The sequence below is a fragment of the Schistocerca cancellata genome, chromosome 2 (genome assembly GCF_023864275.1).
Source record: "Schistocerca cancellata isolate TAMUIC-IGC-003103 chromosome 2, iqSchCanc2.1, whole genome shotgun sequence".
NCBI lineage: Eukaryota > Metazoa > Arthropoda > Insecta > Orthoptera > Acrididae > Schistocerca > Schistocerca cancellata.
In genome coordinates, this window is record NC_064627.1 from 141,080,259 (window position 1) to 141,224,437 (window position 144,179).

A 144,179-nucleotide genomic window follows, 5' to 3' on the forward strand; every position below is an offset into this window, starting at 1 on the left:
GGAGCTGTCAAACCTAACTGCTGTCATGGAGGTAACTAAGGCACCACAAAATTCTATTGTATAGCACCCATGCAACCCATTTAGATGCTACTACATTGCATGATATTATTCAGCTAAGTTTACAAGAAAAACATAGCCCTAACTTATTACCTGCTGTACTGTTCTAGCAAACACTTACTGATATTTCTTTTCACTTATTGTTGCCAATGCAAGTGGTTTACTCTATATGGAAATCAACTCTGTCATATCATTATTCCATTGCCAAGGTGTAGTTATCACAATCTGTAGATGTTTTACAGGCACTAATATCTCTAACTGACAGTTGTGCTAATTGTGAATTCAAGAGTTACCATCTACACTCTTTTCCAGTCACCTGGTCAGACCCAGACACACATCTTTGGCAAACCCAGGATGTCCTGATCATTAGTAAAGAACATCAAGCACATGTGGTGATTTCTCTTAATGCCTTTCAGTCTTGTATTCACACCAAATATTACATGTGTTCTATGCTATCACTTAATAGTTGGATAAGGGACATTGAAATCACACTATCGCTAGAAGCGACGAAAACCCCTCCTTGCCCTTGTGTCATCCTTCTGATACACATACTGGGTTCATTCCTGTCAGAAACAGTTTGTTGTAGTCTGTGCCACAAATACCTCAGTAGTTTTGATCTGTTATCAGGCTACATTCCTGACTCAGACCTAAAGGATCATCATGGTTAACAGTGGATTACTGTTTAACACTTCTTCTTGCAACATATTTATGCCCACTGTTAAGGTTTCTGCTCATTTAACCAACTCCCATAACACAAGTCTTATACCATTTTGTTATAACTGCCTGAACGACCTACTGTGACACCACACCCAGATAACTTGTCGGTGTTTCCCAACAATTCTAAGAATCTGCTTTTAGACACAGATAACAAATTATTAGCTACAGAACATGGACAAATCACTCTTGCTCATGCAATTGCGTGTATCATTGAATGGAACAACAAAGATTACATCCACTGAGAGTTTATTCCCAGTGCTACGACTGTCCCTCTAACTCTAATCTTTTTTTGCCTTGTTATATGGATCTTGTACATCCATGACTACCGTGAATGTTTTAAACCACAACCTGAGTCAATACCTGAGCAACAGCCATCAGGCGAATACCATGGTTATACCCAGGCACACTTCAGCCATTGCCCTCCCTTATGTTAAGAGGTAGAGATTAGGGGTTTGTGTTATTACATTGATGTTCCTTTTAAGTGATCAAATTTTGTGTCTTGGCAAGAAGTCATGCTGAGTCACTACAGTGGATAATAGTGTACCAAAGAACATTTGCATCTGAAGAATAAAAAGTCTTGCATATCAGGTATAAGGGATATTTTGCAATTTTTGTTAAGAAATGTAGATGATTATACATTTGTGTAAACCAGTCACAGATATTGCCTTATTACCTTTATTTGTTGAACAGAGCCCATTACACATCATTTATGTTAATAATAAATGTGCTACTATTACTACAATGACCCCACACCTTGAGTTCTTCCGAAGGGCCTCTCCTGATGTGAACCCCATGCATAAGTGTTACAGCCACCTGTAACCCATGATGCCTATTCACTGAGCCTGCTGACCCTCTAAGGCAAAACGAACCCTGTTGGTTTTGACTGCAGCCCTACACTGTGGTGCCTGAGTCCTGTTATGCACTGCTCAGTCACTGTCCAGCTGACCACCTTGAGTGTGCCCTCGCGCTATCCATCAGCTTTGACAGCAGTCATACTTCTGGCACTGTCCGCACACCGAAGACATTGCATCAGCAAGCTGACATCAAACCCACAGGGCTGCTTCCCTGTAATTTTGCTTGATTTTGTAACCAGTGGTATGTGGCCATTCTACACATGAGTTTCACAAATGTCAAAACCAAATCAATTTAAACAGTTATATGATTTGTAAGCAATTCCCCTTTTAAATGATTTGCTATAATTCAATCCCCCCAATATTTCTAAGGTTCCATGTTACCATATATGTTGCCAGAACTGTCTGCAGGAGCCATTTAAATTTGCATCCAATTTCATAATTTGTAACTAATTTTTAGGATACATGAAACAGCTCTCTTTCCCAAATTGTGTTCGAATTTTTCATTTTAATTATCTTTCATATGCCATATGGTACTGCCTCTTTGGTAAGACAGTGGCTGAGCCTGGGTCTGCTTAGTACCAGATCCTTTGTGTGACACCCATGCTCTGTCCACATGAACATAGTCCCCTGACAGAGGAACGCCCACTAAAGCACTCTCTGCCCACCAATATTACTGGGGGTGGTCAAGCGGGGTGCTCTGGACAGGTTGGTGAGAATGCGTCAGTGCTGAGAATGCTCTCTTGCCTGCCAGCTTGGTCCACAACAGATGTGTCCACTAGTTCCTCCCTTTGGGGGTGGAATGCCTCTCAGTTTAACTGTGGCACCCTCCTATAGCCGCAACATGTTTGAGTTTAGTGTACCCCTTAGACAAAGGCTTTTGAAGAAATAGAACCTCTACTGGTGACTGGAAACAGTCTTCCCTTTCGAAGTTTTCTCCTAACACCATCGGATACCCCACTTCCTGCTCATTTTCCCATCCTGATCAAGTCCAGCTCTTACAGCCTATCACTTATACAATGTGAGACAGTAAGTGAGCATCTCCACTTGCTATGTTCAGCCACTTGTTCCTTAGCATCACGCTTTCAAAGTGTTTCGAAGACAGGAAGAAAAAGAGGATAGATCATAGCTAGAATGGATGCTGTCAAATTGGCTTATGTAAAATACACTTTTTGTCTTGATCTTGCATACGCTGAATATGTTTAAGACATTCTGCCAACCCATCTAGTGTATGACATGGTGGACAATTAATACTCTTTTTCTGCACCCATTCACACAGAAGAAGATGAAGTTCTGTGTAGGTTGCTAGAGCATAGTTGGGTTAATTTGACTAGCAGGTCCACCTCAGCAAACACCAAGAATGGGTGACCAAAAGAAATCTTACTAAATAAAGCTACTGATATCAAATACTGTGTAAGAGAGCTAGAGTTTGCACACAGGAAATATAACACTGAAGCCATACAAAAAACCATCACTCTTCCATTTAATTACACATGTGTTGACCAAATTGATAAACTGAAACACTGCAGTGTCATAAAGTTATATGTTTGAACAGTTTATCACTGATAAAAAATATAAAAATTTGGTGAAGATTTATGAGAGATTAAGTGGCTGAATTCACATACACATTTTTGAAGATGATCCACATGAAAGGTGTCACACAACTGCAACTACACATGAAAACAGTGTGAAACTGTGAGATATGGTGTTAGACCATTGCAGTTATAGATTCTGGGATAGGCGACATAACAGAACATCAGACGAAAGAGTCAGATATATCAGTCACTAGCTCAGTTCATGGCGTCAGTACTAGAAACAAAAATAATCTTCACTAAGAACTAAAGTCACTTATTTTTGTCCACTAAGATGTCAGTTATCCAGGAGCACACATTTTCAAGAATTTACCAGCACCCATAAAAAGTTAACTACTAATAAAATTCAGTTTAAGAGGTAATTAAAGGACTTATTGGTGGCCAACTTCTTCTACTCCAATAAATTTATTTTAGTAGAACTGACTGATGTGCATATATTGCCACATGCTGTGCTGAATGCAGTAAAGCAATGTGGTTACCACCACTGGCTGACATGCTGTAGGACACCACTTCAAACCCAACCACCTGGAACTATTTGTCATTTAGTATTTATCAGTTCTGAAAGGTTCTTGATTATAATGCTTGTACAAGGGTAATCCCAAAAGTAAGGTCTCCTATTTTTTATAAGCACAGAGACCTGTTTATTTCTACAATGGTTTACATCAGTTTACAGCTTGAACATTTATCTATTATTTGACATAATCACCATTTCTGTTGATGCATTTTTGTAGACACTGTGACAGTTTTTGTATGCCCATGTCATACCAGCTCGTCGCCATGCTGTTCAGAAAGGTGTGAACCTCTTCTTTCACCTCGTTGTCGGAGGACTATATACTTATAAAAAAAAATAGGAGATCTTACTTTTGGGATTACCATTACCCTCATATATTATGGACTATTTGATGTTTGTATAAATAGCTGCACTTCCTGTCCAGGAGTTCAGTTCTGTTCTGGTTATACATTGGTGTTTGTAATAAACAGGCTATCAGTGCTGAGTGTTGAACTTCACTGATGATGCTTATTTTGGAATTGGACTTGATTCTGGTTATGACCTGACATTGGTTGTTGGAAACACTGGGTACATCTGCATGACTGTGGCCCCAATTAGGCAGCATAAACGCCGTCACCTACATGTATAGGTACCAGAATGCCAAAATCTGCAAATTCAGAAGACCAGTAGATTCAAAAACAGCTGTAAGTCAGCTGCACATCAGACATCCTTTAGCATTTTCTGTAGATCCTGATCAGGATCCAATGAAGTGGCTGAAAGGATATGATGAGGTCAGCAAATATAATAGGTGGTATGGCAAATGTGTACTTCCACTTGGATGGCACGGGCTAGTAGTGGTTTGAGAATAATGAAGAGAAGCTCATTAACTGGAACAGATTTCTGGCTGAACTGAAGAGGATATTTGGTGATAATCAGCAGCAAGACCACTTAGCTATTGGAACGGGGTCAGCATCATGGGGAATGATGCAGTCTTACATGCAAAATATTTTGGCCCTATGCCACATTGTAAATCAGAAAATGACAGAAGCCACAAAAATCACATACCTGATGAAAGGATTTGCAAAAGACATTTATGAAGCTTTCCTGGTAAAGGATGTCATGAAAGTCAAGGAATTTGTCAGGTGGTACCAGTACATTGAGGAAATGCAACAGAAAAGAGTCAGACAAAAGAAGTTTGACTGACTCCTGAATGCTATCCCAATAGCAGTTTTGGAAGACCACTGCAACCTCATCTCTCTCATATGTCAACCAGTAAGAGAATAAATACAGCATTTTATGACAGCCAGAAATAGCTGCCGTGAATGATGACCCCAAACATCATGATATAATATAGAATGATTAAGAAGAGGTTTATCAATGTTTAGCACCAAACTCCATCACCAGTCGAACATGCTAGGAAGAATGGTCTTGGCCAACTCGAACTTATACTGCAGCTGTCAAACAACATCCCCATACATGAACTATGCACATAACAACCATTTCCTCCACCAAGTATAACATTCTGCAGAAGAACTGACATTCGGAGAACAGGAAGGACAACACACCAGAACATTTACACTGTGGACATCCTGGACACATTACACATCATTGCAGAGACAGAAGATGAGTGATGACTATTGTGCCACAAGATGTGAACCGTCACAACAGTCTTATTCATGCCAGTCAACTACAGATGATTGTAGTTGACTGTGGGATGAAGCCCAATGGTGTATTCTGCATGAGGTCACTCACTAGCAAGCTGTAGTTGTTCCCCATCACCATACAAAGGTATCAGCCACTCACTGAGCCATCAAATTCAGGAGATGAGGCTGCCACAGATGAAATCCTCCCTAGATGACAGTTACCAAGATGTCACGAAATCTCATCAATGTTGTCACTGATGGAAAACCTATCCAGGTGCTAGTTGACTCAGGGGCTTCTTTTTCCATAATGTTGAATGCTTATCATCACCAGCTAAGGAAGACTTTCTCAGAATGTGTAAATGATTTTGCTGAAAGCTGCAAGTGGGAAATACATCCAGCCAACAGAAACATTTATTGCAAGACTGATTCTCAATGACAGAACACAGCTCTTTAAATTTGTTGTTTTATGAGAAAGTAGTCACAATTTTATTCTTGGATGGGACTTGTTGAAGGTATCACTAGCAGTCATAGACTGTGGAAGATCTGAGCTCCAGATTGATGAAGCTATTCCACAAGTACACATAACAAAGATTGTTCTGGGCACTTATTTGCCACTGAAGACATTGTTATCCCATTGCCATCAACAAGATGGCTCCCAGTCATCAGTCTAGATTCTCAGTTAAATTATGAAGCTCTTGTTGACAGCAAAATGCTTCTCAAACTGACAAATGAAATCTACATACCAGTGACAATCATAAGCAAGAAGGTCAATGAGAATTTTGGATCACTAAGCATCACAAGTAGCCGCAACTCACCCTAAAGGTGTGTGCATAAGCACAGCTGAATCAATCCAGGAAGAACAGCTTGTCAAATTGCCAAGAGGAACGTTATCTTGAGTGTTAGCTATTCTGGCCACATTTTGGATATTTTCACATCCAGAGTTGAGAAAGAAAAACCAAACAGCCCATGGTAAAACACCATATCAACACTGTGGTCATCCACCAATTAGATAGTGCTCATATTGGGTGTCACCAGCTAAACGATGGAAATCCTCGAGGAAGAAGAGAAGAGCAGGAAAATGACATCACTGAACCTTCAAAGAGTCCTTGGTCCTATCCTGTAGTCCTTGTGAAAAAAAGGAATGGTATATGGTGTTTCTGCATTGACTAACAAAGAGTGAACAAAATCATGAAGAAAGATATCAACCCATTGCTGTGCATTGATGGTACCTGTAGATTGCTTGAAAGGAGAAAACTATTTCTCAAGTACATACGTTCAAAAGTGCTACTGACAAATTGAAGTTGATGAGGCTGCCTGGGAATATAATGCCTTCATAACTCGTGATGGCCTCTATGAGTTCAAAGTTATACTGTTTGGACTATGTAACTCTGCAGCCACCTTTAAGCATACAATGGACAACCTGCTTTGACATCTTAAAGGGGCAGTGTATATTTGCTGTCTGGATGACACTGTCACTTTTTAAAAGACATCTGAGTCATCTGACAACCCTATTGACATGTGATCAGACTGTAGGCCTCTGCCTGAATCCAAAGAAAGCACCTCTTCACCACCTGAGAAACAAAAATCTTGGGGCACTTAGTTAATGGTGACAGAGTCCATTCTGATCCAGAGAAAATAAGAGCAGTCAAAGATTTTCTGATTACTTGGCACATCCATAATGTGAAAAGTTTTCTCAGAATGTGCATGTAGTGCTCGCAACTCATAAATGCCTTCTGTACCAAGGCACATCCTTTACAAGAACTACTTCAGGGAGACACCAAATTTCCTAGAAAAAGGCACAACAGACTTTCCTAGTCATTAAGGAGGCACTAATATCTCCTCCAGTGCTAGCATTGTATGATGAGAATGCTGAGAACAACACTAGCAGTTGTGGAATAGGCACAGTTCTAGTACAAAATCAAGAAGTTATTGAAAAGGTGATAGCATATTCTTCCAGAGGCTGAGCTGAACTATGCTACAACTGAGAAAGAGTGTCTTGCACTTGTTTGGGCCATCAACATATTCTGGCCATATTTATTTGGAAAACCATTCACCATCATGATGGATCACAAGTCTCTTCACTGACTGTCTACCCAGAAATATCCAATAGGTTGACTGGTGAAATGGGCATTGAGACTTGAGAAATACATCACAGTGATATACAAAAATTGACACAAACACAAGGATGCTGATTGCCTTTCAAGGAATCCTGTGTGGAACGCAGCAGTGTGGATGAAATCTCATTCATTCTTGTGTAACATTATGGCTCTGACAGCTTAGGGTGGGCTAGGATTCTTTACTGAGGTAGGATGTTGAGCAGCTGAAGGTCAGATGATGGTTACAATGATGTCTTTATTGAATCTTGATTGTAGTCAAAGGTGGGCAGCACAGAGAAAATGATGGCATGTTCTTAAAGGTGACAGCCTCTGGCTACTGACTGCATGTTCCGCTCTGTCCCTGGGTTCCCCTGTTTCCTGGCTGTAGTGAGTGTGGCTGGTGACAATGGTTACAGAGATGTTGCGCTGCATCATGCTTCTGGGCTTGGGGTGTAGTGGTCTTCTGTTAGTACTGTGGCAAGTGCAGAGAAGTCTGGAACTTCCTGTCATACTCCCGGGACAGCAGGCAAGTGCAGACTTGCTCCTGGTGCCCAGAGGCAGCAGGCTGTGGTTTGTGTTCTGGCTGAGGCACAATTGTCTGCTTCATCAATGTGGCATGGAGTAGTGCAGGCTCAATATCACATAACTGCCCAGCTTTTGACAATGCAGGCCTGGTTCCTCAAATACTGCTTCTCCATGCTGACTTCTGCTGTTTACTTCAGTCTGTGTACCACACCCAACAGTCTACAACATTTTGGTAACCCCAGCTGTGATAATTGGGCTGAAATATTCTTGCAGGCTGTGTCATCCATCAGTGACAAGTGTCACCTGTTGTTACATCATCCATCAGTGACAAGTGTCATCTGTCACCACAAGAGTGTTGCAAAGTCACTGACCATGTGGTCCCTTTGCTGGCTGTGGCTGACTTTGCAGTTCCCTGGTTTTATCATGACACTCTTCTGCTGGTTCAAAGTTTCATTAAGACTTTATCCCTTTACTGCTGCGACAAATGACATTGCTGCTGAACAGAAGGAAGGTACAGCTTTGCTGAAAAACATAGGGGATTTGAAGAATGAGGAACTGACCAAAGGAGAAATCCAGTTATTAAATGGAACTTTCTATTAGGGGAACTATGATCCAGTTGGGCAGAAAAGGTTGCTCATTACCATAGCTTGCCCATGGTCAGCTTTACTGAAGTTTTTCCATCATGATCCAACATCTGGTCAATTGGGATATGTGAAGACTCTAGGCAGACTCTTTCCACATCCCAGAGACTCCTCTTCAAAGGATCCATGGAAAACGATAAATGTAATGTGATGTAACAGAATCGCATACAGGCATCAGCAGCTAGGTCTCTATCAATCCATTAAGACATTATGTGAGCTACTGTAAGGGAATGTCAGTGACAGAAACACATGCTGCAGTTGCCCTCGGGGAATCTGGTACCAATTCTGGCTACAGCATTATCTTTTCACTGAATTGGAATACACACTTGGGGAGGTTCCGGAAGTAGATAAACTGAAATTGATTACCTCATTTGCACTCATTTCCTCATTTGTAGATTGTCACCAAACTTTGCTGACTACTGAACCTCCAGAAATTGTAAGGTTCCTTGTGGAAGACTTCATTTTGAAGTATGCAGCACCTCACAAGAAGATGTTTGACCATGGAAAAGTTTTCCTGTTGAAATTAGTATCAGAGGTAGTTTGACATTACAACAATGCCCATAGAGTGACAACACCTACCATTCAGGGACACAACCAAAAGGGGGGAGGGGGTGTCCAGGGAATCCAGTACTCCCATCACTTAAATGAAATTACACATGACATAGATGCTGTGAGGTGAAATTGAAAGATATTTTGATTTTCAATCATACTATGAAAAAGGGATCAAGCAAGACCAATGATAGATTTAAACTATTTATACATCCATAGCACTATTGGCTATTGCCCACCACCATTTTAGCAAAGACCAATTGCTAGCCATGCTTGATCTCAGCTGTTTTGTTCACCAGTCCAGTTCTTACTTGCACTTGAATTTAACTGTTTACTGTTTTTGTGTTGTGTGTTGTGACATTTTCTACTTAAGGATAAATTTGTAAGAAGAAAGAAGAGAAAAATCTGCTAGTGTTATGGTAAGTCAAAAATATTCATGCACTACTGTAGCAGCCCAATTACCTATCAATAGTAGTTTAATGTTAGCACTGTAGTTGTTATTTGGAGTCTGGTATAACTCTAGGGTTGCAATATTTCAGTATTTCACAAGGCAGCAGAGTTGTGAATATCATTACAAATAATATTAAATAGAAATTGGTGCATAAAAACACACTTAGATTTGTCTGTGTCAGCCCAAAATCATGTTGATCTACAAAAATATCATTGAAGTGGTGATGGTTGCATTTCTTTAAAAAATTTACTCAATATTCTAACATTAGCAGCCCAAATGGCAAAATACTAACTAATCTGGTTACCTGGGAGGTAACCAGAATGATGAGGAGGGGTTTGTGGAGAGCGGAAGTGATATATGACAGCACAATGTATAGTTCATTCGTTCGTAAAAGATTTTTTCAGTGGGCTGCTCAAATTTGTCCAAGCAGACTGCACCCTGCATACCTTTCTCCCCCTTTCATGCAAAATCTATTTTCCCTCTTGGAATGCTATAATAACTGAAACTAGCAATTCCATGCACAATTAAATCTTAAAATATATATACATTCATGCACTATCAAATGACTGAACATGTACAATTGAAGGAAAAGCATGCTACGTCAGAATTCAATCTTTTGTTGTGATGCATTATGTTTTGTTTTAAAATAATGCACAACAACTAATTTTTTCCAAATTCTCCACTGACTTGGGGTGGTTCTGTGTTTTGAGCCATTAAGCAAGTAGTCCCTGGATTCAGGAGGTAGGATGGTTTGAATCCAAGTGCCAGCAACCATGAGAATGGTTTTCTGTGGTTTCCCATTTTCAGTTCAGGCAAATGCTGAGGTTGGTCCTTTACTATAGCCCACAGCCAACTTCTTCTGAATACCTTTGTTTCCTCATGGATTCCATTTTCCTTAAAGATACAGACCCTCTATTTAAATGAAAAGAGCTGGATTGAAGGTAAGCAAAGGATCTCTTTGGAGACTCCCAGCTCGAAAAGCCATACGATAAATAAATAAATCCAAATTCTCCTCATTTTGACTCATGCATTTGTCTGCTGTGACATTCTTTGATGCAGAAAATGATCTTTCTTACATTTCAAGAAGTGACAGATGCGTATTTGCATGAGGAAATTTGGGAAAGTGTAAGTTTGAATAATTCCAGATACTTTGCACTTTCTCTAGCTTCTCTGTTGAACAGAGATCTCTTTATTCCAAAAGCCTGTCAGTAATAATTATGGTGCCCCAAAAAACTTGCACTTGTGCATTCCTGATCATTTCCTCAGCTCACATTCTACATCCAGACTGAAAGAAGAAGAGTGTAAAATGACCTTCAAGGGTGAAGGGAGATTGGAGCATGACTGCAGTGGTTTGCCAAAACGCAGCACTCATACATAATGAGATTATATCTCCATTTGGTGAAACAACAAGATCATTTTGAATAAAATGGTTTTTCATCCTTTTTAGATATTTTCAAAATAGATTAAAAACATGAGTCATTTTAAAGTCCTCTTGAACAAATCGGACTTCCCTAGCCCCCTTTGCTATGTTGGACAGTACCATGTCCTTCATTGCTTGCCATATGTCACATACAAAGTTGAAGATTCTGGTCCTTCATCAAGCAGACGAAAGTGTAGGCATGTCACCCATGTCCTCCGTGTGAAGCTGTACTACAATCCTGAGCTGCAGATTGATGATGAGTGCTTTTCATTCAGGGAAACTGAAGATATGCCCCACAATCCTGAAGTTTTGATGAGAGATGCTACCTTTGATGTTTATCACAGTAAAGAGGGTGTGGCAACATGACTAGAATGTGAGGCTCTGTCAGTGCTGCCATACAGAGGATCACCGACAAGATCTAGATCCACGGTGCTGCAGCTGGCTCCAATAATAACATCTGGAACAGTGGGGCAATTTCTTCAGGAGAGAGAGCAATGCTACAAGCCATGTTGCATGCAGTGTGGCATTGCAGTTAGCATTGACAACTGGCCTGTCATGGGTCACCATTTCAAACCTGACCACCTCCTATTGCTTGTCACTGAGTATTTACCAATTCTGGAAGGCTCTCAAAACTTCTTCTGTATTTAATGTTTGTAAATTCTGGAATATTTGATGCTTGTATGAATAGCCGAATCCTCCATCCAGGAGTTCAGTTATGTTTTGGTTGTGCATTGGTGTTCATAATAAACACGCTTTCAGTGCTTAAGTGTCATCCTTCATTGATTACCCTGCTTTGAAATTTAGACTTTATTCTTTAGATTAGATTAGATTAGTATTTCATTCCATAGATCCGTGCTGAGGAGATCCTCGTGGATGTAGAACATGTCAATTTTTTTTTTTAATGTGACAATAATGTCAAACTACAAGAGCATTACATAAAATCTGTCTTCTTCAGTGCAGCAAGGTGGTCAATGTGAATAAGTTTTGTAACTGCTTTTTGTCTTTGATTATCTGTGGCTACAATAGCCTAAAAATTATTATATGCACCTCCATGTATGATATATTTACATGTTTTGTGACAAAATTGTTATTTCCTTTTAAACGAAAATATTTTCTAACTTAGTCCACATCCATATGGAACATTTCACTTGGGATATGTGGAAGGTACATTAGCATATCTTTTTTCTTTTTAATATGTATTGTGTATTTTTGTTTTCTGCCTTGTTACTTTCTTCTGGATGCAGTGTGCGATTTGTGCTTTTACCAGTGGGGGGATGTCTTAGGGGGTTAGTACAATTATATATGTTACTAGCTTTGACCGTGGCGTTACCCACGGTTAAACAGTTATTTATAAATAGATGTTAATGCCGAAACTCACTATTCATGAGTATGCACTATCAGAAAAGCCATCCCTTGTTACATCTTTAAAACTATATTATAGGTGAAGCTTATTTACAAAATCATCTACATAAAGGTACACGGCAGGAATTCAAAAAGTAAAGGCACATTTGTGAAAAGCTGTACTTATTCTGATGATAGAAAACTGAAACATGCATTATTTTTCTACGTAACCATCCTGGACTTCAATGCAGTTTTCCCGACGTTTTACGAGTTTTTTTATTTCATCAGAAAATACGTTCATCGGTTGCATCTGTAACCAATTTTGCACAGCAGAAATGACGTCTTCATCACTTTCAAATCTTCTTCCCTGTAGTGCTTCCGTTAAGGGTCCAAACATGTGAAAATCACTTGTTGCCAGGTCTGGACTGTATGGTGGATGTTCCAGCACCTCGAATCTCAACTCCTTTATTGCGTCAGCTGTCCGTTTGCCAGAATGTGGGCGAGCTTTATCTTGCTGCAGGATGACACCTCTTGACACCTCTTCACAGTTTTCCACGATGTTTGGATCTGATTGAAGGTTTTAGTTTCGTACGCAACACATCACATCCACCATACAATACAGACCTGGCTTAGAAAGACTTGTTTACGCTGGGGCGACGTCTTGCAACATTGTGGCATGCAGTGGCGTGCGTCGTCTTGTCATTTAGTTCTAAATGTTTCGAAGTGTTACCGTATTTACTCGAATCTAAGCCGCACTCGAATCTAAGCCACACCTGAAAAATGAGACTCGAAATAAAGGGAAAAAAAATTTCCCGAATCTAAGCCGCACCTGAAATTTGAGACTCGAAATTCAAGGGGAGAGAAAATTTTTAGGCCGCACCTCCATATCGAAACAAAGTTGGTACATTGTAATATGAGACACAATTTAGGTCGAATGAATGACGATACAGCTACAGTAGTTTGGTTCGAGTCGTAAGCTTAGCAGTTCAGCTTTACCAGGTAGCCATTGCTATGCGTCAGGCGCTCCGTCAGTATTTAGACGGGTACCCTTCCTTTTTCACGTGCTTCGTCTGGTTTGAATCGATTGCTTATTTTGCTTTGATCTGATACGTGCCATTTTCTTTGTTATAGGTGTTTACGCCACTCGAAGCTGAAAATGCATTACTGTACTGTGCCATGCACTGTTTGTCGCATTCTGATAGTGCGTGTTTACGGCCTGTCGCCGCTCGCGGCTTGGCTTGCTTTTGTGCGCGCTACCGCCGCTTACAATTTTTAAAAAAAAGAGAGAGGAATCGTCTCATTAGCAAAACAATGGCAAGAGACTGCTATTTGTTGTTACTTACACTGCTGCTTTCTTTGATAATGATGAACAAGAACCAAATAATAGACTGCGTATGATAGAACATGTTCTGAACGAGAGTTAGGCGAAAATTTTTCTCCGTTTGAAAATCTTTGCGGCCGCTTCTTTAGTACATCAAATTCTGCACAGAAATTAGTCATCTTAGATTTAAAAATCTAGTCAGTTGCCGTGCTTCATTTCTGACTGGATCACTATTAGGCATAAAAATAATACGAATATAAACATGACACGATATTCTTCCGCGTTTGCTGTTGTCTCGCTCTATAGTTTCGTAGTTTATTAGGCAGACGGGATTTAAATGAGATAGCAGCAAACACGAAAGAATACATGGCAAAATGTTTATATTCGTATTATTCTTATGGTGAAGAGAATAGTGCATGTGATTCACATTTCATCAGGTTCCTATTAGCAACCATCTCTTCTCACAGGTAGGAAAAAATTCAGAATGTAGAGTTGGCCATATTGACAAGCATCTCAAATAGTCTTGCCAGTCGTATTTTCGTAGTACATTGAAATTCTGCTACATTTGAAGATGAACAATACGGAATTTGTATTTACTTCGTTGGATAATGTATGAAAATGGCCGAAACACGGGACGGAGAAAAAAAGCTCGTCTTCCACCTTTTTTTTAAATTTATTTATTTACGCAGAGGTTTTGGCGCCAGTATTTATCTTTGTGTCTACAAAGCATGCCTATGTAGCGCTACATACGGCAGAAGTTACTTGTGGCGGCACCTACTAACATTTTTCAGAAGTTCCGCTTGCTTTGCACTCGATTCTAAGCCGCAGGCGGTTTTTTGGATTACAAAAACAGGAAAAAAAGTGCGGCTTAGATTCGAGTAAATACGGTACCTACTACATAACACTTTTTCAAAATTAATAAACGAACATGTTAATAGTAAGACAGTATTAAAAACTTTCAGTGTTCGGCTCCACAAATTTAAATTATATGTAAAGTTTTACTCCAGTGCATGGGAAATAAACATCCCAGGTTGGGATGCATAAACTAAAACCAGAGGAGAGGATGGTCTGTTGCAGAGGAGGGGAAATCCCCCCCATCCCCCCCTGCAAATCGCACACTGTCTGGATGTTCTCACTATGTATATATGTAATGAAAAGTACATGTAATCTGAAGAATTGGCTATAATAAAGCTTAATGAAATGGGGGTGTTGGATTTGCCCAATTCTGTCTATAGTACGGTAGCTACAATAAATTTGTCAGCAATGGTTTGACCATTCAGACAGAACCAAAATATTTTTGTGCCATTTTCTACAGTGTATAGGATGTGGGTCCACCACTTTGAAGCAGAAATGAAATTGCAATCATGTGTGCAGGCACCAAAAAAGGGCAAAGTCAACTGAAGCTAATAGAAAGCTTATGAGCAATGTTATCTGGGATGCAAAAAAGAGTCTATTTATAATCTTGCAAATGGTACAGCATTACCTCACTATGCAACTGTTCTGCATCAAATTGATGCAGAAGAGAAACGGAGAGATGAGACCTGAATTGCAAAAGTGCTTGGGCAATAGGAAATTTGATAGAACTGAAATATGAATTGTTCAAACACCCACTCTATTCTACAGATTTGTCACACTGTGATGTCCACATATTCCCTCATTGAAACAAATTTATGACTGTAAATGTTTTGCATCCAGTGGGTATTTTGTGGAACCTATGGAATCATTAATCAGGAATGGAATTTATTATCAAGAAATAGATAGGGCAAAGTACATTGACCTAAAAGAGAACTACATCAAACGTAAGTGTATATTTTCTCTATATTTACTGACTTGCTAATTTTTAACTGTGCCCTTGTAGTTGTTAAAGCTGAACATGTACTGGTGCTGTGAGTTGATTAAGAAATTAGGATTCATTTCATGGCTGGCAGTAACTTTTCAAGCTGTAGGGAGTGAATAAATAATGCCTTTCATGGTCTATGTGGCCAATTTATATCATAAAGGGGCAGACAGTGTTAGAAAGGTTGAGTTGTGCAACTACATATGTTGTATCTCCAGTCCACAAAAGTTGTGTTTACTCCAAGAGATGAACAACACTGAATGCAGATGGAAATGCTGTGTGGCTAGGGCCTCCTGTCGGGTAGACCGTTCGCCTGGTGCAGGTCTTTCGATTTGACGCCACTTCGGTGACCTGCGCGTCGATGGGGATGAAATGATGATGATTAGGACAACACAACACCCAGTCCCTGAGCAGAGAAAATTTCCGACCTAGCCGGGAATCGAACCCGGGCCCTTAAGATTGACAGTCGGTCACGCTGACCACTCAGCTACCGGGGCGGACTGAATGCAGATAAACTGTGAATGTGATACTGACCACAACTTATGATTTTTCCTCCATATTGTCATTCATTTCCTATTTCCTTGATATTAAGGATACATTTACTGCTGTATTTACTGAATGTTTGAATTACAGTTTTAATGATATTTTACAGTAAGATTTAAATCATTAATCTGTATTGGTTTTTATGTACAATAATGCTAACATACAATTTCACATCAGGTTTTGTGCTGCATTTTATTTGTGGCCTTTTACACATTTTTTATCAAACAGAGATACATTGCACATCACAAAAACCTCTTTTGTATTGGACAAAAGTGAATGCTGTCACTAGCACAAGAGTTGTAACTATTTACTAGTAATGCCAAGTGCTTGGCCCTTTGGTAAATTACTTATTTACAACCAGTCAATGAGTTCAGCTTAATATTCTGTCATATGATTCAAATGATGGCAAGTGCTTTGGCGATATGACGAGACTGTGTTTTGAGGTATTCTTGGCTTCTGTTCTCCTCAGGAACACCTGGAAAAAGTTGTAAAGGCACAGATAAATTATGAGTTTAATTACTTAATAGGTTTAAATGCACTTCATGCAAAGTGTTAGTTAAAATTACTTATTTCCCTACCAATATGCCTCTGAAGAAAATCCAGTATTAGATGATTATTGACCCTTATTGCAGTTAAAGCATTTATCTTCTTCATGGTGAGATTGAGCCAGTAGCCTAGGAGAAAAGGAGTATCTGACTGACTTTCATGTGTTGTTGCTCTGTAACATAACATCCATCTTGAATAAAATCATTTTCTCAGCTCTGTAGTTGACTGTATGCATTTTCTTATGCTGTTCTCTTTGGTAATAAATTACAATAAATAAAGTAATGAGATCAAATATTTGATGTAAATAAGCAATTTAGAGTTGCATTGAATTGATAGATAAGTTTGCATTTTCCTTCTCTGTAATGTTTTACTAAGCTTTACCTATTTCTATTGAGAAACTTTAGACTTTCTAGTATGACTTTTAGAAATGCTTACAATAGTAATCATAGCTTTTGAAATTTTATGTTCCTTCTTCATAGAGAAAATGGAATTTGTTAAGGAAGTTTGGAAAGAGGAAGCAAGCACCTCAGATTCTACATTAGCAGGAATCGCCTTTTGTGTCTCAGTGAGTAGGAGGTAAAATACAATAACTTGTATGTACTGTGTCAGGAACAGTTCAGATATGATAGAAGGCACAGAGTTAGAAGCAAACATGTATTAAAAGAAGAAGAGAAATGAAAGTGGAAAGAATAATGTAATTATTGTTGTTATCAGAGGGTAGATCCAGAGGGTGGTGGAATGAGGGCAGTGGTTCTCAACCTCGGGACTCCAGTAGGACTCACTTCACCTGTTTGATACTTCTAGGTTTCCTACAGAAATCATTATCTGGATTGGATGGAGAGTCACCTACTCTAAAAAAAAACCCTTGTGTGCACCCCACACACAGTCAGTTATCAGAGTAGCAGTCTCTGCTGTGGAGTGTGTTTTGTCACTTGTTTTGTCTGGTGTCAAGAGGAGGCAAATTCAAAAGGGTAGGGTGTCTAATAATCATCAGCAGTTCAAACATATGGTGACTGATGGTACCCCTTAGGGAAATGGCAAAAAGGGGCACAAAAGGACACCTGGTGCACTTTGTGTGTATGCCTGGGAGCCTCATTCAAAATGTCGAAGAGGTTATTCTGGCAGTCAATCAGGGAACATGGTGCAACCAACTGCAGATTGTTGCTCACATCGGAACAAATGATGCCTGTTGTCTGGGCTCCAAAGTCACACTTGGCATTCCAATGAGAGGCAGAGAAGGTTGAGAAGATCAGCCTTGCGCATTGAGTTTCGACAAAACTCACAGTTTGCAGCATTGTCCCCAGAACTGATGGTGGCCACTTGGTTCAAGTCAAGTGGAAGGACTGAGCCAGAGACTTTGAAGGTTCTGTGATAAGCTAGGCTACGACTTTCTGGACTTGCACTATAGGGTTGAGAATTGGATGGTCCCCCTAAATGGGTCAGGTCAACACTACACACCAGAGACTGCTACTCTGATAACTGACTGTGTGTGGGGTGCACACAAGGTTTTTTTTAGAGTAAGTGACTCTCCATCCAATACAGATAATGATTTCTGTAGGAAACCTAGAAGTATCAGTGTAAGGACAAAAAAAATGTCTCCCACAGGTGAGAGTATTGAAATCCTAAAGGCTAACTGCTGAAGCATTTGCAACAAAGTGCCAGAGGTTCAAGCATTCCTGAAAAGCAATGAAGCTCATATAATACTAGGTAAAGAAAGCTGACTGAAACTTGAAATTAATAGCAGTGAGAGTTTTGGGGAAAACTGAAGTGTATATCAAAAGGATAGGCAAATGGGAAATGGGTGTACATATTAAATCCAGTCAACAAAACACTCAAAGCCACCAAGATAGAAATAGAAGCTGTATGTGAAACTGTTTGGGCAAGACTCAGTATGAGGGGTGGACATGAAATGATAACTCAATCCTTCTATCACCCAACAGACTCTTCTCTTGATGTAGCCAAAAACTTTAGAAAGAAACCTCAATTCACTTGTACATAAGTTCCAAAATCGTACTTCAATCATCAATGGAGGCTTTAATTATCCAACAATCAATTAGGAAAATTCCAGTTTTGTTAGTGGTGGACAAGATAAGACATTCTACGAATGTCTCTAAAGGCTTTAAGAAACATCTCTAAATGCTTTCTCTGAAAACTACCTAGAATATATAGTTTGGAACCACACTCATGGTACAAATATATCAGTTCTAATAGCAACAATTAGACCTGACACCTTTGAGGATGCCCACGTCAAATCTGGTATCAGTGACCAAGGCATGGTTGTGGCAACAGTGATTACCAAAGTACAACTAAAACAAGCAGAAAGATACATATGTGTTCAGTAAACCAGATAAAAAATCAGTAGTGTCATATCTCAATTAGGAGCTTGAAACTTTCAGCACAGGGCACAGGGATGTAGAGGAACTGTGGCTCAGGTTTAAAACAATATTTGACTATGTACCAGATAAATATGTTCCAAGTAGAACAGTTCATAAAATAAAATATAGGGCTGTAAATAGAGAGATGTTAAATGAAACATGTTTGGCTATCAAGACAGCAATGCATGAAGCTTTCAATGACCACCATAGCAGAATATTGTCAAATTATCTTCCACAACACACAAAGAATTTCTGGTCATATGTCAAGGCTATTAGTGGCACCAAAGTTAATTTCCAGTTGACAATGAATGAAACAGGAACTGAAACTGAGGCTAACAATGCAAAAGCTGAAATGCTAACTCTATTTTCAAATGTTCCATTACAAAGAAAAATGAAGGGGAATTACCCCAATTTAATCCTTGTACCACTGTAAAGATGAATGAAATAAGTATTAGTGTCAGTGGCATTGAGAAACAACTGAAATAATTAAAAGTGAACATAGCTGCAGGTCCCGATAGAATCCCTGTTAGTTCTATACTGAATCTGCACTGCGTTAGCTTCCTCTTCTATCTATAATCTATTGTAGATCCCTGGAACAAAAGACCATGCCCAGTTTTTGGAAAAAGGGCACAGTTCATACTGTCTACAAGAAAGGTAGTAGAAGAGATCCACACAAGCACTGTACAATATCCATGACACTGATTTGTTATAGAGTACTAGAACATATTCTGAGCTCAAACATAATGAAGTAGCTCACACAGAATGACTTCCTCCATGCCAAACAGCATGAATTCCAAAAACATCGATCACGTGAAATCTAACTCGCACTTTTCTCACACAATGTACCAAAAGCTTTCGATCAAGGCAACCAGGTAGATGCTGTATTTCTCGATTTCCAAAAAGCATTTGATTCAATGCCATACCTATGCTTATTGTCAAAAGGGTGATCATATGGGGTATCAAGTCAAATTTGTGACTGGAGTGAGGACTTCTTGGCAGGAAGGACACAGCATGTTATCTCGGATGGTGGGTCATCGTCAGATGTAGAAGTAACTGTGAGTGTGCCCCAGGGAAGTGTATTGAGGCCTTTGCTGTTCATGCTGTATATTAATGACCTTGCAGTCAACATTAATAGTAACCTCAGACTTTTCACAGGTGATGCAATTATCTAGAATGAAGTACTATCTGAAATAAACACTATAAATATTCAGTCAGATCTTAATAAGGTTTTAAAGTAGTGTAAAGATTTGCAACTTGCTTTAAATGTTCAAAAATGTAAAATTGTGCACTTCACAGAGCAAAACAATGTAATATTCTGTAACTATAACACCGATGAGTCACTGTTGGAATCAGCTAACAGATACAAATAACTTGGTGTAATAGTTTGAAGGGGTATGAAATGGAATGATCACATATGCTCCATCATGGGAAAAGCAGATGGTAAACTTCGATTTATTGGTAAAGTACTGGGGAAGTGCATCCAGTCTGCAAAGGAGATTGCTTACAAATCATTCATACAGCCAGTTCTAGAATTCTGCTCAAGTGTGTGGGACCTGTACCAAATAGGACTAACAGGAACGTATACAGAGAAGGGCAGCATGAATGGTCACAGGTTTGTTTGATCCACGGGAGGGTGTCACAGAGACACTAAAGAAACTGAACTGGCAGACTTTTGGAGACAGACATAAACTATCCCAAGAAAGTCTAATAACAAAGTTTGAAGAACCAGCTTTAACTCTAGGAATCTGCTACAAACCCCTACATTTCACTACACAGCGATCAGGAGGATAAGATTAGAATAATTGCAACATGCATAGAGGCATTTACACACTCATACTTCCTGCACTCCATATGTGAATGAAATGGGAAGAAACCCTAACAACAGGAACAGTGGGATGTACTCTCTGCCATGGCACTTCACAGTGGTTTGCAACTGTAGATGTATAAACAGAAAGCATTAGATTATGTTTCAGTTTTAATAAACTGTGAGGGAGATTCCAATCTAAAAAAGTCTTGGGATCTAGCACTCAATTAAGATTTTGCCAGCCACCACATTCACCAGAACTGGGAAACTCCAAGACAATGTGCATTGAATGGAAAATCAGTGTGGGCTCCGAAAAACAAAAGAGCATCAAGGGTGCAGTCAGTACCTGGAACTGAAGTCAGTTAAAGGTAATGATGTGAGACCAACAGTAGTCCATAAGCAATGAGTACACATAAAAGCAGAACTTGCAACACATGAGGAAGATATCTGGGTTGGCTGTCAAAATATTGTGCATAAAATGGAATCAACAACTTGGTTTAATACCCAGAAGCACACCATTAACCAATAACACCGAGAAAACCTGAAGGAAGAATAACTGGACAGTACTACACCTAGTGGAGATGGTTTTCCGATTACTAAAGAATTTCACTGAGGAAAATGAGATGCACTGATCAAAGTTGGTAGCACTATGCACAGACAGAGAACCTTCCATGTTGGACAATCACTCTGGACTCTGCACATTCTTAAAAGAAGTTGCTCCAAAAGCAACATTTGATTATACATCTTTATCGTCTGGTAGTGAAAATGCTTCCATCTGATTTGTTAAATGTACAAACATTCACTGAGGTAGTAAAGACCATAAACCACATCCAAGGTAGTGCAACAAACACAACCATTCTCAAAGAATTCTTCACAGAAGTGCGAAGGCTATCTCATGGCAAGATGTTGAATTGCTTGTTCAGACTTTGACAGCTAATTGCTTTTTTTCTGGAAAGGGTGTAAATGGAGCAAGACAAAATAGCAGATAATTCACTTAAAGTGGCATATCTTGTAATTTCTTTGTAGAAATAAATATGTTTAACCTTGGCTTGCAAGGAGTTATGGTGAATATTTTGAAAGCACAAGATAAAGTTTCCAGTTTTCTTCACAGGCTGGAGTCACATTGTGCAATGGCTGAAACCAAGCCAAAAATGATAATGATTGTTTGAATATGCAGTACCAACAATGTAACTGACTTTTATTATTTCTTGTTTTAATATAGCACCTACAAAAGCATGTAAGTTTTATTTGTTGAATGTTACTGAAATATTATGTCCTTTCCTGTAATTCTATAAATAGTAATGCTGAAACAAGTTTTTTCCAATCTTAATTTTTGTTAGATACTAAACTCTAATGGGGGTATTGCTTTTTATATGATCTTGTTCAGCGTTAATGGTTTCAGGAGGGTTAGGAACCACTGAATGAGCGGACGTGTTGGAGAGCAATTTCCCACATGGGAGCATCCAAGTGGCACATGTAGTATAGCAGACACTCTGGTATCTTTAGTCATGCTGTAGAGCATGCTGAGCAACTAGGTGATGGATGTCCTCAAAGCAGGCAAGTTATTCTATGTCCATTTGTGTATTTAGCCACTTTAATGGAAGTCACTCCTATAGAAAAAGCCTTGCACTAGACAGATGTCACATAGCAAACAGCAAGTTGTTCTGCCTGAGCTGTAGTAGGTTTCACCAGTGATGGGAATGGAGTAAGTGATAGAGTGGGAGCATGGACCATTGGAAATGATTGCAGGGGTATATTATATTCCATCGCGTATTTTAAATTCATGTGTAAAGGTCACAATAAGAAATATTTGTAACATGCCAAAATATTGTCATTTTTTATTAGGTATTTGTAAGAGTACATTAAACACTGCAATACACCTCTAGTTTCCATTTCTGTTTTTGTCTCATAAGCAATGAAAGAAAAACAGGGAAGGAAGAAAACATGCAGGTTTGACTGTTCCTTAAATACTGTTCAGTTTTTATGAATAGTTCTGTAAGGTAAGTGGTAGTTGTCAGTCCTCAAATAGTGCGTACTGTATTCTGGGTTTTCAGCATTGTATTAAAACTAAATAATAATAATAATAGTAGTAGTAATAATAATAATAATATAAAACTGGGGTATGACTTATGTTATGGGTGTGCTATTTCATAAGTATCAGATTAATGTTCTTGAATATAGACATATGCTACCTCTGAATATTTTTGCTACTGATTCTATATCCTGTTTTGTTTTGTGAGTAGAGGTAGAACTAAATAGCAACACTGGTTAAAGCTGGTTGAGTTGCAGACAGAAAGGCTCTGGCAGCCAGAAAGAGTAGCCGTGTGTGTGTGAATCGTGTTGGTGTGTGTGTACGTGTCTGTGTGCGTGCATTCTATTTCAGAAGAACTTTTGTCCAAATGTTTGAATGTATAGCAGTCTTCTCATTGTGCCTGTCTGTGACTCAGTGTCTTCTCTGTATGGTAAGTAGCACTCATAACATTGTTGTTATTTCATCTTAGACTTTCCACTGTTTGGAAATAGAGGAAATATTTATAGTAGTTGCTTTACACACCTAGTTGACTGCTCCACTGTGTCTGAAGTATCACTTCCTCCCTTGTAAGCTTGTGTATTAACAACTGTGTATGCATATTTTAATGGATTTTAAATATTGTATGTTGCTTTAATTTCTGTTGTTTGTGAAGCTCTATTAGCTTTTTATGTATGCATGCTCTGATATATCTAATATCATTACAAAACTATGGTCAAAGAATAAAGAATAATAAAGTTCAAATATTATCAGTACAGAAGCAGGAATCAAGAGAACATTCAATAACATTATGGTAGGACAGTATTAATCATACTTTATTGTATATCCTGCTCGTTCTGTGTTTTGTGTTGGTCTCTCTTCTATAAATCTTTGCATGACTGAGACATTTGCTGGTATTTGGAAAGTCTGTGTGTTGATGAAAATTACTGGTTGAGTAACCTTCTTTGGCAAGTCAATTTCTTCCTTTAGAGCAAACATCCAACCATCCAAAATTATGCCAAGCCTGAAACATGTAGTAGATTTTCTTGAAACAAACAGCAATGTTGTATTTAGATTTACAGAATTATGAACTATGGGTGTAATATTGGGGAATTTAATTTTCTCCTTATTACACAGGTTGTTAGTTATTTAAATTAACTGATGAACAAGACTGCTATAAACATGTTAGAAGTGGCTGATGTCATATATTTTAGATCAACATAGTCATTACCAGTACTGCCTTAAAATCAGTGTTATGTAAAGCTGCCATCAACTCATGCAAAATGTTCTACATGGTAAACACAAAAACATGAGTCCCATGTGTTCCTGACACACTAACAGGGATGTTTGAAGCAAGGTCATATTTCAATAGTGCTGACTAATCACTTGCCAAGAGCACATTTTTAAATGTTGGAACATCAACCAAATCAACATCCAGTGTGTTGTTGTGTACCAAACCAACACACTGACGGGTATAAATGTTATCCATAAGGCGAAGTATATCAGGACTATGGCAAGCACGTAAAGCATAATAGGGCGCTGATGACCTCGATGTTGAGCGCCCATAAACCCCAACACACACACACACACACACACACATAAAGCATAATAAAAAGTGGGAGAATCTGAAATACATCTTACCTAAATCGAGAATCTGTCCCTAGGGCCAGCAGGGCTGTACCACCACCGAATGAATGCCCCATCATAACCAGATTACTCAGATCCAAGCGATCCTACATGGGAATTACAAAAATTGTAAATAAGTCCTTTAGATAAAGTGCACAAATAAAGTAAGAACTAAAAAGGAATTAAATTAATTTTCGTCATTTACCTTAAGCTGAGTCAGAAGGAAGCCATTGTTGAGAATATTTTCCACATTAGACCCCGCATTTATCCTCTCTAGCAGGTCAACAGCTTTAACACACTCACTCGCTCTTTTCTTAATCTGAAATTCAAAGTAGGAGGAAAAGATTATGTAGCTTTCTAATATATGTAAGCATTACTTATAAGAGTGGAATGCTTGATATAATATAATTTACACCAGGTTCAGCTACTTCAATGATGTGAGTAAATGATGAGAAACAGGGAAAAGTGAAGATGTTTTAGTAAAATACTGACAAAAGATAAATTTATCTACTGCTTAGGAATAGGACTGATTTGCAATTAATAGTAGAAACTGAATAATACTGTTTACAGAAATGAGAAACTTTAAAGTAGTTATCAACTTCTTCATGAGTAACGATCTCTATAGAGACAACTGTATAAGTAAATAAAATCCTTGGGATTTCATTACTGCATCATACTTTTGAAAACTGGTAGAAGCCAACCTCAGAGAAGTACAGTTTTCATTCCAGAGAAATGTTAGAACATGTGAGGCAACACTGACTTTAAATATTTATCTTAGAAGATAGATTAAGGGGAGAGACCAGAGTAGAATTTGTTTTAGCCTAATCTTTTTATTGGCTTAAAATGTTCCTTAGAGAGTTTATTTTTAAGATTCATTCATATAAAGTGTTTCATAAATATTAAAATATGTTAAAACTGATGCTCGAATGCAACCGACGTAATACTATAATAATTACCAATGGAATAGGATAGTATCACACAGGGCATTAGAATCAACTAAAATACCATTTTCAACACGATTTCTCTTTATAACATGATTTTTCTAGGGCAAACAGTCTGAAAGCAAGTGCTTGTATTGTAAATAAATGTCATGTGACTAGGGCCTCCTGTCAGGTAGACCATTTGCCAGGTGCTAGTCTTTCGATTTGACACCACTTCGGTGACTTGAGTGTTGATGGGAATGAAATGCTGATAATTAGGACAGCACAACACCCAGTCCCTGAGTGGATAAAATCTCCAACCCAGCCGGGAATCGAACCTGGGCCCTTAGGATTGACATTCTGTCGCGCTGACCATTCAGCTACCGGGCTTATCTTGTGCCTGCTTAACTTATCATTTCATTTATTTTTTATATGAAGTAAAATATGAGTGCTTAAAAATGACAAGCAAACACATTTATATGGACAGAAAAGGTCTGAAAAGAAATCCGAACCATGCAAAATATGCTTTGATTGGTAAAAGTGGAATCAATATAACCTCAACAAAAGGTGACAGTGTTTTGACATCAGCACTGCTGATTAATGGTTTGTTCACTTTCAATGATAAGAACAAAAAGTCAAAACTTTACATGCTTGTTTTTTCAAAACAACAGTTTTCAAATTGGCGGAAATTGTAACTCATGAAATATACATCCAATTACAGTATACCTTTTTGTAAATTGTGAGTCAGCATTTTTTTCCACAGTAGTATCTAGGAATTTTGCAATATATTTTAATCTCATTTTTTGGTGCATGTTTCTATTACAACATTTTTGTTGAGAAAAATGATTTATTTCAGATTGTCACCAATTTGTTAAAAACCATTTTTTGTAAACATCCTTGTGTACTACATTTTTTACAGTTTCAAAGCAGTATTCAAAATTTTGTTCTAGGCTGAAAATTGTGGTGTTCAGAGCTCCCACCAACTGCCCTCGCACACAGAAATTGCCTTTCATCAATTTCTGTGGACTGTCCTCTGGGTGCAAGTTCTTTACTTGATAAAAATACATAATATGATCTTAGAGGTGAAAAATAAAGGTCTAAAGTCAGTTTTGTAATTTGTGTGTTATTTTATTGAAAAAAAAACCTCATGAATATCAGTTCCAAAATCGAGCCGCACCCTGGTCTACCCCCTTAAAGAAAGGCAAACCTATGTTTATAGCAGCTGTAGACTTAGAGAAAGCTTTTGGCAGTGTTGACTGAAATACATTTTTTGAAATCCTGAAGGTAATGAGGGTAAAATGTAGATCATGAAAGGTTATATAAAACTTGTACAGAAACGAGACAGTAGTTATAAGAGCTGAACGGTATGAAAGGGAAGCAGTAGTTGAGAAGGAAGTGGGCAGGTTTGTAGTCTATTGCCTTGTTATTCAATTTGTACACTGAGCAAACAGTGAAGGAAATAAAAGAAACATCTGGAATAGGAATTAAAGTTCAGGTGGAAGAAATAAAAACTTTGAGGTTTGCTGATGACATTGTAATTCTGTCGGAGACAGCAAAGGACTCGGAGGAGCAGTTGAACAGAACTGACAATGTCTTGAAAGGAGCATATAAGATGAACATCACCAAAAACAAAACAAGGATAATGGAATGTGGCTGAATTAAATCAGGTGACATGAGAAAATTAGATTAAGAAAGAAGACACAAAGTAGGAGGTGAGTTTCGTTATGCGGGCACCAGAATAAACGATGATGGCTGAAGCAGGGTGGATAGAAAGTGTAGTGACAAGAAAAGCATTTCTGAAGAAAATAAATTTGTTAACACTAAATACTAGATTTAAGTGTCAGGAGGTCTTTTCTGACAGTATTTGTCTGGAGTGTAACTTTGTACGGAAGTGAAATGTGGACAATAAGCAGTTCAGACAAGGAGAGAAAAGAATCGTTTGAAATGTGATGCTATAGAAGAATGCTGAAGATCAGATGGATAGATTGCACAACTAATGAGAAAATACTGGAGAGGACAGGGGGGAATAGAAATTTCTAGCTTAACTTGACTAACAGAAGGGATCAGTTGATAGAGCTGCATCGAACCAGTCTTCAGATGGAAGACCACAACAACAAGAGCAACAACTCCTGACTTATTTGTATTATTGTCTCTGTGTCTATACTGCCAACCATAGTGTATTGTCTAATAATGTGGGAATCACTGGTTTAATTCTCATCTCCTGCAAATAGCTGTAAGTCGACATTATAATTTCTAGAAGGTCCTGGGACTGACCTGTTCATGGAATACCGGAATTTTCTAGAATGTAGCATGTACAGGGTGTCCATAATTAAAGCTTCAGTTTCAAAATGCCGTAGAAAAGGAACCACTGCTCAGAATGATATCACATTTGAAAAGCATATTACTGACACGGGGGAAATGTTATGAGAAAAAACTAAAAAAATAAAGAAGAAAAAACCAGTACATGGTGCTGTAAGCCTCAGAATATGCACAACAACAGATGTACAGCACACAGTCGTTCCTCAGTTTGTGTCCGAGGCACCCAACATGTTGTCTCCATGAAAGACCCCATGTTGCTGGTAAAGCTGTTTTAGAAGAGCGATGACTGTGTGCCAGTAGCCCTGCAGTTCTTCTGAACACTCAAGGGTATAAAAAAAGGCATTTTCCAATTTATGATAAGGGTCTGGAGTAAATTACTATAAAATTCAAAAGAACAGGTTCCTTTGAAGTGCAGTGTGGTAGAGTGGTGAAAGCAGTTAATACAATGTCTATCAAAGATGTGGCCACAACATTGCAGGAGGGGTTGAGCTGTGGTGTGCAAACACACAGTGCAAGGGCAATTGCCCAAATGTTAGACATGCCAGTGAGCATGGTGCATAAAATCCTATGAAACATCCTGTACTGCTATCCATACAAAATCACCCATGTTCAGGTGTTGCTTCCTGCTGACCTGCCTGCAAGAAAAATGTTTGACCTGGAATTTCTTGTTCACATGAAAGTGGATAATGAATGGCCATTGAACATTCTGTGGACAGATGAAGCCCTTTTCCATCTACAAGGACATGTCAATATGCAGAATTGCAAGATTTGGGCAATAGAAAATCTGCATGCACATCGGCTGGTAGCATTTTGTTCTGCAAAGGTGACTGTGCGGTGCCAGTTGATGACGTTGGTTGCCTCAGGGCCATATTCTTTGAGAATATGAGTCCTTCAAGTCCTGTTACCTATACCATCACTGGTGAACATTATTAGTCTTTTGCACACCAATGTCATTCCAACCTATCAACAGTGTGGATGAGTGGGTGGGGCCATTTTTTTGTAAGATGGTGCTCTTCCACATTTTGTACAGCCAGTGAAGTGAATGCTGCAGAGGTATTTCACAAATGCTACAATTATAATCCATCATTTTCTACAGCCTAGCCATCCAGATCATGTGATCTTAATCTGTGTTACTTTTGGCTGTGCGGTTATCAGAAAGAGGTTGTGTTCAGTGCTCCAGTTATGAACACAGCTAAACTGAAGGCTCACATTGATCAATACATTCTGAATATGACCCCTGAGACACTCTGATCTGTTGGGGAACATGCCCTTTGTGGATTTCAACTTGTGACAGAAAATGCTGGCTAGAATATTGAGCATGTCTTGAGCCAGTCTCATAACAATTAGGAACCAATATCATTTTGATTTTTATGCAGTTTTTGGTCTCATGACAATTAAAAACCAATGTCATTTTGCTTTTTATGTGGTTTTTGGCCTCAGAACAACTAAAAACTGATTTTTACCATACAATGCAGTACAGCCTTGCTGTGCACCACCACTGACACAAGTGTTGACTGCCAAGCTTGTGCAGTATGGATGATGTAATGTGCAACTCAAACCATAGCCATTGTATTGCAATCCATCTGTCATTTGTAGCCAACCCCATTAATGTTAAGATGTCTGCAGAGGCATCTACTGACATAATTTCTGTATTTTTTGTTTGTTTGTTTGTCCCAAGACATTTCTCCCTGTGTCAATAATATGCTGTTCAAATTTGACATCATTCTCCAAGGTGTTTCTCTTTCTACAGCATTTTGAAACTGGAACTTTAATTATGGACACCCTGTATGTATAAATAAGTTGGAGCACTTTCTGCTAAGGCAGACAATTCAGCTCTGTATGGACTTCCATATGTACTCCATAAAATACTTTCAGTGTGTAATGTTAGTTCATTTGACAGCGTTGCTCTCATAACTGGTAAAGATTTAGGATTTTACATGGTAGTTTGGTGGAGACTCTGGGTACCTCAGACACCAACATTTCCACTGTCTTGAGTACATAAGTTTGTGGAAAAGCTGTTGATTTTTGAGCAGGAATGTGAGTATAAATAGTAAATACATTTGAAGGTACCAGTGGATACAGAAGCATCAGTAACACAGATGCCCATCAGTCATCCAGCAGTGTTTCTAGGACATGCTGGCCAGGATTCAACAAAATGGCTGAAGGGATTTGACTTTGTCATTAAATACAACAGTGGGATGACACAATCTGTCTTGTACCATTTACTATTACTTACACTTTACAGCCAAGCAGTGATTTAAGAACAATGAGCAAAAGCTAAATTGTGGACAAATTTCATGTGGAAATTAAGAACACATTTGAGGCAACCAGCAACAAGTCCTCACAACTGGAGAACAACTGAAGAACAGAGTCTAATGCATGACCGTTATGTAAAAGAGTTTTGGTGCTGTGTCTCAAACAGTGAGCCCAAATATGACAAAAGCTGACAAAGTTTCACTACTATTGAAGGGTGCCATAACATAGGACATCATAAAGTAGTGCTAGCACATTGAGGCATGCACCACTAAATAATACGCTGAAAGATTAAAAATGTAATATTGAGGGCAGTCATGGAAGATCTTCAGAAACTCATATCACTAATTTGGTAAATAGTAAGGAAAGTGATAAAAAGGTATATAATGCCTGTTAATGCCAAACCAAGATGGTTAGAAGGAAAAGCTGTGAATATGAATACCAGCTAGGAAAAGCTAAAACCACTAATTAAAGAAGAGCTTTGTCAGTCATTGGCATTAATTTCAACAAGACAGACCAACATTATGGAACAGAGTTAGAAATCTCAGACTTAAGACACAATTCGGACTTAAGACACAATTATCTCACAAAATTGAAGATTCTTGATGACAGAAATAAGTATCACACTTGCAAATTCTATTCCCTTGCAGTAAAATGGACATTTTGAGAGTGGAGGGCAATACACTAGTATTTTTACATCATGGATGCCCTGAGAAAAATGATGAGTGTTTGATGGCTATTATGCTAAAAAATGTCTGACAAGGCAATCGAAGGCATGAGCAGAAAAACAGGCTAACCCTCAAACATAAAAACTTAGAGGTAAGTGTTGCCATCTGCTGCTGGGTATGGGAACTACCAAAATTGACATTGTTTTCACCCCTAAATATCCTGACGTGATATTGAAGGGTGAGACCAATGTCAATTTTGATAGTTCCAGTACCCAGCAGCAAGTGGCAACACTTATCTCTAACATTTTACATTTAAGGGTTAGCCTGTGTTTTCTGCATATGTCTTCAATTCTTTGCACACCATGTAACTGCAGATGCCTATTTCTGACCTATAGGATGAAGCCCATTGCCAAACCCTAGCTTAAGTCACTCTTCAAGGCATTGCAGTCATTTCTTGTCTCCATACTGAAGTTCAACTGCTCATCCAGATACTGAAATTTTCTTGGAGCCTGAAATGTCTTTCTGTGTTCTTAAGGAGAGAAAAAATGCCAAGACAGAACTACACACTGAAGCAAATAATTATATTGGCGCAGTTCTATTGCACATCCAGAAGGATGATGGAAGAGTGTTTGGTTATGTCTCGGTCTAAGAAAACTTCTTCTCACACTGAAAAAGGTAGTATTGCAGTTGGTTGGGCAATCAGTAAGCTATATATGACAGACCATTCACTATTGTGACTGACCACTATTCTTTTTTGGTGGCAAACAAGTCTCAAAGAAATCATCAGAACAATTGAAAATATGGGCACTGAAGCTTCACTAATATGACATCACAGTAGTATACAAGCATTGATACAAACACATGGATGCCAAATGGATTTTGCATAATCCACTGGAGGGACAGTACAATGCTGGTGGTGCCTCAGTCACCACTGCACTAATGAAAAATAGCAGCTGAACAAAGGAGTAGTATTGAGGACCACAGATGCATTACAGAAGGAAGATCCTGTCTAAGGAAATTTCTGAATGGTGGATGGAATATTGTATAAAAGGAATTATGACTCAATGGTGCATAAATGGTTGTTAGTCAACCCTGTTATTTACGGCCAGCTATAATGAAGTGTTTTCACAATGCTTTGACATCAAGTCATCTAGGATTTGCGAAGACTCTTGACAGAAAAGAATCAGGTATCAGCAGCTAGGTCTTTACTCATATGTCAGACATCATGTAAGCAATTGTAGGAAATGCCAACATAAATAGCACATGTCACAAGTATCTTGAGGGCATTTGGTACCATTTACTTCAACAGGTGCTCCTGTTTCAATAGACTGGAATTGTTCTCGTGGTAAGGTTCAGTGAATGAGAACAGTGTGGAATGACTATCTCATCAAAAAAAAACGTCCTGGCAGATTAAAACTGTGTGCCGGACCAAGACTCGAACTCGGGACCTTTGCCTTTCGTGGGCAAGTGCTCTACCAACTGAGCTACCCAAGCACGACTCACACCCTGTCCTCACAGCTTTACTTCCATCAGTACATTGTCTCCTACCTTCCTAACTTTACAGAAGCTCTCCACAATATTCTTTCTTTCAGGAGTGCTTGTCCTGCATGGTTCGCAGGAGAGCTTCTGTAAAGTTAGGAAGGTAGGAGACGAGGTACTGGTGGAAGTAAAGCTGTGAGGATGGGGCGTGAGTCGTGCTTGGGTAGCTCAGTTGGTAGAGCACTTGCCCGCGAAAGGCAAAGGTCCTGAGTTCAAGTCTCAGTCCGGCACACAGTTTTAATCTGCCAGGAAGTTTCATATCAGCACACACTCCGCTGCAGAGTGAAAATCTCATTCTGGAAACATTTCCTAGGCTGTGGCTAAGCCAAGTCTCCGCAATATCCTTTCTTTCAGGAATGCTAGTCCTGCATGGTTTACAGGAGAGCTTCTGTAAAGTTAGGAAGGTAGGAGGCGAGGTACTGGCGGAAGTAAAGCTGTCAGGATGGGGCGTGAGTCGTGCTTGGATAGCTCAGTTGGTAGAGCACTTGCCTGCGAAAGGCAAATGTCCCGAGTTCGAGTCTCGGTCCGGCACACAGTTTTAATCTGCCAGGAAGTTTCATATCAGCGCACACTCTGCTACAGAGTGAAAATCTCATTCTGGACTATCTCACCAATTACAGGTGTCACCATGGTAAGACAGATTGCTGAAGCTCCAGAAATTGCGAGGTTCCTTATAGAAGATATAATTTTGAAACATGGAGCACCTCTCTGATCATGGAAAAGTGTCTCAGCCAAGACTGGTGTCAGAAGTAAATGCCTGCCATCTGCAGATGAATGGCATCACAAAATGTTTTAATAAGATGGTGGCAGGTTTCATGCTTTTTTACCTGGCTTGTAGTTGAGAGCTGTACAAGGAAATGTAAACTTGCCCAGCAATTGCCGTATCTCAACTGAAGTAATTCCATTTGAACATCACAGTGACAATATGAGCATATGAGCAGCATGCATGAAAATGCTAGTGCCACCATTCAAAGACCCACTGACTAAATTTGTATCCAGGAAGCTATGCTCCATTCTGAATCAGGAGGTCAATGTTTTACAAGGAGGGAAGCAATAGCCTCTGCAGTATATCATCCACATTCGTGTAGTAGTTATAATCACTAACTGGTGATGTCTGGATCACTGGTTCAGTTCCTGCCTCCTGCAATTACTTATCATTCAACATTCACTACTTCTAAATGGTTTAGGGTCTTCTTATCTATGGAATATTGTAATCTGCTTGAACATGTAGTCACGTGCACACACTGGTGAATCAGGCTGTTCAGCTCTGTGTGTGCTCAATGAACCTATTTTCCATGTGGAGTGATGATTCTTGTTGACCATGCTGCTGTTGTAACTGGTAACTGATTCCAAATAATATAAGACATTATTATTATCATTATTGTTATTATTATTATTGGTGGTGGTGGTGGTGGTGGTGGTGGTGGTGTTGGTGGTAATAGTAGTAGTAGTAGTAGTAGTAGCAGTAGTAGCATGAGTAACAGATTTACAAAGAAAACAAATCTGACCAGTTTCATGTTTTCATTACCGCACCAACAATACTCCAAGCATCTGATGTTCATCAAATTTCCAAGAACACATTCCACACTGTCTGCCTTTTACTGCAGAAGTAATTAGCTCAGTGTCTTACACACAAAAAAATGCATCTGATGATTTAAGCAATTTTTACTGAGAAGTATAGACTTGTAAAATTTCACTTGTTTTGTATCTCACTATGTGTGCAAATGGAAGGTAGGGATATATCAACATATGTAACAATGTCCATGTCCAGCAACAACATGTGTGGCGGGGAAGCCGATGATATCCCAGGTCAGTTCTATGAACATCTGTAGTGGACAAATATTAGGTTGCCCAGTGGTGAACTTACTGTTGGTTTCTGTTATTCAACTTTGCATTTACAACTGAACTTTGATCACCATTGCAGTTTACCTGGTCTGATTTAGACATATTATATTCTAATTTCAGTGAACATGCATGGTGAAGTTGGACTTAGATCAAATGCAGCCCAGAACTATTACATTTTAATTTCAATCAGAAACTATTGCTTATTTTATTTCTGTCAAGGACTATTATTATTTGATTTTCTGGACTAACAAACAATATTTATCTGTTGTTACAGAAAGTTTATTTGTGTTCAACAAATGTTGTTGGCCTTCAAATGAGGGTTACAATAATATGGTTGCATATAATTAATAATATAATATAAACAATAATATAATAATAGATAAATCAATATAAATAATAATGTAATGTAAAACCTGTTTATTGCGTTCTGCATAATGGTCCTTTCCTAGTGGAATATGTTTGAATTTTATCCAGGTACGTTTGTCCTCATCTCTATCCTTCTGTGATTCATAATACCAAGTAGCACCTGCTGAATTTTCTCTGAAAGACATGCCGAAGTAATAAGACAGAACAATTTAATGCAGCCACATTGTACACAAAAATTTCAAGTTATAGACACATTACGCAGAAAGAGTTTGGAGTATTCTCCAACTAATACAAACATGATTTTTTCAAAATAATATATATCATCTATATCATTTGTCTTGTTACACCACTTCCTTTGTTTTTGTCTCACTGACTTACAAGTTGCCATCATATAAATACAGCACGCTCAATTTTGCATATACATGTTCCAGATTGTTATCTGAAGTTGAAGCTGATGCTCATCAGAACAAGAAACATTAATATTTCAGAACTGCAGATTATATCATTTACATTTGAGTAATGTATATAAGGGACTAAATTATTTCATGGCACTGACTGCAAGATATAAATAAAAACATAGAAATTGTTGTTAATTGAAGGTAAGCCCCTCTAACAAAAGCTGCAGTTCCTTTACTTCTGATATTGTGAAGCAAAACACAGGAACAATGAGACATGGTGAGTGCCACAACAAAAAGAAAAAAATGAATATCATAAAATGGAAAGCCTTCAGCATGAAGCATTATACAAAGAAGGAAATAAAGAGTTAGGAAATTATGCCTGATTGGTGCCCAAAGATAGGAAGAACAGTCACCAAAGATGTATATGATGAGGCTGAAAAGAAGTGGTAAGTGTAGGCAGAAAATGAGAGGGAAGAATGGTTCAGTTTATATAAAACAGGTTGGCATGAGTTTAGCTTGATCATATATTGAGAAATACTTTATGTGTGGACCTCTAAAGCATTAGTACGTCACATACAATAACAAAAACTAAAAATATGTATGTATATTAGGTGTCTCCACCATGCAAACTTATGAACTGATCAAACACATGACTCAAGCACACTCTGTGTGTTTATCTGCATACTTGTAGCCCATACGTCTGTGCCCCAATGTTGTAGTGACCAAACAACTTGTTACTGAAGCTATGAAGTCTCTCACAATGTGTATGACAAACAAAAAATTTGATGTGGTTTTTGTTTATGGTGATTGCTGTCTAACTGTTAGAGCAGCATTGCAGTTGTATGCTGAAATGTATCCTGATTGTGCCAAGCCCTTACAATCTGTCTTTGAAAATATTATTAAAACCCAACAAATAACAACAGCAACTGACGGCAGAAATGTCACTAACATTTTAATAGCAGTAATAAACGATCCACATGTTGCTACAAGGCAGCTTGAATATCTGAATGGAATCAGCCAGAGGAGTGTTCTGCAAATATTACAGTCAAAAGCATTTCATCTTTTCCAAATTTTGCTCCCTCAACATATTAATGGAAATGACTTCCAAAATCAGTTACAGCTGCCCAACTAATGCCTACAAAAACTGCAAAATGAATCAGCTTTTCTATGTAAGATTTTGTTTGTGGATGAAGCATTGTTTACAACCCATAGGTGAATCCGTTTTTACAACATGTGCTATTAGTCAGCTGAAAATTGATGCTATATGATGGAATAAGGTAAACAATGACCTTGGTCTATCAATATTTGGTGTGAATAAAATAGAAAGAAACATTCCACATGGGAAAAATATATTAAAAAAGATGCTGTGACTTACCAAATGGGAAAGCACTGGTAGACAGACACAATAAAAAAACACACAAACACAAACACAAATATCAAGCTTTTGCAACCCATGGTTGCTTCATCAGGAAAGAGGGAAGGAGAGGGAATGACAAAAGGATGTGGGTTTTAAGGGAGAGGGTAAGGAGTCATTCCAATCCCGGGAGTGAAAAGACTTACCTTAGGGGGAAAAAGGGACAGGTATACACTCGCCCGAACACACACACACATATCCATCCGCACATATACAGACACAAGCAGACGTATGTGAAGGCAAAGGGTTTGGGCAGAGATGTCAGTCAAGGCGCAAGTACAGAAGCAAAGATGTTGTTGAGTGACAAGTGATTTACGAGGGGCGGCAACTTGAAATTAGCGGAGATTGAGGCCAGGTGGGTAACGGAAAGAGAGGATATATCCAGAGTTCTGATAGGGTGGTGTCAGTGGGAGGTATCCAGATAACCCGGACGGTGTAACACTGTGCCAAGATGTGCTGGCCGTGCACCAAGGCATGTTTAGCCACGGGGTGATCCTCATTACCAACAAACACTGTCTGCCTGTGTCCGTTCATGTGAATGAACAGTTTGTTGCTGGTCATTCCCACATAGAAAGCTTCACAGTGTAGGCAGGTCAGTTGCTAAATCATGTGGGTGCTTTCACACGTGGCTCTGCCTTTGATCGTGTACACCTTCCAGGTTACAGGACTGGAGTAGGTGGTGGTGAGAGGGTGCATGGGACAGGTTTTACACCAGGGGCAGTTACAATGGTAGCAGCCAGAGGGTAGGGAAGGTGGTTTGGAGATTTCATACGGATACCTTCCCTACCGTCTGGCTCCTACCCTTGTAACCGTCCCTGGTGTAAAACCTGTCCCATGCACCTTCCCACCACCACCTACTCCAGTCCTGTAACCTGGAAGGTGTACACGATCAAAGGCAGAGCCACGTGTGAAAGCACCCACGTGATTTACCAACTGACATGCCTACAATGTGAAGCCTTCTATGTGGGAATGACCAGCAACAAACTGTCCATTTGCATAAACAGACACAAGCAGACAGTGTTTGTTGGTAATGAGGATCATCCTGTGGCTAAACATGCCTTGGTGCACGGCCAGCACATCTTGGCACAGTGTTACACCGTCCGGGTTATCTGGATACTTCCCACTGACACCAACCTATCAGAACTCCGGAGATGGGAACTTGCCCTTCAATATATCCTCTCTTCCCGTTACCCACCTGGCCTCAACCTCTGTTAATTTCAAGTTGCTGCCCCTCGTACATCACTTGTCACTCAATAACATCTTTGCCTCTGTACTTCCGCCTCGACTGACATCTCTGCCCAAATTCTTTGCCTTTACATATGTCTGCTTGTGTCTGTATATGTGCGGATGGATATGTGTGTGCGTGCGAGTGTATACCTGTCCCTTTTTCCCTCTAAGGTAAGTCTTTCCACTCCCGGGATTGGAATGACTCATTACCCTCTCCCTTAAAACCCACTTTTTTCGTCTTTCCCTCTCCTTCCCTCTTTTCTGATGAGGCAACCGTGGGTTGTGAAAGCTTGATATTTGTGTGTGTGTTTTTTATTGTGTCTATCTACCAGCACTTTCCCATTTGGTAAGTCACAGCATCTTTTTTAAAATATTTGGTGTGAGCTTTACAAGAATTTGAGACAAACAATTTGATAAAGAACTCTTGTCATCTATCAAGTCAGGAAACTAATTAAAATTGGCCTACAAAAACCATATGTTATGCAGCAACTAGATTTCACATAAGATTTTCCATATTCTCTCACTGTGTTTGAAAAAACAACTAGTCCTAGAGAAAGAATGAGTAGGATCTTTTTGTAGGAAATTTAATGTAGTCTACATTTTTTGCTGGGGCATGTTTTCATTAGAGGCTGTGTTTCTCAAGTTATTAAAAAAAAAAACATGCAAAAGTGACCTTCCAATGCACCCCCATCTCCACGCTCAACCCACACCAGTCAGGGTTTTTCATATGTTATTCATGCCACTTACAAATTATAAATGTGTCATTTGTGTAAATGTTACATCACAGTTTTGTGAATATTAACTGCATAAAATTAACAATGAAATCATTTTATTTGTCTGTCCTCATTACTATGAAACTATTGTGCTTGTCAGGGTTCAGTTTATGACCAAATTGGAAATATAATTAAATTTTACACAATATTTACAAAAATCTTTTTTCTTTCATTACCCTCATGAGAAATTTTAAATTAATACTGTTAATAAAACAGCCATCTAAGACAGTGGTGTAACAGCTGAGTCAGTGAAGACCAAATAGGCTGAATAAGGCAAATGATTCATGTAATCACAAATTTTTGTATTCTGGCCATTAGCTGGTGAATGTATTGGTGGGGATGTGTTTGAACATCACTTTTGCACCTTCCTCTTCAATAACTCAAACACTGTGGCCTGTAATGAAAATGTATCCAGGTACAAAATTAGAATATTCTATTGAAAATCTGATGCAATGCACATGTGCTGTAGATTAAATGGTTTTGCAGGTCAATCTGTTAAAGTTTTCTGACTTGACAGGCCACAAGTGTCCTATATCAAATTGCTCCTCTTGACTTAATTCTAAACCACTGGAGTATGCTGTAAACAGTTATCATTTACACCCTGTACATACATAATGTTTCCGTAAGAATGTGCAAAAATTTAACAGGGCATAGAGGATGCTCCACTCGAAAATGTGAGGTAGGGAACCTGGGATCAGAGAAGCCAAATTAAGGATATAATAGGAATAAAACTACATTACTATGTACATTTTTATTTCCATTAGTTACAGTTAACTACACATACAATCACTGACACAATGATGTACCATTTGTGCTGTACCTTACAAAACGTGCTGCAACTGATGGCCATCAACCTCAATGTAAGCATGACATTGACGAACAAGATTCTGGTGTGTTTCGAATCATGTCACAAGCAGCTACAATTCTGGCAACTAATTCCATCTGCATATCCACTAGAATCTCATACACAAGTGACTTTAGATATCCCCAAGGAAATAATCAAGGGGATTCAGGTCAGATAATCTCGCAGGCCATGGAATAGGACCTCTCCTTCCAATCCAGTGACCAATAAATACAGCACTGAGACGATTGCGGACATCCACATTGAAGAGAGGTGGTGCACCGTTATGTATCCACTTCCTTTCGTGAACAGCCAAGGTACATTCTCCGACAACTCAGGCAGAACTCTTTGCATGAACCTCAAGTTCAGGTTGTCATTAAGACGACCAGGTAGAAGATATGGTCCAATGAGACTGTTGCCTACACTGCCGGCCCAAATACTTCACAAAAAAACATACTGTGACTCTACTACAGCATGAGGGTTTTCCTCATCCCATACATGACTATCCCTCCTGTTCATAACACCATCATGATCAAATGAGGCCTCATCAATAAACAGCACGATCTGGAGAAAATCTGGTCGATCATTTGATTGTTGGAGCTACCATTGACACAATCTGACCCTTGGTGCAAAGTGAATCACAAGCACTGCATGGACTCATTGTGGGTGATACGAGTGTAATTGTTACTCATGAAATATGCACCACATGCTAGTGTGTGCAGAGCCCATTTCACGAGCAATACAAGGAGTACTTGTAGTGGGGTCCACTGCTACACGTTCCAGCACCTCCTCTTCAAAATCATGTGTGCGAGTGAGCCTCATGTTGCCAGATCCCTTGTTTCTTATTTCCAATGAACCAGTCTCCTGCATTTGTCAATCAAGTGAAATAAACACTCGTCATGATGGATGATGCCTGTTAAGAAATTGTTCCCTGTGCAGCCTTTCAGTAGTGAGAGCCTTGCAACATACTTCTCCATACACAAGGTGCATGCCAGTGAGTTCTGCAAAACTGTACCACTTCTGCTTTGTTGTATTGTACTGTATGTCCCTGAATAGCACTGAGTAATGAATGGCTTTGTCATTGGTTCGTAGCAACTTCCATCATGGGACAATGTAAATACAATACAACACAGCCACCTTATGGACAAGTAAAGTAAACAAAAACTGCATCATGACTTCCTAGTAATAAGGCTCATCCTCCTTGTTCCTTTGCAGGAAATAAACAATGTACTTGTAAATAACCAGCACCGTGCATGTAAACTTGTACACATGTTAGTTGTAAATATGCTGGTAAACAGTAATGCCAGACAAAGCAGTAGACAAGTTTACTTCCAATCTCCTTAGGTTGGCTTCTCTGACTGCAGGTTACCTACCTTAAATTGTTCAGTGGAGCATAATCAGAAACACCTTGTACAAGGACAACCACACAAAAAATTAGTCACCACCAAGAAACCTTGCACTAATCTAAATCTGTGTACATTCTTTGCAAACCACAGAGAAATGCACAGTGCATGGCACTTCCCATTATATCATGTATTAGGATTTTTTCCTGTTCCATTTGTGTATGGAATGCAGAAAGAATAACTGCTAAAATACCTATGTGCAAGCAGTAACTATTCGAATCTCGTCTTTGTGGTCCTTATGGGAACAATATGTAGGGCATAGTTTTGTAGATCATGATTCCTCATTTAATACCGCTTCTTCAAACTTTATAAGTAGGGTTTGTCAAGGTAGTTTACATTTATCTTCAAGCATCTGCCAGTTCTGGTTTTATAACATCTCCATGATGCTCCAATGGCTCAGGGAAACCTGCAACTATTTGTGCTGCCATACTTTGTGTATGTTCGATGTCCCTAGTAAGTCCTATTTGGTATGGATCCCATTGTAACGGAACATATTAAAGGCTTTACTGTACCGAAGTATGCGATACCCTCCAAATTCAACCAGTTTAACGAGTATTTATGATTATAGAAAAGTTATTGTGTATGTTAACAATGATTGCATAACATGTCGGTATAAACAGTCAACCCATTAAATTATACTGAATAACTGACCCACACAAAAGTTTATATCACTTGATCACTGATACAGCAAATGTCATCATGTAAAAAAACACTAAGTTCATCTTAAATAATTAATATGAAGTACGAAAAATAGTGGACAACTTAGGTGTTTTGGATCTCCTTAAATAAAAATCACCCAGTGAAACCTATTTGTTCACTAGGAGCGTTTTCACTCAGTATTCACGTAAGCAATCCTATTTTAGACGAAAACCAATGTAATTCTTAATAATTCATGTTATTTACTTATTTATGCAAATTAGAGAAGTCAATTGACAAACTTCTAAAAAACGGCCTTTTTGTAACAAATAACTATTCTGTCAAGTCAACAAATCTGTCTGTCATTTTAATAACATGTTAAATTATGTCACTCGATGCAAATTAATAACTTTTCTGCACAAATTATGATAACAGATGTACATGTGACTTGTAAACTATATCTCTTTTTAGTAGTTCTTTGACAATGTTATAAATACAAGCAGCAAGAACGGTCGGGAGGCAGTCGGAATGTCACTTTGCTAAAGTGTGTTTGTGGGTTATTGTTTGAGGTGGATAAACAATGCAAAGAACATGTAACAGAAGTATTACTTTGTGTTGTGTCATGGTCTTTGGTGGACAGTGGAATTAAGATGGCCACCAGAGTAATAAATATTTGAAGTTTACATATTTGTTGGTTTCACTCGTTCTTTATTATCAAAAGCATATAAAAAACACGGGACCTCATGTTTTTAACCCTAGACAACCAGATTTAGAGCCAGCATCAACATCGAGACAGCAGCAATCCAGCAAGCAGCAGTGATTACTACAATGCATTTTAATGGCGCCAACCTAACATCAAGTGCTAACAAGCTCCGTAAATGGGAGTGAAATAGTGCGATTATAGCAATTAGCAATATCTACAACCAGGCGACCATTACACCATACACTTGAGCAATATCCTAGGAGGGTCACACAGATTTTATTAGCAGTTCTCTTTATAGACTGGCTGCATTTCCATTGTTTTACCTACAATTCAGCCTATGTGGTCATTCCATTTCATATCTCTACAATTGTTACACCAGTGCATTTGCACTAGTTGACTGATTCCAGTGTGAATATTGATATTGTAGTCATAGGATATTTCTTTTTTTTTTAAAGTGCATAATTTTATACTTGTGAAAATTTAAAACAAGCTGCCAACCTCTACACCACTTTGAAATCTTGTCGAGACCTGACCAGATATTTGTGCAGCTTTTATTTGTTATTGATAACTGCATCATTAGCAAAATATTGTCTACAAGATCATTAACGCAGAACTTGAGTGGTAAGGTCCCAACTCCCCACTTCCCTGGGACACACCAGAAGTATTTTCTACTTCTATTAATGGCCCTCCATCCAAGATAATATGCTGTGTCTCTCTACCAAGAAATCCTCCAACAGATCCTATGTTTGAAATACTCCATATGATTTTACTTACATTAATAAATGTTGGGATGATACTGATTTAAATGATTTTCAGAAGCCAAGAAATACTGCATCCACATGACTACCTTGATCCGTGACTTTCAGGGTGTCATGTAGAGAAGTACAAGTTTGGTTTTGCATAGCTGATGTTTTTAGATTTCATGCTGCTTAGAAAGAAAGAGGTTATCCCATTCATGATTCCTTTATGTCTGAGCTAAGAGTTTGTTGTAAGATTCTACATCAGATGGATATCAAAGATATTGTATGATAGTTTTGTGGATCACTTCTGCCACACTTCATACAAAAAAGTGTGACCCATGCCTTCTTACAATACTGATCATGGTGTTTTACTCATGGGTTCTATGGTTTATTATTATTAACACAGGAATAACTCAGTCACAAATGTGTATAGAATCTGATTGGGATTACTGTTGACCCTGGGCTTTGTTTCAAACAATTTCAGCCACTGATGGATGGCAAAGGAACTGAAATTAAGGGTAGCAAAGCCAAAGTAAAAATGCTGAACTCTGTTTTCAAATGTTTCTTTACAGAGGAAAATAAGGGAGCACTGCACTATTTTAATACTCACATGACTGCAAAGATGACTGCAAGACATATTAACATCAGTGATGTATCCAATGCTTGCCTGTCTATTTTTTTTAAAATCTGACTCATAGTTCCTCTATGTGCTTGTGACTACAGTTAAAGGTTCTCAAAGAACCGCTTCTTTGAGTTATTAGCATAATGCCTATATATCTACTTTACAGTGCAGTGTATGTCTTTCTACTTGTTTTAATTGCCTCATGGTCTCTGATATCAGTTCAATGTGAACGTCCTCAAAAAGGTCAGGTATATTTGTTGCAGTCGGATCTAATATATTTCCATCACAGGTGGGCTTCCAAACTACCTGTTCTAAAGAGTTTTCTGAGAAAGCACTTGGTATTGTTTCACAGCTAGTCTTGCCACTGCCACCACCTACAAAACTAATTATTACAACTACTTGTTGGATGAGTAGTTTCTTCCAATGATGACAGTATAATTGGGGCACATACATACTAACTGAGATGAAACAGCATCCAACATGAGTTTGCAAGATTTGTTTGGGCAAGATGAAGCAATCTGTTGGCAAAGCAAGCTGAAAGAAAGAAAGCTGATATTGCCCTGATTGTAACATACTTCTATGAACACCAGGATGTTTCAGGATTTTCCATATGAAAGCCAATTACCTGTGAAATTGTACAAGAACTCATCTTACCCCCCTTTTTTAAGGGTAACGATTTTTTCAGTCATTATAATAATAAAATTTATAATCTGTTACAAAACTCAAATGAAGATTAAAAACAAATCTTGATGCTCAGTTTTTTTTTAAAAAGGTATCTCAAATGGAGGTGAGCCAATAACATTTTAAATAATGATATAAATACCTAGTTTTTTGGACCCAGAATTTCTGGACCTCATAGTGTTAATGAAAAATGTGAGAGTCTTGCAAACTCATTTTCAGAAAGCTGGAGATTATAGCACTACCTTGCATGCTTATGCTGAAGACTGTAAAATTCTTTTAAAAAAGCACCTAGTGCCAAGTGAATGTAGACTAAAGGAAAACAGCAAAATTCGCCAACTTTACACTACAAAAAATTCGGACCTTCATGTGTTACATGCTAATACACAATTTCGTCAAAAGGAAGCTTTCCACATGGACCTTCACCTCTTCAACAAGCTCCTCACAAGTATAAAGCCTATTGAAGACAAAATATAATTTTATAAGGGTATGAAATCTTATCTACTGAGTCACTGTTTACATTCTAATAAAGAATGCCCAGATCAATAAATGTACTGGGTATGATGAAATGGAACACAAGAACTACTGAGTGAAACAAATGTTATATAAAACTGTTGCAATGTATTGTATAACATATCCTGTGTGAATACTGACATCATTTTGTTTGATGTCTGTAGCACACTGTGTAAAATTAGAGCACATGAACCAAATAAATAAATAAACTGCACACTTCTGAATCAATGCTGATGCAACATCTACTTGTGAAAAATGTATAATTGGAAATTTCTCATGATTTTCATTACATCCTATACAATAAAATGCCTTTAGAAAACCAATTAACTTTTATTTTATGATAAATGATGTATTGGCAAAAGATTAGTTTCACTAACCTGTGTTCAATGACAGCAACCAGGTACCCATGAGAAGCTAGTTCATTGCACACACAGGAATAGAGAAAACGTGATGCTCCAAGCCCATGTGAAAGTATAATGACTGGTAGCTTTTTAAGTTTAGTATTAACATCTGCTCCCCAAGCAGCAGTAACTTTTGCATCGCCTGTAAAATGTTTTCAGCAGCAAGAGTTCCTGTTAGCAAATAGAGGTAATCAAAGAGAATGTGAAATTACAAATAAGAGAGTTGTAATTATATTTTCTATGCAGATACTAAAAATTTAATACGCCTCATACTATTTTTTCATTCTGTTTTTCAGAATTTAAGTCATCATCCATACTAAATGTTGTCTGAACTTTGTGTATGGTCAGCACATTATGAAAAAAAGCCTATAATACAAAAGAGTACAAGAATAATCATCCACTTTGGCTATTTTCATGTTTTGTTGCTAGTACTGTAGTGTACTTGCATAACTTTAAAATAATTGATAAAGCAATCAGAACTAACATGATCTGAGGAAACGATAAACCAAAATATGTGAGTAGTGTAAATTTTGAAACTGGATTCCTACATACAGCAAGCACAGTGCATTCTATAACTATGTCATCTTGCTTGGTACAGATACCACATTTTTTCCTGAGCACAGCACTCTAGTGTCTTTTGTGCATGAATTCCCTCCACACTGCCAAAATCGTCAGCTAGTGTATGAAAATGTTTGCAGTTTATCAATGAGCTTGATATGACCATTGAGTGAACATTGCATACTGTGCGAGAGTGTGGGTGTGCAACACATCTCAATTTGAAACTTCCTGGCAGACTAAAACTGTGTGCCGGACCGAGACTTGAACTCGGTCCAGCACACAGTTTTAGTCTGCCAGGAAATTTCATATCAGTGCACACTCCACTGTAGAGTGAAAATTTCATTCTAAATCTCAATTTACTTGCAAGGTAGAACTGTGAACCAGTGTACACAAATGTACATTAAATCAGCAACAACTACTCCATCAGCAGGAGTTACCATTCCTGCCAACAGCACTGTGTAATATGTATGTCCATTAACCATCAGTCATATATTTTGATGTCATGATAGTAAATTAATCTTAATGTCAGATTCACATATCACTGATGAAAACTTTCATAGAAAATTGCTATTATTCTTGAGCCATATTTTAATACAAAGAAGTTCATTTTTTCTTCAAAAGATACATGAAGTCAGCTCAATTGCATGCAAAATTTAATTCTTTTTCAGTAGTAGGCACTACTGTTTATTTACCAGAAGTGCAAAGATAGTTTTATGACTGATACTTCTATGACTGTTGGTAAGCATAATTTGTTCTAGTATACATAAATTCCCTTAACTAACAGTAAATGTTGGAACTTATTTCTGTTTAGTGAAGAAATTATGTAAGTTTATCATACACATTTTTTAGAAAATATTTTTTTCTGATTTTAAAAATGAAGACTAAGTAACAAATACTGAGCAAAGTAAATATATAATAGAGGGAAACATTCCACGTGGGAAAAATACATTCAAAAAGAAAGATGATGAGACTCACCAAACAAAAGCGCTGGCAGGTCGACAGACACACAAACAAACACAAACATACACACAAAATCCAGCCCTCGCAACCAACGGTCGCCCCGTCAGGAAAGAGGGAAGGAGAAGGAAAGACAAAAGGATATGGGCTTCAAGGGAGAGGGCAAGGAGTCATTCCAATCCCGGGAGCGGAAAGACTCACCTTAGGGGGAAAAAAGGACAGGTATACACTCGCACACACACACATATCCATCCATACATACAAGACACAAGCAGACATATTTAAAGACAAAGAGTTTGGGCAGAGATGTCAGTCGAGGCAGAAGTGCAGAGGCAAAGATGTTGTTGAATGACAGGTGAGGTATGAGTGGCGGCAACTTGAAATTAGCGGAGATTGAGGCCTGGTGGATAACGGGAAGAGAGGATATATTGAAGAGCAAGTTCCCATCTCCGGAGTTCGGATAGGTTGGTGTTATTAGGAAGTATCCAGATAACCCGGACGGTGTAACACTGCGCCAAGATGTGCTGGTCGTGCACCAAGGCATGTTTAGCCACAGGGTGATCCTCATTACCAACAAACACTGTCTGCCTGTGTCCATTCATGCGAATGGACAGTTTGTTGCTGGTCATTCCCACATAGAATGCATCACAGTGTAGGCAGGTCAGTTGGTAGATCACGTGGGTGCTTTCACACGTGGCTCTGCCTTTGATTGTGTACACCTTCCGGGTTACAGGACTGGAGTAGGTGGTGGTGGGAGGGTGCATGGGACAGGTTTTACACCGGGGGCGGTTACGAGGGTAGGAGCCAGAGGATAGGTTTACCCATAGGTAAACTTTTGAAGTACATCATGAACAACAGTTTGAAAAATATTAATAACATTATTACTTTATGTGTGATATGTAATACTATTTTTATTTACATATTTACATACTATTTTTACATACTATACATGTTTAGCCACAGGGTGATCCTCGTTACCAACAAACACTGTCTGCCTGTGTCCATTCATGCGAATGGACAGTTTGTTGTTGGTCATTCCCACATAGAATGCATCACAGTGTAGGCAGTGTATTTTTATTTACATATTCTACATTTTTCACATGCTGCCCATTGACGTATAATTTTATGAATAACATCATTTCATGTGTCACAAAATCTCACATGTACAGTTCTTCAGACATTCAAAGACAAGAATGAGAACAAAGTGTAGGTTTTCATAGATTGAATGAGGTTTCAGGTTCTGAAATTGATTTTTCAGCTAATGGCATGCAAGACAACCTCTGGTATATATATATATATATATATATATATATATATATATATATATATATATATATATATATATATATATATATATATATATATATATATATGATACGGTTATAATAGAAGGAAACATTCCATGAAGGAAAAATATATTTAAAAACAAAGATGATGTGACTTACCAAATGAAAGTGCTGGCAGGTCGACAGACACACAAACAAACACAAACATACACACAAAATCCAAGCTTTCGCAACCAACGGTTGCCTCGTCAGGAAAGAGGGAAGGAGAAGGAAAGACAAAAGGATATGAGTTTTAAGGGAGAGGGTAAGGAGTCATTCCAATCCCGGGAGCGGAAAGACTTACCTTGGGGGAAAAAAGGACAGGTATACACTCGCACACACACACATATCCATCCACACATACACAGACACAAGCAGACATTTGTAAAGGCAAAGAGTTTGGGCAGAGATGTCAGTCGGGACGGAAGTACAGAGGCAAAGATGATGTTGAAAGACAGGTGAGGTATGAGCGGCGGCAGATTGAAATTAGAAATTAGCGGAGATTGAGGCCTGGCGGATAGCGAGAAGAGAGGATATGCTGAAGGGCAAGTTCCCATCTCCGGAGTTCTGACAGGTTGGTGTTAGTGGGAAGTATCCAGATAACCCGGACGGTGTAACACTGTGCCAAGATGTGCTGGCCGTGCACCAAGGCATGTTTAGCCACAGGGTGATCCTCATTACCAACAAACACTGTCTGCCTGTGTCCATTCATGCGAATGGACAGTTTGTTGCTGGTCATTCCCACATAGAATGCATCACAGTGTAGGCAGGTCAGTTGGTAGATCACGTGGGTGCTTTCACACGTGGCTCTGCCTTTGATTGTGTACACCTTCCGGGTTACAGGACTGGAGTAGGTGGTGGTGGGAGGGTGCATGGGACAGGTTTTACACCGGGGGCGGTTACAAGGGTAGGAGCCAGAGGGTAGGGAAGGTGGTTTGGGGATTTCATAGGGATGAACCAAGAGGTTACGAAGGTTAGGTGGACGGCGGAAAGACACTCTTGGTGGAGTGGGGAGGATTTCATGAAGGATGGATCTCATTTCAGGGCAGGATTTGAGGAAGTTGTATCCCTGCTGGAGAGCCACATTCAGAATCTGATCCAGTCCCGGAAAGTATCCTGTCACAAGTGGGGCACTTTTGTGGTTCTTCTGTGGGAGGTTCTGGGTTTGAGAAAAGAGTTTGGGCAGAGATGTCAGTCGGGACGGAAGTACAGAGGCAAAGATGATGTTGAAAGACAGGTGAGGTATGAGCGGTGGCAGATTGAAATTAGAAATTAGCGGAGATTGAGGCCTGGCGGATAGCGAGAAGAGAGGATATGCTGAAGGGCAAGTTCCCATCTCCGGAGTTCTGACAGGTTGGTGTTAGTGGGAAGTATCCAGATAACCCGGACGGTGTAACACTGTGCCAAGATGTGCTGGCCGTGCACCAAGGCATGTTTAGCCACAGGGTGATCCTCATTACCAACAAACATCTTCATGATCTGGACTCACAGTGAAGAAGAACTCCAGAATTTCCTCTCCAACCTCAATTCCTTTGGTTCCCTCAGATTCACCTGGTCCTACTCCAAATCCCATGCCACTTTCCTTGATGTTGACCTTCACCTGTCCAATGGGCAGCTTCACACGTCCGTCCACATCAAACCCACCAACAAGCAACAGTACCTCCATTACGACAGCTGCCACCCATTCCACATCAAACGGTCCCTTCCCTACAGCCTAGGCCTTCGTGGCAAACGAATCTGCTCCAGTCCGGAATCCCTGAGGCATTACACCAACAACCTGACAACAGCTTTCGCATCCCGCAACTACCCTCCCGACCTGGTACAGAAGCAAATAACCAGAGCCACTTCCTCATCCTCTCAAACCCAGAACCTCCCACAGAAGAACCACAAAAGTGCCCCACTTGTGACAGGATACTTTCCGGGACTGGATCAGATTCTGAATGTGGCTCTCCAGCAGGGATACAACTTCCTCAAATCCTGCCCTGAAATGAGATCCATACTTCATGAAATCCTCCCCACTCCACCAAGAGTGTCTTTCCGCCGTCCACCTAACCTTCGTAACCTCTTGGTTCATCCCTATGAAATCCCCAAACCACCTTCCCTACCCTCTGGCTCCTACCCTTGTAACCGCCCCCGGTGTAAAACCTGTCCCATGCACCCTCCCACCACCACCTACTCCAGTCCTGTAACCCGGAAGGTGTACACAATCAAAGGCAGAGCCACGTGTGAAAGCACCCACGTGATCTACCAACTGACCTGCCTACACTGTGATGCATTCTATGTGGGAATGACCAGCAACAAACTGTCCATTCGCATGAATGGACACAGGCAGACAGTGTTTGTTGGTAATGAGGATCACCCTGTGGCTAAACATGCCTTAGTGCACGGCCAGCACATCTTGGCACAGTGTTACACCGTCCGGGTTATCTGGATACTTCCCACTAACACCAACCTGTCAGAACTCCGGAGATGGGAACTTGCCCTTCAGCATATCCTCTCTTCTCGCTATCCGCCAGGCCTCAATCTCCGCTAATTTCTAATTTCAATCTGCCGCCGCTCATACCTCACCTGTCTTTCAACATCATCTTTGCCTCTGTACTTCCGTCCCGACTGACATCTCTGCCCAAACTCTTTGCCTTTACAAATGTCTGCTTGTGTCTGTGTATGTGTGGATGGATATGTGTGTGTGTGCGAGTGTATACCTGTCCTTTTTTCCCCCAAGGTAAGTCTTTCCGCTCCCGGGATTGGAATGACTCCTTACCCTCTCCCTTAAAACTCATATCCTTTTGTCTTTCCTTCTCCTTCCCTCTTTCCTGACGAGGCAACCGTTGGTTGCGAAAGCTTGGATTTTGTGTGTATGTTTGTGTTTGTTTGTGTGTCTGTCGACCTGCCAGCACTTTCATTTGGTAAGTCACATCATCTTTGTTTTTATATATATATATATATATATATATATATATATATATATATATATATATATATATATATATATATATATATATATATATATATATCTCTGTGTGTGTGTGTTTGTTTTCTGCATTAATTGGCTTCAAAAGACAACAGGGATAGGAGACTCAGCAACATTTTCAGTCTTGTTTATGTGCCTACTTACCCCCTCAGTTACCCGGAGAGTGGTTATCAGTCTCCTCTTCTTATTTGCTCTACGTACTGTTTCCTAACACACCTAATATGTTTCAAATTTTAAAGCTACAAACGGAGGTTCACAAGTCTGTGGCGGGAAACGGCACAAATATACGTATTTTTTTATACTTCCTCTTTCATGAAAAAAAGGGCTATATACACATAACGTTACAACTGTCCCCATAGGTAAACTTTTGAAGTACATCATGCACAACAGTTTGAAAAATATTAAAAACATTATTACTTTATGTGTGATATGTAATACTATTTTTATTTACATATTCTACATTTTTCACATGCTGCCCATTGACGTATAATTTTATGAATAACATCATTTCATGTGTCACAAAATCTCACATGTACAGTTCTTCAGACATTCAAAGACAAGAATGAGAACAAAGTGTAGGTTTTCATAGATTGAATGAGGTTTCAGGTTCTGAAATTGATTTTTCAGCTAATGGCATGCAAGACAACCTCTGGTTAGCTTTATCATATTGCATGAACCGCTTGTAATCCGTTGCACATAAAATGTTGATATACTGTATACTGCAAAAAAAAAAAAAATTGTGAAATATCTAATACTACTGTGGCAGTGAAAGACACTTAAAGAGAACCACTACACATGGTACCAGCTATGAGAAACTTTCCAGTGGCATGATACCCAGTCCAGTTACATTAATGTGATCACTGCCTTAGTTTGACATCAACATGTAATAACCAATCACAGATGGTAGATGGCAGCACTAGCAGTGGAGAGTACATAAAATGTGTCGGGGGACATGGAAAACAGTGCAATCATTGACATAATGTGGAAACAGAGAGATTTATGCGACGTCCAAAAACTAAGAGGCATAGGTGACAGAGGTGAATGAGGCTGCAGAGATGTGTGTGGCCAAATAGATGTGTAAGTGTTAAGCAACTGACTACTCACATGAACCAAGGGTATACCAACACTGTCTCCTCAACAGCCGTTCAGCAAATTTAACTGCATAAGGAGCCTCTGCAGCAGGTGTCTGGTTCATGCACCCATGCTTATTGCAGTACATCAGTGGGAAAGTCTGGAATTTGCACACTAAAACCACTACTGGATATCTGCTGCACGGTGACAGGTGGCCTTTTCAGATGAATCATGGTTTACACGTCATGGGACAGGTGGTCACTGGCATGTACAGTGTATAATGTCAATACCCTACAACAATTGTCGGTAGGGTCCACACTGGAGGAGGGAGCATTTCCGTCTAGGAATGTTTCTGCGCCGTCCCCTGGGTGATCTCATAATTCTGGAAGCCAAAATGGCCACATGTATGCATCTATCCTTTGAGACCATATCCCCCCTACATATGTTTGTCTTTCCTCAGGACTGATAGCATATATCAGCAGGACATTGTAACATGTCTCACAGATTGCAGTGTAGGTGCATGGTTCGAAGAGCATTCCAAAAGTCCCCAGATTTAAACCCAATCAAGAATCTTTGAGACCATCTCAATCAGTTCATGGGTGCTCTACCAAGATACACAGTGCAGCAGGCAACGGCACTGGGGTCGGCATGGCTCTAAATCCCTGTTAGTACCTTCGAGAACCTCACTGACTCTCTTCCTGCATGTATCACAGCAGTCCATGCTGCAAAAGGTGGTTATTCAGGCTTTTGACAGGTGCTCACATTAATGTGACTGGACAGTGTATTTCCATTGTCTTACACACTCTTTGTATTTATGTACAACTTGCATGCCAACTATGGAGGATACTGAAATTAACTGAGAGAATGAGGAGACAAGTGGAAGAAGTTGGGGGAGAATAAGTATGTGATAACTTAAAAGTTTTCCATTAAATTAATAGTGATGGTAAGAATAAATCACTGTCTGCTACTAACCTGCCAGCAAGTAATACACGAGCCGGAAGAGAAACCTCCACAGTCCCATAACATAGGCAAATCCATCAAGATACTCATTACTTGGCACCCAAGAGAACCACTTGCTGGAATGATCCTGTAAAATATGAAAAATAATGAACTGTTGGAGTAATCCATTTCAAAAATTTCCATACATTTAACAAAACCAGAATTTCACTTTTTTAAAATAGAAGTGCAACAAGCGGCTGCCCACGATGCCTCACACAGGTACTCTCATTTGTGAAGGAGCTATTTTTCTGGAATGATGGAGGTGTTCAGTCGTCAAAAGGCATATCCTTTTTCATAGCTATATAGTTAAATGAATTGTTACTTTTACTTCTTAAATTATTAAGAAGTCATATTAAATATTACTTTCTTACAATTATCTAAGATGCTGTTCCATTCAATCTGTCCTGCTTTCTTTCTTACTGGACCTTCTGTTGGAACCCCATCATATTTTTTTCCTGTACTCATTGCTTATAACACTTGATTTGCAACAAGAAGCAGTGATTTCTCTCAAGTAGTACAAGTGTAATAATATACCTTACCTTACTAAGAACTAGCTTATTATGGACCTCTATATTGTCTTATTAGCTTAATCAGAAGTAACCCACCAGATATATTACAGTCATTTACATCTGATTCTAGTTTTCCCCCTGTTGTTACTACTATGATTACTGCAGTTCATCAGGAATGTGTTATTTATGATCAGGCATGGGAAAATGAAACATACTGGGAAAAGTAATGGAATTCTAGACAGGGATAATTGATCTCAAATGTGGTATGTGTTACAGTTTATAATTGGTACTACAGGTTTTTAATACAGAAGAGGAAAAACAGGAATCTCTTAGACTGAAATGTGTGTAGAAACATATAGTTACAAAACGAGTAAAACAATCAAGAATAGCAGATTGTCTACTTGTGGAAAAATGTAAAGAGCAACAGCTAATATCTGGCATTTGTTATCAAATAAGTTATTGACATATTCAAAGGTTCTCATTCATTTTGGTTCTTCTATGTAACAATTAGTGTGCATCAAAGGCTAAGTGTCAGACAAAAAATTTAAAGGCCTGGGATTAAATCTTCAGTCGATCCCAAGATTTCACCTATCACTTCTCTCCCCACTGGCAATGAATTGTTAATGTAAAAAAAATGCCTAGTTGCACCATTATTAAGGTGAAAGTCCCTCCATAAATGGTTGAGTAAGTCATTTCAAAGGCACACCACCTCCAATACAACATGGCCTAGTAAATCACTGTGGTATTCGAATCAACCAGTTCTGAATCAGGGGTTTTTTCATAGGGAGGAGAAAAAACCCTGATAACCACTTTCTGGCATCAGCACTACAAACTGGAAAAACATGTTCTGTTAATGAAGCCATGTTATCCCTTCAAAAAGCTGTTAATAAAAAAACCAAGCAGATTAAAGTGACTCCTGTCACAGTACATAAACTTGAGAATATAATTAGAGAGATGAAGAGCAAGAATTCTGTTGGCATAGATGGTATCTCTTCAAGATTACTGAAGGAGTGTTATAAATCGCTAAGCAAAATACTGTGCCACATATTCAATGAATCCATCCAGCACAGGATTCTTCCTGAGAGACTAAAGTATGCTATTGTCAAACCTCTCTTTAAAAAAGGCGATAAAGCCAACGTTACCAACTATAGGGCTATCTCCCTTTTAACAACCTTTTCTAAAATTCTTGAGAAATTGGTTCATAAAAGACTTATTGAATGCATTATAAGGTATTAAACAGTAGCCAGTTTGGATTTCAACATGGTGTATCAACAGAACAAGCTATTTTTTCCTTCACCCATCAAATCTTAGAGTCTTTTAATAATAAATTATCTCCTGTTGGTATCTTCTGTGACCTTTCTAAGGCCTTTGATAGTGTTAATCATGAAATCCTCTTAGCAAAGGCTGAATATTATGGTATAAGTGGCTCAGTTGGCTCACGGATTAAATCCTACCTAGCTGGAAGAAAGCAGAAGGTCATGTTGAAGGACTCTGAGGGGTACTCTGTGTCATCTAGCTGGGGCTCTATTGGCTGTGGTGTTCCTCAGGGCTCTGTACTTGGCCCCCTTCTCTTTCTCATCTTTATCAATGACCTTCCCTTGCATACTAGCTTCAAAACTCACTTTATTCTTTTTGCTAATGACACCTCTATCCTCATCAACAAAACTGCCAACCTCAATTTTGAGGACTCGGCCAATATCGTCTTTAGTGAAGTATGTAATTGGTTTGTAAATAATGGGTTATCACTAAATGTTAATAAGACCCAGTTTGTGCATTTCCAAGTAAGGAAAAAAGTTGAGGATCAATTAAGTATTACATTGAATGGTAGTGAGTTGCTATAAGTTGAGTCAACCAAGTTTCTGGGTGTACACATTGACAACAGTCTAAAATGGTCTGAACATATTTTGCACCTCCACAAAATACTCAGCTCATCAACATTCGCTGTTCATATTATTTCCACTGTATGTGACTGAGACACAACAAAAACTGTGTATTTTAGTTATTTCCATGCACTATTGCTGTATGGCATAGTTTTCTGGGGTAATCAGCCACTATCCAAAAAAATATTCATTGCCCAAAAGATAGTTATTAGGATAATGAGTGGAGTCCAGCCTAGACATTCTTGTAGGAACCTTTTCAGAAAATTAGATATACCAAAAACTGCATGCCAATATATCTACTCCCTGTTATGTTTCATTGGTAAAAATGGACAATCGCACAAAACCAATGATTCATACCATACCCACAATACCAGGAGGAAGATGACCTCCATTATGAATCAAAAAACCTTACTATTGTATAAAAAGAAGTCCATTACATGAGCTACAAGGTGTTCAATGCTCTCCCACCATCCCTGAAATTACTCATCCATGAGCTTCCCAAATTTAAACAACAGCTCAAACTGTATTTATTAGATAATTTCTTCTATTCGGTAGAAGAATATTTCAGTAGAGTTAACTGTAATTGATTTTTCATTCACTAATTTGATCTGTTATTGTGCATTACGACACTCACAATCACTGTTAACATTAATTTGTCTTTCATTTAGCTATTAAGATCTACCATAATTTTAATGTAATTTTTTCTATACCTATTAATGTGTATTTTGTCTTATACCAGATATCCTCCTGCAAGAGGTACTTTTATGTATTCCTTTTGTATTATTTGTAATAATTCTGACACATCCTATATCCATGCGAATGCCTCGCAGTATTGGATTTATGGGATATAAATGAATAAATAAGGCAGAGGAAGATAGGCAATTTAAAATAGAGTGAAATTTAGCAGATAACCATGGGCTGGAAATGCACTGTTGCAGAGCTGCAGCAACAAATGGCAGTCAGTCAATGACAAGGACGTGAAACTGTGTGAATTCAGCCTAAATTCCCTAGCTAATACCTGTTGTGGCACAGAACTCACTTTCTGGTTACATTAGTTCAAGGTAATTGTTTCAGTTGAACAGCCAAAGCTAAGAAAATTCTAAATTCCCACCCAAGGCTGGCTTTATTACATACAATTTTTCTGTCACATTTACTGGGTAAAACTAGGCTATTAAATCAACTATATTAGAAGTAATGAAATTCCATAATGTAGTTAAGACAGCATCAGTTGCTGTATATACACAGGATTTAGTTTATTTTTTGTCTCACATGCATTTGTGAAGAAGTGAATTAAAACAAAAGAGCAGAATTTAGATTGCAGGAACAACTCCTTGGGTTAGTGTTATATTAGGAATAGTTTAGCCAAAAACTGGTTAAAGATGGATAGGAACAGTGCCTGTTGTGTATGGATGCAGAGGGAATTGTTTACTGCCTGTAAGTAGCTGTAAGGTGTGTTAGTCATGGTCAACATGCTTCAGGCTGTTGCACTGGGCTGCAGTGGCATTGGGGTACTTGAGATGAATGCTTTTGCACCCCTGGAGCCTATAGTTTCACCTGAATCTGTGATGTCTTAGCACCTTCCGATTCACTTGTCCTGGCCAGTTGACACTTACCTGACAGTGAATGGCAAGGTTACGGAGGTAAAAACGTCTACTGATTGCACAGCTATCCCCCTACATGTTAAAAACAGAATTGAGGTATTGCCCAATGCTGAAAGTATAGGTGGGATTGATCTTCCTGAAAGATGAGACTACTTGTCACTGGGAGCTAAAATGTTAAGCAGGTTTTTGTATTTGCACAGGCATGACAATGCCATGATATCATCACTGTCAGCACAAAATATTAGTATTCTCGCTGACGGTGGCTTGTCTACAAGAGGAACTGAATCCAGGCAGAGTGAACAAAACTTGATATGCGAGTCAATCTAAAGGAGAGCAGAGAATCCAAACATCATGTAGAGATGATCTCAGAGCAAGCACACCATCACTAGTGTGAACAACTGAGTAACTAAGCACATGGGAAACAGAGCACAGTGCGAGGCAAAGATCAGGTCCGAGGCAGTTGATGTCCATGTAAGAACTGGTGGCCCAGACCTACTGCTGCTGACAGGTAAACACATGGGTCAGTGGCTCTGCCCATGAGACACCTTGTGCATGCCCTCCATGTTAGCATTCTGGCCTTTTCTGCTGCAATACCCAAGCCAGCTCACCTTCAACCATCTCGATATTCACTGGTGGGAATACCCCTTGAAAAGGCCACAGAACTTGAAAATGGCCAGATTCGTGCTGCAACCTCTGGCGTGAAACTGGAGAGAGTGTGAGATACACTGGCAGCAGATCGACCACCAAGGGAGGCAACATTAGTGCAGCTTCTTGTGCAGGAGGGGTGGAAGATTTAAGAGACTGTGGGATAACGATTGGTCTACTGACAATGGTGAGAGTAAGGTTCCATTCACTGGGAAGTGGAGGAAGGAGGGGACCAGTTAAAATTCCATGGGCTTCGCACTGGCAGTCATGGGAACTATCCCAGGTCACGGTCTATTCCACAGTGGAGGATGACAAAGAGTGGCATAGGATGGCATGCTGTCACAATTGGGAGTCTGCCTCTGGAACAAAGCTGTGACTGACCTCATTACCTGGTTGGCTTGGAGACAGCAGTGCCAAGGGTCCAACAGGTCACAGACACATCTGATTGGAATGATGGATCAGCCTCTCTCAATTGGAATCCATCACAAAAAAATGCCAAACTTCACGGCACACTATGACATCCGGTAGCCACCCCTGAAGTTGCTCAAAAGACCAGGCATCACAAGTTTGGCATTCAACAGTTGTGGCACTGTTAGTTTGGTAAGCTCATCCCCTATGGCAAGGTTGTACCACACTGGATGGGAGAAATTGGTTTGTAATTGTCCTGATTCCAAAAATCATGGAAGAGCAAAATGATATTGGTTTTTAATTGTTCTGGGGCCAAAGACTGCATAAGAAGTAAAAAGACATCCGTTTCTAACTGTCATGAGACTGGCACAAGACATGTTCAATATGCTCTCCACTGTTTTCTGCACACAGGTTGAAATTGAGGAACAGCATGTTCCACAACAGAACGGCGTGTCTCGGGAGTCACTTTCAGAAAGCATTATGCAATGCATGTCTTTAGTTCAGCTATGTTCATAATTGGACCACTGCACACAGCATCTTTCAGATAACCCCACCACCCACATGGATTAAAGTCAGGTGACCTGAACAGTTAGACTTTAGGGAAATGGCAGCTGATAATAGTAGCATTTCCAAAATCCTTCTGCAGAAGTATTTTCACTGGCTGTGCAATGTGCAGAGGAGCGATGTCTTGCATAAAAATGATCCAACCCATACATCCACACTACCTAATGGTTCGAATGATGTTGGTGTGCAAAAGACACTTACAGTGTTTACCAGTGATGGTACAGGTAATACAACCCACAAGACCCATCTCCTCAAAAAAATATGGCCCTACAATAAATGTTGCTAATATGTTGCACCACACAGTTATCTTTGTAGAATGAAGCAGTACCGGTTCACGTGCGAGTGGATTTTCCATTGCCCATATTCTGAAAATCCACGTGTTGACATGTCCTTGAATGTGGAAACAGGCTTCATCTATCCACAGAATGTTCTGTGGCCATTCACTGACCACCTCAATGTGACCAAAAAATTCTGGAGCACACATTTATCATACCGGCAAATCAGCATGAAGCAACTCCTGAATATGGGTAATTTTGTATGGATAACAATGCAGGATATTTTGTAGAGACATGTTCAAAGTTAGGGCAATTCCCTGCACATTGCGTGTTTGCACATCACTGCTCCACCCCTCCTGTAATGCTGTGGCTTCCATCTTCTACTGATGTTGGATCGATTGTTTTCCTTTCTCTGCCACATTCCACTTCAAAAGAACCTGTCTTTTCATGTTTTGTAATCATTTTTTCCAGACACTTGGCAGACTCTGCCCAATGCTTTTTTCAATACCTTTGTATGTCCAGAACTTCCAAAGAGCTTATTGTCACTGTTCTTGTAAAAGAGATTCACAATCAACACACACACCTACATTGAGATGTCATGCCAAGCATCTCAGATGCGAAACAGCAACATACCCCAAGCCTTTAATTTGGCATATTCTGCCATTCACAGTCCCATCTAGTGGTAAAATTTTTGTTAAATTTGTTTTGTTTCCATAATGTTTACCCCTTTTTTGATAATATTTAATTCAAATTTAACATCATCCTGAGTGGTAGTTGTTCTTTTACTGTGTTTTGAAACTGGAACTTTAATTAAATTCCTGTATTCTGGAAGTAAAATAGTTTATCCTTCAGATTTCTGGCTGGGGATTTTTCAGGGATATGTCATCAGAGGGAAAAACAAATCTAGTGTTACATGAGTCAGACAGTGGGAAGCTAATCATAGTGGTAGGTAAGGGAACTTAAAAAGATATATGAGTAGGTACAAGTTACATATATTGGGACTTAGTGAAGCGCTGTGACAATAAGAAAATAATTTTTATTATGTCAGCTAGCATACAGTGAAGTAGTCTCATCAACAGTGTCATTTTAGTAGCATTTGTCTGTCATCCTAAAAAGTCTGGTAGTGTAAATCCATACATAAAAGACAATAGGGGTGGTTTTTATATGCTGTTTTAATTCTTAAGTAACTTCCTGCACCCGCATTTTCTTGTCAGGTGTCAGCCTCCTTTCGCAAACTGCCATGAGAGCAGATTGCGTCCACCAATACACAAAGAACAACTGTCAGTGACAGGTTCATTGTTCTCTAGTAACTTGCATGTGTGTTTCTGCAAGTTTGATAGTGCAGATCCTTTTTCTCACTCAAATTTTAATGGTCGGATGGATAGGGAGTGTGCATGTAGTGTGCTCATGCGGGAGGAGCTGATCACAATACATCGGAAGGTGCTGCTGGCTACAGGCAGTCACATGCTGCATTAGTATGTAGCACTGATGAAGAAACTGGCACATTGCATGGGACGCCTCCAGTGTCACTTATTTCGCCCACTGGCTTTGCTGCCAAGGCACCTTCTGGCATACCTGATGTGGGGCAACTGTCCTCACAGCAAAGTGAGTGGCAGGTTGTAACATGATTGTGTTGTTAGAACTGGAGGGTCATTGTAGGGATTGGCCATCTGGCCTTGCACATTCACCCTATGAGTGGACAACTAGCTGGTCCTACAGTAGGATTCAAGTAAACATATATGATTCTAGTTATTGGGAGCTCCAATATAAGGGTGCATTATAAAGACCTTTATGAAAATAGCAAATGGAGAAAAAGCTAGTAAATAAAAGACTTGGAACAGCTGGTAAAAAGAAAAGGAACATACACTTCTGGTATGGAGTGTAAACAGCATTGTATTTAAATTTGGGAAATATTGCTCATCTGTGCTGCTACAGTAAGAATATGTAATATCAACAAGTATAAAGTCTAAACTTTTCTTGATGTATTGACCGAACAGTCCATGAAATGCAGCTGTATGCCATCATTAATGAAGGAACTTGAATAATACAGTATACCCAGATTACAAATCTGTGTATCATAAATTTGTAGAGTCATAATTTGAAAAAGGTGAAAATGTAGCCCTCTGAAGAAGAGAAGCTCAAAATCTGAATTACAATGATCAGTTTCACTTTTGTGTGTCTACCCACTGTACACCATATTTTTCACGATTATTTATAATATTGAATTGTTTGTGGTTCTGCTTTGATAACAATGCAAGTGTAGCAATGTGCTTATACTCAATACAATTGTCTCATGAAAAAGACGTGTAGGACTGAGAAATACTTTTGTGTTGTTGTGGATAAATGAAGTCTGCTGTGATGTTATAAGCGCTCTTTAAAAGTAGATTTAAAGTTCTTTAGGTAGGTTCTTTAGTTTTACATCATATGATCAAAAGTATCTGGGTACCTCACACAACACAGAATTGACCACAAAACATTCCAAGAGGTGGAGCTGCCACTACAAAAGGAAGTGGGGATTGTTGCCAGTCAAAAAGCAGTAACATCAGAATGGGTCAGTAAGGATAGCTCGGTAGCTTCAAAAGTGAAATAGTCACTGGATGTCACCTGAGTACTAAATACATCAGGGATATTTCAACACCTATAAAACTACTCAAGTCGGCCATTGGTGAGGTTATTGTAAAATAGAAATGTGGAGGAATAACAACAGCTAAAGTAAGACCAGACAGACGTCATATACTGATGGACAGGGACTGTCAAGCACTGCTGAGGGTGGTCATAAAATATCACTTATGGGTGATAAGTGGCTGACACTGATGGATCATTCTATACCCTGTGGCAATCCAAGGGAAGTGTTTAGTTTTGGCAAATACCTGGAGAACATCACCTGCCATCATGTGTTAACATTGAGGCACAAAGGAGATGGTGTTATGATATTGAGGTGTTTGTCATGATTAGGTTATAGTCACCTGAAAGCACCTAAGAAAATGCTAAATCTTGAAGGATATGAACATATTTTACAGCATCGCATACTGCATACAGTGGAGGATCAGTTTGGAGATAATGATTGTTTGTATCAGCATGACAATGCATCCTGTCATAAAGCACCATATGTGAGGAAATGGTTTGTGGACAACACCATTCCTGCCCAGAGTCTCAATCTGAACCCAATGGAACACCTTCGGAATGAGTTACCATGCTGACTGCGCTAGACCCCAGCATTCACAATCACTATATTCTCTGTCTTTGGCTCTCAAGGAAGAATGGGATGCCATTCCTCCACAGACATCTAGGCAGCTTATTGAAAAAGTCCCCAGCACAGTTTAAGCCATCACAAATGCGAAGGATGGACAATACGTTAATAATGACCACTAATAGGTGTCCAAATACTTATAATTGGACTGTGTAAGAAAAGGTATACAGCAATTATTTGCCCATGTGATATAAATATGAAACTATGTCAATAACATACCACATTGTGTGGGAGTGATGTGGGATAATACAGCCTCAATAAGCATCCTCCTTGAGAGTACCCAGTCATTATGTCAGTGCATCCTGGAATATATGGACCTGCAAGAAAAGCATACTTATAAATACACATAAGTGTTAAACATTTTTAAATGTACAGTATATATTGAAAGAAACTCAGACTGATGTTATAAAGTCTTATTTTATTGACAGAAAATACTGTTCCAGGAGTCTGTCACTAACATGAAAGTAATTAGTAGTCTCATTATTAGAGTCAAAATGCTGTTTGTATACTATTTTTAACTTTTGCTTTTATGGATACGAGAAAGCAGCATGCAAAGGTGAGCATAAATCACCAGATATAGCCCTAGGTAATATTATTTTTTCATTATTTATTGTTTTTATTTCCTTCATAGTGGAAACATTGAATCAGAAGTGGCTGCATAAAACAGCTAGATATAATTCACTGGTGACAATAATTTACCTAGGAGGAAAGATAATAAATACGTGTAGATTAGAAATGTCTCTAAAATTTAGTAGAAAAAATACAAGTCTCAAAATTTAAATTACATAAATATGTCAAGTATAACATTGGTAACTAAAGAATAGGAGAACAAATGCACAGATTTTCTACTTAAGACTGGGATTACTCTCTGTGTGCTTGTTGTGTCAACATTGTGTAGTAGAACTAGGTGAAAAAAAGTGTTCCATTTTCCAAATGATTCAATCCTTGACATTTATTTTTACTTTAAGAGTCCTGTCACAGTTCTGAGAAATACGTGTTTGACTCTCTGCATATTCCAGTAAGTGTATGGACCTTCTGTAGGAATTAGCACAACATAAAACTATTTTCCCAGGAACACCATATACCATCAAATTCTCCTTTAAGCTTTTGTATGTTTCCACTTTGATGTGATTGATGTAATACATATACAGAGCCTCTTAAGACCAACAAGCATCATCAAGTTTTCTTTAATGCACTAGTGAATTTTATTTTTATTGAGGTAGGCAATTGTATTATTATTATTATTATTATGTGCATGTTTATCCTATAATCACATACTGTGAAAAGCCTCAGCTTCAAATGACAGAGAAATTGCACCTCCTATTTTTGTTTCTTGGTGATGCTGCTTGTGAAAAGTATACTTTACATGTCCATTTTTGTATTAATATTGATTTTATGATGTTAGTTACAATTAACAATTTGATGGCCATAAATCGTTGTTGAAAAATTATGTAGTCAGGTTAAAAGAAGTACAGCAAGCTACTGGCTATCCAGTTGCAGATTATCCAGCTTTCAGATTATCCATGAATAGTTTGTGGATTTTTGTTAGAATAAAAACAAGGCCAGAGGAATTGTTGTAGACAGAACAAATATTTTCATTTACAAAACGAAGTTATGACTGTGAAAGTGTAGATGATGAATGGTTAAATGGTAATAACCTACAGGCTGCAATTTGAATAGTTAATTGAAGTGGGCATGGTGAACAAAGTATTTTGAGCAGAGGAATAGAGCAAAGACAAGGAACCAATTATCATGCCTACTGAGGCACTGAAATGCATTGATCTTTTAGTAGAGTATGCAGGAGAAAATTCACTCCACTATACCAATGTTTTGACTCTCTAGAAAATGAGGACAGTTGGCTGGGAAAATGTGAGTGAAAAACACAAAACTGTCCTGAAAGTTAACTGAAAGCAAGTGATATGAAGTACAGCATGTTTCAAGTATAATTCTGTACATAATTTGTCAGTTTCTGGGTGAGTAACACGTAAATTATACATGTTACTTTTTCAGAAGTATTTTTTGTAAATACATAAATTATAGATAATTATACTGGGATTTTGAAGACTATCAAGAATTTAAAAAAAACATAAATAGCATTTTCTGATAATTGTATCCATGCAGTCTCAGCTCCATATTAACCTGGATAGTAGGGATCTTGCTGTCTGCAAAGATAAGTCTTCTAGATAACTAATGTTAAAAAAAGAATAATAATTACAAAATTTGATTACATAAAATGATGGGAGATATGGGTTTCTCTTAAATGGAATGACCTTGTGTACACTGGTTATTATTTTCAACATTTTGTTAAGACATCAATACTTGAGTCAAAATTCTGAGATTGAGTACCTTGAGAAAAGAAAAATTTCTTAAATTATAGGTTACATGTTGCATATAACCCACAAATATATTATGTGTCTTTTATATGAATGATCACATGGCTTTTTGTGTTTCAGAAGATAGTTTCAATTTTTTTGTCATTATTAGATGGATTCGGCCCAAGCAAAGACTACTCACTAGGTGTTCTTACAATAACCAGTGCCAACAGAAAATGCTCCTTTATCCTAATTACAAAGTGTGTGATGTACCCTGTTAATACAGTGTTACAATATTATTCTGGTGAAATATTTAGTTCAGAACATGAAGAATAATTTAGAGTTCCAGCAGCAAATGACAAAGGTGTGTTCTGTACCACATTGTCTTCACCATTCTGCCACATTGCTGTTATCCTGCTGGAATCATTGTTCTGATTTGTGTTTTGTTGCTCCTCTAATAAGTTACCTAGTAATTAATATCATACCACTATAAGAAGATGCTTTCTGTTGGGCTCTAGAACCACATTATGCACCCAACTAGCAATCTTTATTAGGATGAACCCTATGTATCATCATCAGTAAAAAAAAAAAAAAAAAAAAAAAAAAAAAAAAAAAAAAAAAAAAAAAAAAAATTCAAGTGTTCTCTGATACATAAGACTTTTAGGATAGACCCCTGATGTAATGTGCTAAAGCAATATTAGCAAAAGTGATGAAAGGGTTGTCTGAAGGTGTGTCTGGACTTCTACAAGATTATGTTTCAATTTTGATTTTACCAGTTATGGTGTCCAATACGATGAAAACCAATTTACCGTGGATCAGAATTTTGACTAGAAAAATCAACATGGAAATGTAGGTAGTTCACCTATAAAATTTTCCTTAACACACACACAACAGAAGCTTCACTTGCAAAGTGGGAGTATTATGTGAGAATGCAATTGTTTACTATGTGTGACTGTGATGAATGTAGTTTATTGTTTCTACTGCTGATAGTGGTGACAAAGAAGAGCAAGTCCAAGATTATTCACAGTATATATATCCTTCTCCTTTTGCAAAGCACTAATGAAGGTATCAGTTTTATCACCCCAGACTGTTTAACAGACAACCACCTGTAGTCTCTTCCTTTTTCAACATGCACAGCTCTGCAATTCCATACAGTTGAACTGTAGTTTACAAACATATAGTAAACATTGCTAAGGAAAGGTAATACACAAGTATCTTAAGACATTGTTCTTAGATGGTCATTGACAGCAAATTCAAGTAATTTTCCTGTAGTTTCCATAGTGATGGGAGGTAATTTTTCTGTAGTTTCCATAGTGGTGAAAGGGAATTAGTAATGTTTTTAGCTCAACAGATGAAAAGATAATCAGCAAACTTAATTTAAAGATATTTGTTCACTGTCCTGTAAAACAATGGACCAGCCACAATGCAGCCCCATTACAAATGCTGTTCTCAAATGGGGGATGAGTTAGTTGATGTTCATAAGCAGTTGGAAATCATACTGACTACTGTTAAATTACTGGCAGCTCCCACAAACTGGTGTTTTAAGAGAGCTCAAGAGAGTTGTGTACCATAGGTATATCAAGTACAATCCTCTCCTGTGGATGCTATCTTCTCTGCAGGAAGTATGGGATCCACCATTACTTGTCCACTTGACTATAAGTGGCATGTCAATGACAGGTCTAGATATTCTCGACTGGGTAGAGAGGGACAAGGAAGGACTCAGGTTCAACATGCTGTCTTTCACTGAAACTGAAACAATCATAAGGACTCATTTCACTTGTTGGTAAATCTATTTTGTCCTGAGTCAAGAGGAGGCAAATGTAAAAGGGTAGTTACCTATTAATCACCAGCAGATCAAACATACAGTGAATAATGGTATCTCTTAGGGAAATGGCAGCAAGGGACAGGAAGGAACAGCAGGTGCACTCACTGTGTATGCCTGGGAGCCTCATTCAACACATTGAGGAGGGTATTTCAGCAGTCACTGATGGAACAACCAGCTGCAGATTGTGGTGCACATTGTAACAAACGATGCCTGTCTTCCGGGCTCTGAGGTCATGCTAGGATCATTCCAGTGACTGGAAGATGAGGTTGAAAAGACCAGCTTTGGGAACAAAGTTTCAACAAAACTCATAGTTTGTGTCATTGGCCCCAGAACTGATCCTGAACCCCTGGTTATGGGCTGAGTTACAGGACTGAACCAGAGATTTCAAAGGTTCAGTGACAAACTATGTTGTGACTTCCTGGACTTGCACCATAGGAATGAGAACTGTAGGGCCCCTAAATGGTTCAGATATGCACTACACATTAGAAGTTGCTATCAGGTAGCTGACTGTGTGTAGGGTGCACACAGCTGTAGGAGACAAGGAAATATTAGTGTAAGAACCAAAGGAATGCCCCCTGCGGGTGTGAGAATTGAAATCCTAGTAGTGAACTGCAGATGAATATGCAACATAGTGCCACAGTTTTTAAGTCTTCCTGAAAAGCAGTGAAGGTCACATAATGCTAGGTACAGAAAGATGGTTGAAACTTGAATTTGATAACAGTAAGATTTTGTGGAAAATTTAAGGACAGGCTAATGGGAAATGGAGGTAGTGTATTTGTTACATTAGACAAGGCACTCAAATCCACTAAAAGAAACAGAAGTTGCATGTGGGATTATTTAAGAGAGCTCAAGAGAGTTGTGTACCATAGGTATATCAAGTACAATCCTCTCCTGTGGATGCTATCTTCTCTGCAGTAAGTATGGGATCCACCATTACTTGTCCACTTGACTATAAGTGGCATGTCAATGACAGGTCTAGATATTCTCGGCTGGGTAGAGAGGGACAAGGAAAGACTCAGGTTCAACATGCTGTCTTTCACTGAAACTGAAACAATCATAAGGACTCATTTCACTTGTTGGTAAATCTATTTTGTCCTGAGTCAAGAGGAGGCAAATGTAAAAGGGTAGTTACCTATTAATCACCAGCAGATCAAACATCACTAAATGCGTTCTCTGAAAACTACTTAGAGCAGATAGTTCAGAACCCCACTTATAATGGAGGTATGTTAGATCTACTGGCAACAAACAGATCTGATCTCTTTGAGGATGTCCACATCAAAAATGGTATCAGTGTCCATGATACAGCTGTGTTGACAATGATTACCAAAGTATAAAGGGTGATTAAAACAAAGCAGAAAAATATGTGTGATCAGTAAACTAGATAAAGAAGCAGTAGTGTCATATCTCAAAGAGGAAAATTTAGCTCAGGACAGGTGCATATAGAGGAACTATGGCTCAAATTTAAAAGAAGTAGATATGTACCCAGTACAACAGATCATAATAGGAGAGATCCTCCACAGTCTACACAGTCACTGTACAGAAACTTTTTAGCAGGATATTGTAAGATGACCTTTCACAAAACCCACTAGAATTCTGGTTGTATGTAAAGATTGTTACTGGCACCAAAGTACTCAACACTTGTGGATGAGACAGCAACTGAAATTGAGAGTAGGATGGAAAATGCAAATGACTTATACAGAAAAACCCTGTAGAATTGCTGCTAATTTAATCCTCATACCATGAAAAAGATCGGTGTGATAGAACGGGATCAACGACGACTGAAAAGAATCGTTCAACGTGACAGAAGTGCAACACTTCCGCAAATCACTGCAGATTTCAGTGCTGGGCCGTCAGTAAGTGTCAACGTGCGAACCATCAACGAAACATCATTGATATGGGCTTTCGGAGCCCACTCGTGTACCCTTGATGACTGCACGAAACAAATCTTTACTCCTTGCCTGGGACTGTCAACACCGACATTGGACTGTTAATGACTCGAAACATGTTGCCTCGTCGGGAAAGTCTCGTTTCAAATTGTTCCGAGCAGATGGAGACAACCTCATGAACCCATGGACCATGCATGTCAGCAGGGGACTGTTCAAGCTGGTGGCGGCTCTGTGATGCTGTGGGGGCATGCGCAGTTGGAGTAACGTGGGACCCCTGATATGTCTACATACAACTCTGACAGGTGACAGGTACGTAATCATCCTGTCTGACCACCTGCCTCCATTCATGCCCATTGTGCATTCCGATTGACTTGGGCAATTCCAGCAGGACAATGCGACACCCCACACGTTCAGAATTGCTACAGAGTGGTCCTAGGAATACTCTTCTGACTTTAAACACTTCCGCTGGCTACGACTCCCCAGACATGAGCATTATTGAGCATATCTGGGATGCCTTGCAACGTGCTGTTGAGACGAGATTTCCACCCCCTCGTACTCTTACGTATTTATGGGTAGCTCTGCAGGATTCATGGTGTCAGTTCCCTCCAGCACCACTTCAGACATCAGTCGAGTCGATGGCAAGTTGTGATGTGGCATTTCTACGTGTTGGCGTTGGCCCTACAGGATATTAGGCAAGTGTACCAGTTTCTTTGACTCTTCATTGTAGTACAGAATGAAAGGGACTGTGTCTATCACACAGGAGACCATAACAGAGAGTCACAAAGAGATAATGACAATGAGTTGGGCTGAACGAGAGAGTGAGAAAGGGCAGCTGGAAGTGGATGGGTATGAGCGACTTAACAGCGATGGACTAGCGGCAGTGAGTGATTTACAGTAAGAGCAAGTGGGAATTTGAGGTGAGTTGTATGTTAAAAAATCGCGAATATGTTTACATGCCTAATTTTTTGGGATAGTTTTTAAAGGTGCTGAAGAAGGTAGAATGAGATAGTGGTACCCCACTTTTCAGTCAGATTCTTTCAAGTTAACAGGAATTTATTCGCATTTTTTGTGTTCCGATAGGATCATTTGTCCGCTGGTGCAAATACTTTCCACTTGATCGCCGCTGGCGGCCCTCTCACTGACAGTTAGGCACACCAAGCGTCGCTCATTGTGATGCCGATCCTCACAGTACAGAAATCTGAACAGTGGCTTGTGTGGTTTGTGCATTAAACACGTCCTTTTTAAACTATAGACATTTCTCAATAAGAGTAATAAGAAACAAAACAGCAAAACATTCAATTACTCTTCTGTATCAGTTATACCTTTACTGTTGATATCAGTCCACTGTCTGTCTATTTTTCATGTTGTTCATTTCCTTCTGTCACTATTTACTGCATTAGAAAATAACAATGGATTACAGGACATCATAAGAACTTATAGTAGGCTACGAAACACAAAACAGCAATCAATACTCAAAGTGACGTCCATCAATTACTATGCCGCTACAGTTGTGCTATTATAGTCGACATCACTTTACAGTGCGTTAATTATTCTTGTTGTTCGTTTCCCTCCATTAGTTAAGTACTTTCTTATGTGCCACAAGTTTATGGCTGATTAGTTCATTCTATAGATGTATCTGTTATTTTTTCTTATTACTAGTCAAAAATAATGTAATTGTTACTTGTCCCTTATCCAGTGATTGAGTTAATTACAATAAACTGCAGTAGTTTAAATTCAGTCGTTGCGAAAATGCCCACCACAAGAAATTTGTTAATTATAATATTTATACTTATTAACTTGTCTCATATCCATTTGTAACAACACAGAATAGTTTTTCTGGAGTCAATAAACATCAAACAGTTATTACATTAGAAAATATTGACAGATCACATGAACGCTTCGCAAGCTACAAATGCTTCAGTCTTTCCTGTAGGACTACTGTTGTAATTGCATTGGCTCTTGAGACGTCACTTTTACTATTGGAAGGAATCATGGACATGGCAAGGGAATAAATCAATAATACGATCTGCCGATTTCAACATGCAGGCCTAAGGCACCTAGTTGAAAAGCTTTCTTACCGCTGGTATTTCAGCTAAGCGAGTGTTTTCAATACGAAATTTAAGATTTATGCACATTTGTGATCATTTTGTTTGGATGTTGGCCGTCTGGAAATAGTCAACTGTGATTCATGCGCTGGCAACTTCTATGAAAACTTCGAGGAAACCTATGTTTACTAGTACCGGTATGTAAGTTCTCCAATCATGATGTCATCACTCGAGGAGACTTTAAACATCCAACAGTCAATTGGTAAAGTGGTGGGCGTGACAAGAAGTCCGGAGGAACATTACTAAATGTCTGGAAGCTCACCCATGTTGGAAATACTTGTATAGTGGATCTAAAAGTAGGTCTGACCTCTTTGAGAATGTCCACATAGAAACTGGTATCAGTGATCATGAGACAGTTGTAACAACAATGATAACCAAAGTAGAAAGATGTGTATGTTGAACAAACTGGATAAAGAGGCGCAGAGAAGCACGTTGAACAGCTGTGCCTCAGTTTTAGAAGAATAATTGACCATGCATGTGATAGATATGTGCCTAAAACATAATAAATAGTTCATGACGAGAGACCCTCCATGGAATAGTGACACGGTGAGGAAGCGTCTGAAGAAGCAGATACTTCTGCATAATAGGTGTAAAACAAAGCATACGGCTAGAGATACGGATATGCTGAATGAAACACATTTGACCGTCAATACGGCCATGCGTGAAGCTTTCAACTACCTCCTGGACAGACTATTATCGAAGGACCTCTCACAAAACCCAAAGAAATTCTGGTCATACTTGTTGATTCAAATGGCTCTGAGCACTATGGGACTTAACTTCTGAGGTCATCAGTCCCCTAGAACTTAGAACTACTTAAACCTAACTAACCTAAGGACATCACACACATCCATGCCCGAGGCAGGATTCGAACCTGCGACTGTAGCGGTAGCGTGGTTCCAGATTGTAGCGCCTAGAACCGCTCGGCCACCTCGGCCGGCCATACTTGTTGTTAGTGGTACCAAATTTAATGTCAAGATCCTAATGGACGAGACAGGAAATTAAATTGAGGATAGCAAAGCAAAAGCAGAAACGCTAAACCCTGTTTTTAAATGTTCCTTTACAAATTTAATCCTCAAACCACTGAAAAGATGTGTGGTACAGATACTAGTATCCATGATGTTGAAAAAGAGCTGAAATTGTCAAAGCTCCAGATTATGTACCGAATTTTCAGTCGAATTACCTCCTCTTTTAGCTGTAATCTATCGTAGAATCCTCGAAAAGGAAACCGTGGCCTGTACTTGGAGCAAAGCACAGGTCACACCCATCTAAAAGAAGGGCAGCAGAAGTGATCCACCAAACTACCGTCCAATACCTATGACATCGATTTGTTGTAGAATCATAGAGCATATTCTGAGCTCAAACACAATGAGGTATCTCGAGCAGAATGATCTCCTCCACGCCATCCAGCATCCATTCCGAAAACTCTATCATGCCAAACCGAACTGGCACTTTTCCCACATGACGTCCTGGATGCTATGGATCAAGGCCGCTAGGTAGATGCAGTATTTCTTGAGTTCCGAAAAGCATTTGACTCGGTACCATGTCTACTCTTATTACCAAAAGTACGGTCGTATGGGGTACCAAGCGAAATTTTTGAGTGGAGAGATGATTTCTTGGTAGGAAGGAAGCGACATGTTATCTTGGATGGAGAGTCATTGTCAGGTGTAGAAATAAATTCGGGTGTACCCCAGGGAAGTGTGTTGGAACTCTTGCTGTCCGTGTTGGGTATTAATAATCTTGTGCGCAAGATCAGTAAAAACCTAAGACTTTTCTCTGATGGTGCAGTTATCTATAACGAAGTAAAACACTGTCTGAAAAAAGCTGCACAAATACTGAATCAGCTTGACAAGATTTGAAAGTGGCGCAAAGATTGGCAGCTTGCTTTAAACGTTCAAAATGAAAGAAAATGTGCACTTAACAAAACGAAAAATAGTAATATCCTGTGAGTACAGTATCAACGAGTTGTAGTAGATGCAATCGGCAGTCTTATACAAATACGTGGGTAGGAAAACGAAGTGAATTATGGCGTAGACTTAGTCGTATGTAAAGCAGGTGGCAGATTTCGTTGTATTCGTAGAACATGGGGAAATGCAGTCAATTTACAAAGGAGAGTGCTTACAAATCACTTCTGCAGCCGATGAAGTGTTGAGTGCTATTGGCAAGGGATTTCAGATCGATTCCGTATTTCTGGATTTCCGGAAGGCTTTTGATACTGTACCACACAAGTGAAATTGCGTGCTTATGGAATATCGTCTCAGTTATGTGACTGGATCTGTGATTTCCTGTCAGAGAGGTCACAGTTCCTAGTAATTGACGGAAAGTCATCGAGAAAAACAGAAGTGATTTCTGGCGTTCCCAAAGGTACTGTTACAGGTCCTTTGCTGTTTCTTATCTATATAAACGATTTGGGAGATAATCTGAGCAGCTGTCTTCGGTTGTTTGCAGATGACGCTGTCGTTTATCGACTAATAAAGTCATCAGAAGATCAAAACAAACTGCAAAACGATTTAGAAAAAATACCCGAATGGTGCGAAAGGTGGCAGTTCACCGTAAATAACGAAAAGTGTGAGGTCATCCACATGAATGCTAAGGGAACTCGTTAAACTTCGGTTGCACGATAAATCAGTCTAATTTAAAAGCCGTAAATTCAACTAAATACCTAGGTATTACAGTTACGAACAACTTAAATTGGAAGGAACAGCCGGCCGGAGTGGCCGAGCGGTTCTAGGCGCTACAGTCTGGAGCCGCGCGACCGCTACGGTCGCAGGTTCGAATCCTGCCTCGGGCATGGATGTGTGTGATGTCCTTAGGTTAGTTAGGTTTAAGTCGTTCTAAGTTCTAGGGGACTGATGACCTCAGAAGTTAAGTCCCATAGTGCTCATAGCCATTTTTTGGAAGGAACACAGAAAATGTTGTGGGGAAGGCTAACCAAGGACTGCGTTTTATTGGCAGGACACTTAGAAAATGTAATAGACCTACTAAGGAGACTGCCTACACTATTCTTGTCCGTCCTCTTTTAGAATACTGCTGCGCGGTGTGAGATCCTTACCAGATAGGGCTGACGGAGTACATCGAAAAAATTCAAAGAAAGGAAGCACTTTTGTATTATCGCGAAATATGGGAGAGAGTGTCACAGAAATGATACAAGATTTGGGATGGACATCATTAAAAGAAAGGCGTTTTTCGTTGCAACGTAATCTTCTCACGAAATTCCAATCACCAATTTTCTCTTCCGAATGCGAAAATATTTTGTTGACACCGACCTACCTAGGGAGGAACGATCACCACGATAAAATAAGGGAAATCAGAGCTCGTACGGAAAGATATAGATGTTCATTCTTTCCGCGCGCTATACGAGATTGGAATAATAGAGAATTGTGAAGGTGGTTCGATGAACTCTCTGCCAGGCACTTGGATGTGATTTGCTGAGTATCCATGCAGATGTAGATGAAGATCCTAGAATATACTCAAGCATGTGGGACCAACGTCAAAGAGGACTAACAGGGAGTGTTGAACGCATCCTGAGAAGGACAGGTTTGTTTGAACCATTGGATAATGGAGATGCTGAAGAAACTGAACTGAAAGACACTTTAAATTAAAGCAAACTATCCTAAGAAAGCCTAGTTCTAAAGTTTGCAAAACCAGTTTCAAATGATGATTCTAGAAATATACGAGTACTGCAGTGTGATCCAAACAAACCTGAACTACTTAAATGAGTCATAACATTTGAACCAAAAATGGAACATATGTGCCATTTTGGGAGGTGATAATAGGCAATCGTGAGGTTACACACATACACACATGCGAAGTCCTCATAGCAATTGTTTGAAAGTTCCCTCCACCAGAATCGATGCGCATGTGTACTCATGTCACCACATTTCGCGCCGTTCTGTAAGTGTATCCTCGCCAGTGTTGTTTATTTCTTGTTCATCTCACGGAGTTCTGTAGCTTTCTGTGGCCTGTTCTTGTACACTCGGCTTTTAAGATGACCCCGCAACAAAAAATCCGGGTTGGGGGGGGGGGGGGGCAGGTCAGATGATGCGGGGGTTGAGCAGGGGGTGTACAAATTTTTTGAGATTATTCGCTCAGTAAGCAGCTGGTTACAAGTTGCATGGCAGCGTTAGACGTGTGACGCGTTGCTCCATCTTGTTGGAAGTACCTGACGTCATCCAGCTGCACCTCAAATGTATTGAAGACGCCCACATAAACAGCAGTGTCTCCGGTCGTATAAAAGAATGCGACGCCGGCAATCCTGGTAAGTGACACCGCGCACCATATTTCAGCCTTTTCATCATGTGATGTGTCGTGGATGTTATGGGGGCTTACACCAATCTAGTATCTACTGTTTTGTGTGTTGATGTAACCTGACAGATGGAATTGTGCCTCATCTGGAGACCAAGTTATGGAGATAATATATGAACATTGAATAAGAAAGCCCTGAAACCATCGACAGTAACCCATTCTTTTCTTATGATCTGTTTCTTGGAATGCTTGCATCATGTGCCCATTTTGTTAGCAGCTCTCTGACGTGTGCTATATGAAATGCCTTTCTTCTGGCTCAGTCGACGCAACGATTTCCTTGGAGAGTTCTTCAAATGTATCCGAACATTATCAACAAACTCTGCTCTGAAAGATGGTCTACGTTTGCCACTGTCACTGTTTAGCACTGCAGTTGTCTCCAGCTTCCTTACAATCGGTAAAACTGTTGCCTTTTTTGGGACATTGTACACATTGAATTCTCTCCGGAATGCTCGTTGTGTTGTAGCTGGCTGGCTCTGAGCACTATGGGACTTAACATCTGTGGTCATTAGTCCCCTAGAACTTAGAACTACTTAAACCTAACTAACCTAAGGACATCACACACATCCATGCCCGAGGCAGGATTCGAACCTGCGACCGGAGCGGTCACACGGTTCCAGACTGAAGCGCCTAGACCGCACGGCCACACCGGCCGGCGTTGTGTTGTAGCCAGTGGATCTGTCTTTCAATATGTTGTCACAATAAAAACAAGTTCTCGATGTATGTACTGCATGTATCTGCCAGTTAAAGACTGCGAACGAATGACTAATTTCTGTTGCCTTTTTTGGGTCATTGTACACATTGAATTCTCTCCGGAATGCTCGTTGTGTTGTAGCTGGCTGTCTTTCGATATGTTTTCACAATAAAAACAAGTTCTCGATGTATGTACTGCATGTATCTGCCAGTTAAAGACTGCGAACGAATCACTAATTTCTGTTGCCTTTTTTGGGACATTGTACACACTGAATTCTCTCGGGAATGCTCGTTGTGTTGTAGCCAATGGATGTGTCTTTCAATATGTTTTCACAATAAAAACAAGTTCTCGATGTATGTACTGCATGTATCCGCCAGTTAAAGACTGCGAACGAATCACTAATTTCTGTTGCCTTTTTTGGGACATTGTACACACTGAATTCTCTCGGGAATGCTCGTTGTGTTGTAGCCAATGGATGTGTCTTTCAATATGTTTTCACAATAAAAACAAGTTCTCGATGTATGTACTGCATGTATCTGCCAGTTAAAGACTGTGAACGAATCACTAATTTGCTCGTTATCGTCACGCGGCCCGAACTACACACTCAGAGACTTTCACAAACACCTAGCGAGGTGGTGCAGTGGTTAGTACACTGGACTCGCATTCGGGAGGGCATAGGTTCAATTCCGACTTGGATTTTCCGTGATTTTCCTAAATCGCTTCAGGCAAATGCCGGGATCGTTCCTCTGACGGGGCCCGGCCGACTTCCTTCCTCATCCTTCCCTAATCCGATGAGACAGATGACCTCGCTGCTTGGTTTCTTCCCCCAAGTCAACCCAACCCAACTTCACAAACCGCGACCGACGAGGTTAAGAACGAACTAACACGAGCCGAGCAAGCCGGAACACAGGACCTCATGCGCACAAATAAAAATCAACTTGCCAACAATGGGCGGTACTTCTCAATCTCACAGAACTACTGAGATTATGAAAACATCTTTCCCATTTCTATGAGCTTTCGGAGGGAATTTATGACCCATTGAAATAGTTCAGGTTTATATGAATCGCCCTGTAACTGGGTTGGTATCGCTCCTTGGGATCACTTGGAAAAGGTTAGATTAAGGGGCTCCGGAAAGGCTCAAAATCATGAAAAGTTCAATTTTTACTTTTTTGCGTTTTCTGAATCTGCAGACTATTACCTTTTAATAGATATATAATTTATTCAATTCCGAAGACTACAACTATTTTTCAATTTTTTTTGAAATGTGTTCTACATGGGCGTGACCCACTGTGGCGCTGTTAAACTGCTGTCAAATGGTGTTATTATTAACGTCCGTGTTCATCAGGTACATTTTAGTGATGTGAGATAAAGTATGTGTTGTGGCTAACCTGTGATGGTTCAATATATATCGCTGGTGTGATTGTCGATTGTTTCATGTTTATTTACTCTGTCGTTATCTCGAAAATATTCGTAATTAATTCTGTTTCTTGAGTCTCTGTTTTCTTGAAGTATAATAATGAGTAAAAGTAAAGTTATTAGAAATCCTCTGAAGGCTTTTAAGAAAAGGAGAAATGTTGGAAAGCCAGAGGTATGTGTTATTACTGTAAACAATAAAGACGATAACCAAGTGAGTGAACCTAACCTCTCAAGTACACCTGCCCATAGCAGTCAAAGTGGGAAAGAAAATACTTCACAGAAGAAGCTTGGTTCAATGAGTGAAAACTATGAATGTTTTATGGGCGAATCGGATGTGAATGAAATATTTGATATGTCGGTTCTCCAAGGAATTTTTTCAAACTGTGTAAGATGTATTCATTGTAGTAAAGTTGGTCTGGAACACAATAGTGTTATATGGTCGAGAATCCCCAAGACTGTATTTGTTGGAATAGAAACACTTCACTTTGGTGTGTATGATGCTGTTGCGACTTTCAATGATGGCAACATTGTAAGGTGCAAGGTATTTAGAAATATGGGAATGAAGATAGGTTCTAACATGGTACGAGCGATGCTTGCTTTAGACAAGGAACGCCTTCGGACTGCAGACAGGGCTGTAAAGAGTCTAGAAATACAAGCAAGAGTAAACAGGAGGAGGAACAAGAGGAAGCTGGAGGAGGAGTTTGCAGAGGATGAAGATAATCCATCCTATGGACCTGGAATGCACTAAAAAGTTAATCCAATCTTTGTCGCTCGATTCCCAAAACTTTTATTTTCTCATACTAATTACATGTTTTCTAAGGATCTTCCAAACATATTTGTTTCAAACTTTCAGTAAATGTTACACAGTACCTTCTGCATAATTTAACACACCCTTTTTCCAAAAAACTGTATATTTTTGAATATATAAATAAAAAATTGCAAAAAAATGTTTTGAATTTTCATTACAATTGAAAAAAAATCATCTTTAATAACTGAACTAAAATTTTGTAAAATCCCTGTGTTAAGTTGTAGCCCATATTCCAATAAATAATCTGTAAAAAGTTCAACTTCCTACCTCAAATACTTTGTGAGGAAAGATGTAATTTATAAGCGTTATTTTAACATTGCAAGTATAGGGCGTTCCGGAGCCCCTTAATTACGGCGCGGACAGAGGCATTTACCAATCATTCTTCCCGCGCTCCACACGCGAATGGAACGGAAGGAAACCCTAATAACGGGTACAATGGAACGTACCCTCTGCATGCACCGCACACTGGTTTGCAAGTACGGATGTAGGTACAGATTATGCAGAGCGTGTCAGAACTCCATCGGCAAGACTGCGGAGGTTGTTCGGGGATTTTGCCGGAGTATTTTGGTACAAAGGAACCAGCGAACTCTGGCGCTTCGTTACAGAGCAGCGATGTAACTACGATGTATTCGGTTTCGTTTCCCTATTGCCTTTGTTTCCGTGAAAATACGTTTGCAAAACCGAAAAAGCCTCTAATATGCAAACTCAAACCACTTAAGTAATGCAAAAACCCTCAGAAGTTGCAAACGTACTGCGAAGTGGTTGCCGTCGCTGTGGAAACAGTGGCGTCGATTTGCCGTTCTTCCATTGCATTGAGGGAACTTAGTTTTTCTACTGACCTAGAGTGAACCCGTACATGAGGTACGTATCCGCCATCTCTTCATCTGTAAACCTACCCATTACGCTGTGTAACACAGTTAACGTACAGCTGATATGCCGGAAAAACAGACTCGCGACGGAACCGAACGGTTTTGGATCCAAGCATGAGGGCGAAGAGTGAAGTGACTATTGTTGTCGACAGCAGTACCTTGAGTGTACAGAGTAAGTTTGTTCGCAAACAAGATATACAGAGAATACCGCTGACATTTGCACTGTTGCGCGGATATTTTCAGTAGAACACGGATACAGAGAAAAACTGGGGTAAGAAATCAAACGAAGTGAAATTGCTCTGCAACGATTCATCGGAGACCACGGTGGTCTTTTATGCCAAAACACTCAGAAAATATCCGTGAACATTTTTCCGGTAGTTACAATTTACTATTTTTTTTTAAAAAAAGTGTGAAGGGATGTATCCGACCTATACTTAGAGGTTTAAATTTACAGTCCTGTCACACAGATGCCGTTGATATAAATGTACTATTATGGTGCTACGTCTCTAACAATAATGTAATCCTAGTTGTTTGGGTCTCGTTCAAGTGCATAAACTGGAATACTGTGCCGTCATATTTCTTCTTTTGTTTCTGTTTATTTTGGATTGTTTGACGAAACAGAATTATATTCAATGTAGTTGAAGGTTTATAAAAGTGTGCTCTTTAATTTTCGGTCACTCTTCTGGAGAATGCCTAGAACAGCTCTCGAAATCCAACACCCCCCGTAAAGGTGATCAGCAAAATGCTATCGCTTTCCGACTCCTCACACAACCCAGGTGGCTGCCTGCTATGCCTCTGCCACCACACACCTCTTCATCTTCACGAACTATAAATCCAGCCTCAAGATTCACAAATGCCGCTTCCTCATTCAGAAATCTATACTTACTACTAACTGTAGTCATCTCTTTCCTCTCTCCCGTAAATCCTAGCTCCGTTACATGCCCTTCCCAACTCCCATTCGACGCATACAACTCTCACTCGACATTTAATGCCCATATACAACTCCCTCCAAAAATTTATCTAACAGCCCTCCCCCCCGCCCCACCGACAATAATAGAAGAAAGATAACACTGATTCCTAATTAGTTCTTAATAAGGGTGTTAATAGCTCAGAAATAGGTTAAGTATGCAGCCATAACAATCTTCGATTATTTGCTGAATAGCACAGGGTGTATTGAAAAGAATCATCCGATTTATAAAAAAATCACAACTATTATGTTATTTGAGATATGAGCGTGAACAACGTACTGTTGGAAAGAGTAAACTCTCAAGTTTTACATAGTTCCCGCTAGGTTGCACATTGGCCTCTTGAAGTGCAGGAATTTTTAAATAAAGAATTACTGAACGACGTATAGATCGCACTGGACTAAATGACTGAGCCTTACATTACTAGTCTATTAGGTCACCGGATCTGACTGTTTGTGATTATTTCTTGCGGGGGTTTATAAAAAAAACTGTTTATGTGCCTCCGTTACTATCAGCAATGAATGAACTGGGACACCGCATAACAGTAGCCGTGGAAGCCATGCTCGCTGCATGGTGGGAACAATTTGAATATCGCATTGAGATATGCCGTGCATCTCCAGGGGGCATATTGAACACCTATGAAAAGGTAAGAAAAAAATTTGAGTTTCTCGTTGAGCAAAAAACAAAATTCATTGTATATGTCCATTAGTTGCAGAAATATAGAAGTGCCAAATCGGATGATTCTTTTTGATACACCCCGTATTATAAAAAATAACTTCTCTTCTCGACAACTGCTATTATATAGACGAGTTTTCAAATCAATATTAGCAAAAGAGCAGTTTACCTTTATTGCTAACTTAAAGCTTCACTATTGTTGGAGTAAACGAACGATGGCGGTTGAGTGTAGGCTCGTTCTGCGCACCTGAGTCACGTATGCTTCCGGCAGCCATTGAGTATTCAGTATCTTCTGGGCGCTCTGCTGTGAATGTTGCTAATGCGAGTATAAAAAGTGACCGTAGCGAGTTGTTTAGTGAATTTCGATTCCATTTATTGCGAGTTGTCATCGCTGATTGCGGTGGTAAGCGATAAATTCTGCATAAGTAAGGGAGGGACATAATTTTCCGGATATACGCTTTCTTCAAGCGGAAAGAATGCGTATGCGCGTACAGCGACTGTCCTTGGAATCCTCAATAACGCAATCCCGGTCCATGCAACGACATGCGCGAACCGCCATCGGTTATGTTTCGGCCTATAGCTACATGAGTAGTATCAAAGACTAATATGTTCATTTTCACTTAATTTAATTCACTGGAATATTTAGTTTACGATCCACGACGAGCGTCAAGCCACCGAAAATTTGCGCTCCACTCAATCTAAACCTAGTGCGCAGCTAATGGGAAAGTGTGGGTCTACTCTGAAACGCGCCTTTCAACTCCTCTCTCTGGCTGCAGAGTGCTGTTGTCCACAGTGGCACTGGCGTTGCCCACAGGGCTTCATGTAAGCTCTAAATGAACAGCATGCAGTCACACATACACCCCTGGAAATGGAAAAAAGAATACATTGACACCGGTGTGTCAGACCCACCATACTTGCTCCGGACACTGCGAGAGGGCTGTACAAGCAATGATCACACGCACGGCACAGCAGACACACCAGGAACCGCGGTGTTGGCCGTCGAATGGCGCTAGCTGCGCAGCATTTGTACACCGCCGCCGTCAGTGTCAGCCAGTTTGCCGTGGCATACGGAGCTCCATCGCAGTCTTTAACACTGGTAGCATGCCGCGACAGCGTGGACGTGAACCGTATGTGCAGTTGACGGACTTTGAGCGAGGGCGTATAGCGGGCATGCGGGAGGCCGGGTGGACGTACCGCCGAACTGCTCAACACGTGGGGCGTGAGGTCTCCACAGTACATCGATGTTGTCGCCAGTGGTCGGCGGAAGGTGCACGTGCCCGTCGACCTGGGACCGGACCGCAGCGATGCACGGATGCACGCCAAGACCGTAGGATCCTACGCAGTGCCGTAGGGGACCGCACCGCCACTTCCCAGCAAATTAGGGACACTGTTGCTCCTGGGGTATCGGCGAGGACCATTCGCAACCGTCTCCATGAAGCTGGGCTACGGTCCCGCACACCGTTAGGCCGTCTTCCGCTCACGCCCCAACATCGTGCAGCCCGCCTCCAGTGGTGTCGCGACAGGCGTGAATGGAGGGACGAATGGAGACGTGTCGTCTTCAGCGATGAGAGTCGCTTCTGCCTTGGTGCCAATGATGGTCGTATGCGTGTTTGGCGCCGTGCAGGTGAGCGCCACAATCAGGACTGCATACGACCGAGGCACACAGGGCCAACACCCGGCATCATGGTGTGGGGAGCGATCTCCTACACTGGCCGTACACCACTGGTGATCGTCGAGGGGACACTGAATAGTGCACGGTACATCCAAACCGTCATCGAACCCATCGTTCTACCATTCCTAGACCGGCAAGGGAACTTGCTGGTCCAACAGGACAATGCACGTCCGCATGTATCCCGTGCCACCCAACGTGCTCTAGAAGGTGTAAGTCAACTACCCTGGCCAGCAAGATCTCCGGATCTGTCCCCCATTGAGCATGTTTGGGACTGGATGAAGCGTCGTCTCACGCGGTCTGCACGTCCAGCACGAACGCTGGTCCAACTGAGGCGCCAGGTGGAAATGGCATGGCAAGCCGTTCCACAGGACTACATCCAGCATGTCTACGATCGTCTCCATGGGAGAATAGCAGCCTGCATTGCTGCGAAAGGTGGATATACACTGTACTAGTGCCGACATTGTGCATGCTCTGTTGCCTGTGTCTATATGCCTGTGGTTCTGTCAGTGTGATCATGTGATGTATCTGACCCCAGGAATGTGTCAATAAAGTTTCCCCTTCCTGGGACAATGAATTCACGGTGTTCTTATTTCAATTTCCAGGAGTGTATAAACATTGCAAGCCAAGAAGGTGAAGTACCCAGAAGACACGGTCGGATGTCAATACAACTTCGTACCCGTACACGCCATCGGCGACTGTGTAAATGATTAAAGCTGTAACTCTCGCTGATAGGCAGAACGGCCACCACAGTACTTTGAAGGACTGGAGATGCCGCGTACTTGTGTGATATTGCGTTGTCAGCATCTGACAAAGTGTGAAAGGGCCCCCACAATGGATCTCCATTTGTCGGGCTGGTCGAATCGTGCAATATCGAGACTTGTTGGAGATTAGGACGTCACAGTTATATGACGCTGGACTGCACAGTAATGTGAAGGCAGGCATAATCGTCGCCAAGGTTCCACTCGACCACACCTGACCACCATTAGGAGGAACATCGCCACCCCTTTCACATCTGCGCCTACCACCCGTGAACACATAATGGACTCCCTGCAACATTGTGTCGTAGCACACCATTGGTCGTAGACTAGAAACGGCCAGACTAGGGAATTATGTCCCTCGCGCAGACCGCACATAACACTACAGCACAAACGGCTGCGTTTGGAATGGTGCTGTGACTGTGAAGCATGGATTGCTGAGGAATGGCGCCGCATTGTTCTCAGAAATTAATCCCGGATGACTTTCCTCGAGTATGTCAACGACTTGGGAAGAGGACCTATTCGTCCAATGTTTTGCAGGAAAACAGCGGTGTTACCCGCGGCGTCATGTATGGGAAGCCATTGGGTATGATTTCAAGTCACGGCTGTCAGTCATCGACGGAACTCTGACGGCACAATAGTGTGTCACGGACATCCTGCATCCTCGTCTACATCTACATCTACATCCATACTCCGCCAGCCACCTGACGGTGTGTGGCGGAGGGTGCTTTGAGTACGTCTATCGGTTCTCCCTTCTATTCCAGTCTCGTATTGTTCGTGGAAAGAAAGATTGTCGGTATGCCTCTATGTGGGCTCTAATCTCTCTGATTTTATCCTCATGGTCTCTTCGCGAGATATACGTAGGAGGGAGCAATATACTGCTTGACTCCTCGGTGAAGGTATGTTCTCGAAACTTCAACTAAAGCCCGTCTCGAGCTACTGAGCGTCTCTCCTGCAGAGTCTTCCACTGGAGTTTATCTATCATCTCCGTAACGCTTTCGCGATTACTAAAGGATCCTGTAACGAAGCGCGCTGCTCTCCGTTGGATCTTCTCTATCTCTTCTATCAACCCTATATGGTACGGGTCCCACACTGGTGAGCAATATTCAAGCAGTGGGTGAACAAGTGTACTTCTCATGTGGAAGAATCATAGTGTTATTTTACAACAGGATAACGCTCGTCCACACACGGCACGTGTCTCTATGAACTGTTTACGTGATGTGAGATACTTCCCATGACCAGCAAAACATGTGTGTAAGCTGATTCATTCAACACCATTTCGATTGAAAACGTACCAGTGCTATACGAAATTTACAAATAACTAAATCGTCACGCTATACCATTTGATATTGTTTATAGCTATTTCCCGTCTTAAGTGCATGTTAAGATTTGTACGAGGTCTGTTCAAAAAATGTCAGAACTTTGTCCACAAAATATTTCTACGCTTATCTCCTCCTTACTGTGCTTGGTTTCCTTAAAAATACTTTCCTCCGCGATTGATAAACCGCTCCCAGTCCGGAAGTAATCTCGGTACACCTCTTTCTGGATCACGCGAAGCCCCATCTGCGAATTTTCTTTTATCTCCTCTATCGTTGCGATCTTCGTCCTTTCAACGCGGTTTTCGCAAGCTATGCGACACGACGCTCTACTCTATACGGCACTGAACAATAACGAACAGACATACAACAGTGACACTTCCGGCAGTTTCACATTAAGCATAGGCGAGTGCAGAGACGCCAACTGCATTTCCAACAACCATTGCCGCGAAATTACGAATGTCCGGGGACTTTTTGAACAGACCTTGAAGGTATTCGGGAAGAGTGGGACATTCGACACTTTCCATCCCTTTCATTTCCACACTTGTCAGTAATAACACAACCACATCGCAGTATTGTACAAGGACACAAAGCACAAATAGTCTCTTGACACACTGCGTCGAAGAGAGAAAGTGGGGAAACTGCCGTAAGAAACAGCTTCGTACGCCTACAAAGCGAGTCGCAACATTCTGTTTCGAACTAATGGCTAGAACAGCCAACGTGTTTTATCACCCAGACAGATGCACTAGTCAGCAATGCGTAACAGCTGCCGACGAGTCATTACCGCTACTGTTCGTGGCAGTGGCCCTTATGTTGACGGCGGTAGGAAGTTCCCCACAGAAAAAAAAAAAATCGGTGGACCGAAGAAGCAAGCTTTTGAACAGGCCATGCGCTAACAAAGTTTAAGATTCACCTCAGTTTGCTTCGTGCCAGTAAAGACATAGACCAGCACGCAAAACAAACACGACAATGCAAAATAAAAGGTTGAATTTTCTAGTGCAAAATTGAACTTTCAACCCTCCCCCTCTTTTTGTAGCCGTGAGGTACGAAATGAATACAGTTCACATAAAAAGCGATGAGAGGAAAGTATGTGGCATCATTAGCGAAGGCTGCCAGGCGCATTTTGGTGTAACATCTAGAAAAAGGAAGAATGAAGATTTGGTGTTGATGTCCCATCGGCGACGATGATGTTAAGAGGCGCAACACATGAGATGCACGGAAACCACATAAGACAAGGAATAAATATATTGTGCATAAAATGTGCATCCGTTGCTCCTTTCGCCGTCACTGATCACTGTACAACGAGGGTTGCCCAGAACACCCCATTCACTGTTGATCGATATTAACGTGAGCTCAAATATGAATACCATAAACTCAAAAAAACCTTCAGTGAGCGATGAGAAATAGCGTTTTGTTACATATTGTGAAAGGAAGTTAAGGGAAAAGATATGTAACGGAAGATTTGATTAGTTGGTTCCAAGAGCTGAAGCCGACTGTAACTGAATACCTCACAAGAAATTCCTGACAGGCTCGTAACTTGTGCAGTAGATTTCATTAGAGCAGCACCAGAATTTAAGTCAACCAATCTGCATTAAATGAGGCGCTGTAAGACGATCAGTGTGGGATTGTACATCAGGCTGACACTCAGTCATTTCGTGAACAGTTACGATTATTCACTGAGTCTGTCATTAATCGTTTTCCGTTTATTAAAAAACTAAGAACTTTCAAGGACAAAAATGGTTCAAATGGCTCTGAGCACTATGGGACTCAACTGCTGAGGTCATTAGTCCCCTAGAACTTAGAACTAGTTAAACCTAACTAACCTAAGGACATCACAAACATCCATGCCCGAGGCAGGATTCGAAACTGCGACCGTAGCGGTCTTGCGGTTCCAGACTGCAGCGCCTTTAACCGCACGGCCACTTCGGCCGGCTTTCAAGGACAGACAGAGTGATCACAATGTCCTATTACTCAGTATGTATTTCGTGAGTGTTACTGAATTGCTGTTTTTTTCTCGTTGCAAGTGAAGATATACATCTAAAACGTGGTTGATGGGGCCACCTACACCATTAAGGAAGGAATCGTAATGAGCAGTGGGTTCACAAGCAACCACATAGGGTAAAACGAGTGAGAGATATTGAGCACGATTTCACTGTAGGGTTTCAGAAATCTTCCCCCACCAAAACCAACAGTTTTACGAAAAAAAAGCTTTTTGCAACAGGTTGCACTAAAAATAAACCCCTCTGAGGGCGTCCAGGCACAAGCCTGGAAACTCGCGTGGAGGCTGCAGTGTCTGTCGATCGTTTGCCAAAAGAAGTCCATTCGTAAGTCACAGGAATCAGGAGTTTCAAACTCGGCATTACAAAAACATACGAACAATGAACTGAAGTTAAAGGCATTTACACCTTCGTATGTAAACGAACTGAGTGATAATGCTGTGCAGATACGTCATAAGGCCTGTGGGCGAATGGTCGATGTTTTAACAACACTTTCTTCAAGGAGAAAAGAGTTTTTCTCAGTCAAGGGTGAAATACTCGCAGTCCAAAAAGCAAGAAACATTTATTTATAAAGAAAAACAACATTTTTATGAAGAATCTGAACACAACTCATCACATCTCATGCATTACATCGCCTGCGATGTCTGGAACCCACTGGCTAGGTCCACATTTCTTTGACGCTGTTGTGAATCGGAGTCCGTATCTCACGATGTCACGTCATTGTTTTTACTCTACACCTGGAACCTCGGGAACAAATCGGTCGTGCACAGTTCCAGCAGAATGGAGAACCAGCCCATTATTCTATCGCTATCTCAATGTGATATTTCGTGATAAACGGATTGGACATCGGTCTGTCCATTTGCCTGCACCTTTGGAATGGTCATCCCCAAATAATGAACTGTTATCTTGCGACATTGTATTTTGGGGCTTTGTTAAACAGAAGGTTTCTGCCACACGTTACGAGACAGTTGACGAACTTAAGGGTGCTCTTCGACGCGCATTTACTGCCATCACGCCAGCGATGTTGAGGAGAACGTCACATCGAACGGAGAGGGAAATCTTATTCTTTTATGAAAACGATAGTGTACACACAGCTACTCTAGAATAAGTACACTGAAGAGCCAAAGAAATCAGCACACCTGCCTAATATCGTGTAGGACCCCCGTGAGCACGCAGAAGTCCCGCAACACGACGTGACATCGGCTCGGCTAATGTCTGAAGCTGTGCTGGAGGCAAATGACACCATGAATCGTGCAGGGCTGTCCATAAACCCGTAAGAATACGAAGGATGAAGATCTCTTCTGAACAGAACGTTGCGACGCATTCCAGATTCTAAACATTCTGCGTGGTGTCTGTTTGTTCTATATCGTGTCTCCCTACCACTTTCGCGCAACGACGCTCTGAGCGTGTTTTTTAGGGAATTGACTAATTTGAACCTGGGACCTGTTGCTGGTAAGGAGACGCCAGACCACACATGACATGTAGAATTCAGAAGAGTTCAGTGAGATTAGCGATGATATAACCAAATACTTAATGAATTCAGCGTCAGCTCCACTGCACTCCCTGTAAAAGAATCTTAATACTAACTAAATTTAGTGGAAGGGGTTCAAGGCTTTTCTATTTTTAGTTAGCTGGTAAAATAACGTCGAAAAAGCAGTTAAGTTTACCATTGGAAATTTTATTCTACTCACAAAACATTGTTTATAAATTGCACTATTGATAAAAGGAAATGTTTTAATACAGGATGGTAAAAACCGACTGCGTTCAACAAAAATGTGAACGAATATTCCCTGAATGGGTTTCCAAGTTCTACAATGGATCGAAGGATGACCTATGCCATATCACATCTATAATCTAGGTTTAATTTAAGTTTCACAAAAGAGAAAACTATCAAAATGGTCTACAGTGACCCTCAATTATCTTTAATTACTTATCTAACTTGTCGTAAATTACAGTGGCTGATGTGGCTTCTCAATAACTATATAACAGAAAAATCATCGCGTTTCAGATTTTTACTTCAAGCGGTAAATGTGAACACCATGAGCTTTAATTGACGATCGACACTAGTATTACGTAAAGGGGATGTAACAGATGAGACTTCTGCAGTTCTGAGTGAAGCCTTATGCGCTCAAAAATGCGGCATCGCGTGCGTTCATTACCTTGTCGGTGTTCGTCAGGGGGCGGCGACCGGCGCAGCTCCGTCCAGCTCGCCCTCTCGGAAGCAACTCCCTCCTAACTTCTCCTTACTACAATTTACCGAAGTTGGTTAAAAAAAAAAACTATCTGGCTGTGTTTTCATCTGACCAATCAGGGTCTCAATGTTAACCTTAAGCTCCGCCTACAAAAATTCTGTCTATCCAATGAGAAACGTTATACTTTTCGTGGTGGGGCAATGTTTTTAAAGATTGCAACGTAACAGAGACGCGAAAAAGTCTCACGCTAAAACTTGCAGCTGGTGTGGTCCTTTTAGCGTTATCGTAAGATCTATACTGTTCTTCTGGAGGGCTCTATCTTTTAACATGGGCTGGGGGGTGGTCCTAACGTAACAGAGACGCGGAAAAGTCTCACGCTGAAACACTTGCGGGTGGTGTAGTCCTAGCAGTTAGCTGGCGACGTGGGTGTCCGTCCCTTATCGCAGGGCCTTCCAGCTTAACACGGTTCTGCTCTCGGCTTCTGTTCTCGTTTCTCCCCTCGGAACTGCTTCTGTCTCACGGTGGGAAGGTATGACACGCATTTAGGCATTCTTGTGTTAGTCTGTGGTATTCCATTTGCTCACTCGTTACTCGTATTACTTTGGTTAATTTAATGTCACGATTTATTCGGAGCTATGTGACATACTACTGGATTTGCTTATCATGTCAGGGTTTTCATGGAAGGTGTTGGATTTGCCTGACACCTTACAAGATATGCTCAATAATGTTCACGTCTGGGGAGTTTGGTGGCCAGAGGAAGTGTTTAAACTCAGAAGAGTATTCCTAGGACCACTATGTAGCAATTCTGGACGTGTGGGGTGTCGCGTTGTCCTACGGGAACTGCCCAAGTCAGTCGGAATGCTCAATGGACATGAATGGAAGCAGGTGATCAGACAGGACTCTTACGTAAGTGCCACTTGTCAAAGTCGTATGTAGACGTATCAGGGGACCCACGTCACTCCAACTGCACACACCTCACACCATTACAGAGCCTCCACTAGCTTGAACAGTCCCCTGCTGACATGCAGGGTCCATGGGTTCATGAGGTTGTCTCGATACCTGTACACGTCCATCCCCTCGATACAATTTGAAACGAGACAACATGTTTCCATTCATCAACAGTCTAATGTCGGTGTTGACGGGCCCAGGTGAGGCGTAAGGCTTTGTGTCGTGCAGTCATCAGGGGTAAACAAGTGGACCTTCGGCTCCGAAAGCCCATATCGATGATGTTTCGTTGAATGGTACGCACACTGACACTTGTTGATGACCCACGAAGGAAATCTGCAGCAATTTTCGGAAGGGTTGCACTTCTATCACGTTGAACGATTCTCTTCGGTCGTCATTGGTCCCGCTCTTTCAGGATCTTTTTCCGGCCACAGAGATGTCGGAGATTTTATGTTTTACCGGGTTCCTGATATTCACAGTAAACTCGTGAAACGGTCGTACGGGAAAATCCCCACTTTATCGCTACCTCGGAGATGATGTGTCCCATCACTCGTGCTCCGACTATAACACCACGTTCAAACTCACTTAAATCTTGATAACCTGCTATTGTAGTAGCAGTAACCAATCTAACAACTGTACCAGACACTTGTTGTCTTATACAGGGTGTTACAAAAAGGTACGGCCAAACTTTCAGGAAACGTTCCTCACACACAAAGAAAGAAAATATGTTATGTGGACATGTGTCCGGAAACGCTTACTTTCCATGTTAGAGCTCATTTTATTACTTCTCTTCAAATCACATTAATAATGGAATGGAAACACACAGCAACAGAACGTACCACCGCGACTTCAAACACTTTGTTACAGGAAACGTTCAAAATGTCCTCCGTTAGCGAGGATAGATGCATCCACCCTCCGTCGCATGGAATCCCTGATGCGCTGATGCAGCCCTGGAGAATGGCGTATTGTATCACAGCCGTCCACAATACGAGCACGAAGAGTCCATACATTTGGTACCGGGGTTGCGTAGACAAGAGCTTTCAAATGCCCCCATAAATGAAAGTCAAGAGGGTTGAGGTCAGAAGAGCGTGGAGGCCATAGAATTGGTCCGCCTCTACCAATCCATCGGTCACCGAATCTGTTGTTGAGAAGCGTACGAACACTTCGACTGAAATGTGCAGGAGCTCCATCGTGCATGAACCACATGTTGTGACGTACTTGTAAAGGCACATGTTCTAGCAGCACAGGTAGAGTATCCCATATGAAATCATAATAACGTGCTCCATTGAGCGTAGGTGGAAGAACATGGGGCCCAATCAAGACATGACCAAGAATTCCTGCCCATCGTTCACGGAAAATGTGTGTTGATGACGTGATTGCACAATTGCGTGCGGATTATCGTCAGCCCACACATGTTGATTGTGAAAATTTACAATTTGATCACGTTGGAATGAAGCCTCATCCGTAAAGAGAACATTTGCACTGAAATGAGGATTGACACATTATTGGACGAACCATTCGCAGAAGTGTACCCCTGGAGGCCAATCAGCTGCTAGTAGTGCCTGCACACGCTGTACATGGTACGGAAACAATTGGTTCTCCCGTAGCAGTCTCCATACAGTGACGTGGTCAACGTTACCTTGTACAGCAGCAACTTCTCCGACGCTGACATTAGGATTATCGTCAACTGCACGAAGAATTGCCTCGTCCATTGCAGGTGTCCTCGTCGTTCTAGGTCTTCCCCAGTCGCGAGTCATACGCTGGAATGTTCAGTGCTCCCTAAGACGCCGATCAATTGCTTCGAACGTCTTCCTGTCGGGACACCTTCGTCCTGGAAATCTGTCTCGATACAAACGTACCGCGCCACGGCTATTACCCCGTGCTAATCCATACATCAAATGGGCATCTGCCAACTCCGCATTTGTAAACATTGCACTGACTGCAAAACCACGTTCATGATGAACACTAACCTGTTGATGCTACGTACTGATGTGCTTGATGCTAGTACTGTAGAGCAATGAGTCGCATGTCAACACAAGCACCGAAGTCAACATTACCTTCCTTCAATTGGGCCAACTGGCGGTGAATCGAGGGAGTACAGTACGTACTGACGAAACAAATGAGCTCTAACATGGAAATTAAGCGTTTCCGGACACATGTCCACATAACATCTTTTCTTTATTTGTGTGTGAGGAATGTTTCCTGGAAGTTTGGCCGTACCTTTTTGTAACACCCTGTATACACGTTGCTGACCGCAGTGCCGTACTGTCTGTCTGTTTACATGCTTATACCAGTTTCTTTGGCGCTTCAGTGTAACAAAGAATAGTCACACTACTTCAAAGTTGGCCTCTTCCAAGATCCCACATATACAATGCGACCACCTATGAATATGTAGACACACAATAGGGGGTAATGAGACTTCGTGATCAGTCTGCAGAATACTGATCTAGGCGATTCACAAGTACCGAACGAGTTCCATTGTGCCTTTGTTCTTTCGAACGGGGGAAACGCTAGTGTACTTGACTTTTGATCCAGTGACGTTGCGCTGCTTCGTGAATTCTGCAGTTGCCATTCTGGATTGTCTTGGCGATTCTTTGAATTCCTTGTCACCAAATAGTATGTTACTGGTTTGGCGGCAGCGTTATTTGTAATTCTTGGAACGTTCGGTATATTCATACACAAGTTTATTGACTCAAAACACAAAGCAGTAATTCTGCGGGAGCGTGAACGTAGCAAATTAACAACTGAATACAAAACAGAGTCACAGCAGTTCTATACCTACTTAGAAATTCTATTAAAATGTAGAAGAGCTCAGATAAAACACTTAAAAAAACTAAACTCCGCCAGAACGGGCCACGGAGGCTTAACGCTACCGACCGGCCGCCGTGCCATCCTGAGCCCACAGGCGTCACTGGATGCGGATATGGAGGGTCATGTGGTCAGCACACCGCTCTTCCGGTCTTATGTCAGTTTACGAGTCCGGAGCCGCTACTTTTCAATCAAGTAGCTCCTCACAAGGGAACCTCCCCATCGCACCCCCCTTCAGATTTAGTTATAAGTTGGCACAGTGGATAGGCCTTGAAAACCTGAACACAGATCAATCGAGAAAACAGGAAGAAGTTGTGTGGAACTACGAAAAAAATAAGCAAAATATACAAACTGAGTAGTCCATGTGCAAGATATGCAACATCGAGGACAGTCGAATCTCAGGAGTGCCGTGGTCCCGTGGTTAACGTGAGCACCTTCCGAACGCGAGATCCTTGGTTCAAGTCTTCCCTCGAGTGAAAATTTTACTTTCTTCATTTTCGCAGAGTTATGATCTGTCCGTTCGTTCATTGACGTCTCTGTTCACTGTAATTAGTTTAGTGTCTGTGTTTTGCGACGGCACCGAAAAACTGTGCGATTAGTAGACGAAAGGACGTGCCTCTACAATGGGATTATCACACCCACAAGAAAACATAGATCGGGCAAGATAGAAGAATCTTTTTACCCATTCGCCAAGTGTACAAGTTAGGTGGGTCGACAACATATTCCTGTCATGTGACGCACATGCCGTCACGAGTGTCTTATAGAATATATCAGACGTGTTTTTCTGTGGAGGAATCGGTTGACCTATAACCTTGCGATCAAATGTTTTTGGTTCCCATTGGAGAAGCACGTCCTTTCGTCTACTAATCGCACGGTTTTGCGGTGCTGTCGCAAAACACAGACACGAAACTTATTACAGTGAACAGAGACGTCAGTGAACGAAAGGACAGATCATAACTTTGCGAAAATAAAGAAAGTAAAATTTTCAGTCGAGGGGAGACTTGAACAAAGGACCTCGCGATCTACAGCTGCTCACGCTAACCACGGGACCACGGCGCTCGTGTGCTCCCACTACCCTTGATGTTGCTTATGTTGCACGTGGACTACTCAGTTTGTATATTTTGCTTATTTTTTTCATAGTTCCACACAACTTCTTCCTGTTTTCTCGATTGATCTGTGTTCAGGTTTTCAAGGCCTATCCACTGTGCCAACTTATAACTAAATCTGAGGGGGGTGCGATGGGGAGGTTCCCTTGTCAGTTTGCTTCACAAGGGCTGAGTGCACCCCGCTTGCAAACAGCGCTCGGCAGATCGGATGGTTACCCATCCACGTGTTAGCTCAGCCCGACAGCGCTTAACTTCGCTGACCTGACGAGAACTGATGTTACCATTGCGGCAAGGTCGTCGGCAGATATAACACTTAGCAAACAAAATAATCTGTTAGAAGCTACATTGATAAATAACTATCAACAAACTGCCGGAAACTATTTGTGCTTACTCGTGCTAAATTTAACGCAAAATAAACTGCTGCTCTGAGAAAATTTGCTGCTTCCTCAGTTACAGCGAACAGCATCTGTTTATCTTGTATTAATGGCTTAATATCAACGTGATCACACTGGTATCCAATTTATAACCCTGTGTGAGCTCGATACGTCTGAAGACCGTAGCGTAAAAATATAGGATGCTACTCAGAACACCAGACAATAAGGCAAAGTGTACATGAAACTTACTTTTTGTATCATCATTTTGTAAAGCGCAGTTAACTAAAACAGATGTTTGTTACTAGCGATAAATACTATTAAAGAGTAAGCGTGCTTGGAAGTGAGCAAAAATGTCCAAGGTCTTTGAAGAGGCCTGTACGAGATGTTTGCTTATTTACTTTACGCAGTGTTCTTGCTGCTTGCTTTTCCTGAACTAATACCTCCTTTATTTGCTTTAAGTGTTTTACCTCAGACGATAATTCCGCAAGAAAATAATGAACGAAAGAATGTAAAACTCATTAGCGCCCCGAATCTTAAATCAAAGAAATGAGAGAAGTTTCCAAGTGCAAAACATGCCCTCTTTGCTTTTACTGAACTAATACCTCCTTTATTTGCCTTAAGTGCTTTACCCCAGACGATATTTCCGCAAGAAAATAATGAACGAAAGAATGTAAAATACATTAGCGCCCCGATTATTAAGTCAACAAAATGAGAGAAACTTATAAGTGCAAAACATGCCAAATTGGGCTTCTTGGTTGCTTCATGTATCTGTTGCCTCCGTTCTAACTTCCAGATAGATTCTTCGGAAATTCACACAATGTGTCATGCAACGTATGCCTACTAACACCTACGTCTGGTCTCAGCGGACGGTTTCTATTTGTCCTTGTTCGATTAAGAATTAAACTGTTTGCTGTTACATGAATTCTCGCCCTCTTTGTTGAGCAAGTGCTGTCTGCTAAACTAAGCAAGCTTCTGCAATATCTTTTTACACTTCAAATAAATATATTGCCAAGGTCTAAGGATTTATAATATCCCTAATTTTGTATGCTTCTAAAGATGAAAAATTAATTTGTCGGATCAGGTAATGCATAACAAAAATTATTTGAAACTGGTGGCTGAAATTTATCCTGAAAAAAATAATATTTCAGTTGCTGCAAATTACAGCCACGAATAAAATATTTCTGGGATTAGTTTGATTCCACCTAACCTAACCTAACCTAACCTAACCTGACGCAGTCTGTCAATGTGAATCCCTTGGTTCTGTTATGAAAGTAAGACTCGATCCATGTAAGAGCGATGCCATAGAACCGCAGTTTCCCATGTAGAATTTTGTGTCTGCACAATCAGAAGTTTTAATAACGTTGCACAACAGACACCGTTAAACGATAGCGACAATGTCCTTGAGACTTCCTACGGTCACACAAAAAAAGCAGAACGTTTCACAGCTGAGGCACAGATAAAAAGGTATATCGGAATTTTCTTAGCTAACACTATCTTACTCGCTCGTTATTGTGCTTTTTAACATGTGCAACTTATCACTGTTTCCAAACGAACAGCGTGGTCTAACCTTCAGTAACGCGAAAAGATAATAACAAGGAGTTGCGGCCTGTATTGCATGTTGCCACCTATAAGTCTACGGGCATTCCTTAGCAATAGTGATGTGACTTATCGGAAAATGTTAATGTGTATCCATTTCGAGTCTTATTTCACTCCGATGATTTATAATACAAAACACGAAAATGGGTGAAATTTGTTTGCGTTTTATCGACTTATTTCACCCTTAATTTCGTTCATCACATTAGATGTTTTGGGAAGGCCTGCAGAGGTGTCATTCATTATTTACATAATGAAAACTGCACCAGTTACTTATTTTTTGCTGCTTAGCACAACGCGTTTCGTGAATTTATTCTCATTTTTGTAGTGCGCATGTGCGGTTTGCATGTGTGCTTTTCTGTCCCTCTTTTAGAAGTTCCTGGTATTCTGCCTCCTCCATTATACAGAATATCACACACACCCAAATCATTATAGTGATGATTTGTATGTGTGTGATATGGAGGAGGCACAATACCTTCTAACTGCGAAAGGACGCAAGAGAGGCACAAAGGAACACATGCAAACAGAGCCAACCATTTTCGTGTAAACAAATGCGAAAATGCACTTGAAAATGAGAATAAATTCTCGAAATGCGTCGTACTAAGCAGCAAAAAATATGCAATTGTTGCAATTTTCATTATTTAAATCATTATTTCATCCTCCTGCAGTAATGACTAACGTGCCAGAAACTTCACATGATCCTTTCAGCTTTTTGCTTCACGGGTAGCGGATTTTCCTATCTTTACCCCAGTGTATCGATACACCACCAGATATCTACGCTGACAAGGTTGACATTACTTTAGTCATCACCGGAAGACAACTCATAATCGGAACTTCACATTTAGAAGACAGGAAAATAACTCAGAATCCACATCAACGATCGCATCAGGGACAGAATCAGCGACATTTCAGGTGATGGCTTCTTGCTTTAGCTGTATGGAAGTGGGCTGCACTACTTGAAGCTGTAAATAAGTAACTGCTAACAAATACTGTCTTGTTTGTTAATGACAAAGCAAATTAAAGCTATCTTTTTCAGTCAGTATAACGCATCGAGAGTAGCACCAAATGCCTTACAAACAAACGCCTAGCATTCTAGAGAAACAGGGAGACAGCTTCCGTAGTGCTGTAGCGGAGACATAAAAAGAGAACTCCAGTACAATGAGCGTTGCTTCAAACCTCTAAAAGTCACTTTCTTCAACTGGTGTCACATACGGCTGTAACAAGTCATTGTTATTATGTAACACATCTCACTACGCGTTTAGGTAAGTGACCAAACATTTTAGTGGCAGCAGTGTGCGCCCCTTTTTGTGCTAAAGCAACCTTAAAGTGGAATAATGAATGCCATTTATTCTTCTGGTATTAAAATTTTGTACATTTTGTTCCATTTCAACTGTAATGGGTTCTTTATGAGGCAATAAATACAGAGTGAAGCAGAGGCAAAATTCCTACTTCCTTGAACAGTCGTCTACATGATAATCGTGGGTGACACCACATGTTATTCTTATAGCAGGTTTTTAAGCAGTGAAGACTTTCTTTCTTAATGATGAGTTAACCCAGAGCATTATCCCAATGACATAATTGAATGAAAATATGCAAAATACAGTTCACTGATTGACGTCTCCTCAAGATTTGCAATAACCCGAAGTACAAATGTGGTAGAAGGAAGTTATTTTAGGAGTTTTAAAATGTTTCACCCAGTTTAAATTCTCATGAATACAGACACCGAAAGATTATTATTTCTCGCCATGTTACATTTATCATTGATACTGCATATCTACAGGTGCAGAACTGACTATGTTTCGAAATTGAGAGTGGGACCATTAGCAGAAAACAATGACTAATACCTTTTAAGAAGTTTACACACCATTTCTTCTGCTGCTGTTTATATGTTTAGATTGATCCGCAAAAATAACTACTTCTGCTTGTTGTAAATTAGGCGAATGTCGTTTACACACATGAGAAACGGCAGTGGACATAACACTGAGCCTTGTGGAACTTCATAAGAGAGCCTGTGACCAGCGAAACACAAAGCTACAGGTTATTCAAAAAGTTGTACATACAACATACACAAGCCTCATCGATATAAAATCCACCTCTTGGTGGCTGTATGGTGCTCTGAAATGAGTAGTGGAAAGTATTAAATTATAAATGTGACTGTTTACAGCAATTTGTACCAGGGTCATTCTAAAAATAAAGAAGGCTTGTTTCTCCAGAAATTTTTATTCAAGATAATTAAATGAAACTTAATTTACAACATATTTCAGTCGCTGCTCAAATTTAAACATTTATCGTTGCGCTCCACAGGGTTTCCTACGCCTTCTGCAAACTCAGTTGCCGCCAAGTTGTTGAACCAGTCACTAACGACCTCTTTCCGTTCATTGTCAATTCTATAGTGCTTTCTGACCAAAAAAATCCTTCAGTTTGTAGAAACGGCAGTACGGCGCATGTACAAAAGCTTCCCACTTAAACTGTCGCAGGAACCCCATGGTCAACAGAGAGAATGCGAGTGAGCGTTATAGTGATGAAACAAACTGCCGTCTGACAACAATCCACGTCATTGGTTTTGAACGGCGCGTCGTAGTCGGTGATGGGTGTGACAGTAGGTCGCTATCCCCCCTCTAGACATAAAGTCGATGGACAGGGCGCCCTTTCGATTCCAAAACAGTTTGGCTGTAACTTTCATGGTGCCCAGAATTTGTTTTGCTTTTTGGTTTTATTGAGGTCGTTATCATGCCATTTCACTGACTGTCTCTGGACTTTTGCACGACACCCAGATCACGTCACCAGTAACAATGTGGTTTAAAATCTGCTCTCCATCTTTGTCCTACTGATCGAGAAAAAATCAATACAGTTCCCATTCGTTGTTTATTGTGTTCATCTCTCAAAAGTCGAACCTTTTTCTGCATTCAGAAGCCGTATTATACTACGAATCTCACACTTGGTGGTATCGTTAATTTTGTCACACATTTTAGAATCGCACATATAAACTCAAACAGCCGTCCCTGCACGCTGTTTGACGTCACATCTACGACACGGCGCAGAAGGGAGTGGGGGGGGGGGGGGAGAGAGGGGAGGTTAGGGGGATGAGCTGAGCTGCTCGTCAGATCCAAACGTTATTTACTTTTAGAAGGATACCCGTACTTTTGATATTCATAACAGTCAGAGTCAAGTCTAACCTAGCATATTCTCATTTAAAGACATTTTCCACGTTTGAATGTTGGCTCGTATGCCTAAAGAATTAAGACCTTTGTCATTTTGTTTCACTTCCTCTGAGCCATCAAAGAGAGAGAGAGTGCGTAATAGTTATGGCATTAGATTCATATTTAAATTCTCATTTTGGTTGTTGTTCTTGTTGTTGTGGTCTTCAGTCCTGAGACTGGTTTGATGCAGTTCTCCATGCTACCCTGTCTTGTGCAAGCTTCTTCATCTCCAGTACTTACTGCAACATACATCCTTCTGAATCTGCTTGGTGTATTCATCTCTTGGTCTCCCTCTACGATTTTTACCCTCCACGCTGCCCTCCAATACTAAATTGGTGATCCCTTGATGCCTCAGAACATCTCCTACCAACCAGTCCCTTCTTCTAGTCAAGTTGTGCCACAAACTCCTCTTCTCCCCAATTCTATTCAATACCTCCTCATTAGTTATGTGATCATTTTGGTACTGTTCGTAAATCACTTTAGGGAAATACATGGTTGATCCAGAATGAGATTTTCACTCTGCAGCGGAGTGTTCGCTGATATGAAACTTCCTGGCAGATTAATACTGTGTGCCGGACCGAGACTCGAACTCGGGACCTTTTGCGGGCAAGTGCTCTACCAACTGAGTTACCCAAGCACGGCTCACGCTCCGTCCTCACAGCTTTACTTCTGCCAGTATCTCGTCTTCTACCTTCCAAATTTTACAGAAGCTCTCCTGCGAACGTTGCAGAACTAGAGACGAGATACTGGCAGAAGTAAAGCTGTGAGGACGAGGCGTGAGTCGTACTTGGGTAGCTCAGTTGGTAGAGCACTTGCCCGCGAAAGGCAAAGGTCCCGAGTTGGAGTCTCGGTCCGGTACACAGTTTTAATCTGCCAGGAAGTTTCAGATACAGGATTGGTTCCTACAGCAGGGTCAAGAGCGATTTCTCTCTTCATCCTAGTGCTTCTCCTCTTCTGATCTCGATGTTGATCGGATGTAAAACTCGGAATTCCTGTTCTTTGCGCCATAGCATTATTTGTCAGACGACGCAATGAAGATGCACAGAAATAGAATCCGGGAGGACTGCCCAACAAGGATGCGGTACAATAACGGTAATGTAAAGTTTCATTCACGGGCAGACGCTGTTAACTTGTCATCGACGCACAGATAAACAATTATGGCCCAGCGTCATCAGAACTCTGACGAAGTCAGTTTCGCATAGACTGCAAATACCACAAGCGTAAATGCTTCGGCAGCAACAGCATCTGTTTAAATACACGGTACACCTTTTTCAGAAGATGTAGCCGTGAGATGTCACACTAAGTAGGTCGATGTGACAATATTCGGAGATATTCTGTATTTATTCCCATACTTTTCCAGACATTCACATTAGCAATTTCTCCTTACACATTCACGTTAAAGACATAGTTCTTGGAACCAAAAAACCAAAATGCAAGACGTGCAAGACCTACGGAAGGAAGGAAGGAATGAGCATCTCGTCAACATGGATGTAATCAGAAATGGAGTATTAGTTCAGAGAGACGATTAGGAGGGCATGAAATCATCGTAGTCCTCTTGAATTAACCATGCAACCATTCAAACATTTACTATTAAAATCAGTCTTGATCACAAATTTATATATCCTGGTAACCGGTTTCGATTACACCTGTGGTCATCTTCAGACCAAAATGCTCTATGAGCAGGATTTACCACCAGAAGGAGGCTCCTGCTCATGCAGCATTTTGATCTGAAGGTGACCACAGGCGTGGTCGAAACCGGTTACCAGAATAAATAAATTTGCGATCAAGACTGATTTTAATAGTAACTATTAGTAATAACATTGATCGCTGTCTGCTCCCACGATGTATTCAAAAGTAATTATGCAACTATTCGTCTGAAATGATTAATGGCCAAATTTAACGACGAATAAGAGGAAGTGCTAACCATAATTTGCAGCTGGGAGCTGTACCTGGCTTGTAAACTCGCCAACAGGTATGCAGACTCGTCACAGCCATGCTTTGAAGTATTCATGGTGTAATTCAGGCTACGAAAACAATGGACAACCTACATATAGATGGAATGTAGAGGCTAGGTTGCATTATTCCAGACTTGTTATACCTTTGCAGGGCGAAGAACATGTACGTCTTAAACTTCGGACGCAACTTCAAATAAGTTACAGTAAATGTACCGTACGACTAAGCTCATATATTTCTTTACTCGAGTTCATAGCAATAAATACCGTAGCTTTTATTTTATCCTACACATTACAGTAAAGTGCTCGATGAAGGACGTTCCATCAAAGGTACTCAGAACCATTCGTAGGGAAAATTTAATCAGTCTGCAAAGGAAATTGCTTACAAAATAACTGTTATTAGCAAACCTAGAATATCGCTCCAATGTGTGGCGCTCGTACCACGTAGGACTAACTGGAGATATTGAATGTGTAAGAAGAAGGGCAGCACGAACGGTCACAGGTTTGTACGACCTCTGGAAATGAGTCACGGAGATACTGAAAAATCTGAAGACATGCGCAAAGTACCCTTTGAAATCTGACTACAAAATTTCAGGAACCTGCGTTAAGTGATGAATCCAGTAATATACTAAAACCCTCCAAGTATCGCTCCCGTGGGGGTAGCGAAGTCAGGGGTATACTAATTACAGAGAGCACAGACGCTTTTAAACAATCATTCTTCCCGTCCTTCAACCTTTATGGAACGTGAGGAAATACTTATAAATTGTGCAATGCTGTGTTTCCTCTGCCATGCACTTCACAATTGTTTGCTGTGTTGATATTTTGCACACGATGAAGATAGTGCAAAAAGAGCACGCATCTTGAATAATTACGTTGTCAATACGTTTCACACACTACTGCATTGTATCATTTCATATAAGCCGATCCCCAACTGTAAATTAATAATTAGGACGCATCTTGAATAATTGCGTTGTCAATACGTTTCACACACTACTGCATTCTATCATTTCAGATATGCCGATCCCCAACTGTAAATTAATAATTAGTACAACACTAACAGTGGGATTCGTGGGACGCTACACCACCATGAACTGTATACTACGGCGACACTGTACAGGTCCTACAGCAGTATTAAGCCCAAAGATGACACACACGAAAAACGGACGGGCAGGAGTCAGCGCTGTCAAAGCATTTTCCACTGTTACAGACTACGACCTATATACGCTTGCGTACGTAAAAAGCCGCTTTGCTGCTTTAGCAGATATGGAGACGCACGTAGTACCTCTTAATCAAAAACGTGAAACGAAAAGACACTTGGCGCGAAGAACAGTAAAAATTCAGTTTGTGCTTACCTTCTGCCTTCGGTAGACGCCGGCGCGATCTCCTGAGGACGTTGAGAAACATGTTCAACACTGAGGCTGCCGTAATACTGAAGATATATCTTGGAAACGAGGCACAAGGTCGAGATCGTTTACCGTCGAACATTTTTTACGTCATTTCCAACAGCCCACTGACAGGGCTCGAGTAGTCACGGGCATCTTGACTGTAGCCCCTCTCGCGGCACAGACCATCGACCCCACCTCTTCTACAGCGCCGTGCTGAATAATTACTTGCTGGGTGCCCCCTCTCTTTCTCCCATCCACCGCCCCACCTCATGCAATGACCTCGTACGCGCAGGCGCAGACGCGCTTCTGTGCGTCCAATTTCTCCGCCGCCACAGTGGAGGCGCGCGCGTCAGTTAGTTCGTGAGCGTCAGAGAGGAAGCTTGTAACTCAATGAGGCTGTGGGAGGATATGTCAACATTGAAAGGGCGTGTAGGTGCAAAACCGCTTCTACACCAGGCAATAGATTCTGCAGAACGGTGGAGTCCTTAAATTTGTGCCATCGGTCGTCTTAGCGAACTCGTCCAATCGTCAACCAACAGTTAACAAATGCATTTTCATTAATTCCCGTTTCTGCATTAACAGTTTGAGATGTTGTGACCGTATAATTTCAAAGAGATGTAAATAACAGCGCTCCGAAGGAAGTCGGTGGAATAAATTACCGGTACTATAAAAGTGAGAGGCAGCGGCTTTTTTTTCTGTGAAATAGAACAAAATGCGAAATGTATGCTTGTCTTGGTGAGCATATTGTTCATGGCTATTTTATGCTTTGACTTGATTATTGGTTCGTATAAATATCACAATATTGCAGTGCCTGTGTTATTCTGATTACAATGCAAAGTTCCTTTGGACATGTCTGCAGTGACCACAGCCGTTACGAAAAAATCAAATGAATTCGCAGTTGCGAATGACAACCATCAGCTGCAGAGTGGAATGACGACAATGAAAATTTGTGCACGTATTTTAATTGTCGTCATTCCATTCTACAGCTGATGGTAGTCCTTATTCGCAACTGCGAGTTCATTTGGTTTTAATCTATATAAAACGGCTAATATATAAACGTTTAATCAAGGTTCGTCTTTTATAGTGTACGGTTCCATTCGCATGTTGCGTATCTATCGGCTTTCAGGGGCAACAAAAATTTGATTTTCAGTATTTCACATAATTATTAGCCGAATTTAAGATTTTACAATGCTGTCATGCTCTGTTCACTAAGCGATAAATTTTGTGTTAGTATTACAGTTCGAAATCGTATGTCTGGAGGTAGAATAACTCACGGCGCGCGGATACCCAGGCTATATTCATCCAGTAAGAGATTGGGAACACTTACTGATTTGCAACAAACTTTAGACATAGTTTCACTTTCAAACCCTTTGCGAAACTTTTTCTCCTTGATACCCCCTGCAAAATGATGAAAGGGAAAGACGCTTATCGCTTTTTACATTAATGCTGTTCATGCAGTAAAACTTCGGGATCAGGCATTACATCTAAATTAATTTACTACTAACTTTATTGGCAACACATTTTGCAGATGGTATCCACACATCCCACTGAATGTACCTGTATCATTATATCACTGCAAGAAATATAGTTCAGAGATATTACGTCATGAACATTGAGATGCGTGAAAAACTAGCTATTTTAGGCCCGTATTTGAACACGACTCTGACCGTTCGAACAGTTCACGTCACAGTTCGACAAATTTCGGGGTCTGTTCGATCTTTTAATCGGCCTGCGATCTAATGAATTTTGTTGGCGCTATTGCAGAGACCTATATTAGAGTTTTTAATGTACTATGAATTTTAATAATAAAAGTAATTGTGAAATACGGCCTCAAATATCTTCTAGGGTGCATGACATGCGTAGCAAAGGCAACTAATAAATAAATTATTCTTCTCAAGATTTCGTTCGTCGCACAATCTAGAGACATCTGATGGTACCACCTCCAAGAAGGGGTCCAGTCACGCGCTAAAAATTAGTCACTTTATTACGATCTATTTTATTTGTTCGGCATTTAATTCTGTATTTTTTGCCCTGGTTGTTTCATCTGAATGTCGTCGTCTTGTTTTAAAAAATGACTAAAATCTGGTAACGATTGTATCTGTTATTCTACTCTGTGAACAGGGAATTGAATTTATCATCTGCACATCGTTACCGTTTCCCACAAACAAATGAACAAATGAAATATTATACTGGGTTCAGTGAAACTTTTTTTTTTTTTTTGGTGGACAACATTTTCGACTTTCCCTATTATTAATTAAAAATCAACGTAAACGGTTACATATACACACATATCGCTACTATATGAGAAACCGTATTGTAAAACTGTTCAAACGCAAGAGGAGTTACTCCGGTGATAGGATACTGTTTCCTCCAGTGATTCACAAAATTGTCAGATTTTAAGTGGAACCACAGTTCATTGACGTGGATAGGTCTTAGTTTATTGCATATCTCTTTGCACTCGCGCCCCGTGAGACAAACTTCACTTGATTTTTCGAACTAGCTCGATTCTGCATCGAATGGTGCAACGTATCAGGAAATCTCGAGCCCGTTCGAAGGCGGGTATAATTTGCACAATTGTTTAAAAGGGAGCGGAAATTACAATTGTATCCCCTCCTCGTTACAATAGGAAGTTTATATAAGACGATAAAATTATCTTGTTTGGGTAGTACGCTGAAGCGCCAAAGAAACTGATATAGGCAAGCGTATTCAAATGCAGAGATATGTAAACAGGCTGAATACGGCGCTACGATCGGCAACGCAATGATGATGATGATGTCTGGTTTGTGGGGCGCTCAACTGCGCGGTTATCAGCGCCCGTGTAAATTCTCAACCTTTGCTCAGTTCAATCTCGCTAATTTAATAAATGATGATGAAATGATGAGGACAACACAAAGACCCAGTCATCTCGAGGCAGGTGAAAATCCCTGACCCCGTCGGGAATCGAACCCGGGACCCCGTGCTCGGAAAACGACAACGCGATTTAGAAAAGATATCTGAATGGTGCGAAAATTGGCAGTTGACCCTAAATAACGAAAAGTGTGAAGTCATCCCCGTGAGTGTTAAAAGGAATTCGCTAAAAATTCGGTTACACGATAAATCAGTGTAATCTGAAACCCGTAGATTCAACTTAGGTATTACAATTACGAACAACTTAAATTGGAAGGAACACACAGAAAATGTTGTGGGGAAGGCTAACCAAAGACTGCGTTTTATTGGCAGGACACTTAGAAAATGTAACAGATCTACTAAGGAGACTGCCTACACTACGCTTGCTTGTCCGTCCTCTTTTAGAATACTGCTGCGCGGTGTGGGCTCCTTACCAGACAGGACTGAGGGAGTACATCGAAAAAGTTCAAGGAAGGGCAGCACGTTTTGTATTATCGCGAAATATGGGAGAGAATGTCACAGAAATGATACAGGATTTGGGCTGGACATCATTAAAAGAAAGGCATATTTCGTTGCCACGGAATCTTCGCACGAAATTCCAATCACCAACTTTCTCCTCCGAATGCGAAAATATTTTGTTGACACCGACCTAGAAACGGAGAAACGATCACCACGATAAAATAAGGGAAATAAGAGCTCGTTCGGAAAGATGTAGGTGTTCGTTCTCTCTGCGAGCTATACGAGATTGGAATAATAGAGAATTGTGAAGATGGTTCGATGAACCGTCTGCCAGGCACTTGAATGTGATTTGCAGAGTATCCATGTAGATGTAGAAGTGAGGATTTTCCCGTACGACCATTCACGAGTGTACCTTGAACATCAGGAATCCAGTAAAACATCAAAATCTCCGACATCGTTGCGGCTGGAAAAAGGTCCTGCAACAACGGGACCAACGACGACTGAAGAGAATCGTTCAACTTGACAGAAGTGCTACCCATATACAAATTGCTGCAGATTTCAATGCTGGGCCATCAGCGTGCGAACCATTCAACGAAACATCATCGATATGGGCTTTCGGAGCCGAAGGCCCACTCGTGCACCCTTGACGACTGCACGACACAAAGCTTTACACCTCGCCAGGGCCCATCAGCACCGACATTGTACTGTTGATGACTGGAAACATGTTGCCTGGTCGGCCGAGTCTCGTGTCAAATTGTACCGAGCGGACGAATGTATACGGGTATGGAGACAACCTTGTCAGCAGGAGAGTGTTCGAGCTGGTGGAGGCTCTATAATGGTGTCGCGCGTGTGCAGTTGGAGTGATGTGGGGGCGCTGTTACGTCTACATACGACTCTGACAGGTTTCACGTGCGTAAGCATGTCCATTGTGCATTCCGACAGACTTGGGTAATTCCAGCAAGACAATGCGACACCCCACATGTCCATAACTGCTACAGAGTGGCTCCAGGAAGACTCTTCTTCGTTTAAACACTCTTCTTCGTTTAAACACTTCCGCTGGCCACCAGACTCCTCAGTCACGAACGTTATTGAACGTATCTGGGATTCTTTGTAACGTGCTGTTCAGAAGAGATCTCCATCCCTCGTACTCTTACGGATTTATGGAGAGCCCTGCAGGATTCGTGGTGTCAGTTCCCTCGAGCACTACTTCAGACATTAGTCGAGTCCATGCCACGTCGTGTTGCGGCACTTCTGCGTGCTCACGAGGGCCTGACACGATATTAGGCAGGTGTACCAGTTTCTTTGGTTCTTCACTGTACAGGGTGATTCAAAAAGAATACCACAACTTTAGGAATTTAAAACTCTGCAACGACAAAAGGCAGAGCTAAGCACTATCTGTCGGCGAATTAAGGGAGCTATAAAGTTTCATTTAGTTGTATATTTGTTCGCTTGAGGCGCTGTTGACTAGGCGTCAGCGTCAGTTGATGCTAAGATGGCGACCGCTCAACAGAAAGCTTTTTGTGTTATTGAGTACGGCAGAAGTGAATCGACGACAGTTGTTCAGCGTGCATTTCAAACGAAGTATGGTGTTAAACCTCCCGATAGGTGGTGTATTAAACGTTGGTATAAACAGTTTACAGAGAATGGGTGTTTGTGCAAAGGGAAAAGTTCTGGACGGCCGAGAACGAGTGATGAAAATGTAGCACGCATCCAGCAAGCATTTGTTCGCAGCCCAGGAAAATCGACTCGCAGAGCTAGCAGGATGGAGCGCCACCACATTGGCACTTATCTGTCCGTAACTGCCTGAACGTCAACTACCCGAGGCGATGGATCAGCCGCCAGGCAGCCCGTGACAGAGCACTTCATCACTGGCCTCCAAGAAGCCCTGATCTTACCCCCTGCGCTTTTTTTCTTATGGGGGTATGTTAAGGATATGGTGTTTCGGCCACCTCTCCCAGCCACCATTGATGATTTGAAACGAGAAATAACAGCAGCTATCCAAACTGTTACGCCTGATATGCTACAGAGAGTGTGGAACGAGTTGGAGTATCGGGTTGATATTGCTCGAGTGTCTGGAGGGGGCCATATTGAACATCTCAGAACTTGTTTTTGAGTGAAAAAAAAAAAACCTTTTTAAATACTCTTTGTAATGATGTATAACAGAAGGTTATATTATGTTTCTTTCATTAAATACACATTTTTAAAGTTGTGGTATTCTTTTTGAATCACCCTGTATAATGCCACGAGTCTCACGTCTAAGTCTGCAAAACAGTTAATTACCGTGTCGCTTCTTTGCACGGGGCGAGAGAATATAACAGAACAATAACTTTATTTCCGTCCCTCTGTAGCCACTTTATTTGGGAACACAAAATTATGATGGATTAATAATCAGAGATATAAAGGGAGAGGTGTTGTTTTGGCTCGTTTCCTTTCTTATTGTTTCCAGCACGATATTTTAACACAGCTCCAGGCGTGTACTGTTAATACCGTAATATTCAAATGCTTATGCCGCATGTAATGACTGCCGATTATACAGGATGTTCCAGAAATGATGCGACAAACTTGGAAGCGTTGTAGAGGGTGTCTTGAGGAACAAGTCGAGAATAGACTCGTCCAACACGCTACAGAGTGTCAAAGTTTTAGATGCCGGCACCTCCCACTAGCTGTCCCTTTCGGCGTCGAAAGTGACTTTGTACGCTGACGGGTCGTAGACGCAACGTTCCACAATGCTGTTTGTTATTCAGTGATGGCGATTCGGTGCCACGATCAGCAGTGGAAAGATGAAGCTAGCTGTTGTGTAGGAAGGCCTTGTCTCCTCTGTTGCCTTGGTGGATGGCGGTTTCGGACACACGTTTCCATCTCCAGTTATTTTTCGTCTTTTATCCCGAAAAAAAACGGAGATTTCAGAGGGTTCTAGTAGAAAAATAAACTACTGATGGAGATCCGTCAACGTAAGCGTCATCCACAGAGGCAACAGAGCACTGCATTCATAAGAACTGCGTGCGCACCCGCCGAAATAGGACTAACAAAGGATTTTTTAAAAAGCCGTTTTTAAGAACCACCAAGAACTAAGCTTCAATCAACTGATTATCTTCAGTGACATAAATTTCCCTAAAATATTTAGCAGTTGTGGGACACCAGATGCACAAAATTAGTAGGGGATGTTGAAAGCAGACGAAGAAGTATAGTGCGAATCTACATCTACATCTACGTGATTACTCTGCTATTCACAATAAAGTGCCTGGCAGAGGGTTCAATGAACCACCATCAAGCTGTCTCTCTACCGTTCCACTCTCGACCGGCACGCAGGAAAAACGAGCATTTAAATTTTTCTGTACGGGCCCTGATTTCTCTTATTTTATTGTGATGATCATTTCTCCCTATGTAGGTGGGTGCCAACAGAATGTTTTCGCAATCGGAGGAGAAAACTGGTGATTGAAATTTCATGAGAAGATCCCGTCGCAACGAAAAACGCCTTTATTTTAATGATTGCCACTCCAATTCACGTATCATGTCTGTGACACTACCTCCCGTATTTCGCAGTAGTTCAAAATTGGCTGCTCTTCTTTGTACTTTTTCGATGTCATCCGTCAGTCCCACCTGATGCGGATCCCACACCGCACAGCAATACTCCAGAATATGGCGGACAAGCGTGGTGTAAGCAGTCTCTTTAGTAGACCTGTTGCACTTTCTAAGTGTTCTGCCAATGAATCGCAGGCTTTGGTTTGCTCTACACACAATATTATCTATGTGATCGTTCCAGTTTAGGTTATTTGTAATTGTAATCGCTAAGTATTTAGTTGAATTTACAGCCTTCAGATTTCTGTGACTTATCGCGTAATTTAGCTGATTTCTTTTAGTTCAACACATCCATACCCGAGGCAGGATTCGAACCTGCGACCGTAGCGGTCGCACGGTTCCAGACTGAACCGCCTAGAACCGCTCGGCCACCTCGGTCGGCTTTCTTTTAGTACTCATGTGAATAACTTCACACTTTTCCTTATTCAGGGCCAATTGCCACTTTTCACACCATACAGATATCTAAATCATTTTGCAAGTCGTTTTGATCATCTGGTGACTTTACAAGACGGTAAATTACAGCATCGCTGCAAACAATCTAAGACGGCTACTCAGATTGTCTCCTACGTCGTTAATATAGATCAGGAACAACAGAGGGCCTATAACACTTCCTTGGGGAACGCCGGATATTACTTCTGTTTTACTCGATGACTTTCCGTCTATTACTACGAACCGTGACCTTTCTGACAGGAAATCACGAATCCAGACGCACAACTGAGGTGATACTCCGCAGGCACTCAGTTTGGTTAGAAGACGCTTGTGAGGAACGGTATCGAAAGCCTTCTGGAAATCTAAGAATATGGAATCAATTTGACATCCCCTCTCGATAGCACTTATTACTTCCTGAGTTGTGTTGTGTTTCACAAGAAAGATATTTTCTGAAACCGTGCTATGTGTCAATAAATCGTTTTCTTCGAGGTACTTCATAATAGTCACAGGCTTGTTTGAGACACGGGAAAGCGCCACGAAAATGTTCGAAAACTGAATTCGCGCGATCTTGGAGATAGACGTAAATTATCACGCGAAAGCATATTTACCAAATTTCAAGGGCCAGTATTACTATATATTTCTGAATCTAAGACGACTCCGAATGCAAGACGACCACTAATTATTCAACAGAGCATTACAGAGTAACATTTTTACGCACAAGGTTTATTTTGAAAACGTACACATGGCTACTATATCTGGTAACTGAAGGAAACGATAAAAGTTCTGGTACACAGACAAGAAATTCAGATAAAGGCCTCCATTAGTCAGAAACATATGCCACTTAGTTCTTCTCGCTGGAATGGTCCACAGAATCTGCAGTGTCACTGCCACTGTCATGGTTAACTTGCCTTTTTCCCATAGCAGACAGTCCTCACTCCCATCTAACCCATATGTTACACAGCTTTTCTTAAAGCCATCCGCAATGGATGCACTGGATACGATGTCCAAGCACTCTGGATCCATCCCGCAATTAAAGACACTGAAGGCTTCATGAACTCCTCAGCGGGGGTCAGGGCGTGACCACTTTGAAATAACCAGTTACTGCACAGCTGTTTCAGATGGCCTTTAAATACACTCCTGGAAATGGAAAAAAGAACACATTGACACCGGTGTGTCAGACCCACCATACTTGCTCCGGACACTGCGAGAGGGCTGTACAAGCAATGATCACACGCACGGCACAGCGGACACACCAGGAACCGCGGTGTTGGCCGTCGAATGGCGCTAGCTGCGCAGCATTTGTGCACCGCCGCCGTCAGTGTCAGCCAGTTTGCCGTGGCATACGGAGCTCCATCGCAGTCTTTAACACTGGTAGCATGCCGCGACAGCGTCGACGTGAACCATATGTGCAGTTGACGGACTTTGAGCGAGGGCGTATAGTGGGCATGCCGGAGGCCGGATGGACGTACCGCCGAATTGCTCAACACGTGGGGCGTGAGGTCTCCACAGTACATCGATGTTGTCGCCAGTGGTCGGCGGAAGGTGCACGTGCCCGTCGACCTGGGACCGGACCGCAGCGACGCACGGATGCACGCCAAGACCGTAGGATCCTACGCAGTGCCGTAGGGGACCGCACCGCCACTTCCCAGCAAATTAGGGACACTGTTGCTCCTGGAGTATCGGCGAGGACCATTCGCAACCGTCTCCATGAAGCTCGGCTACGGTCCCGCACACCGTTAGGCCGTCTTCCGCTCACGCCCCAACATCGTGCAGCCCGCCTCCAGTGGTGTCGCGACAGGCGTGAATGGAGGGACGAATGGAGACGTGTCGTCTTCAGCGATGAGAGTCGCTTCTGCCTTGGTGCCAATGATGGTCGTATGCGTGTTTGGCGCCGTGCAGGTGAGCGCCACAATCAGGACTGCATACGACCGAGGCACACAGGGCCAACACCCGGCATCATGGTGTGGGGAGCGATCTCCTACACTGGCCGTACACCACTGGTGATCGTCGAGGGGACACTGAATAGTGCACGGTACATCCAAACCGTCATCGAACCCATCGTTCTACCATTCCTAGACCGGCAAGGGAACTTGCTGTTCCAACAGGACAATGCACGTCCGCATGTATCCCGTGCCACCCAACGTGCTCTAGAAGGTGTAAGTCAACTACCCTGGCCAGCAAGATCTCCGGATCTGTCCCCCATTGAGCATGTTTGGGACTGGATGAAGCGTCGTCTCACGCAGTCTGCACGTCCAGCACGAACGCTGGTCCAACTGAGGCGCCAGGTGGAAATGGCATGGCAAGCCGTTCCACAGGACTACATCCAGCATCTCTACGATCGTATCCATGGGAGAATAGCAGCCTGCATTGCTGCGAAAGGTGGATATACACTGTACTAGTGCCGACATTGTGCATGCTCTGTTGCCTGTGTCTATGTGCCTGTGGTTCTGTCAGTGTGATCATGTGATGTATCTGACCCCAGGAATGTGTCAATAAAGTTTCCCCTTCCTGGGACAATGAATTCACGGTGTTCTTATTTCAATTTCCAGGAGTGTAGTTTATTCACTACCACATCTAAGAGTTGTACGAGGGTCACTCCAAAAGAAATGCAAACTATTTTTTTTAAAATCCATCTTTTATTCTACATGTTTGAAAGTTTTACAGTGTGTAGATAAATCCTTTAGGAACAATATTTTCATTTCTCCACATAATTTCCATCCCTCTCAACTGCCTTACGCTATCTTGGAACCAGCGCCTGCGTACCCGCACGGTAAAATTCTGGACCAACCTGTTAGAGCCACTGTTTAGCAGCGTGCACAAGGGAGTCATCATCTTCAAACCTTATTCGCGAAGAGAGTCTTTCAGTTTCCCAAAGAGATGATAGTCTCATGGAGTCACGTCAGGACTGTAAGGCGGGTGTTTCAGTGTTGTCCATCCGAGTTTTGTGATCGCTTCCATGGTTTTTTGACTGACATGTGGCCGTGCATTGTCGTGCAACAGCAAAACATTCTGCTTTTGCCGATGTAGTCGAACACGACTCAGTCGAGCACGAAGTTTCTTCAATGTCGTCACGTATGCATCAGAATTTATGGTGGTTCCACTTGGCATGATGGCCACAAGCAAGAGTCCTTCGGAATCGAAAAAAAGAAAACCGTAGCCATAACTTTTCCAGCAGAAGGTGTGGTTTTGAATTTTTTTTCTTGGGTTAATTTGCATGATGCCACTGCATTGATTGCCTCTTCGTCTCTCGTGAAAATGATGGAGCCATGTTTCATCACCTGTCACAATTCTTCCAAGAAATTCACCTCCACCATTCTCGTACTGTTCCAAAAGTTCGCTGCATACCGTTTTTCTTGTTTCTTTGTGAGCCACAGTCAACATCCTAGGAACCCACCTGGCACAAACCTTTTTTAATGCCCACACTTTCAGTATTCTGCAAACATTTCCTTCCCCTATCCCAACGTAGCGTGACAATTCGTTCACGGTGATGCGTCTGTCACCAGTCACCAATTCGTTTACTCTCTGCACATTATCAGGAGTGTGTGCCGTACGGGGCCTGCCGTTGCGAGGACAGTCCTCAATACTGCCGTGCCCGCTTTCATCACGTAACCTGCTTGCCCATCGCCTAACTGTACTGCGATCGACAGCAGCATCTGCATATACCTTTTTCAACCTCTTGTGGATGTTTCCCACTGTCTCGTTTTCACAGCACAGGAATTCTATGACAGCACGTTGCTTCTGACGAACGTCAAGTGTAGCAGCCCCTCGTAGGTGCGAAGTCATTTCTCCAGGAACGACGACAAAATCTATGTTTAAATTCAGGTTTCTTTCTTCACTGTTGTTGATAATTCTTCCGGGTTATATGGCCGTGGTCCATGGAATTCTTCTATTCCTAACGTTTCGTCCAATACTACGTTGGACATCCTCAGAGGTATGGTTGGTCTTGCTGAGTCCTGCCGACTGACGAGTCGGGCGTCGGAGAGCGGCCTAAATACCGAGGAAAGTGGGCGTGGTCTAGCTTGCACGTAGTAGCAGAGAGAAAAAACAGAATCGATAAGTGATTTTTATCTATGACGGACTATTATCGATAGTTACATTTTATCTTTGACTAGTTTTTTGTCTCTGTACCATAGTCTAATATATACAGTCGCGACACTCACTGCTGTGAAAGTTGTTACTATTTGACAGTTCAAGTGACACTAGCGCCCCTAGCGTCCAGAAAGCTCGCCTTCCTCGGACGGTAGATGCGACGTAAAAATAATGTTTCTTTTTAATTCGTTTCGTACGTAATTTATAAAATAGTTAGTATATTTTTGCGTCACAAATGTTAGGAGAACAGAGAGAGACATAAATGATCGTGAAATATAAGTATACAGAGCACAAACTATTGAATGAAGTGACATAAGCTGCAACATATTCTTGAAGAAATAATTAAGAAGTAGCATAGAATCGCACTTATTCCACTGCAAGTAAGAGAATACACATTGTATATTCCACACATGAAGTATATAGACGCTCTTCCTTGTGTAAAAATGAAGCGACACATCACTTTTCATTAAGTTCTGCTTTCCAGGAAGCCTGCTTCCAAAAATACAATTTCCATCTTATTCTTTGTGGTATCAGCTTCTCTCAATAAAAAGCATGACTTTTAAAACTTTATTGTATCCTATTGATACATTTAACGAAAATAAAATTAAATGAAAGACTCAGTCCTAACACTTTAGCAACCGAAATGAGCCTGCTTCATCACTTTTTTATTTCTTCTCTTGCTCCTACAGACTAAGTCTTGATTCCTGAATGTAATAATGTAAAAGAGCCTCACTTTCACAAACAGTCTTATTAACAGCAGCTTGGTTTCAGCACAGCACCCAGGTAGAAAATTGGGGATGTCCAGCAACATGTTCACAAAGAAAGCACCGCAATTACTTATGTGAGCATATTCATCTAAAGTAGAAGTCATCTTAGTCTCACAATGAGTTAAAAATTCTTTGACATCTTCTGTACAAATAAATAGGCTTCCAAAGTTGCCTTCATAACTTTTAAAATGACAATAAACTTTGTCATTTGCATCTAAGTCTTGGCTGCCATCTACAAGTACTATCCTACATTTTAATAGTCATTAATTGTAAGCAGTTTCTTTAATACATAATCAAACACGTATCTCATGCTGTTTGCCTCACCGAGGTCTGTTTGGACTTCCACATTTGGTAGTCTGATCACTGAACTCATGTCACTTATGTCCAACAGTGGTGAAACAAGTAATTTGGGCGCTGCTTTCATATCCACTATTGTCTGACCCAAGTTGATCCTCTCACAATTGGAGGTAGCTACACTGTGTGTGTTCATTAATTTTCTTAAAGTACAATTACTGAATGCAGCACAAAACTGTCGTGTTGATGGGTTGCTACAAAAAACACCTTTATGCCTTATCACTGAGAAAACGTTCTCCAGTGGATCTTGATTAATTTGGCGTGTTAATAAATATAACTTGGTTCCATCAAAACCATCATCAAAAAACATGTTCAAAGCGCTTATGTTACCCAGAAGTCCTTTAACACACTTAATCCTAGATGAAAAATCTTTCCCATCAACATCTACAAATTTCCATGACTGTATCCATGGTTTCAGTGTCTTTAATATTTCCAAATGTCTTGAGGCATTTGTAATGCAGTTCCCTAAGGATAAGGCCCATTTTAACGCTATATGCATTAAATATGTTAAAAATATCGTTTACTTTTTGGCACAAATCTGCAGTAGCAGTAGCTGATGATGATATGGTCCGCAAGTAACAAGTGTCTCAATGCCTGTTGCCACTATACGACTCAACACACGAACTGCAGTGCTTACCTTCATTTTTGAAAATGCTAGCAGTGGGACAGCTCTTTTAGTGAGCTTGGGGGCCAACTTGTACTTCTTTTCACAATCACTTGAGTACAACTGACAAATGTCCCTCCATGAAGCAGTGCCATCCTTCATCTGTTGTGTGGATAATGTTATACCTGAATAAATTATTACGTATGCTTTTTATCAAGTGTGGGGTGTCATAAAAAAGTAGATCTTACTCCCTTCGTGTACTAAGCATGGATTAACTGGTGCGATACCCAGTCTGCGCCTCCTCTCCACAAAATTCGAGCCTTGGTCAGTCACACATGTTTTTACAACAAAACCAATCTCTGTGAATTTTTTGACAACTTCAAAAAATACACGCATCAGATGGGTGGCTCCTACTGGTCCTTTGGAGAAATAATATACTAATGGCTGTTTAAAATTTGAGAAGATGCTGTTAATCATTATAACTAATGCAGTATTGGCAACCACAGATGTACGTATGAAACCCATGTCTTCAAATCCAATAACACGATCCCTAGAGCTGTCATATATCAAATTTTCCATTAGTGACATCTCATCCATAGAAAAATTAACAATTATATCAGTTTCTGGTAACTGCTGCACTTTCTGCTTTAAAAGATGAAATATGTTTTTATTTATCCCACAATTTAATTGTATATCTTCCACATACCTTTGTATGGTACGTACTGATGGAAGGCAAAAACAGTGTGAAAAAAAACTGGCTGCCTGAGTACTATAATACAACAAAGTAAGTGCAAATACTTTAGTTTCATCTTTCCATCTCGCACCATGTTTTCCGTTCAATAGTATACTGATTTGGCTTATCAATAAATCGAGAGCATCTTTTTTCAAGTACTTGGAACCAATACTTTTTAAAATGAGCTTGTCCTTTTGTACTTGTGTCCTGTGACGTTGTGGTTGCAGTTTATTCTTACGATGGGCACTTTCCTTGTCACGTAGTACTTTTGTACGAAGTCTAATGATTTGCACGTTTTTACATTTCACATGATTATCCAACACGCGAATAATTTCACGTAATCTAAGCATTTCATCTTCAAAAGATGTCTGTGTTGCAGATTCCGTGGTCAGTGATTTTAAATATGTCTCTCGTGTACGAACACTTGTGGTAGCTGTTTCTTCTGTGTCAGGAGACAGTTTTATTGTTTTTGCAGTAACACTTTCACGTTTGTATGGTAATTTTCTCTTCATCGTCACTAGTTGTGGCTTATTCGGCACGTCAAGTAACTTAGGAACTGCATTCCATACCAATGTCTTCTTTCTGCACTCATGAACTGGTTTGACTCGAAATGTAACGCACAAAACTTCACGTTATTTTACAAATAAAGGACATCTTTTTGCAGCAGGTCCTGTCTTCTGCTATTTATTAACCATTTCACGCTCCTAAAAAAGAAAAACTAATTTAGTAATTGAATACAGTTAAAAAAAACAAATAAAGAGCGCTCTAATTTGATGTTTCATACCTCTCAGGGCCCTTAGGAAACCCGAAGAATGACAAATGTGATGTCGTCTTCCTATTATTACTGCAATTGTTTGCGCTACATACGCTGCCTTTCGTAAAAACCATGTTAAAAATGAATATAAACAATACTGTTTACATTTACTGAATACCAGCGTAGCTTCTCCACCGCTTGGGGCGCTGTTGTCGCAGTTTATAACAAAAATCAGCGAGTGTCGCGACTGTATATATTAGACTGTGCTGCTACTATGTGCAAGCTAGACCACGCCCACTTTCCTCGGTATTTAGGCCGCTCTCCGACGCCCGACTCGACATAGAGAAGGCGTTCGACCGTGTCTGGCATGACGGCCTACTCTACAAGCTGTCGAAGCTAAATTGCCCCAATCACCTGTTAAAAATGATTCACTCATTTTTGACAGACAGGAGGTTTTTCGCTTCAGTCGATGGAGCGAAAAGTCCAATAACTAATATAGAAGCGGGTGTCCCACAGGGATCTGTGCTTGGCCCCCTCCTATATCTTGTGTTCACAAATGATATCCCAAAAGAGCCGGGTGGGAACATAGCGCTCTACGCTGATGACACAGCGCTATACCACAGCGGGCGCAACATAAATCGTATAACGTGTAGTCTCCAGCGGCACCTCAACAAAGTCGATCACTGGTGCAACTTATGGAAAATAAAAGTAAATCCGGGCAAGTGCCAAGCCATAATTTTCACACACAAAATAACAAGACCCATCAGAAATCTAAACCACAATGGACAACAACTCCCATGGAGAAAAGTTATAAAATACTTGGGACTAAACATAGACAAAAACCTGACGTTCAAACAGCATATAACAGAGGCCAAAAACAAAGGTTCTGCCCGGCTCTACCAACTGTATCCCCTTCTTAAGGGCAGGGGCTTATCAACAGAGGCGAAGCTCCGAATATGGAAAACAATAATTTTGCCAGTTATTCTTTATGGATCGGAGGTATGGAGCATGGCGGCAAACACACACCTGGCCTCACTGGAAGTGATACAAAACAAGACGTTTAGAATAATCACAGATGCCCCCTGGTTCTCCAGTAACGAGGAAATTAGAGGTATGCTAGGTCAACCATCATTTACCCATCTCATAAAAATCAAGTCAACGAAATTCTATGAAACATCTCATTCCTCACCTTTCCCTCTCATTAGATCCCTGGGACCAGATATTCTCCCTACTCACAGAACTCCCATCACTACCATTCACCGTCAGTTCAGATGACGAGCTACACTGACATTCATCCACTCATATCATAACCATCATTAATCAAACACAGTTCATATACCTGGGGAGCACCCCCAAACCATTACAGACAAACAAGCCAATCCAAACCTAAAGGTACCATTTCGTAAGTCAGGGCATCAATAGGATGCCGGTACTTCATTTAACAAAGGGGGAGAAAACCCCAAACATATCAGGGTCGACTCGTCAGTCGGCAGGACTCTGCAGGGCCAGCCATACCTCTGAGGATGTCCAACGTAGTATTGGACGAAACGTTAGGAACAGAAGAATTCCATGGACCACGGCCATATAACCCGGAAGAATTATCAACACCAGTACCATCCGGTCGTGAAAGCCTTCATTGTATGATTCTTCCTTCACTGACGGTGTCAATGCCCCTTGAAAGGATCAAGTATCAGCATCCCACGATTCTTTAGAAGAGCACCTACCCTCCTACTCCAGACTGCGCAGAACCAGTCTGTAACCAACTCACTGGGCATCGATCCTTTTCCGTTGCAACGGAATACGACACCAGGTGGTAGCTTTTCCTCTCTTGCGACTGAGGATGACGCAGGGTCGTATCTCTGTTCTGCCGGCAAGGACACACATCACGGCCATTCGCGATTTCTCATTGCCCGTAGTGCGAATGAGTACGCTTTTGGCGCCTCTCTCTTCAGTTGTAATGGATGGCATGTCGATGTAAATAGGAGGCTCGAGGGCGTTTCCGATTTATCCTATGACAGCAGTCGCAAAGTGATTTTAGATGGGGTCCGGATAAGTTTGAAAATTTTTGTCGAGGTGCAAAAGAATAAACTCATACTCATTACTAATTTTTTTAATTTTCACTCACAAAATAATCTGAAATACAATAGATAGGCATATTTGTATTCAAAGAATCCAGAAAAAATCTCATATTCCTTTCTAATTTTTACTTTGATTTTCAGTCTTAAACTAACAGGAAATGCAATAGATAGGCATGTTTGTATTAAAAAATCCAGAAAAACATTCTTCAGAATTTTTATTTTTATTTTCGCTCACAAAAAATATGAAATACAATTTAAAGACACATTTCTATTCAAAAATTCAGCCTACAAGACTAAATTAAAGACGATTCAGTACATATTAGAAAATAATTTGGAAGAAGTATATCCATATCTTTACAAAACAATCAGAATAATGCTCACACTTCTGGCCAGTATAGCTTCTGCCGAGAGAAGTTTCTCAAAGTTAAGTCATCGACGTTCAGTTTTCACCTAGCGCCGCCACTGATGGGTAAGGAAATAGACCGTGCCCTTTCAACAGAACTATCCCGGCATTTGCCCGGAGCGATTTAGGGAAATCACGGGAAACTTAAATACTAGTCCTGTGTGCTAACCATTGCGTCACTTCGCTCTGTCTTGGTATTTTTTTGTTTTTTAATCTCATTTCTTCGTGATTGGTCGTTGTCTTTGTTCGTAGCGGACGTCCCATGAAGCATGTTCAACTTCATCGTTGATCCAGGCATTCAGTTCTTTTTTTTTTTATCACAGAGAGCAGTTAACCCTCTGAGCGTATACGCTGAGCTACCGTGCCGGCAAGGTACTGAGCGCATTTAAATGTTTCATTTGCCAAAAAGGTTAAATCTTTACTTAGCCGCCGCGCGGTCTTCGGCGTCTTGCCACGGTTCGTGCGGCTGCCCCCGGCGGAGATTCGAGTCCTCCCTCGGGCATGGGTGTTGTGTTGTCCTTCGCGTTAAGTTAGTTTAAGTAGTGTGTTAGACTATGGACCGATGACCTTAGCAGTTTGGTCCCTTAGCAATTCACACACATTTGAAAATTTCTTTACTTAGCCAACGAAAATTGTTGTACTGCAGGAAGTTAGAATGCGTCGAATCACACTCAGAATGCACTCTTTGAACTGTCTGTGCTGGAGAGCAGAACGGTACCTCATAAAATTAATCAACTCGATTCAACCTGTCCATTACTTCTTCCAGAGTTACGCTAAAAGTTTTCTACAAAGGGCTGCCTGGCGAATTATGCACTGAGAAGATAATAGCCCAGCATTCTTGTCTTTGACTCTCTCTACTAGTCCTTTTCCTTCGCCAACCATCGTTGGGGCCCCATCAGGTTCCGAATTCGAGTCCCGATCCGGCACACAGTTTTAATCTACCAGAAGTTTCAGACACCATTTGATCATAACTTATGTTTGATTTTATCATAAAGTCATCAAATGTCCTGAATAAATCTTCTCTGCGAGTCTTTCCTTTGAACGACAATATTGTTAGGAAATACTTCCCTAAACTCTTTATTTTCAATATCCAAAAATCGCACGAAAAGGGACACCAGTTCTTCATCAACAACGTCACATGATTCATCTAGCGCTACGGCGTAACAAGGCGCCTTCTGCAGAAGTTCGAGCAAGCTACTTTTATTGTCAGCACCCAAATTGCGGTTCTTCTTCTATTGCACATTGCCGACAATGGAATACCTTGAACTGCGGCAAGAATATCCTTTTTCTCTTCAAGAAGTGCCAAGGTCACTTCCAACATACATATTTTTACTACCTCAGAGTCTGAAAAAGGCTTCTGGTGTTTATTAAGCGTCCAACACATACGCATCGCTGCTTCTGCAGATTTGTCTTGCTCGCTCGTGAGCGAACTAAGAAGGCTGTGCTCTTCTTGTAAGAAGCTAGATGTACCTGAGTTTTTCCTTACAAGCTTCACTACCCAGAATACAATTTTTATGGAACTGCTGCTGAGTTGTTTTCTAGTGTGCCTTTGAATGAGTGCTTTTAACAAAAGCGACAGTTGTGTTGCATATGAGGCAAACTGAAACAGTTCCAGACCTATCAGACAGCGTAAGACAATATTTTTGAGTCCACTCAGTCAAAAATTTCCCATTTTCTCTATAAACTTCACGCTTTATAGGATCCATATCGATGCAAAAGAAACGTTACAAGCCTAGATAATATCGAATCGCTCCTTACGGACAAAGTGGTAAAATTTGTGTATTTTATTTAGATTCGTTCTTTAGAACGCCAACGTGAAGCAAGCGAGATACTTCGTGTCAAAGTGTGCTCCGTTTGCCAAAAGGAGCCTCGCTGCAAGGGAGCCGCACTGCAAAGGAGGCGCTTCGTTGTCGAATATCGCCGCCGCCCACTGAACTCGTAAAGTAGCTTTACAGCCTGGTCTGCACTCAAAGCCTGTTTCACACGCACCGTTTTGTCGTCAATCTTGCATGATCATGCCAGATTTGTCAAATAAAACGTTAAGTGTGCGCGAAATATGACAGTCTTGCGTGAACTGGATGAAGTTTGAAAGACTGATGAGCTGGAGCTTGCGTACACGCAACACTGCCGACAAGTCTGTGCATATAGACGAACGCCAGTCTTATCGCTCAAAGGCCGAAATAAATGTACCACTGGAACCCCTAAACACGTATAATTGACACCACCAGCCACGAAAGTGCGACATGAATTGATTTGTTTCACCAGAAAGGCAAGTCGGATGGCAGTACAGACGTCTTTAAATTTTGGGCCATTTTGCAATGTTACCGTAAACACTTTGGTGTACTGTTATCGAATATTTGATTGTACGATAGACAAGAAATGTACGAAATTAGCATACGACGGCCTCTAAAATTTTGAATCTAAGTGAAGTCCTCTGATTTTAGCTCATTCTGCAGCGTTTCTTGATGACATCAGTATGTTCTCCGTTGTATCCATGACTTCAGCCAAACGTTTCTTTTTTCTGTTTATTTTTTTGTTTCATAATTATCTTTATTCATTAATAATAATACAACAACGTTGGCGGCTGCTCTGCTTTTTAAGCACGACACTGTCAACTTCCGCTTGTCTACGTCACAGCACGACTGTAGTGGGAACACTTCTACACCTAGTACTTAAAGAAAGTTGTTAAAATTGCTCCAAGGGCTTCAAGAAGTAAACCTGAGTAAGTTTCTGTTTTAAGCACCTCAGCAAACGCTTGCAGAAGTTATTTCCTAGTGAACGCAAACCATTAAATGTGTACAGTTAATACGACGCTTATGGGGGCGGCTTAACGTTGGCAGCGCTCGGAGACAATTGAACATCTTTCAACTAGTGCCGATTTGCTCCGGTGCTGGCAGCACCAGCGGACTCGTCAAATTGTCGTGGGCAAACTGTACTCTCGGTGACGTTTGGTGGTTACAACTGTTATTTTATCGTGTGTAGCGCCGCAAGAAAATGGCAGACTTACGACGGTAGACTCGAATTTTTCACGGAGCTCATAGAGCAGTACCAAAGTTTTCCTCGCCTCTGGAAAATAAAATCTAAGGATGACAGCGACCAACACAAGAAAAATCAGGCATACGCAACTTTGGTCAATAAGTACAAGAAAGTGTATCCTGGAACAACAATAGAATTGATCACCAGAAAATCAACTCATTCGGAACAGTTTACCACAAGGAGAGTGCGATAGTACAATCAACTATAAGACCTGGAGTTGGAACGGAAGAAATTTATAAACCTTCTTTGTGGGGCTTTAATTTATTTTCCTTCTTGGATGTCAGAGGCCAACACCCGATGAGATCACGATGAAACATAGGAGATTCGGAGAAGAAGCTAAGTAACAAAAATAACTTTTAATATTTGTGATCAACAACCATTATTTATTGCGTCCCCTGTAGAAAACAAGACAATTTGTGTTTTTATAAGTACTGTTAGAAGTATTATGTACCTGAGTTTTCGTAAGTTATATTGGGGTTTTCCAGTATTTTCAACAAAAGAAAGTAATGTGCAACGAAATTAGTAACTCAGTACAGACGAAATAAATCTCTGCAGCGTTTTTTTTTTTCTAATTAGTGTCTAGATGTTTAAAGCGCAGTATACATATTTTTGCGATGCGACATGTAACCACCCGATTGAAGTACACTGTTTGATTTACTTTTTAAATTACGCGATGGCTTTGTCTTGCCAGCGTACTGACCCTTCATTGTTGAAGTATATTTTAAAATTGTCCGTTACCATTCTTGCACTTTCGATTATCAGATCTTGTCCGCCAAGTTATAGATGATGCATAATTTCAGGGTTACATCTCGCTTCTAATACCACAGAACCATGCTCTATATTTTCTGCACAGAGTATCTCAAGTGATAAATAGTTTTGAGAACATAGTCGTCTTAGAAAATTATGCAGCACAACCAAGTCATCACTACGATTTCAGTATTTTTTACTTCTAAATTAATGGCAGTGTGCAAAATTCGTAAACTAGATGCCATTATTCCAAATGTGTTTTCAACGACACGTCGAGCTCATGGCAAACGGTAATTAAAACCTCGGGTGTCTCAGTTTAAGCTGCTTCTGGGATGTAGTTTAAGAAAATCAAATCGCAGTCCATATGTCTCATTACCGATAAACACGTAAGGAAGTACATGATTGCTATTGGAAACTTTCTCTGCTTTCAGAATCTTGAGGCCAGCTTGTGATAATTTTTCATAAAACTTTGTTCAAACATCATAGTAGATATAGTCCAAATAGCGTTGGCAATTGCCATAAGTACAATGCTGTGAGTGTTTTGTAATTAAAATAATACGACCCACTACGCCTTGGTGGCACGATTCTCACATTCTTCCCACCAACTGCACCAAGGCAATGAGGAAACTACCATTTCGTGTTTAAATCTTCAGCTATGTCTGTCCATTCTCTTTCGATCTGTGGAAACTGAAAAGGCAAAAGGGGTGGCTCAGTCAAATAATAGTGAAAATTAAATAAATGCTTCGTTTTGCTTTTGTTTTGTGGAATGTAAGAAATAAAAAGATTTGTTTTATTTGAATTAGGAGGAAGAGGAACAAGTATTGGTAAATGAAGAAGACTCGCCAACAGATGCTGAATTTTCCACTTATCTAACACCAAGAAAGGGAAGAGTGGAACCTGTAACAAAAAGTGTATCAAACTGCGACACGCCATCGTTCAGTGACCAATGTTCTATCAAGATAAAGAGAAACCAGTTAAAAGCTATGATTCAGCTATTGATGTACTTAGACTGGCTGGTGGGAAACTGAAAGCCGTAAGACTGATAATTATAAGTAAAACTCTACTGCATTAAACTCCGTCCTCCGGAAGAACGTCCACAGTTAACAACTGCAAAGACTTGTTAATGCTTCCAGTTCGGCTTCAAAAATGTCATTAATGAGCTTTCGCACAAATACATGTTCGTTCACTTTAAGATTACGTAATCTTTGCGCTATATACTTCGCGTAAGCATCAAATTCATCATCAGAGCAAATGGCTTCCAATTTCTCAACAGCCTTTCGAAGACTTTCCTTCCTGCTGAAACAAATCGACTGGTAAATTCATGACGCCATTCCATGGCTGATGATGCCAATTTTGTGTGTTTAGGGGCTCCAGTGGTACATTTTCTGGCATGATCATGCAAGACTGACGACAAAACAGTGCGTGTGGACCAGGCTTAAGCTATCGTTCGAGTTTCAAGCACAAAACAAGGTTTTTAATTGAATAAGCCTTCTCCGAGGTAATAGAGATTTCAGAGGTTGCCAGAGTCTGAAATCGATTTATAAAATTTGCTTGTTCATTAAATAAAATTCTTGCGTTGCATTCGTGTGTACAGAGCTTTTACGTGGATCAATAGAACCATGCTGCGCCGGCTGGACAGTTTGCTCCTTTTCGTCCCGCTCTTCGACGCACTCTCCTGCGCTCCAAACCGTAGCAACTATGTATTTAATTTACTTATAACTAACCATTAAGCATTCTAATTATTCAGAATTTAACTGCACGCTACTAGAAAAAATTATAAGGGTTGTACTCAAACGAATTGTCATGTACAGAAAAAGATTTTTTTAAAATAATCTGAGTACATAATTTATACTTTCAGAATAGTTTTGGCGGGCCGGTTTTTGACCTTCCGCGGTACGGACCTGGACGCAGTGATTGCACTATTGACATACGAGTATATCTTTGTACTTTTACACACTCTTGAGCATAGTTTCTCAGGATTACCTGCCATCTTCAGGGTTGTACCAAGGAAAGGAATAGCTCATAATAACGCAAATGAAGCAGTCGTATATCAGAGTGACATCATAGCCTGAAATCTTGTGTTGCAGAATAAAACCATTTATCCACAAATTTAAAATAAATATCTTCTGTGTTCCACACTTCATTGTTCGTCAGTATATCCAGGCACGTAATTCACGTTGGTAATACTATGTATACCCCTAAACAATACAAGATCGTATACAGGGCGTGTATACGTTGTTACAGGATAGTACCAGTCAAAAATAGAAAAAAGGCATGCAAACATATATTTGTAAACACATATTTGTTGAGGTTGATTAATTGTGGCTTGTGTGCCATCCTGTTGCCGTTCTTTGCTCATTTCTGATATAGACTTCATATCAAAAATACATCTGTGTAATATTCATGAAGCGTTATTGAGTTTAATGGTGTCTGGATGAAGTTTAATAAACTTCAGCTGTTCTATTTTTGCGTCTTAGGCTGTCGTAAATACTCAAATAAAATGTTCGTAGTCGAGGGAACATCCATTGCCGGTGGAAAATTAGCAATTATTGTACACTTCTCGTGGGGCACGCTGGGAGCGGAAGGAAGTTACCATTGTATGTATACTTTTCCACCTTAGTGACGAATATGTGTTGTGATGTTTCATAACGCCTATAGAGGATATGCTTTCCCATAACTCGAGCAAGTAGGTATATTTTGTAGGATGCTGAAATACTTCTTATACTGGTTGCAGCAAACAAACAAAAGTGTTTTTCATAGTGCAACTTGACTCTTCTTTGTAGAGTTATGGACGTATGCTAACATGCTGCTAGAACCCAAGATTCCAAGCTTTGCAGTTTAGGGAAACAAATCTGTACTGAGGTATAAGTAATCGTAAAGGATTTTGTACCTCAGGCGGATGCCACGAGCCAGCCGAAGTGACTGACGCTGCTCTGCGAGACCCGCAAAAGCAGCCTGCGGCCACCAGCCAGGGAAAGCAAGCCAGTTACTAGCGGTAGCGCAGGCCGTCAGCCGTGATAGTCTAGTGGTTAGGACATTGCGTTGTGGCCGCAAGAACCCAGGTTCGAATCCTGGTCACGGCAAATCGACAAATTTTTTCTGCTGTAGTTGAGGAAGTTTATGAATTTTCTGAAAGATAACGAACGCCTGCCAATATTTTTTTTAACGAATCCGTAACGTTTTCACTTTGCCCAAAGAAACTGATTTTATGAGTGACAGTCCATCAACTATATGCATTTCGTTTTGTTTATTTAATTATAAATAGTTTAAAGATCCATTTTCAGGGTTTACAAGTTGCTATTGAGGACCTTTATCCTTATTGGTGAAGCACTCTCATCTTAATTTTGTGAAAATCTACTCGCTGTTACTTCATGGTAAAAGGAAGGAAGATTAGGCGTAATGTCCCTTCGGTGATGGATTGGGGAAGGATAGGGAAGTAAATAACTCCCACCCTTTCGAAGCAATCATTCCAAAATTTCGCTTCAGCAACTCGGGCATATCACAGAAAATCTAGTTCTGGAAGGCCAGACAGGGATTTGAACCATCATCGTCCCAAATATGAGTCCATGGCTCAATTCCTATACTTTTTCTAGTTTTTTTTTTATTAGGCTTTCAGCAAGTTTACCGTGCAACTTCCTTCATCAATTGAAGTTATATATGTACACGTACTTTTTTAAGTTAAATTCATACACTTAAGACGTTTACAAACTGATGAATTTCCTTACACAATTTATATTTCAGTGTATTTAATTACATATCTCTGATGTTTTAGTACATCTCACTGCATATCTATAAAATTATACAAGGATAAATACATCATTTCTTCCATTATATCTCTGCATATTGATTACACAGGTACAAACACTTTCTTTCAGCTACACATTATGCAGTATATTGTAACTCTACATTTACATACATGAAAAGGTATGATTACACATGTGATCTGAATACGTTCACAGCTGTGATACCCTTATTTCCTAATAATTAAGATTTACGTACATGTTCTTCAGGTTACTTTGAAGGTATTACTCCACCGAATATGCACCTTATTTTAAAATTGTATTTCTAATAGTACCTTAAATTTAATTGGTGTGGACTCTTACTAATTTAAATGTTTGTAGCCTTTATGTATCAGAGATAGCCTTGAAAATGATGTGTCTAGCATGCAGTTGTTTCCACTACTGTGAAAATGTACAATCATTCTCATGTTCATTAACATATATTTAGCAATTATACATACAGAGACTTGGGGTTGTCATTATACTGGCTTGACTTAAATGTTCCTTACAGCATTTTCTCAGACCCAGTCCTGGAATACAGCTGATTGTTTTTATCTATCATCTGAAAATGCAATTTGTACCTAGTGAACTTCCCCATAACATTATCCCATACTGCAGCTGTGACTGGAAGAACGTATAATAACAAAAAACAGTAAATTTTTGTTAATAGAATGTCATAGTTTATATAGTGGAAGAATGGCATGTGCAAGATTACCAGTCAGGTGTTTTATATGCTCATCCCATAACAAGCTTTAGTGTGTTATCAGGCCCAACAGCTTCACACTTTGATTCTCTTCTTGTTGTATCTCTAGATTACATTATTTCTTTCTGTTTATTTTGTTGACAGATAGCTGGTTAGCATTACACCAAAAGATACTTTTTTCCATTAATTCCTTATTTTTGTCTTTTGCATATTCTCATGGATGAAATCATAGTAGGATCATCAGCACTTAGAACAGTCTTGCAGGCAATATAGTTCAAAAAGTCATTAAGTTAAACGACAAAGAGGAATAGTCCAAGAAGAGAGTCTTATGGAATACCTCTCCTAATTTTCTTTAGGTTTGTTCTTTCCTTTTTGACATACACTTATTGTTTCCTGTTGTTTAGTTGTTGTTTGCTCTTGTGCCCAGTGGCAGAACTGTAGACCACGTTCAAAGTCGTTGCCATGCAATTCTTGGTGCATAGAAATATGGTACGGGTGCAATCAATGTTGATGTAGCATTCTCAACACCGACGTTTTTGAGATTCCCGATTCTCGGGCGATTTGTCTGCTACTGATGTGCGGATTAGCCGCGACAGCAGCTAAAACAACTACGTGGGCATCATCATTTGCTGCACGTCCTGGTTGACGTTTCAGATGTGGCGGAACACTTCCTGTTTCCTTAAATAACGTAACTATCGGGCGAACGGTCCGGACACTTGGATGATGTCGTCCAGGATACCGAGCAGCATGCATAGCACACGCCCGTTGGGCATTTTGATCACAATAGTCATACATCAACACGATATCGACCTTTTCCGCAATTGGTAAACGGTCCATTTTAACACGGGTAATATATCACGAAGCAAATATCGTCCGCACTGGCGCAATGTTACGTGGTACCACGTACTTATACGTTTGGGTCTAAACAGCTCCATCTATCAAAAAGCGAAAAAAGTGGTCCAACTAAAACATTCACATTTCTTTCCATACTACACGAATATGTAATAAAAAATGGGGGTTCCTATTTAAAAAAAACGCAGTTGATTTTCTTTTAACCTATGGCAGCGCCATCTAGCGGGCCAACTACAGAGCTATCTGGTTTCCCCCTTCAAGCTAGACAAATTTCGGTCTTTGTAGTTTTTTCGTTTGACGCTTATTTCGTGAGATATTTGGCCCGGCCACGATCAATGGGTGTGTGTGTGTGTGTGTGTGTGTAGAATATATTGTGTAGAATATGCATGCAAAGGCATAATAGTATTATATATCGAAGCAAAATAATTAACTACAGCAATTGTTGTCTAATCTTCATTCAAGTTCCAATACGTACTTGCAACTCGTTTGCGATACCTGGTATTGATTATTATTCATTATAATTAGGCAGGTCGGGTGCGAGTGTGAAAACAGTCGTTTGTGCGAAATTTCAAGCTAATATAACAATAAATTTAGGTTGTGAAGCATCATTTGCTAATAAAGTGCACTTTGTTTTAGGTTGTAAACCATCATTTGGTATTTAAATCGCCTTTCTTACATACAGTGCAAGAGGTGCTAACCACTGCTAGGGTTGCGTTCTCCTAACACAGCGCAAGTGAGCGGAGAGCGCTTCGTAAATGCGATATATCTACACTCCTGGAAATGGAAAAAAGAACACATTGACACCGGTGTGTCAGACCCACCATACTTGCTCCGGACACTGCGAGAGGGCTGTACAAGCAATGATCACACGCACGGCACAGCGGACACACCAGGAACCGCGGTGTTGGCCGTCGAATGGCGCTAGCTGCGCAGCATTTGTGCACCGCCGCCGTCAGTGTCAGCCAGTTTGCCGTGGCATACGGAGCTCCATCGCAGTCTTTAACACTGGTAGCATGCCGCGACAGCGTGGACGTGAACCGTATGTGCAGTTGACGGACTTTGAGCGAGGGCGTATAGTGGGCATGCGGGAGGCCGGGTGGACGTACCGCCGAATTGCTCAACACGTGGGGCGTGAGGTCTCCACAGTACATCGATGTTGTCGCCAGTGGTCGGCGGAAGGTGCACGTGCCCGTCGACCTGGGACCGGACCGCAGCGACGCACGGATGCACGCCAAGACCGTAGGATCCTACGCAGTGCCGTAGGAGACCGCACCGCCACTTCCCAGCAAATTAGGGACACTGTTGCTCCTGGGGTATCGGCGAGGACCATTCGCAACCGTCTCCATGAAGCTGGGCTACGGTCCCGCACACCGTTAGGTCGTCTTCCGCTCACGCCCCAACATCGTGCAGCCCGCCTCCAGTGGTGTCGCGACAGGCGTGAATGGAGGGACGAATGGAGACGTGTCGTCTTCAGCGATGAGAGTCGCTTCTGCCTTGGTGCCAATGATGGCCGTATGCGTGTTTGGCGCCGTGCAGGTGAGCGCCACAATCAGGACTGCATACGACCGAGGCACACAGGGCCAACACCCGGCATCATGGTGTGGGGAGCGATCTCCTACACTGGCCGTACACCACTGGTGATCGTCGAGGGGACACTGAATAGTGCACGGTACATCCAAACCGTCATCGAACCCATCGTTCTACCATTCCTAGACCGGCAAGGGAACTTGCTGTTCCAACAGGACAATGCACGTCCGCATGTATCCCGTGCCACCCGACGTGCTCTAGAAGGTGTAAGTCAACTACCCTGGCCAGCAAGATCTCCGGATCTGTCCCCCATTGAGCATGTTTGGGACTGGATGAAGCGTCGTCTCACGCGGTCTGCACGTCCAGCACGAACGCTGGTCCAACTGAGGCGCCAGGTGGAAATGGCATGGCAAGCCGTTCCACAGGACTACATCCAGCATCTCTACGATCGTCTCCATGGGAGAATAGCAGCCTGCATTGCTGCGAAAGGTGGATATACACTGTACTAGTGCCGACATTGTGCATGCTCTGTTGCCTGTGTCTATGTGCCTGTGGTTCTGTCAGTGTGATCATGTGATGTATCTGACCCCAGGAATGTGTCAATAAAGTTTCCCCTTCCTAGGACAATGAATTCACGGTGTTCTTATTTCAATTTCCAGGAGTGTATAAACAGAGCTATGAAATTGCAATCTAAAAAAAAGGCGTTCTCGTCATTATTGTAGCAGTGGGTCATAATTGCATTCTACACAGGTACAACAATGTCAAAACTTTTCCTAATCTATGCGACGTGTGTCCATGCTCGTAGGCAGCATCTTGTCAGCTGTACCTTTTTATGATATTCGTATATTTACTTTCTATATCCCTTAAAGCTGATACATATGAAATTGATAGTTCTGTCACAACGCTGGCGAATCCCAGTGAAACGTTAACAGAAAGATTGTGCTATTATTTCAGAGTTAACGAATTCCTCTAGTCATCCTACTAAAGCGTTGGAAACTGCAGTTATCAAGGGGCATGGTCATCAGAAGCGCACATTTAAAGAGGTGTATCCGCTGTACTCACTTTCACTAATCCCCTTTCGCCCACTTCGTGGCGGTACTGCAGCCCGTGTAAATATTTGTGGCCTGGAAGTCTATTGCCGCAAACATTGCCAAAAAGCAGTGGCTTGCATGTTACCGAACATGTGCCTGCAATGTGCAGGATTATTGAGGCATGAAAGAAAACATCAGTTTTTATGGTGATTTTTATATGATAAAGTTAAAAACTCTGCAAATTCCCTTTCATCACAAAGTAAGGCTACAACTGATGCTAAAGATTTTCTTCTGCATTCACAGAGTAAGACAAACGAAAGATTCACTTGAAGAAGAATTATTGCTACAGACATTACTAACTCAGTAAACAAGCTGAACAACTCCAGAACAGAGGACTACTATCATTTCAGTACCTGTGTTCTAAAATATATGAATAAGGAAATCAGATTGCCCCTGCTCTATCATGTAAAAAAAATTTGGTGACAGTACTTTCCCTAACTACCTTATAGTTAAAGTTGCACCTCCAGCATACAAAAATGATGATAAAAACATACCAGATAAATATAGCCCTGTATCACTTGTTCCTGTAGTAACTAAACTCATATATATATGAGATCCTCTCCTGGGAATGCGGAATCTATAGTAGAAATAAGTTGATGGAGGAGCAGGAGCATAAGAACTGTGCCCTTCAAGTGTAGTTACAACACGCAAAGGAGGAACTAGATAGGTTGAGGAGGGTGAAGGCTGGTGGGAATTGGGAAGTGGCAGTTGGCAAGAAGGTAACTAGGAGAAGGAAGTTTTCAGACAGTAATACTTTGCATATATGCAATAGATTTGACCAACTGTCAAAGTTGAGTGGAGATGAGTCTCTTGTAGCTGTAGATGTAGGGAACGTGCAGCAATCCTCAGCAGTTGCCTAGGTCAGTTGCAAAGCCAAACAGAAAGAAGAAGGCTCTGCTAGTAAGTTCGCATGGTAGAGGTGTGGGCCAGCAGTTGCAGGAAGTGGTGGGGAGTGAGTACCACGTCACCAGCATTGTGAAGCATAGTGCAAAACCGAGCGAGGTGGCGCAGTGGCTAGCATACTGGACTCGTATTCGGAAGGACGACGGTTCAATCCCGCATCTGCTCATCCTGATTTTGGTTTCCCGTGATTTCTCTGAATCTCTCCAGGCAAATGCCAGGATGGTTCCTTTGAAAGGGCACAGCCGACTTCCATCCCCATCCTTCCCTAATCCAATGAGACCAATGGTCTCGCTGTCTGGTCTCCTCCTCCAAACAACCCAACCTTAGTGCAGGGTTGGCTGAGGTGACTGACAGCATAGAGGAGTTGTCTAGGAATTTTATGAAGGAGGATCAGGTAGTGAAAATGGGTGGAGCAGGGAACAGTCTTGACAGGGACGGGGAATATGATGTAGGTGGTGACCTGGTAAAGATAGCTACTCAAACTGCTGGCACTAATGTGCATTTTGTGCAAATGTTTCAGCGTCATGATCAACCTCATCTTAATGCGGCTGTTAGGTGTGTTAACACGGGGCTGGGGAGGGCGCTGATGGCAGAGGACTTGGGTCACATTTCAGTGGTGCCAGGTGGGTCTATCAGTAGATCGGGTTTCACTAGGCATGGCCTGCACCTCAATAGGTATAGGAAGGGGAGGCTGGCTAAGCTTATAGGTGACAGCGTAGTGGGTGGCGGTGGTGGTGTCACTCATGGAAAAATTCCTGTGGTAGTTGGTGTTAGACCTGCACCTTTTTTAGATTGAAGTCTGTTGATAGGTATAGCTGTTTAAAGGAAGTTCCTCTAATTGAGGGTTCACCTTCAGAGGACGTCATGTTTCCAAGTAGAGAAGGAATTAACGTATTTCCTTCAAATATATTTCATCAAAATATATTAGAGATGAAGTTAGTGAACTGCGTATAGATGTTGACTCTGAAATTATTGGTATGTCGGAGCACCACTTAAAAAATTTGACAATTCAGAGGCTTCCTTTACCAGGATACAGGTTAGCTGGCTGTTTTTCAAGGAGTTCCTTGCGAGGTGAGGGAGTGGCTACATACGTAGAAAACAGTATTCCATTTGAGTCTATTGCGTATCACCACACTGCACCTAACAGGGATTTGAATGTTGTTCAGTGTCAGTTGAATTTAGTGAAACTAAACTTCTAATTGTTATGATTTATAGGTCTCCTAACTCTGACTTCAGAGCATTCCTGCTCAAGCTACAGAGAGTTCTTGATTCACTTTGTAGGAAGTACGAAAAATTAGTTATATGTGGTGACCTCAGTATAAATTTTGTATGTGATGGGGCAAGAAAAAGGATGTTGGTAGAACGCTTAAATTCATGTGATCTGATGTAGACCCTGTTTTTTCCAGCTAGGGTGCAGGGGAACAGTAGCACAGCCATAGACAGTATGTTATTTCATTCTTCATTACTAGATGGACATTCTGTTAGTAGAAGGGTGAATGGCCTTTCAGACTATAGTGCACAAATTTTAACACTGAAAGGCTTTTGTACTCAAATGTCACATATAATTACAAATTATGTAGGAAAGTTAATCTAACAGCAATAGATAGTTTTTTAAACCTTTTCAAGGAACAAGAGTGGCAGGATGTTTATAGTGCCAATAACATAAATGATAAATATAATAGTTTCCTTAACACATTTCTCCTGCTCTTCGAGAGTTGCTTCCCATTAGAACGTTCTAAATGGGGTACTAGCAGTAATAGGCAGCTTGGGTGGCTGACTAGTGCAATAAGCATATCATGTAGAACAAAATGGGAATTATATCAAAATGTTAGAAGTAGTCACGATCAAGCTGCATTAGCCTATTATAAACAGTATTGTAAAGTGTTTAAAAATGTTATTAGGAAGGCAAAAAGTATGTGGCATGCAAACAGAATAGCTACTTCATAGGATAAAATTAAAACAATATGGTCAGTTGTGAAGGAAGTGTCTGGTCAGCAGCACAAGGTCGACGATATAAAGTCAGTTCATAGTAAAAAATATTTCTGTTACTGATAAATCAGGTATATGTACAGTATTTAACAATTATTTTCTGAGCATTGCTCGTGAATTAAATAAAAATTTAATTTCTACAGGGAATCATGTAACTTTTTTGGCAAATGCCTATCCGATGTTGATTCCTGAAATACTCCTCTGTGATACAGACAGGGGAGAGATTGAGTCAATAGTTAAATCACTGAAGACTAAGGACTATCATGGTTATGATGGAGTGCCTAGCAGAATATTAAAGTACTGTGCTGCACATGTTAGCCTTGTATTTAGCCATATTTGTAATTTTTCCTTTAGGAATGGTCAGCTTCCTGAATGATTAAAGTACTCAGTAGTAAAGCCGCTTTATAAAAAGGGGGAAAGGGATAATGTAGATAATTTTAGACCGATTTCTATGCCAGCAGTGTTTGCTAAAGTTATTGAAAAGGCTATATATGTAAGGGCTTTAGAAATCGTTTAACAACTGAAAATGCTATATTCTCTTTTCTCTGTGAGGTACTAGATGGGTTAAACAAAAGGTTTCGAACGCTAGGCATATTTTTTGATTTAACTGAGGCATTTGGTTGTGTTGATCACAAATATTGCTTCAGAAGTTGGACCATTACAGAATACGGGGAGTAGCTCACAATTGGTTCACCTCGTACTTAAGCAACAGACAGCAAAAGGTCAATATTCACAATGCTGAGAATGGCTGTGATGTGGGGTCTGAGTGGGGTACAATCAAGGGGGGGAGGGGGGGGGGATGCCCCAGGTATTAGTGTTGGGGCCGCTCCTGTTCGTTATTTATGTTATGATGTGCCCTCTAGTATTACGGGTAACCCTAAAATATTTCTGTTTCCTGATGACACTAGCTTGGTAGTAAAGGATGTGTACAACATTGGCTCGGTCTCAAATAGTGCAGTTCATGACATAAGTCCATGGCTTGTAGAAAATAAACTAACGCCAAATCACAGTAAGACTCAATTTTTACAGTTTCTAACACACAATTCAACAAAACCTGACGTTTTAATTTCACGGAATAGGCATATGATTAGTGAAACTGAACAGTTCAAATTTCTAGGTGTTCAGATAGATAGTAAACTGTATTGGAACCCCAATGTTCAGGTGCTTGTTCAAAGACTTAATGCTGCCATTTTTAATATTCGAACGATATCTGAAGTGAGCGATCGTTCGACACGAAAATTAGTCTACTTTGGTTATTTACATTCGAGTATGTCGTATGGTATTATATTTTTGGGTAACTCTTCCCCTTCTAAAAGGATATTTTTGGCTGGGAAACGGGTGATTCGGGCAATAAGTGGTGTAAGTTCACGAACCTCTTGTCGACCACTGTTCATGAGTCTGGGTATTTTGACATGGGCCTCTAAATGTATAAATTCCTTACTGTCATTTCTTGTTAACAATATTAGCTTATTCCCATGAATAAGCAGCTTTCACTCAGTTAATACTCGACAGAAATCAAACCTGCATTTGGATCGGACTTCCTTAACCCTTGTGTAGAAAGGTGTGCAGTATACTGCTGTATCGATTTTCAATAAGATACTACACGAATTCAAAAATCTTAGTAGAAATCCATCGCTTTCAAATCGAAACAGAAGAGTTTCCTCATGGGTCACTCCTTCTATTCTGTCGGGAAGTTCCTTGAAAATTAAGCTGATTCTTGTTGTATTATTGATTGCGTTTACTTCAACTTATGGATTGACTTTCTCTGGGTTCATAAACATTTTATTTTTATATGTTAGTACTTATATGTTGTTTTTCATGTACTGACACGTTCCATGACCTTGGAATTTGCTCCTCAATTTTGTCCTATATTATTTGATACATGTTACATTTGAAAGGTAATATGATGAAAAGGCATGTGCATTTGCATGACCTTTTATTGAATTTTTAATGTGATTTTTTATCATTACAACAAATATTATGTTTATAATTACCGACAATTAAAAGACAGAATACATTAAGTTTTCCTGAAAATGTATGGCTGTTGTGATTTCCGAAATCCCTCATATCTGCAAACTGGTAATGTACCGAGAACTGCTTTGCACCTAGACCCTTCGATCTGCAGACACAGATTTCAAGTACGAGGGACAGGCTTGGAAAGCCCAAGCCAAATATCGATAAATTTAAACAATGATTTACAATGCGCCGGAAGATAAGGATAATGTACGATTAATTTTCGGATGTGCTTTCGACATTACAAGTTGCAGGACGATACTTTTCATACAGACATTGAAAACATAAATGAAAATGGCATCGAATGAATGTAATGCACGAGTCTTCACAGTTTCTAAAGAAAAACAAAGCTCGTTGACATTTTGAAAAAAAAAATCTGTCTTCCGACAATTTGGATGCAAACCACGCGTAACGCAACATTTTCGTAAAAATCGGTATCGAAAACTCGCACTATACGATTGTATCTATTTTAATATCGTCTTCACGAGAAGCAATTTATCGCTCGTTGGCAATCAAATGTGAAAAAGTTTGATGGCGCTTGATAAAGTTTTAAACTTGTCCATAGAAATAAAAGTCGCATATTTGTTGTAATAATAAAAGTTAGTAAATAGCGAAATAACATTGGAAATTCAATAAAAGTTCATGTGAATACACATGTCTTTTCATGTAATACGTACCAAATAATCTAAATAGAGTTGAAAAATTACAAATTAAAAAAAGAGCGGTACTCGATCAAGTGATCCACCGATTACGTAGCCTGAACGGTATCACGTGACCGACGCCAGCTTGTGCTGTGCTGCAACGCACCGGTACATCAGACACGTAAAGCTTCTCTTGTGATTTTTTCGTAATCGCCTAAATGGTACGCCTTACTACTTGTTGTAATGGGCTACTCAAAGTGTACAACGTCTGAAGAAATCCGTGACCCGAACGTTGTTGTCCCTCCTTGTCAGATAATATCACGAGTTAGGCGTAATACTAACTTACTGTATCTCTGAAATTTAATTATTTCGTTCACTTATGGGTTAGCTAGTAGCAAACCATTAATATCTCTGCATTAACATCTCTTCCTTTGCAATGTTTTTAAGGTTTCGTCTCTTTGCATTAATTTAAATAACCTTTCCTTCATGAACTCACATTGTTGTGGAGATAACTTAAATTAACAGTAAATAATAATAAGAATTCTTTTGTTTTTTGTACTGGGGTTTTATTTTAACTTTGCCAGTGCATTACGAGTCGATGGTAGAGTCTATTTCCCAATACAGTAAGAAAAAACGATTCCTACGTGCTAATACCACTTTGCGCCCTGATACTATGTAATTCAAACAAAATTTAAGCCTCTTCAGGTGTTGGCAAATCGAAACCCACTGCTTTTATCTAATTTAACGGTCACTCGCCAGTTCTTTAAGGGGCTCCGGAACGCCCTATACTTGCAATGTTAAAATAACGCTTATAAATTACATCTTTCCTCACAAAGTATTTGAAGTAGGAAGTTGAACTTTTTACAGATTATTTATTGGAATATGGGCTACAACTTAACACAGGGATTTTACAAAATTTTAGTTCAGTTATTAAAGATGATTTTTTTCAATTGTAATGAAAATTCACAACATTTTTTTGGAATTTTTTATTTATATATTCAAAAATATACAGTTTTTTGGAAAAAGGCTGTGTTAAATTATGCAGAAGGTACTGTGTAACATTTACTGAAAGTTTGAAACAAATATGTTTGGAAGATCCTTAGAAAACATGTAATTAGTATGAGAAAATAAAAGTTTTGGGAATCGAGCGACAAAGATTGGACTAACTTTTTAGTGCATTCCAGGTCCATAGGATGGATTATCTTCATCCTCTGCAAACTCCTCCTCCAGCTTCCTCTTGTTCCTCCTCCTGTTTACTCTTGCTTGTATTTCTAGACTCTTTACAGCCCTGTCTGCAGCCCGAAGGCGTTCCTTGTCTAAAGCAAGCATCGCTCGTACCATGTTAGAATGTTATTATTTACAGTAATAACAGATACCTTTGGCTTTCCAACATTTCTCCTTTTCTTAAAAGCCTTCAGAGGATTTCTAATAACTTTACTTTTACTCATTATTATACTTCAACAAAACAGAGACTCAAGAACAGAATTAATTACGAATATTTTCGAGATAACGTCAGAGTAAATAAACATGAAACAATCGACAATCACACCAGCGATATATATTGAACCATCACAGGTTAGCCGCAACACATACTTTATCTCACATCACTAAAATGTACCTGATGAACACGGACGTTAATAATAACACCATTTGACAGCAGTTTAACAGCGCCACAGTGGGTCACGCCCATGTAGAACACATTTCAAAAAAAATTTAAAAATAGTTGTAGTCTTCGGAATTGAATAAATTATATATCTATTAAAAGGTAATAGTCTGCAGATTCAGAAAACGCAAAAAAGTAAAAATTGAACTTTTCATGATTTGGAGCCTTTCCGGAGCCCCTTAAGTAATGATATAACTGTGACGCGATTGAATAAATGTTTCCAATATTTCTCTATTTATAGGTAAGGGAAGCTCTCTACAAGTTATGGGCAGTTAAAACTGTATGACCAATTTTGTAAAATCCGAAATTCGGTAGTGCCTGCTTAACCAAAAAAGTTGTCAACTGAGTCAGTATCGTTCAGTGCGACCAAAAATCCACTGACCGTACCAAGGCGCAGCACACCATCGTCTTAGTCTGCAGATCCTACAAACCACCACGACGAACACTCGATTCTGTCAGAGTGCGCCAACCATACATACAAAATTACAGCAATACTCAGTCACCTCTGAATTACTGAACAGGAACACTAACTGCAAAATACGTAAGCGTCTGGCCCTAAATCTAATCACATACCAAAGTTAACACTTGGCCCCATTACAGTTCCCATTAGGAAATATTTCAATAATCAAACAAATTAATTAAACTGACTCTTTATCATTACATAGGCAGATCTCCGTAACTAGTCATTCAGCGATTCACAATAGGAACCACTAAACAGTATTTTGCTGTTGTAAGCTCGCAGAGTTACATCTGTTATTTATCTCGAGCCGGCAGTTAATTGCTCAAACTATCATACCATCCAAGTTCCACTGCTGGCGTTGACTATCCACGCTACAGATTACTGTGATTGTCAGTAAGTCACTTACATTGAGAATGCTCCAGTGTGGATTTAACTGTTACGCTCAACTTCTCCCGACAACCTCCCCGACAACTGCCGGCGGGCCAGGCAGGACAAACTGTCTCTGGACAGCTGCTCTTTACAGCTTGCTCTTTGCAACTGCCCATAAGGTCTACGTTAAAGAATTTTGAGACCATTTACCCATACAAACCTTCAGTGATACCACTTCTTTTAACAATTACATTACTATTTCAGACATTTATGTCAATGTTTCAGATGGCCCTGGACTCCTCGTCTGTGGCCGACTGTTACTATCGTAGAATCTTTGCCGCTCGAACTGCTACTGCCGTTCGCCACCACAACCTGGGTGTAAAAGTCTGGTCCCTGAGTACAGAACTGCAGCGTGTCCGCAGATTCATGTGCTTTGCGTCGTCTGCCATGATGTAGTTTGGCAATTAAATTTCCATTAACCTGTACGTCATAAAGAATTGCAGACTGATTTCTTGTTTTGAACTTAATGTCAACATGTGATGTAATAGGCTGATGTGGGAGCGCAATCGAAAAGTATTTTCTTTCCGCGCTTAATGACATTTTCTAGCAGCCATGTTTTAGTTTGGCAAGAAACTAAATATGAACATCTATGGCTGGCACGATCAGACAGCTGAAGGTAAACATCCAGCTAGTATAGAGATCACTGTTCCCCACCGATGTAATTAAGCTCTTTGCTACTCGGGGTATGAATACACTTTTTTGCTTCTGTATGGGTACTCTACAACATACTGAACAGACACATATAAGTAACATTATAATAAATAAAGATGAATTTGATGTGTTGGCAGAAGAGCCAACACCGTGTTGCTAAAGGAGGCCGAAATGCACGCGTTTAAGCTCACGCAGACTGGCGTGAGGTCTGGAACAAGGTAAAGTAGTTGAGTCTAGTAAGAAAAGAACGTAGTTGCTGGAATACTTAACTTTAATCCATAATTGGAGAACATCGCTCTTGATGATACAGTAATTACAATCTCAATATAAACTGGTAATGGCGCCTTGCTAGGTCGTAGCAAATGACATAGCTGAAGGCCATGCTAACTATCGTCTCGGCAAATGAGAGCGTATTTGTTAGTGATCCATCTCTGGCAAAGTCGGCTGTACAACTGGGGCGAGTGCTAGGACGTCTCTCTCGACCTGCCGTGTGGTGGCGCTCGGTCTGCAATCACTGACAGTGGCGACACGCGGGTCCGACGTATACTAATGGATTGCGGCCGATTTAAAGGCTACCACCTAGCAAGTGTGGTGTCTGGCGGTGACACCACAGAATTTTCAACCAATATCATCGTAAACTTCCGTCACTACGCCAACAGATTCAGACGACAAAACTACCGCGACTACAGCGAAACTGAAACATCACCTTTTGACTAGTCACCCTCTATACATGCATGGAAACTTTCAAAAACTGAAGAAGACACAGATCCAGGTTGGGGTTGCAGGGGAAGGTGTGGGGCGTCACAGTTTCTTAATTATTCCCCCCCCCCCTCTTCCATCCAAATACAATTTGCTGTTATTCTCACTCTTAACGTACCTAGTTTTAATAATAATAATCAAACTATACGGTTCCAGAGACCAGTTCAAGTCTCAAACAGCTACGATATGTATGTGTGTGATTGAAGCGATGAATGAAAATTTGTATCAAAGTCAGGATTTGAACCTGGGTCACTGCTTATTAGGCAGATGCACTAACTACTACACCATGTTGGCACAGTGGCTTGTGATAAGTAGTTACTGCAGTGGCTACAGCCCCAACGGAAAGAAAATGATAGGCGCTGTGTACTGCTAGCCAGCCGCTGTGACCGAGCGGTTCTAGGCGCTCCAGTCTGTGATATTCGCTATTTTTTACTTCATTAAAACAGCAAATACAAGTAGTTAATACTTTTAGCCAGAAGGCAAATACTTGTTTATAAATAATGATTAATGTATAATAAGGCGTCGCATAGCGACGGTGGAATTTTCTAAATAATGTAATTCGTCGTCTTTGGGCGGCAATATAAACAGAAAAATACGGATAGATATGCGATCCTTCACTATTTTGTTCGCTGGAGAGCAAATGAAGTCTTGAGCGCTAGACACTTGTAGTGTTTTTCTTAAGTAAGACGGACGCAGATTTGTGGCGGTCTGATATAATTATTTTTCTAAATAAATAAAAACGTGTTCCGTCTAAGTTTGAGTGAAGTGTAAGAAGAACTGTTATAACTTATCGTGACGACGCACGGGTGACTCAATAGGACAATGGCTATATAAAAGAGCGCTCAATGGACATGATACGGACATAAAAATCTACCGTCATTGTAGTACTAAGCTTAAGGTACGATATATGTTTTAGTTATAATAAATATTTGTTCTGGGAATACTGAATCATTTAGCAGTGCTCATTCCTGTTATCTCCTCAGTGTTATTTTCATTTTAATTATGTACTTTGCTAAGATTACAGACACCAAGATCAGCAGTCCAATGTGCGTGTTACATTGATAAAAAGAAAACTGTTTTATCGTCTTCTTGCATCAGCTTTAATATTGAATTTTCCTTTTGTGTGATGTTACAGTTGTTTTTGCGCCCTTAAGAACTTTCTGGTCCCTTAGGAGATTGTTTTGTCATAACAATAACTTCACAACCTGGTATGATCGTACCTACGATCATCAAGTAATTAGAAAGACGATAACGCAATTTCTTAATCAATAGCACGCTAGCTGTGACTGCTTCCAGCCACGCGAAGCTGCAAGTAAAAAACTATTCACATCTCATAATGCAATATTTTATGACAATGGTCAGTCCATGATTCTTACGCCAATAGTGATTGATAAAACAGTAAGCGAAATCTCAATTTCCAACTTTTCCATTGAATAACAACCTCACTTTTATTTTGTAACATCACACTTGGCTCCCGAACAGGGACTTGACCAAAAATTAGTTCAAATTCTTGGAAAATTTTCTATGTGCTTGTGTTAATAAATGTTCTGTCGTTTCATGTAAACATCATCTCTCTGTGAGAATGACGGAAAATATGCTGGTCAATAACGCAGTTTAATTATCGAGAGAAAGGAAAAGAAAAGAGACGCGAATTTGCTGAGACAACATAGCGGTAACCAAGCCATCAAAAAGGAAGTCAGAATTTTGCATACGCAGTGTAGTGCTTCAGTAGCAACGTTGCTTTTCCAAGTCGACCCACATCCTTTCTATCTCCTTCCCGCTATAGAAAATCTGCTTTATTTTATCTTTCAAAGTAAAATTCTTCGTAGTCTGATAATAGAAATTATTTTTCTCCATTGTTAGTATAGCTGTACTAGATTTTCAACATGGTGGATATTGTGTGCAATTTACAGTGAAGAGCATCTTTATTCATTTGCCTGAAACGTTTAGGTTCCGTCTTGTCTTCTCGCCAGATAGAATTTCATTTGTTGCTCACGCGAGAGCGGTGCTCTTAGCGGACGCACCACGTCACTGACAAACGACGAAAGCCTTGCGTAGCACGTGGTTTACTGACGAAAATGGCAGATAGTAAACAGAGACAGGTGACAACAGGTGACGGGAGTGAAGACGTTAACAGTATTGTGTGGTTTGATGGTGCGAACCTGCAGTTTTACACGGTTTTGGGATTCGTCGAGAATATTTCTCCGAAGATCTAAATAATTTCACGAACTAAAGTTGGACACCACATTCCATACGCATGACACACCATAGCACTTGGCTGTACCGATCGATTTCCGTAGAGGGATAAATTATCTTTAGGGATTTCAGTTGGAGGAGTTACAGCAAGGAGACTGAACGAGATCTGCTGCTGGGAAACGCATATGGTATTACTGTATTCTTTAACTTACGGAGGATAGTAAGCAATATAGACTTCACAACCGCCGCATACATAATTAAAAGGACTCAAATAAAAGGAGCCAACAGTAAAAAGGAATCGCTAAACCAAACCATAAGTAAAAAATCAATTAATAATAATACGCAATCACATTAATAAAACGCTCATTAAATAATAGAGAGAACAAAAATAAGAACTTTAAATCCTGTAGCGAACAAAAATGTGTCAGAAGAAGGCTTTTCGCTTTAGTTTTGAAAATCTGGAGATTATCTCTCGCACATGGCACTTCTACTGGACATTTATTGACAATAGGACCTCGCAGACTGTGCACATCTTTCTGCGATGACATGGCAATAAAAGACTCATTTTTCAACATGACGGAGCACCATCGCACTGTCATCTGCCTGGGAATTTTTTAACATGAACTGGCTCAACGTTGGAACTGCCTTTAAGAGTTGTATGGGCTACACCATCGTTCGCCATTGTGGTGTCACCGCCAGACACCACACTTGCTAGGTGGTAGCTTTAAATCGGCCGCGGTCCATTAGTACATGTCGGACCCGCGTGTCGCCACTGTCAGTGATCGCAGACCGAGCGCCACCACACGGCAGGTCTAGAGAGACGTACTAGGACTCGTCCCAGTTGTACGACGACTTTGCTAGCGACTACACGTACGAAGCCTTTCTCTCATTAGCCGACAGATAGTTAGAATAGCCTTCAGCTAAGTCCATGGCTACGACCTAGCAAGGCGCCATTAACCATTTCTATAGAGAGTCTCAGTTGTATCATCAAGAACGCTGTATACAAATGATGGATTAAAGTTAAGTATCCCAGCAGCTACGTACTTTTCTTTATAGCATTCATTACGTATCCTGTTTCAGACCTAGCGCCACCGGCGTGAATTAAACGCGTGCATTTCGGCCTCCTATTGCAACACAGTGTTGGCTCTTCTGCCAACACTACAGCCATCGTCACCAGATCTCACGGTATGTACAATTGTTGTTTTGAGGGATGTTGTGAAAGATTCTTTCTACATGCCACACCTTCCAGCAACTTGAACCACGACACCACATAGCATAAACAGTGAAAGCAGTATCTCCAGAAGTGCTCGCAGAAGTGTGGGACGAGTCTGACTGTCGTCTGGATGTTAGTCAGGTGGAGTGCACACTGAACTTGTACGTGCATGCAAGTGAAACATATGCCATGCAGTACCGAATGGTTCCTTTGAAAATAAGACTCTGCAAGAGAGACGCTCAGTAGCTCGGTACGGGCTTTTGTTGAAATTTCGAGAACATACCTTCAGCAAGGAGTCAAGCAGTATATTGCTGCCTCCTACGTATATCTCGCGAAGAGACCATGGGGATAAAATCAGAGAGATTAGAGACCACAGAGAGGCATATCGACAATCTTTCTTTCCACGAACATTAAGAGACTGGAATAGAATGGAGAACCGATAGAGGTACTCAAAGTACCCTCCGCCACACACCGTCAGGTGGCTTGCGAAGTATGGATGCAGATGTAGAATAAAAATATGGTAGTATTATGAGTAAATTAAAATTCACCCCAAGTTTTTTTTATCTTCATTCCTACAGAAAATATAACCTTTTGAATTCCGATGAATCTTTTTGAAATACCCAGGTTTTCTCTCTAGTGTTCAGTTAGTGAATGCTTCTGCTCTTCCTAATCAAATGAGTTTGTGCTATTAACAGCAAACCATCTCAAGGAATGTCAATGTGCACTGATAATCCAAAACACAATGACAACGGCTCACCGCGACTTTGGATGCGGTCTGATAGCCTTGGGGGCACGTGACGCGGTAACAAAAGTATGTAGCGGAGCAGACACGGACGTGGGAGATCACGCTAGCGAAAATATGGGCTGCAAATGGGGAAATCCATTGAGATAAGCGTTTGGCAAACAGTAGACTATTAATGCGCGGAACCTGTGAACGGGTACCTCGAAAACGGCGAAGATGGCCGAATGTTCACGTGCTGCTGTTGTGTGCATCTACGGAAAGAGGTAGGACAGTGAAACTACCACTAGGCGCTAAATGGTTGGACGTCCACGACTCTTCACAGAACGTGGGGCTCGGAGGCTTGTTTGCTCTGTAAAGCAGGATAGATGGTGATATGAGGCTGTTGTTGTTGTTGTGGTCTTCAGTCCTGAGACTGGTTTGATGCAGCTCTCCATGCTACTCTATCCTGTGCAAGCTTCTTCATCTCCCAGTACCTTCTGCAACCTACATCCTTCTGAATCTGCTTAGTGTATTCATCTCTGGGTCTCCCCCTACGATTTTTACCCTCCACGCTGCCCTCCAATACTAAATTGGTGATCCCTTGATGCCTCAGAACATGTCCTACCAACCGATCCCTTCTTCTGGTCAAGTTGTGCCACAAACTTCTCTTCTCCCCAATCCTATTCAATACCTCCTCATTAGTTATGTGATCTACCAATCTAATCTTCAGCATTCTTCTGTAGCACCACATTTCGAAAGCTTCTATTCTCTTCTTGTCCAAACTATTTACCGTCCATGTTTCACTTCCATACATGGC

At 40.7% G+C, this 144,179-nt stretch overlaps 1 protein-coding gene and 1 non-coding gene across 2 annotated transcripts; one reads left to right on the plus strand and one right to left on the minus strand.

The window, feature by feature from the left end:
- Positions 1–16,247: 16,247 nt before the first annotated feature.
- LOC126161423 (platelet-activating factor acetylhydrolase-like) lies at positions 16,248–101,059 on the minus strand. The gene is made up of 10 exons (XM_049917222.1): positions 100,822–101,059; positions 61,925–62,022; positions 52,547–52,661; positions 44,669–44,834; positions 34,391–34,517; positions 24,639–24,752; positions 24,449–24,540; positions 23,643–23,831; positions 16,653–16,792; positions 16,248–16,549 (listed from the first exon to the last, which is right to left on the minus strand). The coding sequence occupies exons 1-10, from the start codon at positions 100,952–100,954 to the stop codon at positions 16,470–16,472; spliced, it is 1,254 nt and encodes a 417-aa protein (XP_049773179.1). The 5' UTR covers positions 100,955–101,059; the 3' UTR covers positions 16,248–16,469.
- Positions 101,060–124,783: 23,724 nt separating this feature from the next.
- Positions 124,784–124,855, plus strand: Trnah-gug (transfer RNA histidin (anticodon GUG)). Its single transcript has one exon. It is a non-coding gene; the product is annotated as a tRNA-His (tRNA).
- Positions 124,856–144,179: the final 19,324 nt, after the last annotated feature.

What these genes read in the sequence shown, in the direction of transcription:
- LOC126161423 (XM_049917222.1), bottom strand. Translation starts at nt 100,954, where the DNA reads ATGTTCGACGGTAAACGATCTCGACCTTGTGCCTCGTTTCCAAGATAT. An exon ending in CGTGTATTACTTGCTGGCAG is followed by an intron (nt 44,835 to 52,546) that starts GTTAGTAGCAGA and finishes AACATTTTACAG; the next exon opens with GCGATGCAAAAGTTACTGCT. An exon ending in GGGACAGATTCTCGATTTAG is followed by an intron (nt 23,832 to 24,448) that starts GTAAGATGTATT and finishes TACATGTTTCAG; the next exon opens with GCTTGGCATAATTTTGGATG.